The sequence below is a fragment of the Oryctolagus cuniculus genome, chromosome 6 (assembly GCF_051225735.1).
Source record: "Oryctolagus cuniculus isolate XC-2025 breed Fujian yellow rabbit chromosome 6, ASM5122573v1, whole genome shotgun sequence".
NCBI classification, from domain to species: Eukaryota; Metazoa; Chordata; class Mammalia; order Lagomorpha; family Leporidae; genus Oryctolagus; species Oryctolagus cuniculus.
This window is the reverse complement of record NC_142872.1, coordinates 145,723,562-145,845,457: the sequence shown is the minus strand read 5'-3', so window position 1 is coordinate 145,845,457 and position 121,896 is coordinate 145,723,562. Positions and strand designations below refer to the sequence as shown.

Sequence of the window (121,896 nt, the reverse complement as noted above, 5' to 3'; positions counted from 1 at the left end):
CTGAAAAGCGTGGGTATGATAGTGCCTTTCAGCCAGGGGAACCTGTGGTATATCTGCAGACTTGTGACCCGGCTCCTCATCGTGCCACAATTCTGGGTCGCTTGTCTGCCTCCTTTCCCAGCCCCATGGCCTCTTCCCCACTGGACTAGCTAGCACTGCACCACCTATAACGGTCCAGAAAAAGCAGAGAAAAAGGTGCTGATAGCCTTTGGTGCTGGACTCCGGGGGCAGCCTCAGGAGGCCCTGGCTGTACCTCTGCTTGGCCAGTCTGGTTCCCATGGTACCCTTTTAGTAGCTGCTAAAGAGAAAAATGTCAACAACTTCTAAAAAAGTATTTAATCAATTCAAGATGTCGGTGGCTGTCGTTGACCACAACATCTATTACAGTAAAACGATTTCTGAGGGTCAGTATTGTGGCACAGCGGTGTAAGTCATCCCTGGTGATGGCAGCACCCCACATCTGAGCGCCATTTCCAGGCCAGCTACTCTGCTTCCCAGCCAGCTCCCTGCTAGTGCTCCTGGGAAGGCAGCAGAAGATGGTCCAAGCTCCTGGGCCCCTGCCACTCCCGAAAAACCAGCATGGCGTTCCTGGTTCCTGGCTGCTGCCTGGTCCAAATCTGGCTACTGCAGGCATTTGGGAGAGCGAACCAGCAGATAGGAGTTCATCTTCTCTTTTTCTCTCTCTGCTCCCACCACTCCTCTTGTTGCTGTGCCTTTCAAATAACTAGATGAATAAATAAAGCTTAAAAAAGATTTCTAACACTTTTACAGTTAAATATAATAATTCTAGCTACTGCTGCTTTCTCTGAATTGTGTTATCATTAAGTGAAGTGCAGGTTACCTGGGAGGGAGGTGGACTGGATGTGGATTCTCACAGCACCTTCTGGTCGGGTGATCCAGCAAATCTCTTCCCCACCCCCACCGCCCACCCCCAGCTTTTATTTCTTTTCGTGAAAAAACGTTAAGTAGAGGGCGAGCCTCCCGCGACTTGTTTGGGAGGCCAAATGACAGCGCGATTGTGAAAAGCTGCAATTGTAAACTGTAGCATGTTCTAGAAAAACAAAACAAAACGGTGATGTTCCAAGGGCGTCAGAGGGACTTATACCATGTAGGCCTGCCCGGGTCTAACCCGGGACTGCGTTCAGGCAACGCAACCACAACGCGGCAGGAAACTTCCTCAGTAAAATCCTTTGGGAAACAGCGAAGGGCTCCTCCCAAAGGAAGGAGACGCGGCAAGCAGAACCGCGCGGAGCCTCTCCTTGCAAGATGAAAAATTAACTAGGCGCTGTTGGGGGTGGGAATGTGAGTGGCTGCGCTGGACGCCCCGTCTTCGGCCTCAGGACACTTTCCTTCCCCAAAGCCATTTTAGTCAAAGGTCATGTGTGTGTCTTGTCAAAGGCCAGCTTCCAATGGAATCACTGTCCCCCGGGACAGCGGCCCCCTGACTACATCTGCATTGGAGAAATCCCAAAAGCAAACGGCCCAGTGCAAACAAGAGCAGTCCGCAGCCGCCGTCCCGGGCACAGCTCCCAGGCCCCCGGGGCGCAGCGGAGGCCGCGTCCGCAGCGCCCTGACCCGAGCAGGCACCGAGACGCCCGCAGCATGACCCGCCACGCCGATCGGGTACGGTAGGCGCTTCTCTCCACCCGTCCTCCATTGCTGGGGCTCCCGGGCCAGACCCGCTGCTCTGTCAAACGGAGAAACCTTGCAAAGGGCCTCCAGATTTGCCGGAAAACGGTCCCTGTTGGGCTGCGTTCCCGTGCGCTCAGCGGGAGCAGTTTCCAGGCGCGCAACGGGGAGCTTAACTCATTGAGAGTTTTCGTTGCCAGAGAACATGCTGGCGTCTGTAAAGACGAATCTCAAACGAGCGGCAGCACTCGCAGAGAGGGGCTCGGACGGGTCTCGACTCCCCACGCCGAAGCCCGTGACTCGCGGGCGAACCTCCAGGGCGAGGCGCCGGCAGCTCTGCCTGTCCGGGCAGCGAGGCCGCCCGGCTACTTGTTGATGACCTGTTGGACACGGGCTGGGCAAAGATGGGGTTTTTCAAGCCATGTGTTTGAGTGCGTTCTCCGGGTTCTACACGTGGCTGCGGGAAACAGAATCACCCCTCCCTGTCCCCCGGGTTGGAGGCAGCCCCTTCCCCACGGCAGATCTCCAGGCAGGCTCCACGCAGGAGACGTTGATTGATTGACGTGGACAGATATCAGTCTCTGGGCCCTTTGTACTCTCCTATTTGAACAGGCCTTTCCAATGGATCAGGTTAATGTTGGATAAGAATAGAGAGAACCTGGGGTGCCAGCTGATTCTTGGTGCTTTTGATCTGGACTTGGGAATCTCCAAGGGCCAACAGCAGGTGGGGAGCGTCTGCAGGGGCAGCGGGCTCAGCCTCCTCAGGTGCGGTGGGTCAAAGGGTTTGGCGATGGCTGGGCTTCCACACTCTGGTTTCAGTTTAACAGGTTAAGCCCGGAGCCGCTTCACACTGATAAAGGGAATGAAAACAAAAGCCTTTCTAGCACTCAGCAGGACCCAGAGGGATAGTGGTTCTGGTATTCAAGTGTTTATCTGCAGCCAGTAGCACAGAGAACCAGTTTCCACGCTTAAACAGGTACTTAGTCCTCCTCCACTCTTCCCCTCCGGCTGCCATGCCGGCTTTCTCCTTCTCTTGCCGCCAAACGTCTTCAAAAAATGGGTGACACAACCAGTCTTGGAGCCCTCACCACCCATTTGTTGTCTCACACCCGGTCAGTTGGAACTGCACTCAGCCCTGGTGGCCAGACTTTGCCAGAGCTCTTGGTAGCTCAGTCACTGAGTGTTTGGAGCACTTTTGTCTCAGCTGTTGGCCACTCCCCATCTATTTCTGAGACTCTGTCCTGGATTCTCTGACACCATGATTCCCAGATCATTGGAGTTACTATTTCACACTGACAATTGTATTGCTCAAATCGGTAGCCTCTCCTGGTTTTTCTCCTAAAATGCCAGCTTTTTACATTGAACCTGGCCCACTTCAGTACCCTTTGGGTATCAAAATCCATGTGTTCAAAACTGAATTGGCTTCTCCCTCCTTCTCATAGACATGTGCTTCCTCTTTTTCCCCCTGCTGGAATGACTTTCAAGTTGTCCGTGTGGCACATAGCGAATCACCCTGGGTGACTCCCTCTCCCACCTTCATGACAATCAAATACTACTCCTTGTCCACTTCACCTGCTGAACATGGTTCATACACACACCCGTGTGTCCATCTCCCCTGCTGCTGTTTCAGTTCAGGACAATAATTCCTCAAAGTCCATTCTGGTCACAACTCCCCATGAGTCTCCTTTGGGGCCAGTCCTGCCCATCCCTTGCCTGCAGCATCTTGTTGGAAGCTGGTGTCAGATGGCCTTTTAATTTATATTTATTTATTTAAAAATTTATTGTATTTATTTGAAAGGCAAAGTGAGAGAGAGAGAGAGAAAGATCTTCCATCCACTGGTTCACTCCCCAAATGGCCACAACATTCAGGGCTGTACAAGGTTGAAGCCAGGAGCCAGGAGTTCCATCCGGATCTCCCATGTGGTCTTTTAAAAATGCAATATAAATAATCATGCAGATCTTTTTTGGTGAGTTTTACTTTTTTTCTTTTAAGACTAATGTTGGTGTATTCTGATTCTCAATGTTTTTCTTATACTTTCAATCTCTTAGCTTACCATTCACTTACTCTCCACATTTTATGCCCAATTGTCACACATTTTATGCCCAAATTGTATACAAAAGTAAGCACAACTATGCCTCGTTCTACTTCTCTAGCTTTTGTGTCTAACTTTTATTTTCCTTGGAAGACACAGGAGAAATTCACTTTCTCTTGGAAACTACTCAGGCCATCTGCTCTGCATCCTTCACATGGATTCCGGGGCCCTCCCATATTCTCTCAGAGCTTCCTTTATTTCCACTATCAAAGCCCTTAGTATTCTTCATTGCAACCGTCTGTTTACTTGCCTAGCCTCCACTGGCCTGTAAACTCCTCCAGGGCAGGAATCAACCCTTTTTTGCCTTTGCATCTTTCAGCCTGGTAAGTGCATGGACCCAACTAGTATGCTCCATGCATTCTTGTGGATTTTTGTGCATTTTCTGTGAATGACTATTACTATGTTAAGGCATTGAAACAGATGACAGAGATACAAAAGCATATCTGTAAATTATCTTCTATAATGAAAAATGGTAAAGAATAAAGTTCAACCATCAGAACAAGGCACAGTCTTCTACTTATTTAATAAAGGAGGGGCTCAGACTTTTTGGATATTTGTGATAATGTTCTGAAGTGTTTCATTCTATCAGCTTCTCTAATTCACATCTCAACTGGTGGGTTTCTCCTGTTGCCACCATCATCCATCTTTTTTTTTTTCTTTTTTTTTCTGCTGCCGCGGCCGGCGCGCCACAGCCGGCGCACCGCGCCGATCCAACGGCAGGAGCCAGGTACTTATCCTGGTCTCCCATGCGCACCTGGGCCATCCTCCACTGCACTCCCTGGCCACAGCAGAGAGCTGGCCTGGAAGAGGGGCAACCAGGACAAAATCCGGCGCCCCGACCGGGACTAGAACCCGGTGTGCCGGTGCCACAAGGCGGAGGATTAGCCTAGTGAGCCTCGGCGCCGGCCCCACCATCATCCATCTTAACCTTACCCCTGGCCAGTAAGAGCTAAGTGAAGGGCTTTTTGCAATTCTGCCTCTGTGGACTTTTTGAAAGCAAAGGAATCCTCTTGCTCCATTCCAGGGTGGAGCCTGGCAAGGCACAGAGGCACTAAGGACCCTTAGGTTGTCTTTTCATAGTCTGTTGACTGGCTGGCCCCAGATGAGTTGTCCAGGGCCTGAAAATGAACCATCAGGCAAAATCTCAAAAGGCTCTCTTGAAAGTGTTGGAGGCTTTGTGAAGCTGGAGATGAGAAAACAGTTTAGATGCTCTTAATAGAGAAATATGTGCTTTCTGAAACTCCAGAGAAATGATTGATGATTAAGCTTTATAGAGAATTCTTTAAACTTCAAGTTGTTCTAAAACTGTTGGCACTGTGATCCTTTTGAGATTCAGATGTATAATACTTTTAGAAAAAAAATGTGCAAAATACAACACATTTCACTTTGCATAAACTTCCAGGGTGTTCAAGCAAGTCTACCCTCAGACTCCCTTGAGTTGTTATGATTCTTTGGTTAAGAATTTCTAATCAAAGGATTAATTAATTCAATTGACATTTCAGAAAGAGGAGTAGGTGGTGATTAAGAGCCAGCATGAGTCAAATTATGCAGGCTTTCTTTTTTGAGAGGACCCCTGTGTAATGTGGGCTAATGACCATGAACTTGGACCTGGGTTCATGTCCCTGTTCTGGTAATTGCTACTTCTGTGATTTTCTTCCTGAGTGATGGTTTTACTATCTATGAAGAAAGGATAACACAGTGCAAGTTTTGAATAAAGTAAAGTATATGAAAGCACCTGGATAATGGTTATAGGGCAATAAACATTAATCATCTCAAAAGCTTGATTTCAGGAAGACCCAGGTCTTCTGATCTTCTAGATTAGAAGAGTACATATGGGCTGGATTAATGACTGGTTAAATGCTCGTATTAAAAGAGAGCTGATTAACAGATGGATTAACATATGGATGTCTTTAGTGGTATGCTACTGGGTTATGCCTTATTGCTGTTCATTCAACATCATTGACATCCACGAAGGCGTAACATAAGAATCACATTTGCCCAGAGAAAGGACGAGAGTAGTTGTCCAACAGTTAGGAATAAGTTGCTGTCTATTTTGACTTTTTAACTGTGTGTGTATGCAGGTGCAGAGACATGTATAAACTGCCTTATTCTTGAGTCCTAGAAGTCAGTTGCAAATTATTGAGTGTGTCTTATGTTTATGAGAGATGGGACAACAAGGGGAGGGAGGGGAGAAAGAGTGGGAGAGATGGAGAGAAGGAAAAGAAGATTGAGGAAGGGGAGATTAGGAGAGGAAAGAACAGAGAGAAAAGTAAAAGTGCTGGCTTCATATGGTTAACGTTTAGAAGTTTAAATTGACATTAAAGTCAGTAGGGAGAAGTTTATTGTAAAATAAAGTTAGAATTTATTTTTAAAAAGAGGTCTAGAGTTTTAGAAAATGAAAAATGATAGTCATTCTACTTTATGTTATGCGGACTACATTTTGAACAATTGTATCTATTAGCAATATTTTTTTAAGCAACTATTATATGCCAACCACTGTGCTAGATGTTGAAGACCACAGTGCTGAAAAAGGCAGACTTGCTGTCATGGAATTTACAGTGTAGCAGAAGTGCTAAACAAGAAACCAGGCAATTTTAATTTGTGCTTGCTTTGATGAAAAGGAGTGTAGGTTCCTGTGGCACCACCTAGTATTTAATCCAAATTTAATGGGACCATGATAAATTTTCTGTAGGAAGTGAAGTTTAAATTGAGACCAACGCTTAGGAGGGATAAGAAAGGTGACGGTGGTGGAGGGAACGGGGTTCCAGGCAGAGATGACAGTACCGTCAGTAAGCTGAGGGCAGGATTGAAAAGAAGGACTTCGGAGGATAAGGCAAAGAAGAGAGAGAGAAGCTGGGGTGGTAGCAGGGGCTAGAACTTCTTGCTATGGAGCTATAATTGATCCTTGGGAGAATGAAGTTTGTTAAGTAGGACAGTGTCACAGTCAGTTTTGTGTTTTAGAAGGATCATGCTGGCTGCAATACAGACAATGGGTTGGAGGATGGGCTATGAGATAAAGAGAGAGCTAGAGAGTGAGAGAGATTGCTCAGGAGATGTGGAAATATAAGCAAGAAAAGACAGTGATCATGACCAAGGTAGTAGCAGTGAAGATGACAAGAGTGTATCAACTTAAAAGCTAATTAGGAGACATACAGGGAACATTGACAATGCTTTAGGAAGGATGGGTCAAGACACTGAACCCCCAAAAGGGAAGATTTAGAGGGTCATAATAACTGTCTTTGTATGTATCACTATAAAGGAAGATTAGCATTGTGCTTGTCTCTGAGATGGCAGGACTGGGCCAGATAGATGGGAGATACAGGGAGATAATTTGCAGCTGAATACAATGAAGAATTTTCTAGCAGCTATTCCAAGATAATGAGTTCTTTGTCTTGGAGAAATTTAAACAAAGGCTTGATAACTATTTGTGGAAAAGTTGGAAAGGCAAGAATTGGATTGGCTAGGCAGGAGGGCACTGACATTTCCTTTCAACCCCCATATGCCAAAATTCTTTGTATGAAGTTCAAATATCTGAGGCTGGCATTTAAGGCCTACTAATGATCAACCCCTTTTTTGGGTGGCCGTGTGTCCTGGTCCTGCTTTAGTCCTAGTGTGTATCTGACGTTTGCTAGTAGCTACTCTGAGCATACCATCTCATGCTCAAGGGGATCTTGTCCAGGACAATGAACTTGATGCTTATCCAACCCCTGATTTGATGTTCCTGCCCTGTCACTCATGCAAACCTGTTTGTTGCTCTCAGAAGAGACTCCGCATCTTACTGAATGTGTGTTTACTTAGGCCATGTCCATCGTCCAGCATTCTATAGATATCACTGGAAATACATCTTTTTATCAACTCCTAGTCTTGGTCAACATTGAGTGCTTCATCAGATTGTCTTCGTTTTAAAAATTAGCCCTTTTATATCATGACAGGTTGCAGTACATGGTTGAGATCATAATTATTTTTATATTTTCTTGAATGGTTTTTGTAAGATATTATTCCCCAGAAGAATAGTTCTAAGGTCTGTGAAAAAGATAGTAAGTTTATGGCATTTTGTCTGAAACAACTTTTTAGAGGGAAATTTTCACTTATTAATTTTAATATATAAATGATACATGCATTTTATAGAAAAAGTAGGTACAGTACATAGAAGAAACAAAACATTATATGCAATCTCATTACTTAAGAAATAAGCTTATTGATATATTGGTGAATATCCCTTCTTCATTTTTTGAGGTAGGTACAGCCTTGAAATTGGCATCATCTCTATCTTTCTTTTAACTTAACATGTTACCAAGCAAGAGTATCACTTCTTGCCATTATATATTTTCCAAAAAACATAATCTTCAATGAGAGTACTGTAATCCATTCTGTGGCTGCCTCATGGTTTGTTCACAAACTCCTATGGCTAAATGTTGGGCTGTTCCCAGTTTTTTAGTGTTAGAAATAGTGTTATGATGACTTATCCCTGAGGAATCTATGCACCAATTCTGCATGGGATGTTGCCCCCCCCCCTTTTTTTTAAAGATTTATTTTATTTATTTGAAAGAGTTACAGAGAGAGACAGAGAGAGAGAGAGAGAGAGAGGTCTTCCATCCGCTGGTTCACTCCCCAGATGGCCACAATGGCCAGAGCTGCACTGATCAGGATCCAGGAGCTTCTTCTGGGTCTCCCACGTGGGTGCGGGGGCCCAACGATTTGGGCCATGTTCCACTGCTTTCCCAGGCCATACCAGAGAGCTGGATTGTAAGAGGAGCAGCCAGGACTAGAACCGGTGCCCATATGGGATGTCAGTGCTTCAGGCCAGGGCTTTAACCTGCTTCACCACAGCGCTGATCCCTGCCCTTTTCTAAAATGACAAGATAGTTCATGACTGAAGGAAGGACCCTGAGATTCTGAGAAAGCATGAGTTTAAAAAGGTGTAATTTTACTTTAAAAAGCCTTTATTTTATATGATAAATCTTTAATATATTCAAAGATACTTGAAAAAAACTCATGGAAAACTGGATTAAAAGATAAGTATATTTTGATGTAAAATTTTTGAAATCTATGCATACTTTTGTTTATAATATCTTTTTCCCATGAATTTTGGGAAGTACCCTCATATAGATTTTTTTTTTGATAGGCAGAGTTAGACAGTGAGAGAGAGAGACAGAGAGAAAGGTCTTTTCTTCTGTTGGTTTACCCCCCCCCCCCAAATGGCCTCTATGGCCAGCGTGCTGTGCCAATCTGAAGCCAGGAGCCAGGTGCCTCCTCCTGGTCTCCCACTGGGTGCAGGGCCCAAGCACTTGGGCCATGCTCTGCTGCCTTCCCAGGCCACAGCAGAGAGCTGGACTGGAAGAGGAGCAACCAGGACAGAACCGGCACCCCAACCGGGACTAGAACCTGGAGTACCAGAGCTGCAGTCGGAGGATTAGCCAAGTGAGCCACAGCGCCAGCCTCATATAGATTTTTGTGAGTATGTGTAATTATTATATTTTGAAAGCTTTATCTATTTGATTTGAAAGGCAGAGTTACAGAGAGAGAGAGAGAGAGAGAGAGAGATCTTTCTTCAGATAGGGCTGGGCCAGATAGAAGCCAGGAGCCTCAAGCCTCATCCAGGTCTCCGGCTTGAATGCTGGTGCCCAAGCACTTGGGCCATCCTCCACTGCTTTCCTAAGGCACATTAGCAAGGGAGCTGGATCGGATGTGCAGCAGCTAGGAATCAAATTGGAGCCCAAATGGGATGCCAGCATTGCAGGTGGCAGCTTAACCTGCTATACCACATGCTGGCCCCTTGTGTCATTATATTTATGTATGCACTCTGACCCAATAATTTAATGGAAGTGACTCATTTGGAAAATCTCAGCAATCTGTAGGCTTGGAACAAAAATGACTGATATCTGATAAATACATTTCTTGGACAAAGAATTAAGTTTGAAATCTAAAAACTTCAGTGTCTGCGTATATCAACGTGAGACAAATTGTTGTCTGTAAGCTGAAGACAAGGGCAAGTGGTGACAGATTTGTTGCAAAATTAAGGTAATTATCTGAAAGGAGGAACACCACCTAGTGTTCTGGTGTCTGGAGATGATAGGAGACCACAGACTTGGATGCTTATTCTGAAGTAAATAATCTGTCTTCTTAGAAAGCCAGCAAGCATTATAGAATAGAATGTTAACCTTAGGAGAATCAGGCTTTGATTGGGAAACACTATGAATCTGTCTGGTTGCTTTAAAAACATTTATGTATTTTTCTTAGAGAGAAAGAGAGAAATAGACACAGATATGCCATCCATCTGCTGGTTCATTCCACAGATGCCTGCAACTACCAGGGCTGGGTCAGGCTGGGTCAGAGACTCAGGTACTTGAGCCATTACCTGCTGACTCCCAGGGAGTGCATTAGCAGGAAGTTGGAATTGGAAGCAGAGCCAGGACATTAGCCCAGACATTTGGTATGGCATGCAGGTGCCCTAAGTTCATCCCAACTGCTGTGCCAAACTCTCATCCCCATATGGTCATTTTTCAACAGAAGAAATGAAATTTGTTATGAGTTGAATTATATTCCCTGTGCCCCTACACCCTACACATTCAAATTCGTATGTTGGAGTCATAGCCTCCAATACTTAAAATGTGACCTTATTTGGAGATAGAGTCTTCACAGAGGTAATTAAACTAAAGTAGGTCATTGGGATGAGTCTTAGGCTAATGTGACTGGTGTCCTTATAAAAAGAGGGAATTTGGACACAGACACACAGATGGAAGGAAGATGATGTGAGGAGACACAGGGAAGAGAGGGCCATCTACAAGTCAAGGAGAGAGCCTCAGAAGAAACCAATCCTGCTGACTGACACCTTAATCCTAGAGAGACTTCTGTCCTTCACAACGTGAGCTAATCCGTTTCTGTTGTTTAAACCACCCAATCCTCACTACTTTGCTATGGCAGCCCAAGATGAGTAAGACATGTTTTGGACTATAACACCCTTGGTCTGGTTTCGGCTGGTTACACTCAACACAACATTGTTTTACTCTCTCATCACCAGAGATTCTACTTTAGCTCATCAGAACGTTAGATGATAGTACTTCGAAGTTTTATAGTTTATAATGGGCTTTTAAACTCCTCTACTTTGACCTTGCTAAAGTGTGTGAGATGGGAATGACTATCATACTGTGTTTTACAGATAGGAAATAGAGGTGCAGAAAGACTTAAGTGATTGTTCAAGGTTGTACAGCTTAGGAGTGGTGGGGCTGAAACTCAAACATGGGTCTTCAAACACTAAATACTACATTCTTTTAGTTAAAACATAATGCCTTGCATCTTCCTGGACATGTCATCTTCCTTCTTTACTGTTTCAAAAGACATGATTTATGGCACGCTAAGCCACTTCCCCTTTTTAATAACTCCCTTGAGCGTGTTTTATAAGCACATTTGTTAGGATATATCTGAAGCATGAAGGCATCTACTCCACCCATGTCTTCATTATCAAATATTTATTAGGAACCCTTGATTTAGGTCCTTGTGTTTATGTGTACAGAATGCTTCTTCTCTACTCTGAAGGTTCGTTTACTGACAAAATAGCCTTTCTCGGTACACAGTTTGATTACTGACAAATCCAACTACAGAACTTTGCACATGTTGGATATAATTGAGTTTTTCCATCATTAATACTGTTCACATATTAATTCAACATAGTGACACAAGGGGCGCCTAACATTTTCCTGGAAGCTGCTTGACTTTAATCAGCAGGAACAAATGCAAGATTATTGTGCTTTTTCCTTGGGTGACCTAAGCTTGTTCTTGGCACTGGGAGTGCAGAGCACTGGGTTGTCTCACAGTGTTTCAGTGGCTTCTACCCAGGGGAGTTATTAGTTTTGAATCTTGGGGATAATTCCATAAGAATGCAATTCCTTTCCTCCCAGAAAGAACAAACTGCTGTTTGTGTTGGGCTATCCTTTTTGTGTGGTAAAACCAGCAGTTCCCCAAACTGTGGAACCATGGAGATCTATAGGTATGGTTCTTAGTTTTAGCAAAATAAACAAAGCTAAATTGAGAACAACAACAAAACCCCAAGATGCTCCAGTTAATCAATGAATACTTTTTAGTATAAATATTTCTATAGTATTGGAAATCCTAAAAATAAATATTATAGAATTACCCATGTATAAAAATATTTTTGGGAGTAGAGTGTAGGGAGTTTTTAATGTTTCATGTATTTGCCTAAGTAACACTTCAGAGGTCAATGACAATGTGAAACTTCTTTGATATTGATTTGGATTTTTTTTTTTTTTTTTTTTTACCTAACCTGAAAGTTTGGTCTTCTCTTGTGGGAACCAGAATAATTATATCATTTTGATGACTTATATTATGTGGATCATGCAAAACACATACACTATCTCACACATTCCTTAAAGCGAGGGTTGGCAAACCTTAGCCTCTGGCTCTATCTGTTTTATGGTTATTGTTTGTTCTTTTTCTCAAGCATGTATTCAATTTTTATTTTACACTCTCAGGACAAAAGACAGAAAAAGGAAAAATCTGGTTCCCAAAAAAATCTTAGGAAAGGACTGTTTAAGAAATTGGATGGAATGTCTAGATCAGTGGATCTCACAGTTCTTGCTGCCTTGACATCACTTGGATGCTTGACCTAACACCCAATGCTGCATCTCATTTCTGGAGTTTCTCTTTGAGTAGGTCTGCTTTGGGCTAATAATTTGCATTTTTAAGTAGTTCCCAGGTGATGCTGCTGCTTCTGGACTGGAGATCCCATTTTGAGCTCTACTGAAGATTACATCTGGAAAGCTACTGATCTAGACTCTAAATAAAGTCATTGATCTATATACTTATTTATATAATTTGTTGTACTATTTATTTGAGAAATTATGTCTTTGTTTGCCTGGTTTATTTCACTAAGTATAATGTTTTTCCTTAATTCATGTTACCACAAATGATAGGATTGTTTTTTAAAGGCTGGTAGTATTTCACTGTGTTTATATGCCATGTTTTCTTCATCACTGATCAGTTGACGGATACTTGTGTTGATTGTGTCTTGGCCATTGTGAATAATGGTGCAATGAACAGGGAAGTGCAGAAAAGTCTCTACATACTGATTTTATTTCCTTTACATGCCCAGTTCTGGGATTTTTGGATCATGTGGTAATTCTCTAATTTTTTGAGGAATCTCACACTGTTTTGTAGGTATACTGATTTACATTCCTATAGTGTGCAAGGGTTCCCTTTTCTTCACATCCTTGCCAATGGTTGTTGTCACTCATCTTTTTGATAACATCCATTTTAATAGGTATGGGATAATATCTCATTGTAGTTTTAATTTGCATCTCCCTAAACACATTTTCATATACCTGTTGGCCTTCTTAATCTTCTTTTGAGAAATATCTATTCAGGTCCTTTCCTAATTTTTAAAAAAAATTTTATTTAAGGAATACAAACTTCATGCATTTTGTATATACAAATTTAGGAAGATAGTGGTTCTTCCTACCCTAGTCTCCCTCTCCTTTGCTCATTTTAAAATCAGGTTATTTCTTTTCTTGCTATTAAGCTGAGTTGCTTGTATATTTTGGATATTAGCCCCTTATCAGACATATGGTTTGCAAATATTTTCTGTGAATATTTCCATAGGTTGTCCTTTTATGTTGGTTACTTTTTTCCTTTGTTCTGAAGATGCTACTTTCTTTTGTAAATAAACTTTTATTGGAACATAAACACCACCATTTATTTCTATACGATCTTTGACTACTTTCGCACTAAAACAGCAAGTTCAGATGTAACAGAGATTTGTTGTGCTGCCTGTGAGACCTAAAATACTTATTTTCTGACCCTTTACAGAAAATTTGCCTACAATGTCCAGAACCATTCTAGGAAGGAAATATGGGTATTCCTGTCTTTTTAGAATAAAGAAATGGAGAACTGAAGAAGTTAAGCAACTTAAGAGAGGTCTCACAGCTTTTAGAATTCAAACTAAGGTCTGTTGAATTCCAAACTTCTGTTCAGTCTAGAGTTGAGAGAAGCTGGCTGTTGATCTCACTTGTGCTGATGGAGTTCCCAGTGGGGAGACCGAAGAGACTGAGGGGAGCATGTTTGGCCTAGATGAGCGCTCAGGCTCTGGGGCCACACTGTTTTTAAGTACTACATCTATCAGGTAATTTCTGTGCCTCATAGATTACGGAGCACATTGGCACCTGTTTGCATGACTATTGCCATGCAAATAGACTATTTGCATTACTATTGCCATGCAAAGAGACTATTGCCGTGACTCCATAAGATCATTTCAAAAAAGAAAACACCTTATTTCAGATAGCTGTTATTTCCCAGTGGAGAGTCTATAGGAGGAAAAACTCAGTGTGGGAAGGCTGCATCGCAACACATGGCCCGTGGGTGACCGCCAGAGCTCCTCAACCAGGAAGCTCATGATGCACAGTGGTCCCCACTTGCCAGGTGATGGCAGGGAAAGTACATTTCCAGCTTCCTTATGAGATGACTTTGGCCTGCTCACATTTGCCTCAGAAAGGCCTGTTGGAAGATATCACAAGACATTCATCCAGGATGTGCCGGACCTTGAGCCTCTTATTGCTGTTACCTCTGGTGTTTATAGTCCCAATATGCACTCCCGGTAGCTCCACATTAACTACTAACACAGTCAGGGATGCCAGAGAATGACCATCTCAGAGACTACAAGATAAGCAGTTTTCCTCAAAAACACCTCAATCTATAATTTGACCTTGATGCTAAAACAAGAAAAACAATTCATTTTTTTAACCACTTCCTTACTCTCCAAAATATATTTTTGTACATGCTATCACTACACACAAGGTATATATTAGGTATTATAGAATGGCCTTGATCTTTTGGGGGAAATTTGGAGGTCAGATTGTCCCCTGAGAAAGAGGAGAATGAAAGACTTGGGAAAATTGAAAAAAATTTCAGTGTTGTCTACGAGCCACTCAGTGGATAGTCAGTGTGAGGTCCCTAGGGGGCCTGGAGGCATTGTGGAAGAAAGCCGCATAAATGTGCCCCAGAGTCATCAGCTGCAATCTTGCCAGCACAATTCCCCCGCCTGCTTTCGCCAGCTTATTCAGGTAATGTGTACTGAGTACCCCTGTGTGCCAGCAGTGCGTGAGGCTCTTGGAATATGAGGGATATGAGACAGGTTGGGTCTCTCAACTGTGGAGTTTACAATGCAGTGGGGAGGCACAAATGGCAGGAGCTGGTGAGTGCTTCAAGGTACTAGTGCGGGGAAGAAAGAGAAGAGCAATGAGAGGGAAGGCTCCAGTGTGGACAGGGAAGGTTTTTCTGAGCTGAGGAGGCTTCAGTGAGATGGAAGAGAAGTTCAAATATGTTACAGTTTTCAAATTCTATCAGTTAATAAGTGGCAACTTAATTTGAACCAAATAAGTTTGCACTTAGTTTGACTGACTTTAAGATCTACTTTTTACTAAATCTTTAAAAAATGCCTTCTCTTACATTTTACTATGTTGTATTCACATGAAACAAATTGAACAAGAAGAAAAATAATTCCTTCGTTCACCCATCCTGATCATTTACAAGGGGTTAGCCATGATGTGCATGTAAATGCAAAATGCAAAATCCTCTGGTGCAGCTGTGGAATGTTGAGAAAAGCATTGTTAGACTGGTGTTGGGCTAATGCAGGAATCAGCCCGCTCTTCAAATTCATCACAATGTGCCCTTTACTCCACAGGATGGCGGCTCATTAAAATGCAGGGCATGTACGTCCCACTTGTTGATTCCTTTCATTCCTAGACAAACACAAGTCTACGAAGGAGGCAAACTTGAGTGTCCAGGTCTCAAGTTTGGGTGAGAATGTGGGTATTTCAGGGATGCTTGGTTGATGCTAGCAAGTTGCTGTAGACTCTGAAAATCATGCAGCGGTGTGGCATTAAAGAGAAAAACTGACCACAGTGCTGACTGCACACTGTGACCCAGAAGCCACCTTCTTGTGTATTTAGATTTCTGTCTGTGTGGATAACAGGGCTGGTCTGAACCCAGAAAAATCACTGTCTATGCCAGATACTGGAGAACTTTCAGGAGAGGATGGAGACATAATATCTGCCCCTGATGGAGACATAATATCTACCTTATTAGTTTAATAAGACTAAACTTAGCATGTTTGTTCCAGTGTAGTCAACTGAGGAGGCATGTGTGGTAGAAAGATCATGGACTTCCAACCATTCAGGCTGGGTTTAAATCCTCACTCTACCGCTGACAAACTGTGTGGCCTTCATCAAATTATTTCATCTTTCTGAGTCTCGGCTTCTTCACTATGAAATGGAATCATGCAACTACTTTATGTGATTCTAATTACCTTAATAGATGGTAATTATTATAATAATTGTTGTATTGATTATTGTTATCATTAGAATACAGCAGATTCCTCTTCTGTTACTAAATGAGTGACTTTGGGCAAATTACTTAGATTTGTCCTTGGTAAAATAGGATAATTCCAAATGCCTATTGGCTTGATTCAAGAGCTGACTGCTTTATTTTATCACCCTTACCACTCTATTTTATTCCTTATTTGTAGCTTTTATCACCACATATTGACATATTTTAATGTCTTTTTTCACCCATAAAATATATATGCTCTGTGAGTCAGTATTTATTCTATTAGTTGCTGATGTCTTTTGTAGAACAGTGCCCAGAACATAGATCTTCAATAAATTACTTGCTGCATAAATATAAATTAGTGAATGAATGCTAGATCTTGTATGAAAGGCTTAGCAAATGGTAGTCTCTGGCACATGCTGGTTGCTACTGCACTGGTTGTCATTGTTATGATTAGAACATGATGAATGTCATGAGAGAAATCAACACCGAGAGATGGCCCCCAGCTGTGTCTGTCAATGAGGAATCCTTGTTCTTAACACTGGATTGTAGTTGAGTGAAACAATTAGGTCACTGTCAATAGTAAGGTCACCCAAGATTAATTGCAAGAATAAGGGTGCCAAATTTTTTTAATCAATCTTCAAGAAGAGAGACAGTTGCAGGAAGGGAGGAAAGACTGGGGGAAGGGGGAAAATACAATCTTTTCAGAATATTTTTGTCACATGAAACCATTAGTTACAGGTCTGTGACTGAGATTTACCCAGGTCCAAACTTAGAAAGTGTGCAAAAACAACTGCATCTGTCTAATGACACAAAAAGAGTATGTTGGCGTAATGGCTATCTCCCGCAGTTGGTGACAAAAGCAGAAACTGTGCTTTACGAATCTGTCTGTTTCTGAACTCTTGAAGGCACTAGATAAAAACCTCTCAACTTCCCTCCAAATGAGAGACTGGAAAATTTCTCTCCAAGGTAATGCAACTAAATGCATCACAGAATAGTGTATTAGAGAAAGAAATTCTTGGAAGCTAGACTCTGGTTAGACAGACTTGAATTTTTAGGGCAGTTCTGTCCCTTGGTAGTTCTGTAAACTTGGGCAGGTTACTTAAACTTCTGTGAGCCTCTGTAAAAAAGAGAAAACAATATACACTTTGCAAGATCATTGAGAATTCAGTACAATTTTTTTAAGCAATGTCTGCCACAGTCTAGGTGCTTGAGAGACGGTAGTTGTTGCTATTAACAATTAATTCTACATGGATTATTTTATTTAATCCCCATAACAACCCCATGAGGAAGGTACTGTGATTGTTCCCATTTTTCATGTGAAGAAATAGAGATCTGGAGAGGTTTCCTAACTTGGTCAAGACCACATAGCTAGCAAGCATCCAAGTCATGATTTTAACCAAGCGTGAGAGTCTAGGATTTTAGTAATTAACAAGTTGTATAACATCTCTCATAAGAGCAACAGAAGCTTAGCTAGACAAAGGAACATCCAGAACTTCTGCATTCTGTTGCATAATATTTTGGTGGCAATCTGAGGTTACTGAATTTCAAATATGCAGCCACTCTCTGTTTACAAAGGATTATGAGAGACCTATAAGGCTTGGAAAGGCAATGTAGGGTCAGCTTGCCTTGTACCTGTCTTCTAGACCAACACTGAGATACATTGCTTTACAATTCATCAAAGGATATATTCTTTTAAAGGTTGTTCATTTCTTTAAAACTAGTTTTTTCTTTTAAGTCTTATTTAATTGGTTAGTTTTTAAAAAAGTTTATTTACTGATTTTCATCTTCTTGAAAGGCAGAGAGAGAGAGAGGGCTGTCAGGTGGAAGCCAGGAGCTGAGAACTCAGTCCAAGTCTCGCAGGTGGGTGACAGGGACCCACGTCTTGAGTCGTCACCTGATACCTGTCAGTGTGCATTAACAGGAAGGTGGAATTGGGAGGGGAGCTGGCACTTGAACACATGCACTTCAGCATGGATGTGGATGTCCCAAATGGTGGTTTACACGCCCACCCCTCTGAGTTCACTTTTTCGAAAGAACTCATTTCATTGTGGAGCAGCACTGATGCAAACATTTCTTCTCATGAGATGACACATGCTCCTCTGTAATTCCTAGCTTTACCTGAGGAAGCACACAAAATAAAACCGGTTCCTTTTACGTCGCCCTTCAGATATTTGAGGAAAGTAGTCAGTCACGTGCACTGTCTCCCCTCATCTGTGCAAAATATCCAGGCTGCATAGCCAGAGGGGTGCTCCTTAAATACCCATTTTCTGGACAGTCATCAGCATGAGTCTTTTCAGCTATAAATTTGACCATATCATTGTTTGATTCAAAATCTTCCAGGGGTTTCTCATCAGATTCAAAATAAAATGTGAAGCCTTCACTGTGACTGTGAGGTCCTGTATGAACCAGCACACAACTGCTTCTGGGACTGTCCCTGCATCTCCCAACCCTCTCCATCTATCCTGGCTTCCATGAACACACTGTACTGCTCCTACCTCAGGGCCTTTGCATGTGCTGATCCCGCCTTACTCCAATCTAGGTGTCTGTTCAAAAGGCGTCTCTTTGAAGAGAATCTTATTAATTGAAAATAGGTTCTCTTTTTACTCCTCTGTCTCATATATACATATATATATATGCCTAAAATTGTTTTTTTCTTTCTTTAAATTTTATTTAAGTTATTCAAATTTCATGTATTTCATATATACAGATTTAGGAACATAGTGACACTTCCCCCACCCTCCTTCCCGCTCATGCTCCAACCCTTCCTCATCCTTCCTCTCACATTCTCACTCTTAATTTTTTACAAAGATCTATTTTCAGCTTACAATGATCATATAGTTAACCCTACACTAAGTAAAAGAGTTCATCAAATAGTATTTAAAAAAAAAACAAAACACTGTTCCTCAGCAGAAGAGATAAGGCTGTAAATAATCATTGAATCTCAAATGTCTATCTCACTCAAATACATTACATTTCATGTTCTCTATTAGTTACCTCGGATCAGGGAAAACATGATATCTGTCTTTAGGGACTGGCTGATTTCATTAAGTATAATGGTTTATACTTAATTTCTTTATCCAGTCAATAGTTGATGGGCATTTGGGTTGATTCCATGTTTTAGCTATTGTGATGTGTGCTGCAAAGAACATGGGAATGCAAGTAACTTTCATATGCTGATTTCTTTTGGTTTGGGTAAATTCCCAGGAGTGGGATGGCTGGATCATATGCTAGGACTATATTCAGATTTCTGAGCTATCTCCATACTGTCTTCCACAGTGGCTACACCAGTTTACATTCCCACCAACAGTGGGTTAGGGTACCCATTTCCCCACATCCTCGCCAACATTTGTCATTTATTGATTTCTTTTGAGAGCCCTTCTAACTGGAATGGTTTTGATTTGTATTTCCCTGATGGCTGGTGATCCTGAGTGGGTTGAATAAACAAATAGTTGAATGTATGAATTAAAGAATGAATTAGGTAATAATGATGTTTCATCACCCTGGCCATTGCTCTTTCAATGCTATCTAGTTTTGGAGTGGCCTCCTTAAATTAGTTGTCTTTTCTCTCCTGGATCTGGACAGAAATCTATTAATGGAACCTAATATGAAAATGAAGTCATTTAAAAATATTTATTTATTATTTGAAAGGTAGAGTTAGAGAAAAAGAAATCTATCTGCTGGTTCACTCTCCAAATGCTGCAACAATTGGGGCTGAGCCAGGCCAAAGCCAGGAGCCAGGTGCTTCTCATGAGTCTCTCATGTGTGTGCAAGGGCCCAATCACGTGGGCCATCCTCTGCTGCCTTCCTAGGCCCATTAGCAGGGAGCTGGATGAGAAGTGGAGCAGCCGGGACCCAGGAATGAGTACCTATGTAGGATGTGGCTTAACCTGCTGCACCACAGCAGCGGCCCCCAAAATAAGGTCATTTAAATCTGTAGTCAGCATGGTCACCTGTTAAGCTTCCAGTAACAAACACTAAACAGGTTTATTCTTACAGAATTGTTATTAATGTTAATCTTGCCTATTGTGAAGTTTTATAATTGAGTTTAATGATCTATTTTAAGAATTTTATCCTTGATAGGTTGTAGATTGATTTGACTCGCTCTGTCTCTCCTGATCTTTCTTTCTCTCTTTCTCTGATCTCTGTCTCTATTTTTTTAAAGTCTCGATTTCAATCTGTCAAGACATCTCTGCATTTTCACTTATTCCTTGGTACATAGTACATGGCAGCTTGCTGACATTAGAGTGTTGAGTTGAAGAACATCTCTCAGATGCATGATTCAGGAATCTGGAAGCTGCCATCTCTCTCACCTTCTCAGATGTCTCCTGATGCTTAGAAAGCTGGAGCATCGATCCTGACATCATGTGGCAAAAACCTACTATTTCCATAACTTTCTTTGCACAGAGAAACAGCTAAAAGAGGAAGGTGCACCTCAATTCTGTTTTTCCAGTCTTGTGTACTAATGAGAATTGTAGGAGCATAGTTGTTAGAATCTGTAAACTATCTATAATCCATTCTGCAAGAACTCTATAGGACCAGAGGGCATCCTGGCAGTGGGGTGAAATAGTTTCGGGGAGCCTACCTTTGGCGATTGCATATCTATTTGGTAGTGTATTTTAGTAAACTGTTGACTTCCTGCTGTGGTCTTAAAGTTTATGCCCTCCCCAAATTTATACCTTGACATCCTAACCTTCAATATGATGATATTAGGAGGTGGGACTTTTGGGATGTGATTAGGTCGCAAGGATGGAAACCCATGGATGGATTAGTGCCTTCCTAAAAGAGACCCGAGAGAGACTCTTGTCCTCTCCATAATGTGAGGTTATAGTGAGAAGACAGAATTCTAGGAGGAGGTGGGGCATTTACCAGATACTGCATCTGCTGTCTTCTTGGTTTTTGGATTTTGCAGCCTCCAGAGAGAGGAGAAATAAATTTCTGTTGTATAAAAGTCAGTGGGTTTATGATATTTTATTGTAACAGCTCAAATGATCTAGGATACTTGCTCACCTCCCAGTCAAAACCTACTTTTTATCTTTGTATCCCTGATAACAAGTAGCGCTTGGCACAGAGTAACCCTTCAACAAGTAACAGCTAATATTGTAATGGGTGTTTCCTGAATCTGTGTTGAATTACCTTTATATGGATTTGTAAAACTGTGATTACCTAAAGTCTAGGACAGTTGTATGACAATGACCAGCCTCCTCTCTGAGCTCTTGGGAACTTTGAAATGGTATGGTTAAGATGGCCAAGGTTCCTCTGGTCACTTTATCATTGCCAGCCTGCTCTTCTGAAAAACAGCAATATATCCCAGGATGGAGGTTAATCTGTGGTTAATCTTCTGAATTATGAAACATTTTCATGCATCAAGACTCATCAAACATTAATCAGATCCTTACCATTAATGGGCTCAGTTTTTTCCCAGCACATAGTTGAAATTACCATTCCTTTTAGATCTTGCCAGATTTATAAACCTCGTTGGGAAATCTTAATGGAGAAAAATGACTCTTCCACTTAATAGGTGTTTGAACTGGGAAACTTGACTGATATACCTGGGGTTTTCACATAGCAACAATAATACTATGGTAAAAGTTTTAATGAATATTAAAGAGGAAATATGTAGAAATAACCCTAGTTGCTTGGCAAAAAATATAAACCCTTACCAAATACTAAATATCACATAAGATAGGGCCAACTCAATGCTAGTTATGGGACTATGTATAAGTACATGCTTTTCTCTTGCCTTTTATGAAAGTTTTGAGTCTTCTCTCCTGGAGTTTTCCTCTGCCTGCAATGCCCTTCCTCTCTATATATACTTTAAACAAATCTATACATAACTCAACCACTGTCTCAAATGTATGTCTGCTGTATGAGTTATGCAGATCTCCTAACTTGAGGTATATTAACTCTGTGATTATGAATTGCAAAGTGGAAACAATGAATGACTCTTGATCCCTCTCATAAGATTTTTAAAAAAATATTTTTAAAGAAGTATTCTGCAACTGCAAGGCATTATTGTTCTTAAATTCCCACAACTACCCCAGAGTCCCATGAATAACTATTTGTTTTACACAGATCTTGTTTACAATGTGTTGCTATTAAGATTCAAGACTTTTGAGATTTGTAGCCAAGAACTGTGTTCTGTTCTATGCTGTTTTACCTGAAAGTAAAAAGAAATGTCAAACCTGATGAAAATGTATGACAGAGGGTCCAGTGGATTGGACAGCATTTGAAGAAGCCCTCATTTATAAAAGGAAGTAGAGGTTTTATCAATATAGGCTGTTAAAAGATGTCCACACATAACCAATATGTTCCAGTCTCCCTGTCAATTATCAGGTTTATATAACTGGATATAACAGGTTTTTATAACTGGATAATATCAGGTTTTTATAACTGGATAATATCAGGTTTTTATAACTGGAGTGACTCGAGACAATTTTGAGATCTGAGAACTGAAGATCATAGTCAAAATCCCTTCTTTTCTGGAGTCCAGATGCTTTGGAATTTGCTTTTCTGCAAAAATTTATTTTGTTTATTTATAAGAATTAGAGAGAGAGAGAAAGAGAGAGAGAGAGAGGCATCTTCCATCTATTGGTTCACTCCCCAAATGGCTGCAAAGGCTGGGGCTGGCCAGGCTGAAGCTAGGAGCTTCTTTCAGGTCTCCCACATGGGTGCAGGGGCCCAACCACTTGAACCATCTTCCACTGCTTTCCTAGACACATTGGCAGGAAGCTGGATCGAAAGTGGGGTAGCTGGGAGTTGAACCAGTGCCCATATGAGATGCTGGTGCTGGTGTTGTGGGCAGCAGCTTTTTTTTTAAGGTTTATTTGTTTATTTATTTGAAAGAGTTACACAGAGAGAAAGAGAGGGAGAGAGAGAGAGAGAGAGAGAGAGAGAGAGAGGTCTTCCATCTGCTGGTTTACTCCCCAATTGGCTGCAATGGCTGGAGCTATGCCGATCCGAAGCCAGGAGCCAGGAGCTTCTTCCAGGTCTCCCACATGGGTGCAGGGGCCCAAGAACTTGGGCCATCTTCTACCATTTTCTTAGGCCATAGCAGAGAGCTGGATTGGAAGAGGAGCAGCCAGGACTTGAACCGGTGCCCATATGGGATGCTGGCACTGCAGGTGGCAGCTTTACCCGTTATGCCACAGTGCCAGACCCATTGGCAGCAACTTTTACCTGCTATGCTACAGCACTGGTCTCACTAGCTCTTTTTTTAATATGATAATTTAAATATATAATTTATATATCCTAAAATTCACTTTTTAAATAAAACTGGACATTTCACATATTATTGGCATATTTGAAGAGATGTGCAAATGATAATTTTACAACATTTTGTCACACCAAAAAAAAAAAAGAAAGCCAGTCCACTTAATAACAGTCATTCCTCCTATCACCTGACAACTACTCTTCTCTTTCTGTTGTCTGTGCCTGTTCTAGATGTCTCATATAGAGGAAATCATACAAATATGGCTTGTATAACTGGCTTCTTCCACTTGCTATGACATTTTCAAGGTTCATCCATGTGGCAGCATGTATCAGAACACCATTCCTTCTTAATTGCTGAATAATATTTCATTATATGAATATTCCTCATTTTGTCTACCCATTCATCGGTTGACAATGCTGCTATGAACATTTGTGTTCAAGTTTTGTGGAAGTATGTTGAACTTCTCTTGTGAGTGGTTGCACCATTTTACAATACCACCAAAAATATGTGAGGGCTTTAATTTTTCCACATCTTTCTAACACATGTTATTGTCTGTCTTTGCATTTTAGCCCTCCCGGTGGGTGTGAAGTGGTATCTTGCAGATTTGAGTTGTGTGTCTGTAGCAAACTTTCATTTGCTTATTGCCCATTTGTATGTCTTCTTTGGAGCAATGTCTGTTCTAATTGTTTGGCAATTTAAAAAATGAGTTACATGTCTTTTTATTGCTGAATGGTTCTTTGTATAGTTTGAATATGGGATACTTATTAGAGGTATGATTTGTAAATATTTTCATCTATTCTGTAGGTCAACTTTTCAGTTTCTTGCCATCTTGACAATTATGTATTTCAATCCATAAACATGAATGTCTCCCCATTTATTTAAGTCTTTTGTAATATGTTTCAATGATTCTGTGTAGTTTTCAGTACAGAGCTCTCATTTCTTTTATTACATTGATTCCCAAGTATTTTAGGCTCTGGTATTCTTATGTAATTTTTAAAAAATTTCATTTTGTCTTATCCATTGTTAATGTATTGAAACATAACTGGCTTTTGTACATTTGTCTTCAATCAAGCAACCTTCATTAAGTCATTTGTTAGTTCCAGTAGTTTTTTTTCTCTTGCTGTGTGTCTATTCATGGAGATTTTCTCTATACATAATCATGTCTTCTGATTTTATTTCTTTTAAAAATAAAAATATTTATTTTGTCTGAGAGAGGAAGGAAGGAAGGAAAGGAAGGAAGGAAGGAAGGAAGGAAGGAAGGAAGGAAGGAAGGAAGGATATGAATATCTCTCATCTGCTGGTTCATTCTCCAAATGCCTGCAAGAGCCAAGGCTGGGCCAGGTTGAAGCCAGCAGCCAGGAATTCAATTTGCATCTCCCATATGAGTGACAGGGGCCCAACCACTTCACCTATTACTTGCTGCCTTCTAGGGTGCTCATTATCAGAGAGCTGGAACCTGTACTGGAGTCAGGACTTGAGTCCAAATATTCTCATTTGGAATATGGGCATCCCAAGCCGTATCTTACCAAAGATATCTTGCCAAAGACCCGCCCTGAGATCATTTTATTTCTTCCTTTGCAACTTGAATGTCATTTGATTGGTTATTTGTCTAACTGCTCTGATTAGAAATACATTGCTGAACTGAAATGGTGAGAGCAGATATTCTTGTCTTGCTCCTGATCTTAGGAGGAAAGCATCCAGTCTCTTGCCCTTAATTATGGTGCTGTTAGCTGTGAGTTTTTTGGAGTAGTTTTTTACTTGGTGGGGCAGTTCCCTTTCATTTCTTGTTGGTTGAGTATCACTAGCTGTTGTTTGGTTGCAGGGGGAATCACAGAAATGGAAGTTTTGTTTCCTCTCAAGAGAGTACCATTGTGCTGGTAAGCATGTGATAAAGCTGTTCCACTAGCAAGCATAAACTTCCTCTAGGTTAGAGTTCAAACACGGATCTGGATGTGAGGCTCAACTTCTTGGGGCTTTCCAAGTCCAATAGAGAGTCTTTATTATCTTAGTTGAAACCTGGGCCTTCAAACTCTTTCCAGGAACACTCCACCCTCTGTCAAAAAAGGACAGCTCATTTTCTCTTGAGGTTAAAGAGAATGTGAAAATGGTGGTTTATAGCATTATTAACTTTAATCTACATACAATTTGTCTGTAAGCAAGTGGATTTTTCTAGAACCAATGTCACTATGAAGTGCTTGTTATATGACCAGCTCTTTGTAAGATACTGAAAACATGATAGCAGATGATGCAGATCTTATTCTTCACTATATATTTCTGGCTAGTAATTGTGTGATTTTTGTTTGAAGCACTGAGCTACTTGCTTAACATGCGTTATTTCATTTATCTTTATATCAACACTCTGTGGTAAGAACTATTACTATTTTTCGAAAGAAATGTTTATGTCAGCATCATGCTTGAAAGCAGCAGACCCAGGTGTGTCGGCTCTGGAGTACAATCTCCTAGCCTCCTGGTCCTGTTGTTTCTTTCTCCTGTTCTCTGATAATCCACCCTTCCCTCACTGAGACAAGAAGTAACTTTCAGGCCTGGGAAACTGTGTGAGCAGAAGTGGGATGCAGAAATGGTCTTGGAACTCTTTGTAAGAAGGGCTTTCCTAGAGAAAGGGTTTCTGTCACGTACCAATGAAAGAGGGAATCAGATTTTGATGTATGTATGTTGGCAGCCGAGGGGGATCTAAATACTACAATGAAGGGATTGAATTTAGTACAACAATGGAATTAAATTGTTGATCTTTGTTTTCCCAAGTTTGCACTGCTTAAATGTCCAGGTTTCTGGGATAATGTCGTAGAGAGAAGGAGATAGCTGGTTAGCTGGGATCTGGCTCCCCACCCTAACTTTAAGTACAGCAGCTCCGAGTGGAGATGCTTGTATCTATTTTGTGATTTTATTTGAAAACAGAGTTTCCATGTTTTAAAAAAGAGCTAAACACCACTAACTTAGCTCAGTAATCCTGGTTTACATATGATGAAACATAGGCTGCAAGTGACACAGTTGGTTAGTGTCACAGCAAAGACTACAGCTCGTGTTCCTTGGCGCCACACAGTTCATTCAACACACGTTGGTTGTCTGCCCATCCTATCCCAGGCAGGAGGCAAAGCTCGGTGGAGTGCGAGGATGATTGGTCCCTGTATTAGAGGAGATCACAAGGGATAGAGCTGCCCAAACAAAGATTACGGATGATTTGGGAGCAGAGCAAAGGGAGCCAAACCATTGCTCTGCATGAGGAAGGCAAAAGCAGGAGATGAGTGTATCACAGCACAGTGACACTTGACTCAAGTTTTTGTAAATATTTTGGGATTTGCCGGAGAGAGTGGAAAGGGCATTCTAGGCCAAAGCAACAAGACATGTGAAGGAATGAAGATGTGAAAGAGCACAAATTAATCAAGAAGTAGCAAATATTTCTCTAATTAATAAGACAGCATTTGTTAAGCATTATTCTATGCCTGTCATTTTGTGGGGTGATTTACACAGATAATTTCATGTAATACTCTGAGGAATCCTAGGAGATGGATACTGATAAAAACTGGGTTTTAGGATGGAGAAGGAATTTGCCTAAGGGTCTTGTAAGGTCTCACAGTTGAACTGTGGTAGGGCTGAGATTTGATTTCTGTGAGCTCAGATTTGGATTTGGGGCCCTACGTGCCTTGCTAAGCAGTTTGGATTTTACCCCCTAGGTCACTGGTTCTCCAACTTGCAACGGAATCACCTGATGGGTGTGTGTTGCAGCACACATTCTGGCCTCCACCCCCAGAGTTTCTCATTCAATGGTCTGAGGTAGGCTCAAGGGTTTGTATTTCAAGTAGGCTTCCAGGTACAGTTCCAGGGATCACACTTTGAGAATGATTATGATAAGGAGCCACTGAAAACTTGTAAGTTTGGGAAGCCAGTCATCAGATTTGTATATTTACCTATTTGAAAGGCAGAGCGAGAGCAAGAGAGAGAGAGAGAAAGAGAGAGGGAGAGAGAAAGAAAGAGTCTTCCATTAGCTGGTTCACTCCCCAAATGCTCACAGCAGCTGGGGCTGGGCCAGGCTGCTGAAGCCAGAATTCTACCCAGGTCTTCCATGTGGGTGGCATCAAGCTCAGCCACTTGAGCCATTCCCTATTTCTTTCCAAGATCACATTAGCAGGAAGCTGGATCAGAAGCAGAATAGCTGGGACTCAAACCAGGCATTGCACCATGAGATGTAGGTGCCCCAGCTGCTGCTTCACCCCCTGTGCTACAACACCGGCCTCTGCGTTTTATTTAGTGCTCTCTGGGTAATGAATGGACATGAATTATAGGTTGATTAAAACAGGATTCAGTGAAATGGTGTTTGAAGGAGGCTGAGTACAAATAGGAAGAAGAATTATTAGAGGACCTTCTGAAGTAGATTCAGAAAAATAAAGATGAAGGGATGAGCATAAAAGCAGTCATATAGGAAGATATTTTAGGTGCCAGAGGCACTTAGTGAGCTCTGATAAATGATAGAAAGAGTTGTGGTTCATAACCTGAATCTATAGACATGCTGTCTGATGAGAGACCAAACAAGAAAGGGTTGTACTAGGACAAAACGTGTTTTTAAGGTTTTCATGAAAAGAAATGAAGTGAAGCGAGCAAACTGGTTGTTTAGGTAGCTGCATTTTGGACACTGAGTCGAGGCCTTCATGTGGTGTAATAGAGAGTCCTGCTCTCCTGCAACAGGGCTAAGCTGGTTTCGGATCCCTGGTGTTTGGACATGGTTCAGTGGCTTATTATACCAATTTGGAGATATCCTTTATTCTGAATCTTCCCTTTTAAAAAACATTTACTCATTTAATTTATTTGAGAGGCAGAGAGATAAAGAGAGAGAAAGGCAGATGGACAGACACAAGAGCTCGTAATTGCTGTTTCACTCCTCAGGTGTCTTCAGCATCTGGGGCTGGGCTTGGCCAAAGCCAGGGGCTGAGAGGGTGGTGGGGACTCAACCACTTCAGTTATCACTGCTACTTTCCAGGACATCAGTATCATGAACCTGACAGCAGGAGCAAAGGTGGACTTGAATCCACACACTCTGGTATGGGATGTGGACATCCTAACTGGCGTCTCATCTACGGGCCCAAATGCCTGTCCATAAACCTCCATTTTCTTGTCCTCATGTAGACTTCACCATCTTATCTCAGTGTGCCTGTGTGAGACTTGAGGGTAAAATGTGGAATCTTCAACCATTTGGCAAACTTCTAGTCCAGCAATTTTCTCAAGTTATCTACCAACCCATTTGTGTTCATCTGTTACATTAACTACAACTCAAAGCAGACTCAAAGTTGGAAACCTTCCTGAGGTCCACACACATGCTGGTGACCTATCTCTCCTGTTACAACCTCTATCTCTTTGCCTGAACTTTAGAATGCAGGTTTTTTGAGTAACTGAAAAGAAGCAAATTATAAGTTTTAAATAAATGCTTTATTTTGAGTGAGATTTAGAGACAAAGCTGAGTTATTTCCTGAAGTCAATTCTTTTGGAAACTCAGTTATGAATAAATGTATTTTTATTGTTTAAAGTCCAATATAAAATTGTTCTAAATCAACTGTCTTAGATGATTTTTAAACTATCAATAAAGAATTTACAGCTATTCGCCATGTCCCTGATTTTTACTGTTTAATTCTAAGATATTACTAAATGGATACAAATCTCTATATCTTTCTTATAACACAATTTTAACTAGGGATATGAATTCACTTACTATAGATTTGGTCACTGTAATTTTCAATATTGCCTAACTGGGAAGTCAACCTTAACACCTTCTTTCTCTTATCAGTCTTAGTGCCCATTGCCAGCTCTCTGGTTGTTTCCCTCTCTCCCACTCTTAGTCCTCTGCACAACCATAGCCTCCACAGTTCAAGCTGTTGTCACCTTTATTGCCACACTTTGCAAACTGATTTACTCTATCCATTCTTAACTTGCCCCAGTTCATATTCATACTGTATGGAAATTAATGCTTTTTTTAAAATTTTTTTTATTTTTATTTTTTTTTATTTTTGATAGGCAGAGTGGACAGTGAGAGAGAGAGACAGAGAGAGAAAGGTCTTCCTTTGCCGTTGGTTCACCCTCCAATGGCCGCCGCTGCAGCCAGCGCACCGCGCTGATCCGATGGCAGGAGCCAGGATCCAGGTGCTTTTCCTGGTCTCCCATGGGGTGCAGGGCCCAAGCACCTGGGCCATCCTCCACTGCACTCCCTGGCCATAGCAGAGAGCTGGCCTGGAAGAGGGGCAACCGGGACAGAATCCGGCGCCCCGACTGGGACTAGAACCCGGTGTGCTGGCGCCGCAAGGTGGAGGATTAGCCTATTGAGCCACGGCGCCGGCTAAAAATTAATGCTTTAAAATGTGATCCAGTGTCTACCTGCTCAAGACTTCATTCTGCATGAGGTGACCAAGAAGCCCTCCCTACCAAGAGACCTCTCCCTTCTCACTTCACTCTGATTCCCTTTTGCTCCCCTTACACTGGTCAAATGGACTTTCTTTTTGTCACTGGAAGGCTTGTACCTCTATTGTGCACTCTTCCTTCTGTCTGGAGTTCTTTCTTTCCCTCTTAATCTAGCTATTCCCACTTACCCTTCAAACCACAGCTCATTTGACACTTCACACTTAAGTCTTCTGTAATCTTCTTGACAAGGCCAAATCTGAATTATATATACTCCTAGGACCATTTACTTGTACACTTCTGCATTTACCATAGTTGCAACTTTCCATTTATGTTTGTGTCTGTTTGATCAACATGGAGGGTAAAAACAATGGGGCAGTCCCTTATGTAGCATGACTGGTGTCCAGAACAGTGCATGGTGTATCAGAGGAGCTACTGAATATGTGTGCAAAGCTTGACTTTGCAGAGAGCAAGATTGTGTTAGTATGGCAGTTCATGCCTAGCTTCCACTGGAAATAAAGGTAATGCATGAAAGTTTGTGATGTAACTTGAAGTCCTTGCAAGATGTAACAGTGTTGAGATCAGCTTGCAGTTGTGTAATAACTAATAGCACAACTCCTGTTTGCATTTGTTCAGGCATATCTTCACTGGAGAACCCTTTGGGACCATAGGCTACCCATGAAACTTTTTTTGTGTACTTAGAATCTTAAGTGATAGCTACTTTCCCTCCATCTGCAGTCTTGGAATGTGGGAGCAATCGAGGCAGCTTGTTTCTCTATTAGCTGTCAAAATTTTCTGTTTAATTTAGATTGGTAAATCCCTTTTTCAAAGATTCTTGTCCAGTCTTTATTTTGAATTTTCTATCCTTAATATAGCAGAGTCTGAAAATAAAGCTAATTTAAAGAGCTTTGAAATAGAAAAGGAAGAATATACATAGGTATATTTTCTGACTTTTGTAGTTCCTGTCCTGTGGATACTGTTCAATGATACTACTGAAAATCAAGTGGTCAGCAGTGGTCTAGCATCATACATTGTCCTAGAATGATTCTGGGAATCACGTTAACCAAGTGAAGTCATGTCAATTCTGCATGATGAGAAACTGAAAGTAGATAAAGTATAGAAGAGTTAATGATAATTTGCTATTCCTGCAGGAAGCAAGAATGAAAATTTTCCTTCATGTATGTTTCAAATCTCGCTACTAACCTCCAGCCCTCTTATCTTAATCAAGGTTTGGGAACAAGGATTCATAGAATGATTTCATGAAAAGATAGACTGTGCATTTGTATAAATACAACCACTGTATTGCAATTAAGCAACACACACACTGCAGCTTTGTACCAGCAGCAAAGTAAAGAAAAATACTGCCCTGCCACTTTCAGTTTGCAGATGATTCCCCTGGAGGAACAGCCATAGTTTGTCATAAAGAGATCTAAACGTTAATGTCCAATCAGTGGTGAATGCCATTAATAATACATTAAAATTACATTATGAACTAAGCCAGGCAATTCAACATGCAGGACATAAACAAATTAATTCAGAAGGATTTATTCTAATGCTGTTTTTCTTAATGTGGTCTTTATATGACTTGCATCAGAATAACCTATTGTGCTATTCTTTTCTGGTCCCTACACTTCCCTTTCTTCTCACCACCCCCTAGACATAATGAGTCAGGATCTTGGGCAGTAGGACATATACATCAAGTCTTAAACAAGCTCTCAGGGTGACACCTAGGACCAAGAAAGCTCCAGAATCATGCTGTGATTTCTAGGGGCTGATGCTGTTGAAAGATTTGTTTATAGTTCCAGGTTTTCCTTCTGCCAGGGGGCAGTGTTCTCTGAAATGTTAGTTTCTCAGTCTTGTTTAAACCCTTTCTTGTTTGCTGAGCTAGCCACTTTGACCTTACACCAAAATGTTCAACACTATGACAGGTGAACATTCTTCATTTGATTTTCTTATGGAAGATTTTGGACTACATTCTAATCATTCGCATTGGTTTTTCTCCAGCTACTTTATGCATTATGAGGCTCCTTTATATTCTCAGCTTTAGATAATGAAGGGTATTTATATTTTGCTGTCTATCTGATACCTGAGGGAAGGACTTTGGTCATCCTATGACAGTTAATTTAACCTAGCAGGAAACTTCTGCTTAATTATGCCGAGATGATGTGTGTATGCACGTGTGTGTGTGTGTACGTGTGTGTTAATAAGTTCCTTATGCATGTCGACCTGGTAGAAGATTAAGTTCTTTGGCAGAGCAGTTAACAGAAATAGTGGCTGAGCTCAATCCTTTTGAATAATGGGTAACAAGTGCTGTACAGAAGCCAATTATGGATGAACTTGGTGATTACACTTAGCAGCTTCCCCCCTCCCCGCCTCTGCACAAATAGTCTGCATGTCAAATATAATTAATAGATGATGTTTAGCTTCTGAACTCTCATTTTTCTTTTTCCAAGGCAGTTTCTGTTGTCCTCAAGCTGGGTTTCTACAACCAAAAGCCAGGCAAGGCCTAAAGTTGCTGGACTCTGGCAAAACCTGTAGAAGCTGGAGAGAGGAAGAGGCCGGGTTTCTGTGACATTTGGAGCCTGTGGCATACAGTGGAAGGACAGGACTTCCTTGAGATTTTCCTTTGTCTTGTTGTTTTCCTCCATCCTGGCATATCACATGTTGAAATTTAACATAAATTGTAGAAAAATCCTACATGTGGTTCACATCTTTTATAAATCTTCATAATACTCAGCTCCCAAATCAGTTCTGAATGGCATATACACTAAAGGATAGAGTCCTTCATATAAAGATTCATGGGCACTTAACTTGAGTTCGGGTGTGGTGAGGAAAGCCTCCACCTGCAACACTGGCTTCTCTTATCAGCACCGGTTCGAGACTTGGCTGCTCCACTTTTCATCTAGCTTCCTGCTAATGTGCCTGGGAAAGCAGCAGAAAGTGGCCCAAATGCTCGCCCCTGCACCCACGTGGGAGACCTGGAGGAAGCTCCAGGCTCCTAGCTTCAGCCTGGGTTAGGCAAGGCAGTTGCAGCCATTTGGGAAGTGAACTAGTGAATGCAAGATCTCTCTGACTCTCCTCCTTCTGTGTAACTCTGCCTTTCAAATAAAAAGTAAATCTTAAAAAAAAAAAAAAAGAAAAATTCATGAGCCTAATTCATAAGCCTACCGTTTCTGTAAGAATGCAAAACTCATCTTACCAAGGCAACTTAAAGTGTGGCAGTATAGTTTCTGTTTCAACTAGCTGTTACTAAATTCTAGAATTTATAATAAAACCCAGGCCTACTACACAATCCACTGTAAACAAGTCTTGCTCTGGTGCTATCATGTTTTATTTGAGCAGAGCCACTGCTCCTTTAGTTATTTGCTGCATGGTGAGTCCCGTATTTGTTTATGGATGCACACATGTGCTGTGCAAAGGGTGACAGCACTGGCCCTGGTAAGGGAAGAGCCAAAACAAAACGTCCCTCGTTTGAATCCTAAAGGCGTTCAACATTTAAACTCTCGAGTTGAGAGGCCTTGATTTCTTCTCTTAAACATGTCTTGCTTAGAAAAAAAAAAAATCAGTATCTTGGTTGCCAATTTTGCGTAGTAAAGAGACCTGAACACAATAGTCTCAAAGGGCAGTGTTTGCCAGCTAGATGATAATTCAACTGGGAAATAACTAGGAAAACAATTCTTTAAATCTAAATCCTTGCTGCCACCGAGATTTGCTTCCCAACTTCAATTGCTAATAAAACAGCCTCTTATTATCCTCTACCCCCACCTCCTGTCATCACCCCCACCCCCACCAAAAGAAAAACCCCCCAGACAAGCTGCCAGCTCTTTGCACGAAGAAGGAGCCGAAAGTGCAGTTATTTTGTGTTTCTGCATAGGGCAGAAGGGCTTTCTGCTGCTTAGCTGGCATTCCTAGTATTCTGATAAATGTTACTTCTCTAAACGTTAACAGCAACACGGAGACAATAATGCTATCTCTCGTGTTAGTTACAATTTGGGGAGATTTCACCGTGAGAAGCATTTGAGGAGTCAGAAGAAGCTGAGAATGTAGTCATAGGGACAGGGTCGTTCAAACTGCCAGAAAAATAAATAAATGAGAAAGACAGGGAAAGTTATTAGGTTTATAAATTATAAAACCTTCCTTGTTTTTTTTTTTTTTTTTTAAAGAAGTGGCGTTGAATAACTGCATTGTAAACCTTAAAAGCTTAAAGCTGGTGGAAACCCTCACAGTTCTGTTTCACTTTTATCGGATAAAACACATTTGGTTTCTTTTTGACAAGCCATGTTTTTGTGAGGGAAGGAAAATGAACATGCACTGTTATTGGCCACAGCAACATAAGAAACCCTCATGTTGCCAGAGGATACCACATGAAAGTGTCTGTGTGTTAGGGGAGGGGCCCACGCAGGGGTGGGGAGGAGGAGGAGGATGCCTTAAGCCTCTTAGGCTCGGAGCTGCGATTTGTGAACCAACTGTGATGAAATCAAGCTCCGGACAAATCAGATGAGCCTGTCAACCTCCCAGGTGGGATTGCTTGTAGTTAATAGACTGAGCTCGGAGCCCCAAGAGCAGTGCATGCAGTGTAGGCAGAGTGAACACGCTGCACGAGGCTTTCCAAGAATTCTCTGACATGGCAGGGAGAACGTTGCAATCCTATCAGGTAGGAGAATGATGGAATGACAGGGGGAAAACTCCTGGTTTTCACACTCTGGTACTTTTGAACTTGCATTTTTCTTCTCTCTTGCTAAAATTAAGACAGAACCTTAGGTTGCATTTTGCAAGCTGTAGGACTGGGGATGTTGAAGTCATCTGAATTGGCTTCCTGTAATTAGATTTAGCCCTGTCTAGCTGTGTTTGACAACTTGATCTCTTTATTCCTCTAGATATTGTCCCTGTTCACTTTTGCCCTTGGAATCAGTATCTGCTTAGGATTCACAGCAAGTCGAATTAAGAGGGCAGAAGGATTGGACGAAGGCCTCCCCACAGGTAAATGGATCAACTGTTTGCATTTGCAATCTTTTAGAAATATACACAGGAAATAATCTAACTGATTAAGAAATTCATCTTTAAGGTAATCTTGCAATATAATTTAGTCCTAGATTTCTCTGGGATGAAGCCACCTATTTGCACCATTCAGGCAAGAGAATGTAGTTTAATTAGAGGATTTATGATGGCTTCAGGATAACTGGCTATTTATATCTTTGTACTTTGAAAAGTATAAATGTTGAGATGCAATTAAAACTCTTGCACATAGATAAGGTGAAAGAAGAAGTGGCCAGCGCAGGTATTGGTTTAAAATTGGAGATATACAAGTCTGATTTTCTGTCATGATATAGGCTATAGGGTGTAGTATTGGCCACTAGAAAGTTCTGAGCTAGGAAAAAGGAGTGTAAATAAAAAAGACAGTGAACTACATTTCTGAAACTAGTGGAAGATTAAGGTTTACCTAAAAGAAGAAAAATGTAAAAGATAGGTAGGGCTTAAAAGAGCTTACAGGATTGATTTCCATTCATTGTGTTTTCTTTTGGCATAAGAAAAGGTAAGTCAAAGCACACTTTGACCTGACTAATAGAGCTGGAGTTAAAGACATTTCTTTTACAATATGCTGCACCACGGGCAGTGCGGGAAATCTTATAAAGGGGCTCCTTGTGCACATGCAGCAGGCTTAACTGACCAGGTCTTAAGCAATGAGTTGGTTAATTTCCTGGAAATTGGAGCCGCTGATGGTGTTAGACATAAAAATTACCTTTTAAGTAATGGGTACTCTAGGGAGCAATACATTCTTGACTTTCCCTGACATCCTAGCATGCTTGTCTGTCTTCCTGTACATTTTGTGTTTCTCTGTATTTTCTGATCAGATTATTATTTAAGACCCTATCACCTGTCACTGTATGTAGCACAGAGCTTTTTCTTATCAGCCAAGTGATGATACCTACAGGGATGGGATACTAACCATTTCTTACTTCGAGGAAGGTACTTTGCAGTCATGCCAGAAAGTTTAAGAATAAAATTAGAAGTGGGTTACTGAGTTGAAGTGGGGGTGCTGTTGGGGTAGACAGTGGGAAAGCAGATCATAAACACTGCATCCCCAGAGAGCCAAATGAACAAAAATTAAATTGTCTTCTGCTGGGGAGGAAGGGGTGGGGAAGAGGGGATCTCAGGGCTGCAAAATGCAGTTTTTATTGGTCGCAAACTTCTCTTCAAAGGCTTCTTTTCTACTCCCATTAATGCTGACTGTGCCTGAATAGAGAGGGTGCTGGATCCTCCTGTGGGAAGTTAGTAACTTGAGAGCCATCTGGTGGTTCTTCCTAATGTACTCTGAAAGCATCTATCTTCTGTTTTGTCTTAGTATCTGATTCAGGCTAAAACTGATACTAAAAGAAGTGCTGTTTCCTTACTGAATTGTAACATCAAGGCATTGGTCACTTTCAAAGTTGGCCTCTTTTTGGAAAACTGTCATGAAGGTCTCAGACTGGCACCCTGTATCCCTCCAATGTGCACGTGGTCCAGGCCCAGTCATTTGTAAAATCTGTTTCCTTAGCTGTACAGTGAAGAGCAGGCTGAGATCATTTCTAATTTTCCTCTTGATTGAAAAGTCCTTGATTCTATCCATTCTATTTCATTGTCTCTTAAATTTGTGCGCTGTCTACTAGAAAATGTACTAAGTGTAAATTAGATTTATTAATCCTTGTGTGTGATAAATTACATCCATATATCATAAGAAATAGTTACAAGACTAGTGAAGCAGTGCTACTTCTGGGAAAAAAATCTAGTAATCTATGAATCTAAGTGATCTTATATACACTATAAAATTTTTGTTTTCTGAATTATTTAAATCGTTGTTTGATATCTAAAATAATTTGCTAGTTAAACTTCTATTTAAATGAAGCTTGGTTTTAGGAAACAATGCAGTTGAAGTCCAAGTTTCAGAGTTTTGGTGTGCCTGCACACTTTTAATTTTTCTGTTGTTATAGCCTGCTTCTTATTCAGGAATGGTAGCTGATTTCCCCTGAATAAACACCACTTTGGAAACTATGTGGAAGTATAGTGCAGAGAGTTTTTTTAATGCTGTATTTGCCTGGGAAGGCCTTCTCCCAAATAACACACGTGATTGATTATTCTGTTATCAAGGATTTCACATCAGAAAACACTGGATCTTTGGATACATGTTAGAATAAGAAACCAACAGCGAAAGCAGCCATGCCTCTTTTCAGCAACACTTTCAGGATATAAAGAAATCCTGGAAAGTTGTGTTTCAAGATTGTTTAAGTAAAGAGAAGGAACCCACAATGAATATATGGACAGTTTCAGGCTGATCAGAGCAAGATCCACCATTCAAAAGCGAGAAGTTTCCTGTTCACTTACTTGCTCTTCAGGGTCTGCAACAGTGGCTGAGAAAGTTCTGCACACGTGCATGGCCTCTCTGCTGTACTATGGACTGCAGTGTTAGTTTCAAGGCTGTAGAAGTACAAACAAACTGTGATAACTAACCAGCACGTTTATTAACTGCATTTTTTGTGAGGACCTAATAATTGGGAGGAAGTGATGATGAGATAAGGTTTCTTCTACCAGATCATAAAAGTACTATAGATTTATTAGCAGATATGACATAAACAGATTGCTCCAATTCTGTTGGCAAATATAATGGGCATTCAGGTAAATGAGATGGCAGGATTATATTTTCAAAGAAAATATAAATGTCAAGTGCAATTCAACTTGATGTCTTTGTCCTAAGCATCTAATGTGGTCTGCTTGGGCCTGCAAGGGAATTTGTGTACATACAAGGAGGCATGCGCATAGGTACGTGTACATGGGTATATGTTTCTTGTGTTTTGGGGAAGTCTACCTTGGAGAAGCATATGATTTAATTATTCTTCAGTCTTAAGGTGGAAATGAAATACATCTTTGAAATATGAGTAATTGAATACTTAAAAGACAAGGGAAATTTGTGAGCTTGTAAATACCTAGTTAACAGAAACTAGAAACCTCAGTCTAATTCTTCATAATTTTTAGTGGCTTAAAAGGAAAGTTTATTAATGAAATTTATGTGTAAATATGAAATTGAATGTGTCTCTAACAATTATATAAGGAAAACTTTACATTGTGAATTATAGAGAAAAGAGAAATTGGTACCAGGGACAAAATTCATCATGTTCATTTGGATAATTTTGGGAAACTCATTCTACAATGAAAATCCATTTAAATGGTGGCTTACAGCTCTAAACTGTAGAGCTGAAATATACTAACCATCAGGCTTAGAAGGAATGAATTTTATGAGGAAAATAGTAGAATCTTACAGTATGTTAAATGTAATATAGAGAATGGGGATTTTACATCAATGGGAAGAAAAGATCTAAGTTAGACTCTAAGGAGGGTACATCTTTTTTCAGGTCTATGTTAAACGAGCTTTGGTGTGGTGATTTTTTAATGTAGCTTAAAATTGTATGGACTTTCCTATCTTGTTTGTATGCACAGGAATGGTAGTATTCAATAGAATCCGCAGATTTTTGAGTCAATAATGAGCAAGAAAACTTTCAAAATCGTGCTTTGGAAGAATTTCTAAAATTTGGAACTTATGCACAAAATTAAAAACCTTTGTTAATGAAAATACATTGTGGTTTTAGTGGGATATTCTGAAATTTTAGCCAAGCCTTCGATAGCTCAAATGAGATGTACACATCCTTTATTCCAACCAGGAAAATAGCAATAATCTTACTTCTACTTCTTTGAAAAAACTTTTGAGAACAAAATGCCATGCTAAGGCTGATGAGAGTAATAAAGTGTTAAGTATATGATGATACATTTATCTTCTACTACAAGGTCAGTGTCTATAGCTTATCAAGTTACCAATATCTGTGATTCAAGATGGTAATGTATCATTGTTTAGTAACAAATCATTCAGATTTATACTACTGACTATTTACCATTAAATGTTATTTGAGTGGTTAGCCATTGAATTTCAGTTTAGAACTTTCAATTTCATCACACAGCTGTTCCTTGTGGTTTATGAGGTCTTTCTACATGAGGAAATTATATTTATAAATATTTTGGAAGTACAGGTGTTTGACAATGTCCCGGGTGGATATATATATGTATGTATGTGTATATATATATATATATACATATATATATATATATATATATGAAATGAGCTCAGCAGCTGTGAGAAGGAAGAGAGAAGAGTGATGTTGCCATAATGGGTATTTATAAAAAGTGATGTGTTTAGGAAGCAGAGAAACTGACATGTAGATCTCTATGTAAGTACTGCTTACTAAGGAATGAGGTCAGAAACATCATGAAAAAAAAAATGGCAACTTCACTACAAGAAAGTATGCCAGAAAGGATGAGTCATACTCCAGAAGGGGCATAATACAGTATTAAATTCTAGAGTTGGATGGCATCTTCGATGTCACCCACACTGGCCTCCGGCTTTCTCTGTGGGTTGTACTTCAAACAGCGCAGCAGACACAGGGGAACCATCCTGTTTTGATGCTCTTGAGAAAAGGAGGTGGCATAACCACAGTCTTCAGTTCATTTCAAGGCTTTATTTTCAGTTTTAGGAAACACCTGGGCTGAGGACCAAGGAGGAGTGGGAGGGGCGGGTTGGGAGCACTATCCCAACTTCTGAAAACAGGACCGGACAAGATGTGGAAGAAAGAACCTTCCAGCTTTAGGTTGAGCTAAATGTTTTCAAATGTAAATATTGATTCCCTTATTGGCCAGCTTCCTGGTGTGAAAATTTCCACTTTTCCAGTGAGTTTAGAAGAACATATAATGGTGAACTGAGGATGAACTCATGTGTGGTCATAACTCTTCATCTATTAGGCTCTTTCCAATAGTTTAATCACATTATCAAAGTTTTCCCATGTGTCATGGAATAAATGCAACCCTACTTCTGTATATATAGGATAGGATGAAGTTAAATATTTTTATTTATTTTAAAATTTATTTGAGAGGCTCTGAGACAGAGTGAGAGAGAAGAGAGCTTCCATCTGCTATCTCACAGCCCAAATGCCTGCAACAGGTGAGGCGGGGCTGAGGCGAGAGACAAGAGTTCAATCTGGGTCTGCCACTTCGGTGGCGGGAGCCCAGTTACTTGGGCCATTATCACTGCTTTCTAGAGTTTTTATTAGCAAGAAGCTGGAGTCAGGGACCAGAGCCAGGTATTGAACTAAGGCATTCCATGTGGGGCACAGGCATCTTTACTGCTAAGCTAAATGACCACTCCCAGAAAAACTTTTGAAATACGGTTTAACTTAACTAAGGAAAGTAATTTCACCTGTTTCTATCAGAACTATGAATCTGAGTGAAAAAAAATCAAATTATGTCAGTTTTTCTGTAAGTTGTAAAACTATGATTCCATGAAAAACAAGGCGTGCATGGCAGTTGTTATATATATTATGCATATATATATTTTACATTTATAATATGCTTTACATGTATTTATATAGACCTGCAACATTTCTTTCAAGATTCTGGAAATTATTTATCTTTGACGTGAAAGAACATCATTTGAATATGTAATTAAAAAGACAGTAATGGAATTTAACTCTCATAACGGTACTAGTAGGAAATTCTAAGCCTTCATCAAACTTTTCATCCATTTCTAATATGAGAGTTCTGAGCACTTTTTGTTTGTTTCTTAGATTTTGTCTTTAGTAATCTAAGTTTAAGGTTGAGTAATGATGAAAATTATGGGATACCACATGTTCGTTGATTCTTCTGTTTTCTTTATACCTTGCAGTAGGTAATAGACGGAAGCGCTCGAATCTGTGTTCTCTTGATTTATGTCAAATAGGAGGACTTACAGATTTTAGATTCACACTTAAAATTAGACAAAGAATCTTTATTAAAAGAAAGAGAAGTTCTAAAGATCCGTCCTTTGGCTAAGTATAGGGAGAAGGACAAGGAACTTGAGTATGAGATAAGAAAGCAGGACGCGGAGATGAGCTGTAGCATTCCTAGGGGAAGCAGAGGGACTAGAGCTTTTCATGAGAGAAGATGGCCAGGATGGGCTAGGCCTGGAAAGGCAAAGCCAATATTTGTCTCTATCACTTGATTTTATTTAAAAGGGAATGGAAGGGGCCGGCTTTTGACCTAGGGCTTAAGATGCCAGTTAGGCATCTCTGTGTCCCACATGGGTGTGCCTGGGTTTAATTCTCCACTTTCCCATTCCAGCTTTCTACTAATGTGGACCCTGGGAGGCAGAGATGATGGCTCAAGTAGTTGGGTTCTTGCCACCCACGTGGAAGACCTGGATTGAGTTTTAGCTCCTGACTTCAGCTTTCCTGGCCATGGGAGGCATTTGGGGAGTGAACCAGAGAATGGAAATTTTCACACTCTGTGTCTGTCCCTCTCTCTCTCTCTCTGCCTTTCACATAAATGAATAAATAAATTAAGAAGGGATGGCAGATCAAATTTATTGGAGTTATTGGATTAGAAGAGTTCTTAAATGACTATATCTTCCCATTTTCTTCCTGTCACTCTTGACTAAATTAAAGCCAGCAAGAATGATTTTCAGCACAGGCATCCTCTAGTCTACGTAGGCCCAGAAATTAACTCTCATTTGAAGCTGTTGATAGCCCAACTGTGAGTGCAATACTTTTTATGAGCTATATCTTTGCATTATTCCTAACAAAGCTGTCTTCACTTTAAGGCTTGGCAAGACGGACTCTAACTGATAGGGGGAAACTATTGAGGGAGATTCAATTTCTTTCAAAAATGAAGCAAGGACCAAACTTAGAGAAAAATCAGTGTCATGAGAGAACAATAAATCACAGGGGTAGAAGGGATGAAAGAAGGTTTGAAAAAGGATTACAGATTCACACAGATAAGTAAAAAGAGGGTCAGGGAAGAGATTATAATGAGGGGAAAGCAAGGGACATGGGTGCAAGAATATATCCAATGCGTATTGGGAAACTACAAAGAAACAAGAACAGGGCAAGTAAATATCTGAGAACAGCATGCCGTTAGCCTCTTCTTTTCATTGCCATCAGCAGAGCTGAGTGTGTTTATGTGAGGAGAATTTATTAAATGGAGGTTGAAATGGATCTATCTTAGAGTCACTCTTAAAAGGGAACTACTCAATAAGTGTTCTCTTATTTTTTTTTAACTATAGAAATTTCTCTTTTTTCCCCTTTTCAGCTCCTCTTCCTCCTCCTTCTCATAGTTTCCTAGGGTTCAGTATGTACTGTTGCTATGTTGGCCAAAGTCCATAGAAAGATGTGGTTTATGGACTAGAGGTGAGGCACTGCATTGGAAACTGACAATATTTCCTAAACTGAACTGATGTGGTTTGCATGTATTTCAACATCCCAGAATCAGCCATGCAAAAGCATCTCACATCTCATGGTCTAGTGAATGTGTTTTCTTTAGTTGAACTGATCTGATGCTGTAAAGGGTAGGATGGGGTGACTCTGACTTTAATGAGGACAAAGACTAAGGAATGAACAGGATATTCAGACAAATGGCTTGGGTGGACCTCAAAATGTCCCTTAACATCTGTTCTCCTCCTGCTTCTTTTTTTCTTGATTTTAACAGTAATAAATGTGAATTATAAAAAATCAAAAATCTATAAACATGGAAATAAAATTACAAATAGCAGGTAATAAATGTTTTTAGGATAATGACTTGATCTATATAGTTTATTCACATATATGCATACATACACTTACACTCATATATATATATATATATGTCCATACACACAAATGACAGAAAGTAAGCAAGAAAATAAAAAATCAGATGACTACCTGTAGATTTGTAAAATATTAGAAATTTCAAACTACAGAAAGCTAAAAAGTTTCTTCCTTTCTCTGTCATTTTCACCAAAAGTAAGTCTTGTAAAAATCTTCATATGGGGGAAAAGTTTTATTCACATTTGCACTTATTTATTTATTTTTATTTGAGAGGCAGAATGACAGGAACAGCGAGAGAGAAGGGGGGGAGAGAGAGAGCGAGCAAGAGAGAGAGAGAGACGGAGAGAGAGAGATGCAGAATAAATCTCTTCTACTCACCCACAACAGCTGGAACTGGGTCAAGCCAGAGCTAAGCCACGCTGAAGCCAGAAGTCAGGAACTCCATTCAGGTCTCCAACATACGTGGCAGGAGCCCAAATCCTGGATCATCGTCTGCGGCCCCCCTTTCTGGTGCTAGTGACCCTCCTTCCTTGCTGGGGAAAGTCGCTTTGGGTGACTGCAGGCCACATACCCTCCCCTCCCTTTACAAAAAGACCATGATGAACATTTATTGTATATATATATTTATTATATTTATATATATTTATTGTATATATATCCTGGCGAATTTTTGCAAGTATATGAGGCAGATAATTCCTAGGGATGAATTTTCTGGGGAAAAGATTCATTGACATTTAAAAATGTTGTTATATTTTTCTAAATTGTATTCTCTCTTGCAGAAATTTGCATTGTTAAGAACAGCGTGACACTATTTGTAGTTTCCATTCAGCAGAAATTAATTATTCTGTAATCTCTGATGAGGATTCAGCTTACTTTTTCCTAGTTACTACTTACTAATTAATCCTTCATTCTTCTTAGTTGAAATATTACTTTTGTTTTAAAATAAATTCTTATATATTCTCCTATTTCTGGATCCCATCTATAACATCAGTCTAGTTATTTTCTAATACCAAACAAAATTAAGTATTTTCTTTAGAACATACTTTCCTATATAGTTTATATCAAATTAATTTTGCTTTTAAGTATTTTCCATTTTAATATTATTTATTTGGAAATAAACTTTGAATATCCTCTCACATTTCAGGAAGCCTAGATATTTTATTATAATTATATTGCATCTTTAGATTTATTTATAAAGAGTTAATTTTTAATTTTAAAATTTAAAATTATTTGTTATTGATTTGCTTGGTTTACTTATTTGAGAGACAGAGAGGGGCTGGTGTTGTGGCATAGTGGGTTAAGCTGCTGTCTGCAATGCTAGAATCCTATATGGGCACTGATTCGAGTTCTGGCTGCTTCGCTTCAGATCCAGCTCCCTGCTAATGTGCCTGGGAAAGCAGTGGAAGATGGCCCAAGTGCCTGGGCCCCTGCACCCATGTAGGAGATGTGGAAGAAGCTCCTTGCTCCTGTCTTTGGACTGGCCCGGCTGCAACTGCTTTTTGGGGAATGAGCCAGCAGATGGAAGGCTTCTTTCTGTCCGTTTCTCATTCTCTCTCTCTAACTCTTCCAAATAAATACATCTTTCTTTCCTTCCTTCCTTCCTTCCTTCCTTCCTTCCTTCCTTCCTTCCTTCCTTCCTTCCTTCCTTCCTTCCTTCCTTTCTTTTTCTTTCTTCTTTCTCTCTCTCTTTCCCTCCCTCCCTCCCTCTCTTCCTTCCTTCCTTTCTTTCTTTTTCTTTCTTCTTTCTCTCTCTCTTTCCCTCCCTCCCTCCCTCCCTTCCTTCCTTCCTTCCTTCCTTCCTTCCTTCCTTCCTTCCTTCCTTCCTTCTTTCAAATATTTATTTATTTCTTTGAAAGTCAGAGTCAGACTTACACAGAGAGAAAGAAGGAGAGGCAGAGAAAGGTCCTCCTTCTGCTGGTTCATTCTCTTCCGCTGGTTCATTCTTCAGTTGGCTGCAACGGCCAGAGCTGTGCTGATCTGGAGCCAGGAGCCAGGAGCTTCCTCCAGGTCTCCCACATGGGTGCAGAGGCCCAAGGACTCAGGCCATCTTCCACTGCTTTCCCAGGCCATAGCAGAGAGCTGGATCGGAAGTAGAGCAGCTGGAACTCAAACTGGCACCCAAATGGAATGCCGGCACTGCAGACAGCAGCTTCACCCACTATGCCACAGGGCCAGCCCCAATAAATCTTTAAATAAAAATGGAGCAGTAGAGAGATAGAGACAGACAGAGAGAAATCTCCCATCTGCTGGTTTACTACCAAATTCCAGCAACAGCCAAGGGTGGGCCAAGCTAAGCCGGAAACCAATAACTCAATCCAGGTCTCCCTGTAAGTGGCAGGGACCCAAGTACTTGACCCAGGGTGCACATCAATAGGAAGTTGGATTTGGAAATGGAGCCAGACTTGAACTCAGAAACTCCAATATAGAATGTAGCTTTCCTACATGGTATCTTTTTTTTTTTTTATACTTTTTTTTTTTTTTTGACAGGCAGAGTGGACAGTGAGAGAGAGAGACAGAGAGAAAGGTCTTCCTTTGCCGTTGGTTCACCCTCCAGTGGCCACCTCGGCCGGCCCGCTATGGCTGGCGCACCGTGCTGATCCGAAGGCAGGAGCCAGGTACTTATCCTGGTCTCCCATGGGGTGCAGGGCCCAAGCACTTGGGCCTCCTCCACTGCACTCCCTGGCCACAGCAGAGAGCTGGCCTGGAAGAGGGGTAACCGGGACAAAAATCCGGCGCCCCGACCGGGACTAGAACCCGGTGTGCCGGCGCCGCTAGGTGGAGGATTAGCCTAGTGAGCCGCGGCGCCGGCCTCCTACATGGTATCTTAACCATTGCTCCAAATGCCTACCCTAATATTTTTGTAATATTGATATTTATTCCTCTAAGATGGTATGTCTTTCCATTTAATTAGATCTTTCAAAATATATTTTTGTAGCATTTTAGTATATTCTTCAGTAGGGTTTATAGATGCATTATTAAAATGTCACCTAGGTATTTTATCTTTTATGTACTATTGTGAATGGACTTTCCATTTAATTTTTGAACTTATATATGTGCTTATTATAAATTTATAGAATTTTCATCTCACTGGATTGTTTTTCCAAAATTTTGGTTGTTTCTTGGGATTTACATGTATGCACGTAGGCCATATGAAATATGAAATTGGAGATTTGTTTCTAACAAACCACGACTGAGCTTGCGTTTTTATAACACTAGCTATCTGTGTCGATTTTATGGTTAGAAGAGATTGTAAGTCTTCTGTTCTAATCATTTACATTCAGACTGTTCTTAGGAACCTTTGGGCTCAACTTTCCTTTCCAGAAGCTACAGATTTGTAGATCGAGAATGGAACTCTTGTTTCTAAGTTTGTAGATCAAAGTATAGCTCTCCCTTGGTATCCTCAGCACCCACAGGGGCATTAGCCATCACAGATTTGAAAGAACGATAGGTAATAGTAATGAAATCAGTGGGCCATAGGTGTTACTCTGTATGTCTGACACCCTGCTAGGTGTTTTACATGGGTTGTTTCATTTAATTTTCATTCCAACCTAGAGTTCCTTTAATGAATCTGCCCTCATTACGGATGAGGAAATGCTGGCACCACGGAGGCCAGCAATGTGTAGCAAGTGGTGGAGCCAGGATTCTCCTCTGTAGCCACACCATGTGGCTTTCCAGTACCGCCCTTCCATAGTGGTGTGACCCATTTCCCAATGCAATTGCTTTTGCCTCTCGTTCCTTGCAGCGATGTCTGACTCCCCCTGGACCAACATCTCTGGATCCTGCAAGGGAAGATGCTTTGAACTTCAAGAGGCTGGGCCTCCTGATTGTCGGTGTGACAACCTGTGCAAGAGCTACAGCAGTTGCTGCCATGACTTTGACGAGCTCTGTCTGAAGACAGGTATGAAGTTTTCGAGTCTTCTCTAAGCCCCAGGAGACGCTTTGAAGACTCCCTGCTGTTGGACCCCCGGAGCATCCGTCCTGCTCTGGCCTATCCAGACTACCCTGAATGTGAATTTGGTTTCTTGAATGATTGGGAGTCCTCTCAGGAGCATACTCTGTGTGAGTGACTGTTGTTTTCCCACAAGGCCCACTGAAAGAAGTGCTTTGCAGATGTAGTCATTCTACGTTGTCTGTGGAAGCGTTTGTGGCCAGGCTTTCTTTCATTTTCTTCATTTCTGTCTCTCTGTCAGTTACAGCATGCATTGCTAGGATAAATGGACTGAAAGTATGCACCTTTTAAATTGCTTGCCTACCCATTTTCCAGCATTTGTCTTATTTCATCTTATGGTGTAGCAGCTGCTGATCTATGCTGTCCTTTATGTGAATTGGGAATTGCTATGAATTCTATCTTGGGTTTTATTTTCTGGATAGCTCTAAAATCTTCTCTAGGGTCTTCATGACTTCACATTTCTCCCATACTGGAACGGTCATTAGGACATACAGGCTTCTGAACAAACGCCCATAAATTGAGAAAAAGCTTGCTTTGGGACTTGTGCCATTCTGTTTGTTCTGTTTTCAAAGCTCAATGTATCAAATGGAACTTTTGAGGTAACTTGTATGTTATTGATTGCACTTCTGGCAAAACCACACTCAAACCATCTAAGAATCCAATAGTCAGTCCTGTTCTTGACGTCACTAGAAGCAGATTCCCTAGCTTCCTTGACAACTTCTTACTTGATTTTGGACTTTGATGTGTAGATGATTTTTTCAGAAGCTGTGGGAGTTCTGTGACTGTGTGAGAGGGCACAGGGTGTAGCTGGGTCTTTGGGCAGTCACTGTGTGGGGCTGCACATGCTCAGAGCTCCCTGACTGCCGGGGTCGGGGTGGGGGTTTGCAGCAGCATCCGTGCTCAGAGTGAGGACTGCACAGATACAGTTCATATGGCAGTGCAGGTGAGTATTACACCCACTGAAGGCTAACACCCGGGCATTGATCACCTTGGAAGAGAGGAGGTGAGGGTGTGACCACACCTACAGAGGGGACCATACTCCTCTGTTAACAAGAGGAGATCTACCATGCCCAACTTGGGTGTCACCTGAATACTTGTCCCACTGTGGAGCACTGGCCAGAGCTCCCTAGTCTGATCTTTCTAATGGTATCATTGGAAATGGAGACATTATTCTCTTTTGCTTCTTAAGCCATAGTGTTTGATTTTATATGAAAACTGACATCAACTTCATTACTAATTCTGATTTACTTATTCCCCCTACCCTTCCCCAAAATAATAAGAGCTTCCTTAGGCTATTTTTTTTTTTTTGCATAAAATATTTTCCAAACACTTAGCCACTTTTTTGTTGCTTTCCTTTGGAACTTCTCCCAGGTTCCTTAGTTGTGGGCCTGCAAACTTGGTGCTGAGGCCACTGTAAACTGAATATATAGACAGAACAGATGTTTTGGTGGAGTTCTTTGGCTCTGATTCACTATTTCAAACCAGCAATCTGTGTCTGCTTGGCACTGAGTAATTTACTAACGTTTTATGATTCCTCTCTGCCTTGAGTGTCTTTTTTTTTTTTTTTTTTTTTTTTTTTGATAGGCAGAGTTAAACAGTGAGAGAGAGACAGAGAGAAAGGTCTTCCTTTTCTATTGGTTCACCCCACAATGGCCTCTGCGGCTGGTGCGCTGTGGCTGGTGCATTGCGCCGATCTGAAGCCAGGAGCCAGGTGCCTCCTCCTGGTCTCCCATGTGGGTGCAGGGCCCAAGCACTTGGGCCATCCTCCACTGCCTTCCCAGGCCACAGCAGAGAACTGGACTGAAAGAGGAGCAACTGGAACAGAATCTGGTGCTCCAACCGGGACTAGAACCCAGGGTGCCAGCGCTGCAGGTGGAGGATTAGCCTAGGGAGCCGTGGCGGCGGCCTGCCTTGAGTGTCTTTTCCCTGACATGTCATCTCAACTTTCCGGATTCCTGGTCTCAGAGTTTTGTAGGAAGATTCGGAGATCCCATGACTCTAACATAGCTCTCTGCATGCAGCTCCTGCCTTTCTTCCCAGGTTTAATACAGATGGAATATAATAATGTTTTATAAAGTGCTTCTTTTTCTGTGTACAAAGACAAGAAAGGCTGAATGTAAAAGTCAAACATCAAATAATGAAATGTTGAAGGAAGAACCGAAAGTCTCTGAGGTCTCACAATATTTTCAAAAGCACTCTATAGATACAAGTACAGTGTTTCAGTATAAACTCTGATCTCTTTGTGAATGTATTTGTGTGTGTGTCTTTTGCAAGTGTGAATGTGTGTGTATGTGTGTGTACAAACATGTTAGAGAGTATCTGGGTCTATAAACCTTAACATCCCTTTGAATGTCTACCTAGGTTGCCTTTGAACAGCTGCAACCTAATTCATTTAGGAATTAACGAACGCTTGTATTTCCCCCAGATTTGCTATATGAATAATATGCTATATCAATGAATACTTCTCATGCATATTCATACTTTTATATACTTTCTTATGAAAAATTCCTTGGAATTGAATTTCAGGGTCAAAATATGTGTATTAAAAATTTAAATATATATTACAAAATTATACTTGCAAAAGCTTATATTTCTACCAAAAGCACAAGCGCCTTTCACTACTCTGCTTTCAGCATTGGATATTAAATAAACCAGTCCCCAAAAGACAAATGTCAGCTGTTTTCTCTAATCTGTGCTAACTGATATACAGAGAACAATAAATGTAATATATACCAGTGAAACTGACATGTTGAGATTTGATTATTGTTTATAGCTTTTGTCTATATCCCTGAAGGCAGAGGTCTTTCTATTTACTGCTTGTTGAGTTCTTTCTTTAGTGGAGGATTAAGCTTGTGATTATAAAGTAAATCCAAAAGTTTGTCATCACAAAATTAGAAGAAAAGTAAGAAAGGAAGGAGGAAAGAGATTGGGAGTATTATGGTCTTAAGACTTTGTATATGAAATACATGAAATGTGTTCCCTTTCTATAAAAAATAAAAAAAATCTCTTTTTCTAATATGGTCAGTTATGATATTTTCCAATAAGGTTAACATTTTTTTGTTTTTATTCAATTTGCTTTGAAAATTTCTCAACTGACTGACTCATAATTTGTTTGGAGTTTGCTTTGAATCTTGAATTTCTTTTTTATTCCATTCTTGCACAAAGTTAATAGTTCTTCAACTAATGTAAGTAGTCACTAATGATTCTCTTTTACAAGTAAAGGATGTTAATGTGTAATTAGGAGAGCCTATTGTTGGAGAGCATTATCCCTGCATTGGAGGGGAAAATAACGCAGAATCTCTATTAGAAACCTTAGAGAACTGCCAGCTGTTTTTGGGGAATACCAGGTCCTGAATAAAAGATTTGAGCACTTGCTCTTCTTGGGAAGAGGTGGAAATGGAAACAGAGAACATTGAAAATTCAGAGAATAGGATCAAGACGCAAAGATTTCTCCAAAAGAATGAGAGTTAAACAGTATTGTATGGTTTTCTAGCTAATGATCTGCCAAAATGGGTAACAACAGTACTTTTGCGTGAGAAGTAATATTTCTTTATCCATGTATGCACCTAACCATAGTCCCGCTTGGTAGAAGAATACTACGGAGCTACACTGCTTCCTAAAAGTGTGGCTTTCCACTTAGGCCATATCTTAAAAGATGCAGACCTGAAGCGTCCATGTGTTTTTTAGCTCAGAGCATTCTTTCTTGCTATTCTGCCTTCTATAGACTCCTCATCTCACCCTATTGCTCTCTGACATTGCCTTCTGCTGTTTTCTTCTCAACACTTGGCAGTAGCTGAATTATCTTGGTTACTTGCTTACAGTCAGTCTTTTCTAACTGGGTTGTAAGTTCCATGAAAGTAGGGAGCTTATCTCATTTGTTCCTCAGTTCATCCCCAGCATTTAACAACACGGACAACATAGGATAACGATTTAATGAATACATGAATTAACCATGAAAGTTAGCACTGAATGCCAAGAGTCACAGTTTATTTCCATGGTCATTTCCAGCTAGATTTAATAAATATTCATTTCACAGCCTTGTAGTCTGATATGGGGAACAGTGGTGAAATGGGAGATGTGTAATTTTTTCTGCCTTGGTGTTTTTAGTCTAGCGTATAAAAAGTAAAACAAAACAAAACAAAATACAGCACAATCTTTAAAATGAAAAGATTATTTTCCAGAATGTATCTTCTTGGAAGACTTGAGCCTTGAACTCACAATCAAGTGCAACTCAAGCACAATGAGACAGAAATCTATAAGCAATCCACCTGCCTCCTTGAAAGTAGGCACTAGGATCTGTCACTGTGGGGCCACATTTTGGCCAGTGATTGGAACCATGAATCTTTGAAGGCCCCTTTACACTCTTCATCTGTTTAGGACTGTCACCTCCAGGTGCGTCACAGCAGGTAGAGACCACTTAGTTGCATTATCACTTATACTTCAATGAAGCTAATTAAAGTTAAGTAAAGCAACTTCTGAAAATGAAAGGGTCGAGTTACTGATAGCTCTGTCGTAAACCTTGCTCACTGTACATTTTATGGAGTCTGTTAGAACAATCTGTGAAGAGTAGGGATACTTTGCAAGCCTTGTAGGACTCCATTTTCCTGAAGAATCCAATTACATTTTGACTTCATTCTTTAATTTGAAAAATTAGAAATCTATCCCGTCTGTAAATTTTCCGAATATCGTGTAGGCCTCCGGCCAGCTCGGATTTCATAAGCAGATTAAATCACGTGGGGTTTGAGCTCTTTTTGTTGGAAATCCCCGTAAGCAGTTGTGGCCTCTTTCATTTGGCTTGTGTGCAACAGTGAAAGTATTTTATTGTGGTGATTTCAGCTCGTGGCTGGGAGTGTACTAAGGACAGATGTGGAGAAGTAAGGAATGAAGAAAATGCCTGCCACTGCTCCGAGGACTGCCTGGCACGGGGAGACTGCTGTACCAATTACCAAGTGGTTTGCAAAGGTACACGCTTCTTTGGATTGACTTGAGATTTCAAAGAACAAGAATTGGACGTGCTCCAAGGGACCCTAGATGTTGTGATGCAGCTCCCTGGATATGGGTTTGGAAGGAAGAAGAGTTGACTTTGTTAATTTCTCATGCTGCTTTCCTAGTTTTGCTACTCTGCATTTCATTGATCTGAAATAACAAGGAAATAAAACTGTAATAATGAAGAGATTTCTAAACTTCCCGTTTTGGTTTTCAGTCAGGATTCCTAGAAGCAGAGCCCAAGACAGGAATTTGGTTTTTGGACTTCATTGAGAGAAAGCTTTGCAGCAAACGAAGCAGGTTAGGAAAGAGAGGGTGGGACAAGTAAGGCCACCAGAGCCGAATGCTCCCCTTGGCCCACTCCACTGCTGGCCCTAAAAGCTAAATCCAAATATTGCTCTCTCTCTCTTTTTTTTTTTATGCTTTGATGGCTTCCATCTGCCAGATTCTTCCCCAAATGCCTACCACAGCCAGGTCTAGGCCCAACTGAAGCCAAGAGCCAGGAAACCAATCTGAGTCTCTTAAGTGGGTAACAGGGACACAAGTACTTGAACTATCACCTGCTGCCTTCTAGGTGTGCATTAGCAGGAAACTGGACTCAAATTCAGGCACCCTCACATAGGATTTGGGTGTCCCAAGCAGAGACTTAACCACTGCAACAAATGCCTGCCCTGGGTGGCTACCCTTGAGCCACGAGGACACGACTTTTGTACCCAGTGGGTGTGGACTGTTTGCTTAGGCACTGGCAGGGACCTGGGGGTTGGAGTGGTTGCCAACCAGGGGGATCCAGGACAGCAGTCGCTCCTTTAGACCCCAAAGTCATATGAGGCTGCTTTAAAAAGTTTATGGAAGATATAATTCAAGGGCTGTACACAGATTCATTGGCAAATACTCTCTACTGCAACCTTCCAGCTATCATTGCTGTATATTCTAAGCTCTAAAGGGAGGTTGTGTCTTGCTTTCCATGGTTTGGAGATCTTCAGTGGCAGAGAAAAGAATTTTCCATCTAATAACCAAAGAGTTTATTTCTGGAGGGATACAAACATGAAAGTTTGTTCACTGACGCCACTGTTTTTTTTTTTTTTTTTTTTCAATCTACAAACCATTTAGACTTAGAAAGCTCAAATAAATACCACTTGAGGTTACTAGAGCTTAGCTTCCTCACCATGTATGGGTATACTTTACAAACCAAACCAGGCGCCAGACTTTATTCTAGAATTTCTTTTTAGATAATGTCCCATAAACAATCACTCATATCAGTAGGACACAAGTCCTGAAGTTGCATTGCTCTGAGGCTCTGGATACCATTGCTAATTAGACTCAACAATAAACTTACCCATTTTTCTTCAAAGGAGAATCTCACTGGGTAGATGATGACTGTGAGGAAATAAAGGTGCCAGAATGCCCTGCAGGGTAAGTGTATTTTATGAATCTTATGATATTGTACAGAATATGGATGGGTAAAAGACTAGAAGCAATGTAAAATTGCAATCCTCTTCTGTAGGCAAACTTCATGAGTCCTTAGAAGTAATTCCCTGTTAAAAGCTAGAAAGTACATTTTAGAGTAGTGATAGTCTTATTTTTCCAATTTCCTGCTATCACTTCTATATATGTTGGATTCTGAATATTACCTATGTTCCACAAGGGCTGGAAATGTTACAAAATGCATCTTAATGTCACTGAAGAAGGAAACATTTCTGGCGGTGACTTGTTTTTGGTGGTTTTCCCTGAAGTTCTGCTTTCGCCTTTCTTCTGTTTTGGTAGGGAGGGGTGGAAGTGGGGGACTAAAGAACTTCTAAAACATATCATCCAAGAGGGTAACTCCTACCAGATGCTGCAGAAACTTGAGGAGCCACTGAAGTACTGCCTTGCTGGAGGACAGTCAGCTTGGGTGACACCCCCAGTTCCACTGTGACCAGCGTCAAGGCACTTATCATGCCTTCCAGGAAACTGCTGAAAATTCATCAACCCTTAAAATGCTTAGCAGGAAACATGTTTTGAACAAAACTTAAATGTATTTTTGTTTTATGTACCACAGGTTAAAACACAAAATGTGCTTAGATATTATCTTTAGTTTTTGCTCCTTTTTAACCTTTGTGGGTCACTTGAACTTCTTTTGGTTTGCAGAATGGCATGGCAATAGGTTCTGGCTATTTAAAATGTGTTCAGTTATTTTTGCTGAAAAAGTAGTCTATATGAAAGAAACTCTGTTAAATGGTAACAGTAATTCAAACAGGAAGCCCTTATGTGGTATTATTCTGAGTGCTTTATATGTGACTCATTTAAAATATGTCTTATTTACAATGAGGCTTAAAAAAGCCTAATTATATACTTGCTCTATTAGCTTCAAATTATTAGGAATAATTTTATAATATCTTAATATTCTCAAGTCTGATTGGACATTTATATCTTTAGAATATAATAAAGGAGGGGCTGGTGCTGTGGCATAGTGGGTTAAGCTTCCACCTGTAGCACCAGCATCTCTTATGAGTCCCAGCTGCTCTATTTCCAATCCAGCTCCCTGCTAGTGCACCTGGAAAAGCAGCAGAAGACGGTCCAAGTCCTTGGGCCCCTGCACCCGTGAGGGAGACCCAGAGGCAGCTCCTGGCTCCTGGCTTCAGCCTGGCCCAGTGCTGGCTCTTGTGGCCATTTGGGGAGTGAACCAGCGGATAGAAGACCTCTCTCTGTGTGTCTATCCTTCTTTCTCTCTGTAACTCTGCCTTTCAAATAAATAAAATAAATCTTTTAACAAAAGACTATAATAAAGGACAATCTGATCAGATCTTTCCCTGGGTAAATGGGTAGTCTACTCCTTTACTGATATACTTTAAAAAATCTTCTATGATTTAAATTAACTTTGAAATTATTATATAATTAAAGGATTTTTAAAACATTTTATTTTAAAGACAGGAAAAGAGAGAGAGAGAGAGAGAGAGAGAGAGAGAGAGAGAGAATGAGAATCCTTCACCTGCTGACATTCCCCAAATGCCTGCTGCAGCCAGAACTGGGCCAGGTCTCCCACATAGAGAGGAGAAGCACAAGTGCTCGAGCCATCACCTGCTGGCTCCCAGTGTGTATTTTAGCAGGAAATTGGATAGGAAGAAGAGCAGCTAGGACTTGAAGATATGGGATGCGGGTATCCCAAGTGCGATTTAACCTCTCCAGCGAATGTCTACCCCAAAGGAATTTTCTAGAAGTGCTTAGGTCTTCTGGAGGAAGCACTAGTTCCATGAATTTTATGATTCTCTCGATATATTTGATCAGTATGCACTGAAGCTTTATATGGTTTACCAACGGTGTTTTGAAACGATGAGGAAGAGAAGTGCATGGAATGATCACTGTAAAGTGAAGTGACGGATGTATGAATGAGAAGGAGACATGCGTTTACGTCTGAAAGGCGTTCAGAAGCGTGAGCAGCTGACATTACAGAAGGGAAACTTGCAGCTGGAGTTTAAAGAAGGAATAGGTGTTTTCCAGGTAGCAAAGGCGAGAACACATATTCTAGGCAAACATAAGCTTCCCCCCTCCTTCCCCTCCAAACAGTGTATAGAACCTCGCCTCGCTTGCAGCAGAGGAGAGGGCACGCCAGGGCCAATCTGGAGTGAAGCTCCTTCTCTGGGCCATTTTGTGGCATTGGCCTTTTCACTCTGGCCTTCCCTCCTTTCAAGTGTTACATGACTGGAAGCCCGGACTTGTGTAGGCGTCCTCCCTTGGAATTTCTTCTCAGAAATGATTTGTCCCAATTATCGACAAGGACTAGATGTGATGGAAATTCCATGCAGTTCTTTCTAAGGCTTAATGTGTTCCTGTTTAAGGTTTGTTCGCCCTCCGCTAATCATCTTCTCTGTGGACGGTTTCCGTGCATCCTACATGAAGAAAGGCAGCAAGGTCATGCCAAACATTGAGAAACTAAGTAAGTAGTTTTCCTCCTCTGGAATCCAGGATCTCCACAGTAACTGCTCTGCTATGGGCACCAAGGTATATGGACACATTGTTTTATGTGTCGTTTATTATATGAAATAACAAAAGTGAAGGCCACATGTGCCTTTGGCCATTTATAAAACAGATTTTGTTGCATGAAAATTCCTGTTCCTTCTCTTGTTCTAATATTTGAAATTCTATTTCCAGGATCCTGTGGCACGCACTCTCCATACATGAGGCCTGTGTACCCGACAAAAACCTTCCCTAACTTGTACACTTTGGCCACTGTAAGTACTTTTGCAAATGATTCATATTCAAGCAGCTGATATCATCCTGGAATGACTTCAAGGAAAGCCTTTGAAAGCATGTTTCTTAGTTTTCAAAGCAAATCTTCTGCTTTCCATCCTACCTGCATTAGTTCACAGCAATTGCCTTTTGTAATTTGCGGGGTGATGGAACTTCAATGCAAATTTAAAATTGAAACCTTAAAAAAAGAAAATAAAGCTGAAACTGCTTTTCAGGTGCAGCTCTGTATGCTTGCTACATTAGACTTCTTTCAGATATTGAAAGGACTATTTCTTAATTTCTGAATTTACATGTAAAAACGTTGACTTCAGGGCTGCTATGTTTTAATTTTTGGGTAGTCCAAATTCTACCTCACTTTCTGCTTTTATTTATTATTCCATTATTGTTTTTATTATTTTTTTGGGGAGAAATAGAACTTACAAAGAAGGAAAAGTATTTGTGAGGATAGAAGTTTCTGTGGATGTACATGTGTACATTTCAAATTAAAGGTTAGTTTATTATAATACGATTATTGTCTTTTTAATAGATTACAATAGTCAGAAAATTCAAATATAAAGTTTCTTATAATAATGTTAAAATTATTATAAGGCTTATAATTAGTTCCATAGTTACTTTTCATGTTTGGCCAGAGAGATGCACAATAAAGTATCTATTTATCTATATATCTGTGTATATACACACATATGTAAATATATATGCATATACCCATATATACACATGCATATTATATATATATATACACCCATATACATACACACATTTTGGAAATTAAATATTGCTGTAACACTTCAAGTAATATAATTTATAATAGAACCAACATATTTAGACTATTGCATTATCATTTATTTTTTTTTTGACCTTTTTAATTTTTTTTTTAAACTTTTATTTAATGCATATAAATTTCCAAAGTACGACTTATGGATTACAATGGCTTCCCCCCCATACCGTCCCTCCCACCCACAACCCTCCCCTTTCCCACTCCCTCTCCCCTTCCATTCACATCAAGATTCATTTTCGATTATCTTAATATACAGAAGATCAGCTTGGTATACATTAAGTATGGATTTCAACAGTTTGCTCCCACACAGAAACATAAAGTGAAAAATAATAGATGATTTTTTTAAATGATGATGAAATCAGATCAGACCTATTGTCATGTTTAATCCCAGTGAGAGTCAAGTTGGGAATTGATAATTTCTTTTTTTTTTTTTTTTTTTTTTTACAGAGGATCAGTTTAGTATGCATTAAGTAAGGATTTCAACAGTTTGCACCCCCATAGAAACACAAAGTGAAATATATTGTTTGAGTACTCGTTATAGCATTAAATCTCAATGTACAGCACATTAAGGACAGAGATCCTACATGAGGAGTAAGTGCACAGTGACTCCTGTTGTTGACTTTACCAATTGACACTCCTGTCTATGGCATCAGTAATCTCCCTATGCTCCAGTCATGAGTTTCCAAGGCTATGGAAGCCCTCTGAGTTCTCCGATTCTTATCTTGTTTAGACAAGGTCATAGTCAAAGTGGAGGTTCTCTCCTCCCTTCAGAGAAAGGTACCTCCTTCTTTGATGACCTGTTCTTTCCACTGGGATCTCACTCGCAGAGATCTTTTGCCAGAGTGTCTTGGCTTTCCATGCCTGAAATACTCTCATGAGCTTTTCAGCCAGCTCCGAATGCCTTTAGGGCTGATTCTGAGGCCAGAGTGCTATTTAGGACATCTGCCATTCTATGAGTCTGCTGAGTATCTCACTTCCCATGTTGGATCACTCTCCCCTTTATTTACTCCATCAGTTAGCGTTAGCAGGTACTAGACTTGTCTATGTGCTCCCTTTGACTCCCAGTCCCTTCACCATGACCAACTGTGAACTGAAACTGATCACCTGGAACAGTGAGATGGCATTGGTACATATTGCATTATCATTTAAAATGTGACTTTGCATTTGCACGTAGGGACTGTATCCAGAATCACATGGAATTGTAGGCAATTCAATGTACGATCCTGTGTTTGATGCCACTTTCCATCTTCGAGGGCGAGAGAAATTTAACCATAGATGGTGGGGAGGTCAACCGGTAAGTTTTGCATTTTTGTGTGTATGTGCCTTAAAACAATTTATGCCAAAATGCACCACCTGAGAAAAAGAGACAGACAATTTCCTCCAATTTAGCAGTGTTTCATTCTTTTGATATTATTTACATGTGTGTATATATATATACACACACACATACATAAAATGTGTTTGTGCACAGCAAATATGTATACCAGGGAGTCTTCAAAAGTTTTGTGAAAAATGTAAAAACTATACATGGTTTTCAAAAAATCTTTTGCTCCAAAATAAACTTGTCCTTTAATTCCATTTTTTCCATGAACATTTTGAAGTATCCTCTGCAGTGTATATACATACCTGCTTATATGTGTATGCATCACATATTTGCATAAGTACATATGCGTGTAGACACACATGTGCATGTATAATATATGTGTATATGTGTTCTGGTGCATGTATATCTGTGTGTGTGAGGTTATGATTGTAAAAGTGTGAGTTGTTAAATGTCTTCACTAGAATGATTGTGGTGGAAATGGGGACAAGGGGTAAATTTCAGAACCATTTTGAAGAAGAAATAGACACTACTGATTTACTAGACTTGGGGTACAGTGAAAAAGAGAAATGAATGACTATGACTTCCCCAATATTTTTGCCCCAATGCTGTAAAGTACAGCAACAGGAAAACTTACTGAAAAAATTTTCAGTGAAACCCACAGTCAATTCATAAATTCAAAAAATTTTAAATTTATAAAGGGGGAACAAATTTCATATATTGGATATATACAGATTAATAGCATAATGATACTTCCTACCCCATTGTCCCTCCCACCCAATCCCCCACCCTCTCTTATCCTTCCTTTATTATTTTTTCTTTTAATTTTTACAATGACATACTTTCAGTTTATTTTATAATCACACACTTAACCCCCCACTAAATAAAGAATTCAACAAATAATAGGCAGAAAACCCACTGTTCCTCAATAGTATATACTAGGGCTATAAAAATAATCAAATCTCAAAATGTCAATTCATAAGTTCTTTAATGCATTTAAAAACTTACCCATTAAAAATTTTAAATTTAAATTATATATTTTAAACATAATGATAAGTAAAATCACACCTTGATACTGAGACAGCAAATTAATTCTGTCACCCTATTCATTTCAGATCAAAGGATGGACAGACAATAAAAAGGGATGGAGGTGGCTTTTTACTTATGTTTCCCTGTGACTGTGCATGTAGATAATTTGCTTTGGTCAGACAGGAGCAAGGCAGCAACATAAAGGCTTAGTTGTTGAATGTGCAGAGCTGGGCTGAAATGCACAAGCTCCTGGTCAGAAAGATCTGAATCACCATAGGAAACACCCAGTGCACACAGTCAAAAAGGATGGAAAATGGGTGCATTTCATGCCAACTCTGATTAGGACTGAAACTGATTATGAAGAGGACTGCAAGGTCTTTATGCCATGTGTGAGAGGTGGCCAGTATCGGCACAAATCCCATGTATCCACCATGCCTGTATAAACTTATACCTGGAAATGGTTACTGCAATCTACGGGCGAAATAGGGACTCTAAGTAGGAATTTTTTCTTAAGGTATTGCTCTTTAAGAAAATGTCATTTGTGATCAGAACATTTGTATCGTATAACAAGTGAATCAGTATGCAAGGATAAATATGGACTTTTCATTTTTTAAAAAAATAAACATTGGAAGACTTCTTGAATGTCTGCAGAAATGTCCTTGAATAATAGATGTTCTAATTCTGCTGTCTTTACTCAGGCTGCACTCCCAAAAGTCCATGATGACCTAGGGTGTGCTCGTAGTGCAATGTGTTGACGGGGTGGATTTCACAAACAAGGTTTATGACAGGGGAATATTTTATGAGTATATAAAATGGTTGAAATGAGAGCTCAGCCAGGCTGTTGCTAGTTGGTCTTTTCTATTAATTTTATCATGGAGGCAAACTTGCCTGCAGAATGACAGAGGATGTAGAGATAAATAGTAATTTTATCAAACCAGATCACCTTACACCAAGTGTTGACATTAGTTTTCCTCTGGGTTCGCATGACTCAGAAGACGAGCCCACATATTCATTAACTTCTGTGAAACCGAGCTGAGGGAATGCTGTGAACTTGCCCATGAAGGGAGGTCCCTGTGTTAACTGTTTGCGTTTCCTCCCTAACTCTCAAAGCTGACATCTCTGACCAAGTTTAGGACTCTTCTCAGGTGAACCAGGATTTGTGGTGAAATGGATTTGTGTTTCCTTCTGTCATCTTAAACAGGATGCCATCATAGGAATTCTAAGAAGCACCATAGCCATGAATACAAAAAATGGTTTATTGAAATTTGATAATTATGGACAGCAGCTATAAGCAATGGTGATCTAAGAGTATATGAAACCGTAAGTGCTGTAAGAAAAGGAATAACAAACATTCCTCAAGCATTTGTGCAATTCTCTTAGAGGCTTGTACATTTCCTAAAGTCATCACTGGAAAAACTGGAGTTGAAAAAATATTTATTAAAAAGTTAGGCTGGTAATTAAATAAAACACAATTTATTTTTATTGGATGATTAAATCATGCAATAGATTTTTACAAAATAATATAGGTGCCAGGTTAAATGGTGAATAAAAGCCACTTCTTGCCTAGCTTAAAATCTAGCAGCTGGGATGGAGGTGTTTTACAGTATCCATGTAAAAAGTTGAATCTCATTAGGATTCCAAGAGCAATTTCTGTAATTTAACTCCCCGCTTCCAAAATTCTGATAAAGCCACTTTAGTGGCTAGTCTATTCTGCATTCAGTTTGTTCATCTACAGAATGCACTATTAGAAGTTGTCATCTGCTGCCTGATCCTATATATCACACACTCATGTTAATAGATATCCTTCGGAGTGTTTGTGTCTTTGAAAATTCTCTCTGCTGCAGTCCTGTAATTTTTCATGCAAAGATACGTCAGCGAGGTAGTTCCTGGTGCTATGTAGAGTACATGGGTTATCTAAGGGACTAAGTGTGGAGGCTTGAGAAGTTAAGTCCAGCATCCAGCGCTCCACTGTGCCTCAAGTTTGCTGATATCAGGTTTCTGGGCTAAGGCATTTCAAAGAGGAGCAGGTGTTTTCTTATCACTTCTCCAGGTGCTTGACCCAGCACAGTTTTCTGTCAGTGCCATGTATTGTGGTACCACTCCTTACTGGTGGTGTACTGGGTTGGTACAGAGATCATCTCAGTGAATTACTTACAGTGTAAAAATGCAAGAAAGATGGCGTGCGCGAGGACGAGGAGAAAGAACGACATTAAATAGGGTGAATTTCCAAAGGGCTAGGTGTGGGGAGCAACTCGGACTAGACTAAGTTACTGGAATTAAGACTTATTCTATGCATCTGCTCTCCCACAATATGGCGCTGGGAGAGGAGGAAACAGCTTCTACACAGCTGCCTCCAGTTCAACCAATAAACTGTAGGACCTGCTCCTGATTGGAGGAGAGCAGCGTACTCGGTGTGTGGGTAGCCGAGTTGGGATTGGTGGAAGAGGACTATAAAGGAGGAGAGAGACAACATGCACCAGGAACACCTGAGGAACACCTGTGCAGCCCCCGAGAGAGCAGGCCGGCGGTGTGCCGCTCCCCCGCGGAAGTGGGGAAAGTGGCAGGGGGAACCGCCCTTCCACGGAGGTGGAAGGGTCGGTAGCCAACCCGGGAAGAACCAGCAGCAAACCCGGGAAGGGCCGAGCAGACAAAAGAACAACGCAGGGTCCTGTGTCGTTCCTCCATGAAGAGGGGGAGCGACACTAGGCTTGATGAAAAGTGAAAGTCATAGCTTAGCTATTGTTGTTATCCTGGTAGGGGAAGCCTTACCTTCTTTTCAGAAAGCTTTTACCTTTTCTCTTTTCTGTTTCTTTTCTACGTGGCCTTTCTCTTTGTACTGTATCTTCCTGTATTCAGGATGGGCTCTGCTTACCTGACACCTTACTTATTTTTCAATTTTCCTCTGCAGTCTGCCCCCAGGAGGCCTTCCCCAAACTCTTCCAGCCCTAGCTAAGCTAAGTGATCCCCCTACATTTTTTTCTTTTATAAATTGGACCACATTGTGTTTCTCTCTCTATTCTGAAACCCTAATCTAGAGCCAGGAACATTCAGGTGGCCCACTGCAGAGTTTTGGATTGAGCTGTTCACTCTGAGGTATGTTTTTGCCTGCACATCCTCTAGGTTAAGTAATCCCAAAGGACAGTGGCCGCTCTTCTAAGCTGGGGCAGCCCCATGGCCACATGGCAACAGCTTTATCACTCTCTTCCTTCTGGCCCTAAGTACCTGGACAGTAGCCGCACTGGTCCATAGTCTGTTTGCTGTGTCTGCAACTCTCATTTCCTTAGTTTGATCAGATCCTCAGCAGTGGATAGATTGCTGCTGAAGTCACCTGTCGCAGAATTCTGTTTATCCTACCTCTGCATTGTTTAACACATTTGAATGAATAACTTCCCTTCAAAGAAATGCTAGAAATATAGGTTGTTTATAATTAAAAAAATTTTTTTGCTTATTTTCTGATTTTATTTAAACTTGTTTTCCTGTTACTTGAAAGGCAGAGAGAAGAAGAAGGGGAGGGTGAAGGAGAGGGAGAGGAGAAGAGAGGAGAAGGGAGAGGGAGAAGAGAGGACAGAAAGGGAGGGGAAGGAGAGGGAGGGGGAGGGGGAGGGGGAGGGGGAGGGAGAGGGAGAGGGAGAGGGAGAGGGAGAGGGAGAGGGAGAGGGAGAGGGAGAGGGAGAGGGAGAGGGAGAGGGAGAGGGAGAGGGAGAGGGAGAGGGAGAGGGAGAGGGAGAGGGAGAGGGATTGATTTTCCTACTACTGATTCACTCCTTAAATGCCAGAACTCAATCCAGTTCTCCCACATGTGTGGCAGGGATCCATTACCTGCTCTCTTGCCATCTAGGGTACACATTAGTAGCAATCTGGAAGCTGGAGCAGAGCTGGGATTCAAACTCAGACACTTACATGGGTTGCACGTGCTGCAAGTGGCATTGAAACATCAGTGTCAAATGCCTGCCCCTGCTTATTTTCTTTTTCAAAACTTCTCTCATAGCTAGATCCTTTACTCAATTTGAGCGAGTGTTGAATTCACATCTAAATCTTTCTAGTTCTGATAACACATCAAGAAAACACCACATTATTCCCATTTGTTCCCTTTCTACATTGTAGCAGCTGGGACACAGATGCTGGAAGCCAGGCCTCTGAGAAAGTAGAGCAATAGAAGGAGGCCTGAGATTAAAGGCAGGAAGCCCAAACCCAGTCTCTTCTTGCTTAGCGTTTTTTAAACTGTGCCTTCCCCTCCCCCCTTTTTAAAAAAACTAATCTCTGAGGAAATTTTAAATTTGGTTGAATTTTTTTTTCCTGATTACAAATATCAATTGTTACTGTAAGCATTTTGGAAAGTACAGAAAAGTATCAAGCCCAACTATTCCTGATTTTTGCCATCCGATTTTAATAGTCGCTTTGTCATCCTGACTTTCTGTGCTCCTTCTAACCTGGCAAAGACTTCTGGTCCTGCTTCTTCCCTGAGACTACTGAGCTAACAGTCACTCATGGGACTTCTGTCGGCCAGTTGATGCCAATATCAGAATGCATTCTGCAATATGATTTTTGAAACAGTAGGGTCCTCATTTGACAGACTTGTGCTTAGAAGTGTTTTCCTCTAGAAAACCCTAGAATGGTGTTGCATTTCATATATGCTGAAATGTGTACCCCCCAGTACAGTTCCTTTGGAAATAACAAGGCCTTAGATTTTCTAGGAAGTTGTTTGGATCTGAAGATGCTAAGCTTGTGTCTGTGGAGTTAAAATTAGTGTGAAAATAGATCACTTAGTATGGGAAACTGGCCTCTCTGGAGATGGGCACGGTTTGTGGCACCCACAAGGGCTCCAGGACTTAGTTTGAGCTCATTTTCTTGCTGGTGGTGACACCAGAGTTAGAATGAATGAAAGCCCAGGATGCATTTTGAACACAGAGGTCTGCGAAGCCCTGGGCAAGCCAGAGTTTGTCTGTAGGATGTTCCGGCACAGAGTTCAGGGTGCTCAGAGCAATCTGAGAGCCAGCTCTCTCTGAACATCCCAGGGAACCAGCAGAGCCGGCCACCCAGGAGCCATGTGCTGGAATGAGGGCTCCCCTCTCCCAGGATAAGGAATAGCAGGACTCCATGGCTCTGGGAGGCACTCTGTGCTCTTGCACGTGCCAGCTGTGATTTCAGAGGCTGTGGGCCCTCGGAAGCTTCCTGGGGTCTAGAATCCTTCCAGAACTTTCCATGGCCTTGCATGCCAGGTCCTTCAGAAACCATAGCTAAGCTCCTGGATGCCCTACACGTCTCAAGTATGCATTTCTGCAAAAAATAGAGGTTTTACCTGGAGCCCTGGGATACTGTCGAAGGCTGAAGACCGTGAAACAACATAGTGCTGGCTACCAGTGCAAGGTCATTTTGCTTTGGCTTTAGGCAAACCACAGTTCTCCCTCCTATTTACCTCCATTCTTCCCCTAAAGTGAGGGGTCTCTGATCCCACAGTTCTGTTCAATGGGATCCTTGCCATCCTAAGCTGTTTTTAATGTTCCTAGAATAACTGGATTATATTTATTTCCATTGTTGCATAATAAGAAAGACTGAACTTGATCTAGTGTTTACCAAATGCTAAAACACTGGTTTAAGAACTTTAAATGTGTTAACTCATTAAAGCTTAGGGTAATCCTATGTGGTAGATAGTATTATCTACATTGTAAAGAAAGCTGAGCACAGAGAGGGTAAGTAACTTGCTGGAAGACCACATGGCTGGTAAGTGACAGAAGCAAGGTGTTAAAAAGTCCACCTTGTCTGGCTGCAGAGTCTGGGCTCTGAATTCTGGTATATACTTCAAAAATCCTTAGTAAAATGCTTGGATCTCCTAACTTATCCCAGATATTTTTCCCTGAAACTCCATTTACTAAAAGCCTAGGTTAACAGTATAGGGACAATCTGGATTAAAACTTAGTCTTTTCCCTCCCCTCCCTTCTCATTCATCTAGTTTAAAGTAAAACAAGGAAAGCTGGGTTCCAGGGTTCTGACATCTGGGTGCCAAATTGGGGCTCTCCTCTGTAAGACTTTCAATAGTCAAGGAAACATATGGTCCACCCCAGGGTCCTTTGATGAGCAGACTTCTGCCACATAAGTGAAATGTACAAACAATGATCAGATAAGACAGGCACTGGAGAGAGAAACTTTTGAGGTGAAATAAGAGTTTTTAAAGAATGTCACTAGAATCATAGTGGATCTTTTGAGAGCTTTTGCAGAGAATGTATTGAATAACATTTATGGAAATAATGATGCTGACTTCCAGATGTGAAAAAAGAAGTGGTTGCAAATAATGTGAAATTTATGGTGGGGTGTGAGCGGAGTGTAAGATATCGGATCTAATATATTGTAAAGCCTTTTTCTTCTTTGACAAAAACTCAGAATATGTTATAAGCCTCTTATATTTTCCTCATTAGCTATGGATTACAGCCATCAAGCAAGGGGTGAGAGCTGGAACATTCTTTTGGTCTGTGTAAGTTACCTTTATTTTGTCAAGATTTATAAAATTACAATTGTGATTCAGTTTATGAAACAGCAACTCAGTTTTGATTTTACTTCAGTTAAATGGAAAAGGATTAGCACTTTCGAATAGTTGTAGGTATTTTTTCCCAGAGGTCCTCTCCCGTCTCTCTTCCCACCTTGTACCCTCGCCCTCTCTTCCTCCCTCATCTCTCCTTCCTTCCATCTTTTCATAATAAAAGGTAAGTAAGGAAGATTTTCTCTTCTTTTTCTAGCCATACTGCTGATTTTCCTATCACCATTTTCAGATTTTGGGTAACTTGTTAGAAAATGTATATTTCTGCTAGACTACTTATTGCTGTGGTTTGCTTTATAATTTTCCATAAATATGTTACAACATGCTATGTTTATTTTGGCTCACAACTTTAAAAATCTAGTGTGGTGTCAGGCAGCTGGAGAACAGACAGAGTGGTCTAGAGGTTGGAAGTTCCCTACACGAGACTATGGGGAAGCGTCCGTTTTCATCCCATTTTCCCAGTGAACTCCACGATCTTCCCAATAAGAAATTGGGACTTCTTTGTGACCCTACAGAGGTGATAGGGGAATTAGTAGTTAATATTGTTAAGCTTTAATGGGAAACTTACCTAATAAAATTGTCAACATGTTGATTATTTGTAAACCTTCTTAGAAAGAAAAGGAATCTGTTTCAACTTTCATGGGGATTTTGTTCCCACTGAGATGATCTTTCCATTTTTTTTTTTTTAACCACCTAAAGCTGTTTCCATATTTGCCTCTTAGGCTTAACAAAAATCTGACTATTCCATAATAGTAGTGTGCTGAGAGCAATCACAGGTTCAGATTAATCCAGAATGGAACTATTTATATTCCCCAAATTCAGGAATAAAAGTAGCTTTCTCAGATTTGAAGGGCTTAATTGAAATTGGGTTTGGTGATTTGAGGTTGAAACAGAGCATCCCTTTAAAAGTCTTTTTTTCCTTTTTTTGAAAAAAAGAGGTTTCTGAGTTGAGAAATAAGTGTGAGTATGTTAAAAATGACACTGCTTAACATCAACTGCATGTTCTTTTACCAATCTAATTTTTTTTCTTATACATTACATTCTTTTAACCCTGAGTGTCATAGATGCTTATAGAAGTGATTTAATCTGTGCTACAACTTACTTGCCTGGCAGAATGGAAAGGATCCAACAACATAATTAATACTTACTCCCCACCCTTACCTCCCCCCCCAAACTGCTGCAAAACTTTGTTGAAAAGGCCTAGTGTTCTGGTTTTAAATGACAATTTTCTCTACCCATTCAAAACCACTTATAGGAAAGTAGATTTTATGTGCTTCAAAGATGTATGTGGCTTTGCTTCACTTTTTGGACAATTCTTTTGTCTCTGTGTCCTGGGAATGATTGGATTTATTTTTCCCTATTTTTTTTTTGAGCTTTAATTATAAAAAAAATCATACCTTCAGTTATGTGAAGGAATACAAGTCAAAGAGGTCTATAGTACATTCTGAAAAATTTAAAAAAAAATTTAAAATCTAAAATCAGATTCAAACTATAGACTTAGATTTTGAAGGCCATCTTTTAACATGGTTCTGTACTGTAACCTAAAATTATATTCTTGCTTTTTAAATGATAGTATTTCATTCCAAAATCATCCCCAGTTGATGTCCCATTGCATTCTTTTATGTCAATTCATGTTCAAAGGCAGTCATTCTCAGTATGTATGAGTGCTTAGGTTGAATCTAATCTCAGCTCTGCTGTTACAAGATTGCTGACCTTGGGCAAGTAATTTAATCTTTCAAAACATCAAAGTCCTCATCTTCAAATGGAAATTATAGTACCTTCATCATAAGGTAGTATAATGTGAAGATAGAATGAGTTAGCTTATTTGAAGTGCTTACTAAGGTTCAGTGTATGTAGAAAAGAATTAATATTGGTGTTCATTTTGTTATTCACATTATTTTTTTCAATATTAACTAGACATTGGCTATGTATATCCTAAGATTACTTACTCTCTCTTACTGCAAAATGCTTAATTGAGTTCCTCATTTTTCATTTTTTCTTCAAAAAATTTTTTTCTGACCATGTCTAACATGCTTGACAAATTCCATATCAAGCAATGATGGAGAAGACAGAGACATATCCTTTTCTATTTCCCTTTCTGCTTGGGCATAAACCCTTCCGTGCTCAAATTTCTTTATGTTGTCTCTGCATTGTGTTTGAAACATTAGTGGTGAAAGGCTTGTCCTTTTGGTCTCTGAGATTAGTTCATGATGATTGTGTAGAACTTCTAGGGAGTTCTTGCATGACTCTTCATTAAAGACCTAGAACACTAAGGTCTAGTGAGGCTAAATGTTGTGGCCAAAGTCACGCTTGGAATGGATACTCAGATCTCCAGAGTCCTCTTCCACCCACCCACAATCAGCCCTGCCCAGGAAAGTGATAATCACCTGCTTACATTCCCCAAGAGGAGTGTAGTGACTCCTCCATAATCATCTTTTTGTTAGGAGTAGCTTGCATCTTTATTTATGTTTGTACCCACACCTTGAAAATAATATGCCTTTATTAAATATCATCTCTGTGGACCTATAAATCTAGCACATAATGTTAAAAGCTAACATTTTCCTAAACCCTTAATATGTGTCAGGTACTACCCTAAGCACTTTATATGAATGAGTATTATCTCTTATAATCCTCATAATAACCTGATAAGTAGGTACTGTTATTATACTCATTTTACAGAGGCACCAAAAAGTTAGGTGACTTGCCAAAGTCTCCTCACCAGCACTTGATGGAGTCAGGATTCAGACCCAGGCATTCTGGCTTCAGAGCTGGTGTTTCTAATTCCCTATCCACTCTTGATCAAGGACCCCACCCAAAGAAGTCATTGAAGGGTGACTTCTCTGAGTTTGACATAACTTCTATTAGCTAGTATTTTTCCATTAGCACTGGAAATGGGTTCCTCAGAGTCCATTTCTGGGGCTTAACACCAATTATACATAAAATAAAGCAGCTTTTAGGTAGGTAGTAAAATAAGGCAAAAGGAAAGAGCTACGACATTTGCTTTTTTTTTTAAGTAAGGAAAGAATTCAGAATATGCAATTATAATTGTTTTGTTCAGATACAAAGGATTTCTGAGGTGAAGAATTAAATTCCTTAAGTGATTAACCTGGCTTTCCCATGCCTATTTCAAATTCAATTATAGGATATAATAAATAGGGTCACATTTTTTCCCCCAACAGCATTGGAATATGAGGACCTGTTTTATGGTAAACATGAATTTCTGGTCTCATCTGATAGTTGTAGTCAGAGAGGCTGTCAGAAGAAAATAAACCCCAAGGGATGGGTGGAGATAGTAGGGGTTGACCGTGATGGAGGGGAGGAGGAGGAGCTTGGTTACAGTCCTTGCCAATTCTAGCACCTACTGTGGTTTTGAGAATCTATTTTCCTAGTTCTCTCCTTGCTCATGTCCACCGAGAGCAAAGGTTTTAATGGCTCATAGACTGTCTCACAATATTTTTCCCTAACCACAGTTCAACTTGTGCTTTAGTTTCAATTCATCACAAACATGCTGTAATGCCTGGTCTTGCATGGGGATGGGGGTGGAAAAACATTCTGTGCTCCTTGGTTAGGAAAGAGCAAGGGAATCTCCCCACAAGGACGGACGCTCAGTTTGTGAGCATCTTATTGTAACTCAGGTCAGGATACAGTACTATTATGTTAGCTGAGAGTTCTTCAAGCTAGTGCCAGACTTAGGGTAATTATATTTCAACGAGGAATGAGACTTAAACACGAAAATCATTGTGGATGCAGATTATACCCTTTTTGTCAATCACATAATTATGTGTGCCTATTCTTGATAGTTTTTTTTTTTTTTTTTCTAGAGCTGGAAGAGTATTTCAAGGGTATCTTCCCTAACCCACTATTTTGTAGAGGAGAAATGTAAAGTTTTAAGTTAGATAATGTTTCTAAGATCATATAGGTGCTTAGAGGCAGGATGATGACTTATTATAATCATCAGTAAAGATAAGTTTTCTTAGCACTTACTACACTCTATCTACTATTACTTGCCTTGTTAAGTTTCCTCATGACAATCAACCTGTGCAGTGTGCTTTGCTGTTAACCTTTATTTTATTGGTGAGCAGAGACTGAAAGGTCCATAGGCCTAGTGGCCAAGATAGGTCCCACTGCCAGCAAGCAAGAGATTGGGAAATGAAGGTACTGGTCCCTTTGTGGCCACAGCTAATGGCTCGATCCCTCAGTAGCAATGATTCTGAAGCCAGGATCCTTTCCGCTTGGAGGAGGGTTTCTGATCAGCAAGACAGGTTCCTTGTTTTGACCATGAATCAGAATTTCCAGTCTAGTCTTATGTGGAAGGGGTTGAGCAATATAATATGTTGCAAATGGAAATGGGAGTTTCAATGCTAATTCCAAAGAGGGCCTTTTCCTACAATGAAGTGAAAACAGATGGTGGTAAATAGAGAGCATTTGGCCTGGGTGCAACAGCAAGCACTCATCAGGCTTGAGTTTGTGGAAATGCAACCTAACAATATGCTTTGCTTGCTATTACAGGGCCATTCCTCACGAGCGGAGAATATTAACCATACTGCAGTGGCTCACCCTGCCAGACAACGAGAGGTATTTGTTTCCCTCTAACTCCCTCTCTCTTCTTCCTTTGGATCATTTCCATCTTAGGTGAGAACTGGATGAAACACTAGATGGACTGTGAAAAGCAGCACAGCCAAGGTTTGGTATTATTATAAGTTTGTGGTCACTGGTCTTAAGCATTATTTCCTTGAGGAGTATTTGTTTATTGGGATTATACAGATTACTCTCGCTATTAATCCTGGCCGCAATAGTAGAGCCGAAGAGAGTTTTTAGCTTTAATAAATGAGCTAACAGCATCTTAAGGACCGGAGAAGCATTAGGGCCGACTTTCTACTATAATCGAGTTGTACTTGTAGGCTGCAGATCCCTTGGCTCGTGTGAATTATTCCTGGGCCCTGTTATTATAAGGAGAAAGACCTGAGTCTATATTCAAATCTTCCTTTGTGATTTTTGATTCCTGAAGGGGATACCAGGCAGTTACCACAGTTGGGATGTTGCGGGGGAAGTGTTGGGCATGGAAGTAGGAGAAAAGCTTCCATGTAACACTGATCATGGCTGGGAAATTTTCTCACTCTCTGGGGATATTTGATATTCTCTGCTATGTGTGCTTTAATGGAGAATCTGAACCTTCCAATTTTTCCGTAGGCCTTCAGTCTATGCCTTCTATTCTGAACAACCCGATTTCTCTGGACACAAATACGGCCCCTTTGGCCCTGAGGTTAGTAGTTTCTCATCTGCCTGAGGAGAACCTGTGTCCCTGGGCTGCCTGGGATCTGACCTTGCTGCAGGATTTGTACAAAATCTTTGGGAGCATTTGCATCTACAACATTTATAATAGTCAAATAATTACAAGACTAAAAGCATATGTAAAAATGTACACATGTCCCTTTTCCCCTTACAGGAACTTCTTTTCAGTTTGCTCTGATATTCAAGCATTCCTAAAGCTGATGTTTATGGGAAGTGAGTGTATTCCCTCCTTGCAAGTGAGAGTCATAAAATGAAGGTTTGGGAAGGGTTAGCGTTTGCCATCCTTGGTTAGGAGTGGAAAGGAATCTTCCGATGAAAACTACAATGTTGTAATTGAATAATTGAATTTCAGCATCCTTAGGGTAATTGTGCAGTTAAGGGGGTCCATCAGCTAAGCAGCCACAGTGACCTTAACAGGCATAATGAAACTGACAGATGTCATAGTACTGGACACTGTTTTACATACGTTCTGGTGTAGGTTTAGGCACATGAAACCATCGCACACTTGAGTGGAACATTTCCATCACACCCCACCCCCCACCCCCGGCAGAATGAAGTGAATTTTTGATTGAGGGAAACACACTGCTGAGTAAATTTGTTTAGCAGAGCATGGTGATACCCTTATATCACTCACTGAACCATGTTAGAAGGCACTCTGTTTCTTTTTTTTTAAACTTTTATTTAATGAATATAAATTTCCAAAGTACATCTTATGGATTACAATGGCTTCCCCCCCCCCCATAACTTCCCTCCCACCTGCAACCCTCCTCTTTCCCTCTCCCTCTCCCCTTCCATTCACATCAAGATTCATTTTCAATTCTCTTTATATAGAAGATCAGTTTAGCATATATTAAGTAAAGATTTCAACAGTTTGCACCCAGGCACTCTGTTTCTAAGGTGGGATCTGGCATAACTTCAAATCCAGGAGGTGGAAAAGGGATGGTGGTATTTGATTATGTTCCTTCCCTCTAGGATGGCAATTTTCCTAATGTTTCAGCATAGACAATCCAAAAATATGATAGCTTTGCAAATCTCAACTTTTAAATATTTTAATTATTTTCACCTGCATTTCTTAACAGGAAATGGTAAAATCTACATTAATATAATAAAACTTTATTTTGACTGATAGATTATATAAAAAAGTGTGTTGATGGAAACCATCTCTAATTCTGTAATAGCCCATGACTGTGCTATTGAGTGTAATTAAGTTCACTGTGTTCAGCATACAGATACAGATAATGTTTCTTGGTTTAAGTATTGCCATCCTCTTTTGAAAAAATTGCAGGCCATCCAAAGGCAGTAAATATGTATTTTTGAAAGTTTTACCATCAATTCAGTGGTGATTTTTTAAGCACTAGAAACCAAAGACTATGTGAAACTGTTCTTAGTTTGTCTTAAATCATTGAAGTCGTATAAGTTTGATACTCTTTTTCTACCCCTTTGATGTTTAACTAGTGTTGTATGATCATGAAGCTCAAATGATAAAATGAGATAAACATCTGTATACATGCCAGGAAAGAAAACCAAAGCAAGAATGGCTATTTTATCTTTAGAATGACTTTCTTTAAGATTAATTTAAAGGGAACAAAAGGAACCATATTTTATTAAAATGTTAAATACACCACACACACACACAAAACACCTAAGTAGTTCCATGTGCCCTAGTTAAAGGTTCAACTTTGCTTGACTAATATCCCCTAGAAGACCCCATGGGGCAGGCAAAGCAGGGGTTGGGATAACCATTCTTTTAAGAGTAGGAGGCTGGTACTTACAGAGATTTGGGGCTGCTCAAGTTGCCTGGCGGGTAAGTGCTGAACTTGGAGATAAAACCTCAGAGCCTCTGGCTCCCAGACCACAGTCCTTCCCATGGCATCATTTAACTTCCCTCCAATCCAGAGGAGAAGCAGAGTGGTCAGTTAATAGCTACGTTCAAATCATACAGAACTTTTTCTTTTTGACAAAAGTTGGCTTTTAATGATATGGATATGATATAACTTACATCTTATGCTTTAGCAATAAACATTCCTTATCCATGAGCATCTTTAGATTTATAAGATGTATAGTTAAGTTACAATTACCTATCTGAGTGTATGTATATGTGTTTAAATTAAGAAAAACCCATTTTTTTAAAGTACTGAGCAGTGAATAAATGAAGCATAATATAGGATGCTTTAATTTGCCACAATGATGGTTTCCTTCCCCAGGGTTGCTTGTAAATAGACAAACGTAGATTTAATTTCCTTTGAAATTAGGAACTGGAAGCATTCATGTTATGTTCTTTTTAGTATGACTACTTTTTGCAGTTGGGATATTCTCATATATGTACTGGATAAAGACACTCAATTGGATACTGTGGAGTATATCTTCAATAATAATAACTTGCTAACTTGCTTACTTTCTTCTTGTAAGGCAAGGGATATTTTCTGATTTCAATGATTTCTCATCTTGTTTTAGGAATGCAATTTTAACTGAAAGAACAACAAAAAAGTTTACAATTTTAAAACATAAAACCAAAGCAAATCAGAAAAACTCTCTTCCACAATAATTGGTTTATATACCTACATATTTTCTCTCTATATATACATATATATTATATAATTTATATATAGATCAGGAGAAGATTGAATATACAAGCTGAAAAGTTATTTATTAAATCAATAATTTGTTAGCCTTTACATGTACTTAGAAAATAACTTGCATTTGAAATTTAATCGAAAGATTCTATCTTCTAAAATTCTGCATGCTACAGTAAGATGAATGTAGTTCAAGTTTGTGCTTTATTTGCTTAATATTTGAGTATACTTTTTTTCCAGGATGATTCTCAAAATCTATTAAATGAGATGATCAAACATTGAGTTAATAGCTTCAAGAAATGGTGTATTGCTCCTGGTTTCATAGTGTAATGGTGAATGTTCAAAATACGCTTGCTTTTGATTATTGGCGCAGTCTTTTTCCCTTTGATCCTCTATGCTTTCTCTGTGATCTCTTGTTCGGCTGCTCTCCCAGGCCTAGAGGCAGAGCTTTGGCTGGCTAGTCCCTCCCTTCAGATGGCAAAGTATCCTTCTGAAAAGCAGGGAAATTCGCCCCTCCCCCCTCCCCCATCCTTTTAATAACCTCAGGCTAAAACTTCTAAATTCAGGCTAAAGTATGGCTGATCAGTGAAAACTTAGCTTTCAACTACCTCTAACATTTGAAGAAGGAAATACGTGCATTATAATCACTGGATGAAAACCCAGTTTGGCTAAACCCCATTTTTCCTTCTGCTCCTCTAACCTGCTGCAATGGGAAGGGCTCGCCTTTGGAGTCTCTGGAATGTTGAAGTCTCTTGCAATGGGCCTAGTGTTTGATGGGCAGACTTGAGCGCTAGCAGAATGTATTCGGTGACCATGAAATGGAAAACCCTCTTTCCTTTTGCTGCTCTTCTCATGGAGATTTGCCTGTAACTAGAAGCATTAAAGCAAACCAAACCAGAGTCTGGGTGGGGGGTGTCTTTCCATCACAGTGCCAGAGAAAGAGGATGAGGCAGAGACAGGAGAGGCTGTGCAATCGCTTGCCCTGGAAACAGTGAAATCGCATGGCAGATGTTCTTGGGTTCACTAACATTGTTCCGCCGCCTGCCCCTTCCTGCATCGGAATGGCTCTTGGGACAGACCAACTGAGAGAGGTTAGCTAGGTGGACAGTAGGGCTTGCTGCTTTAATTCACCTTTGCACCATCAATAAATCAGGGGCCTGTTTTCCTCCAGCATTTGGAAATCCCTAACCGTTACCTCCATGCTCAGTTTATGTGTCAGCCTTGACTGCTGTCTGGAGTTTTGAAGCAAAATGAGTAGCACTGCCACTCCCCACAGAGAGGGGTTCTGAAACCAAGAGTGTGAGGACATTCTCTCTAGATCTGTAGACTGAGATGGAAAGATCTTGGTGACTTTGTACATTTCACCTAACTTTCACAAACGCTGTTCTAAGTGTGCTTACGCCTGGGCTTACAGCGCCTTTGGACTGAAAACCTCAATAGTTGGTGAGATCTCACTCCTGCTGAAAATTTTCAATTTGTGAAAAGTCCATTGCCCACTAAGGAGGGCTGCTTGTGATTCGTGCTTCATCCCATCCTTGGTTTGAAAATGTTCTTTCTGATCCTTATCAACGAAGTCTGACAGTTGCTTTGATACATATGGTGATGTGGACAGAAAGTACCCATGACATTCTGCATTGGAACCACCTGAACCTCATGTCATGTGGAAGTAATGAAGTGACTAGGATTCTGTTTACTTTTCAGTCAATTCATTATAAATGGAGAGCTTTCCATAACCAAGGACCAGTCTCTCCCTAATGCAGGAGTTATGAAATGCAGAATTCATGTCACCTTCCCATGTGTCCACAAGTAGGCTCCTTGGGCCAAAATAGCCCACGTGACTTGATTCTCTTAATTACATGCTTGTTATCAATGACGAAGCTGTGACAGCAGCAGGAGGACTGATAGAGGAGCTTCTCTCGATAGAGCTCCCGGATTCATTCCCTCACACCAATTTGTTTTCAGACAAGGAGCCTCAGTGTATCTAACTAAGACTCTGCTGACCCTAGTTGGGAACGTGTGAGTTTTGTTGTCTGACCCAGAGGGACAGACGACTTCTGAGTCCAGACATCTCTGTCCGCCAGTACAGGAGAGTAGTTATGGCCCACCTCTTACTCCGGCTAAGAGACCTAAGAGGAAAGTTACCCCTAAGAGGAGACAGGAAAGACCAGTTGCTCCTCCAAAGAAAAGAAGAAGGAAAATACATAGGATGGATCAGTATGCTGCGGAATCACGCCAGGACAAAGTAAGTTCATCTATTGTTCCAAAGCTTGGTGGCGGGCAGGTCTCCTTCAGTGCCTTGGTTTGAACATTGGCTAAATAAGTTTTAGAAAAAACTCTGGTGTGATATCCTTGGCTTTGAGTCCAGTAGAATCTGGTACTTCAGAGGTTAACACTGATGCAAAGTCTTCCTGAACTTTCTGCAGAATGGAAAACAAGAGCTTTTTACTTTCTTTAGAGTCTCTTTCCCTGAAACTCATGTTGACATTTAGTCTGGAGTGACTATTAAGAGGTTGACAGGTTTTTGCTTGCAATTATTTGAAAAATTAGTCCCATTGGTTCCTGAGAACACCACTACCACAGGCAGTGAGGAAGTCCGCACAGACAATGTAGACTGGAACTGGATGGAAGACTGGCTTGCCTTAGTGGTCTGTACTTGCTGAGATCAGAGGAGCTCTTGGGTCTGGACAAGGGAGTAACTGAGATAGGAAGAGGAAACGATGGGAAGATAGAGTTGTGTGTAGGTTCCCATAATGACAGGAGTGATATTTACTCTTTCCAGTTCATTCACAAGGGCCTTGTCCTGAAACCTCGCCACCTTTCTGAGGCAGGGTTGTATTTATGATTGTCTGAACTGATCGCTGTGAAATAAGTTCTGGTTTTTACCTGAGTTATTCTGCTGAGTAAAGGGAACAGAGACACTGCCTAGGAAGGACATATGTTGTGCGTTTTATATTTTTCTGTCTAGACACAGATTTTAGAGGAGAGCATGGCTTTCTTGGAGGCAAATGCCACTTAGCCCTGCACCTGCTAGTCCCGTCCATTGCATTACAGATCTGATTCTGGAATTTTCAACTGTGACAGCATTTGGAATACTGATTCTTGTCACAAAGAGAAACAAGTTGATATCTGATTGGACGATTTAAATGATATGAGAAAAGGTCTTGAATCATCTGAGAATATGCTAATGGAAGACAATATTATGTGTCTGAGTAAAATGATTTTCAGACCCCTTCTCTTCTTATCTTAGTTGTCTTGGGTGTATGTATGAGGTTGGTAAAAGTCATCTAAAGTACTGTCAAATATTGTGCGATGTGAGGTTTCTCAAAAAACATATCCATTGCATAGTTAGAGGCAAGAGTGAGGGGGAAGCTTCTAGGAGCTGGGGCATTCATGATATCAGGAACTTCCACTTGAAGCAAAAATGCAGCTGGATTATGTTTTCTTAGGCTTTGGAAATGTTCTTCAGAAAAGAATTGAGTTTTCTTATTTCGTTGGACTAAATATGAAATGTTATAGAACCAATTTAGTAGTTCCCTTCTGTTTAAATTAGGGCTCTTGTAGATTCTTCTTTCACTCAGAATCAGCTTGAAAGAGTCAGAATTGACGAGTGGTAGCTTGTTTCTTAGAAGGCTCTTCCTTCAAAAATCTATGGCTCTCAGAAATTGGCAGTTAGGTTCTTGGGAACATGGATCCCATTAAATTAATGATGCTCTAATTTATTACCCAGTGGAAGGTCATGATTTTAAATTCAGGGCTGCTTTTGATTCACTTAGCCTCTATCTTCTTACCATGGTTCAAAGCCTAATGTGATTTCATTTAGGGAATAAGAGACTTAGCTATCCATCTGACTTTCTGTTCACTCTCAAAACTCTTGGATTTAAAGGATATTGTTATATTTGGAAAGGGCATTTTTATCTTTAAAGGAAAACAGTGTCCTTAGTAATATTTCTGATATTGTTATATCATAGAATTTTTAGGGGCATTGGGTGAGGAGAGGTTTTTATTCTCCTCAGAGAAGACAAATAGAACTGTTTCAGCCACATTTTCATCAAGAATGGCAGGCAAATTTTCCCCAAGACAAAACTCTGCCTCTGAGCCTGAAATTCTCTTTCCAGAATGTTCTAGGGGTAGAAGATCAATGAAAAACTGAAAGGGAAATAAAAATACTCGTGGGAACTAACTGACTCCTTTTTCCAGATGACAAATCCTCTGAGGGAAATCGATAAAACTGTGGGACAATTAATGGATGGACTGAAGCAGCTCAACCTGCATCGGTGTGTAAATGTCATCTTTGTTGGAGACCACGGTAAAGCTTTGTTTTTCCTTTGCTAATAGGAGAGATAAATAGATAATGTTTCTGATGGTGTTGAGGAGAGGGGCCCTTGCCCTCAGCACCCAAGGTGCTATTTTTGTTTCAATCTTTATTTATTATTTATTTATTTCAGAGGCAAAAGGAAGAGAGAGAGAGAGAGAGAGAGAGAGAGAGAGAGAGAGAAATAACAGAGGCTTCTCGTTCACTGATTCATTCTCCAAATGCCTGTAACAGCCAGGAGCTGGGCAAAACTAAAACTGGGAGCTGGGACCTCAATTGAAGTCTTCCACATGGGTGGCAGAAAACCAATTATTTGAAATATCACCTGCTGCCTCCCAGGGTGTGCATTAGCAGGAAGCTGGAATTGGTAGTAGATCCAGCACTCAAACCTAGATACTCTTATATGGGATAGGAGCCCCCTACATAGTCTTAACCACTGCATCAAGCACTGACCCTCTAAGCTTCTATTTTTAGCTGCCTTTCCCTTTTCTTCAGGATGAGGAAAGAAATCAGAGGTTGACTTGAAAGTTTAAGACAACATGAGATGATCCTGTGTTCATTTTGATCAAAAGCAGAGATACTTCCTGTCTTTCTCTTCTTTTATTGGAAAGGCCTTTCTACAAAAATCTGTCTCTTATTAAAGTACTGTGGACAATTTGCTTGTGGTATTAATGGCTTCCTTTGTGGATGTGTCCTATCAGGATCATCCTCCATCCCTGCTAGCCACATCTCCAAAAGATGTCCACTGAGGTCATGTGGTTAAAAATAAATGAAGGGGCAGGCAGTTGGTGTAGTGATTACTGCGTGGGGCACCTGCATTCCATATCCGAGTGCCTGGTTCAAGTCCTGGATTCTCTGTTTCCAGTCCAGCTTCCTGCTAAAGCACATCCTGTGAGGCAGCAGGTGAAAGCTCATGTGATTGGGTTCTCTCTGACCACGTGAGGGAGACTTGGGTTGAATTCTGGGCCCCTGGCTTCAGCCTGGCCTAACTCTGGTTGTGGTAGTCATAAGACAGTAAACCAGTGGAACGAAGGTCTCTCCATCTGTCTCTCTGGCTTTCAACTAAAATGAAAAGAAATAAGTAGAAATGAAAACAAATAAATGGAAGTGTGATGAGAAGGCAGAGATATAGGACTGTCAAGAAAGTGACTTAAAAATCCAATGGTTTGCCAGAATTCACTAAGGAAATTCAAGGCCAACACAGAGGTCCCCGCTGTGGAAGGGAAAAAGCAGTTGAGGAGGCAACTGTTCTAAATGTCTTCATAAAGTGTAAAAATTCATGGCCAACTTTTTGAGATGACCAAGAGCATGCTAAACATGATTGTAGAGCTGGGTGATAGTGGGTACGAGGGCTCACAGAAGTTCTTTTTTTTTTTTTTTAAGTAATTAATTAGGTAGGTAGGTAGAGAGAGACAAAAATATAATACTCCCATCCATTTGTCCAAACCCCCAAAAGCCTGCAAACAGCTGAGGTAGGACTGGGGCCAAAGCCAGGAAACAGAAACTCAATGCTGGTCTCCCACATGGGTATAAGGAACCCAACTGTTTGAGCTATCACTGCTGCCTCACAAGGTGCAGAGTAGAAAGAAACCAGAGCCAGGAACCAGAGCTGGGGAATGAACACAGGTACTTTGATCTGGAATACCAACATCTTAACTGCTAGGCCAAATGCTTGTCCATTAGAGAGCGTTCTTATGTCACAGATGTGACACTGAGATCTAGAGTCTTTCTGTGTTACAGATCTATTCATTTGAAATAGTGGCCTTGGAATTTGGAGCTCCTATCATCTAGCAAAGTTTGGGAGAGGAAAATCGGTTGACTCTTTGCCAGTTCTGTTAAAGAATGAAAGACAAGTCTCTGTTGTCAAAGTTTTGCTCTGAGCTGGAAAGTCTGTCCAGAGTATTCTGAAAGATCTATGAGAAACTAGGGTAAACAAAGCTGTGGGCACTAACTTGCTCCCCTGAGGGGACTAAATGTTTCCCTCCGCAAAATCATGCTTCATGTATTTGGCTTAGTGGAGAGTTACACACAGGATGGAGGATTTGAGACATGTGACCCAGCTGATTCAATTAAAATTGTCCAGAAGTGTTGAGAGCATTTGCTGGGGCCAGACGTCTCAGTAGATGGATCCCAACGAGTCACATGCTACAGTGCTGTGGAGGTCATGGAGAGAGCACAGTCTTACGTTGGCAGCATGCAGGCTTCCTAGATGAGTATATCCATTTGATTTGGGGGACTCAGAGCATTTGTTTCAGAAACGGTAATATAGTCTTGGAGTCAGAATGACTTTCAACAGAGTTCAAAATGCCCTGTGCCACTTAAAAGCCCTATGCTGCTGTTCTTAGTATGTGGCCTCCCTAAGTTTCAATGTCCTCGCCTATAGGGTGAGGGAGGACACTACCACCACCCATACAAAGTTGGCCTGGAGGGTGAAGAAGCACCAATCGCAGTGCCTGGTGATCTTTGAAAGCAAGGGAGACTGCTCACCTTTTAGGTGGAGTAAATCACCGCTTAGACATGTATCAGGTGGAAGAGCCTTCCAGTCTTCCACTAATAAGTACTTGGAGACTGTCCTTTCTGGGATAATATTGGATTAAAACACAGCAGCTTTATTCTTTTTATTTTTCTTCCTGAGGGCTTCAATGTTAAAAAGCAAGATGCATAGCCCTTGTGCTATGTTGGGATGTATTTAACTCTCTCTTCATTCCTGTTTTATTTAAAAAAGGGGGGAGGGGCAAGGATAGGGGGAGAGGGAGGTAGTGGGTTTCAATCTTGGATTCCAGGAGTTAGAATTCAAAGTTTGCCATATCTGGACTACTCTGGGTTATATCTCTTTTTTTCAAAGTCTTAGGACATTCTTTATAGACTCACTTATTTTCCCTCTTAGAGATATCCATGTACTGGATTGTGTAAAGCAGTACAGTAGCCTGTCCTTACCCCAGAGGGTTATGTTCCAAGACCCCCAGTGGATACCTGAAACCACAGAAAGTACCTAACCCTATTCTGTTTTTTTCTACATTTAAAGTTTAATTTATAAATTTGTCACAGTACAAGATAGGAAAACTGTAAGAATATAATGCAACAAATGTTACATGAGTGTGGACATGTGAACTTCCCTGGGGTGGGTAGCAGATACATCATGGGTACCCTGGGCCATAGGATCATTTATGTCTTGGGCAGGGTGGAGCGAAACAGTGCAAGATTTCATCACACTACTCAGAATAGCACTTTAAAACATACTAGTTTTTTTTTCTGGAACTTTCCATTAATATTTTCAGACAATGGTTGACTGTAGAGCCCAAACTGTGGAAAATGAAACTGTGAAGTAGGAGGGACTACTGTATTGTAAACCTTCTTCATTCCATCAAGTCTCATAATTTACAAAAACAACAATGAAAGTCTCTCCTAACCTCTGTAGTGTATGATTCTAAGAGTTGAGAATGTTTTTGTTTGTTTTTTTTTAAAAAACATTGATCATGAAACTTTCCTTGAAAAGGGCAGAAAACACATCTTGAAATGGGAGAGGGATATTTTGTTGGCTAAAACATATTCCCTACCTAGACTGTTTCTGTGCTTTAGTTGTTAGCTTTCAGTTCTGACTAATTACATTGTTTATGACTTGTTTGCTGCTCTATTTTGTTTTTCAGTTTGGGTGGTCATTGGAGCTGACATTTTTCTCTCTCTTCTCTTGTTGCCAGTATTGTTTTGTCAGTAACATCCAAGGCCACCAGTGGAGATGCAGAGAGGACTGGTGATTATGTACTCAAGACAGGAGGTGCACTAGAGAGACAGTTGGAAAATGCACGTTTTGTAAAAGAGACACAGAGCTATAGATTCCAGTTATTCACTCTACCCACAGCTGGGAAGAATTTAAAGCAATCTATGATTTTTTTTTTTTTAAAGAATAGATCTTTTTCATAATGACTTTCTAAATTGTTAAAAAATAATGGTTACTTCTTTAGTCCTGCTGTTCTTGCCAAATAACTTAAAATCATAATTGAGATAATGCATTTTCAGCCTTCTCCTGCTTTCAAGATGATAGGGCTAAACCAAAGTCTAGTGACAAGATTATATAAAAGCAGTTAAAAATGTAGTAAAGTCAAATTGAATCTCAAATCTGAGGGCTCCTCCCATTACGTTAATTAAGAAGATACCTGGATATATTTTTAGTGTCTCTATGAATGTTTAAGATGGTAATTTTAATGTTGCCTGAAAATACTTTTTTTCTGCTCCCTATAGGAATGGAAGATGTCACATGTGATAGAACCGAATTCTTGAGCAATTACCTGACTAATGTGGATGATATCACTTTAGTGCCTGGAACGCTAGGAAGAATTCGATCTAAATTTAGCAACAATCCTAAATGTAAGTTGATTCTTAAAAGACTAAGTGAAAGTGATAACACAGTGGACTCTGTAAGAGTTTGTTCTCTGAAGCTGGAATTCTCGGGTAAAAATTCTAGCTCCACTGACTGCTTAGCTGAGGGCCCTGGATTACTCATTTAACTTCCATGCCTCAGTTTTAATTTTTTAATCTGAAAAGTGAGGATGATAAATCACAGTAGTTATCTTATAAGGTTGCCATGGCAATTAATCTATATGTAAGTCTGAGTGTGGTTCCTGGCATGTAGCAGCATTATAGAAATATTTGCTCTTGGGTTATTTATTTATTTCTTTTTCGGTGTGAAAATTGTTACTTAATCCGAGGCGTGTGTATAATCATAAACTTCTGTTTACATGAAAAAAAATTTCCACGGGAGGGTGAGGCTGGCTTGTTAGCTGAAACTGGTGAGTCTGTGACATGGTTGGTAGGAATCTATTCAGTCCCTGAAGGTTCTTAGAAGCCTTGTTGCAGCATGGGGAAGGGAGGGGAGGGTCTTCCCACGTGTGCAAGCACCCAGAAGGACAAAGTGCTAGGTCTTTGGGAAGAGGCAGCTGTTACAAAAGATTAGAAATAAAACAAATGGGCATCATCTTGTCTCTTCGGTTATGCACATTCAGTTTATGACATTCCATAAATACAGTTGTGGACTAAGACTTTTAGCTGCCCACCTAGCTTTTGAGAAGTCCATAGACTTCCTGGAGACATGCTGCATTTTTGAAAAAATCGTAATGCCTTCACATTTTTAGCTTTGGGAATAAGAAACCATTGACACTAAGCTTAAGACTTTGGGAAATTAAGCTTTCCCCACATTATGTTCCTGAGTCAACACAAATGGGAAATGTCCCAAGGTCAGCTCCAGGCAACGCTGTGAAATAAACAAAGTATTGGTGTTCCTGCTTTCTCTTTTCTGTGGCTCATCCTGGCCTCTGTATCCTCTCTCCTCTGCTCATTTGAGATAGGCAGGCCCTCGGCACCGACTGGGTGAAAGTCATGACCGTACCTCTTGAGTTTAGTGTTTGCGTGTTTGGGCTTACGCAAGAAAGATGTTTTCCGTTTTGAAAAGCATTTCTGATATCAATAAATGTCATGGGGAGGTTATTTTCAGGGGAGGAAAAACTTTCCAGGAGCAGGGGAAATGAAAAAATAACTCCCAAGGAGGAGATGTTTTGTTCTTCACCAGCCTCCTATGTGGTTCCATAGTGTGGGAGACAGTAGCACAGAGTGCTGAAGAACACAGACAACAGTGGTAGGAAGTCTGGGTTCTAAACCCGGTAGTGTCAGGTACTCACAGGACTCACTGTAACACAGGAGAAGCTACGTCAGCACCCTGCGTGTCAGCTTCCTCATCTGCAAAAGAAGGATTCTTGGGACGATTCAGTAAGAGATTGTGTGCATGTAATAGGTTATGGTTAGCACATAGTCAGAACCATGTAAACGTTAGCTATGATGATGCTGCCTTGGCTGCTCACTCTTTCAGCTGTATATATCTAATATTGAATAATATAAATAATAATAATGTATACATTATTTAACCCTTCCAATGGCCCTGTAAGGTGTGTGTTATTATCTGCTTACACGCAGTAAAATCAAGATCAAAGAAGGATGAAAGAAGGTGACAGTTAGTGGCAGAGCTGGGATTTGAACCCAGATGTGCAGATTCTTAATGGCTGCCCTTTCCTCACACAATATGGAGACTGTTAGCATGACAGCAGTGAGCACTTCACAACCGAAGGATCTGGGGTCCCAAACATGGACTCAGGCATATGTGATTTCCTAGTAACTCTCTGGGATTTATCTATGTAGAGGACTGCCCTGTGTTATTTATTTCTTTTCGTTATCAAAGACCATGAACTTATTGTCTTTGGTTCCTTTGAGGAGTACTGTTTATGAGGCTAAAGAGTGTAAAGATTTAAAGCATGGCTTGTTCAGTCAGATTGCTTGGGATGGACGAGTAGTCCCATTGTGCAAGCTTCTCTATCTTCTGTAGGCCTAGTAGGGGAAGGGTTATTGCCTAGCAGTTAAGAAGCCCGCATCCTATATTCCCAAGGATCTGGGTTCAAAACCTAGTTCCAGCTCCTGACTCCAACTTCTCGTTCATGCAGCCCCTGGTAGACAGTGGTGATTGCTCAAGTAATTGGGTTCCTACTATCCATGTGGGAGACCTGGATTAAGGTCCTGGCTCCTGGTTTTAGATTGTATAGGGCATTTTCTGAGTCAATCAACAGATGGGGGCTCTCCTCTGGCCTCTCTGTCTGTCTCTCTGTCTTTCAAGGGGCAAAACTTTAAAGACTATTGGCATAATGAAGATTGACTAGCACATGATGGAGTTGCTGTGAATGACCAGAGAGTAAGTGCCTCCAAAGCTCTTATAAAGCGATAAGAGCATGGAGTAGACTCAATTCAGGTTAATCATTATTGTTACTACTATTGTTTACTTTGTAACGCAACTAAAATTTAACCCTAATCTAAGTAGAACGGAGTCCACATTTTAACTGGATTTCATGGCTTTAGGACCAAATTTTTTTTTTCAATTTAATAGTTTTCATTTTTTTGAAATAACATTTTTAATTTATATTATAATGAAAGGTTTAATGGGTCTACTAAATAAAGAGTTCAACAAATAAAAAGTAAAAAGACCATAGTCCAACAGCAAGGGCTATAAATAGTAATCAAATGAGAGATGAAGACCTGAGATTCTGAGAACGGTTTTTAGAGTATGTAAAAGTGTACAGCAAGGCACGATTATTCATGCATTTCCAACAAATATGAGCAGATATGTATTAATATGTATTAACAAACATTATTGAGTGTCTACTATGCACCAGGCACCAGGGATATGGCAACAAATGGTGGGGACCAAGCCTACTCCACTGGTGTTTATGTTCCAGGGAGGGCTGCATTCTGGCTGTTGATATATCCTCTGAACTCTGCTTTCCTTCTCTGCTGATTCTATAATGACATACTGTGGCAAACTTTTCGAAAACAAAACACAGTCTCCTCTTTCTCCCTACGACTCCCCCCACCCCTGAAAAGGAGGCTTTCAGATAACACAATCCTGTTTATGTAGAGCCATCATTTGCATTGTTTTGCTTTTAGCTAGTTCAGTGTATTGACTAAAATATCCTTTGTTTATTTGTAGTAAAAGTGAAGGAGTTATGTACATATGCGTGTCTATGGCTGGAAAGGAGCAGCTACCTATATAATTAGACACAGTGCTATTACCAAGGAAAGAATCTTTTAAAAAAAATCTCAGTGCATTAAGATTTATCTTACAGTGGATGATGACTTGTTTCAAAGATATGCAGATAAACAGGAAGTTATGCTCAAACCCCAAATGTCCAGTTTGATTTCTTTTTTAAAAATATTTACTTATGTATTTATTTGAAAGTAAGAGTTATAGAGAGACGAGGGAAGAGAGTGAGAGAATGAGAGAGGTAGAGAGGCAGAGAGCGACAGAGAGAGAGAGAGAGAGAGATCTTCCATTCACAGGCTCACTCACTCACCAAATGTCTGCAATAGCCAGGGCTGGGCCAGGCGGAAGCCAGGATCCAGAAACTCCCATCTGGGTCTCCCACATGGGTGCAGGAACTCAGGTACTTAAGCTATTTTCTGCCGCTTTTCCCAGGATCCTTAGCAGGGATCTGGATTGGAAGTGGAGCAACCAGAACATGAACCAGCACTCATATGGGATGCCAGCACTGCAGACAGTGGCTTTACCCTTTGTGCCACAGTGCCTGCCCCTGTCCGGTTTAACTTCTCATGTTAAATTGCAAATAACCTAGGCCTAGATGCTATACAGGAACCGTTTGAGGGAACTTGAAGAAGCAAACTACCTAGCAGTGTCCTGGTGCTGTGGAAGGAGTGTTTCCCTTGGAGAAGTGGAACTCTGGATCTGGTTGGGAAATTTATCACAGGACTTGTTTAGCTGCATTCTACTTAACTGAAATTTTAAATACCCACACACAGTTATAAGAGGGGACTTCAAGAATGTCACATAAAATAGAATTAAACAATAAGCTTATTTTGCCTCCAAAAATTTTTAACTCCCCTCCGCTGTTTCACTCCATGAGTGCCGGCAACAGCCAGTGATGGACCAGGCTGAAGCTGGGAGCCCGGAACTCAGTCCAGGTCTCCATGTGAGTGACAGGGATGCAGCGAGTTGGTCAATGCCTGCTGCCTCCCAGGGTGCACATAAGCAGGAAGCTGGAATCAGGAGCAGAGATTTCAACCCAGGCACTCTGGATATGGGACATGGGGATTGCAAATGGCATCTTAATAGCTGGGCCAAATGCCTGCCCCTGTGTTTTCTTTTCTTTTTTTAATTTATTTACGTTATATGAGTCTCATGTATTTCATATGTACAGATTTAGGAACACAGTGATACTTCCCACCCTCCCCTCCCTCCCCCCACACATTTGAATGCCCCTATCTTTTTTAAAACAAAACACTAAGGTGATAGTTCCTCTGGAAGGTGGGGTGGGGAGAGGTAGGGGAAAAATTGAATCTTTTTCTGCAAAAAATATTTCTCTGTGTCTATTGTCATTTCTTTGGTAATCAATTTCCTTTTCTCTTTGAACAGATGACCCTAAAGCGATCATTGCTAATCTCACGGTAAGTGTTGGAAATTACAGGAAGCAGCTTCTATGCATCACCTTCTGTGGTTGCTTCCCCTGGGGGATGGAGGAACATTCTCCCTATTGCTCTGCCACCCTGTGTATCTGTTTCCTTCAGATCTTTCAAAACTTCTGCTTTGTGGACTGCTGCAGGCTCCCTAATGGTCTTGGCAATGATATAACCCGAGAATATTTGATCTTTCCTTGAGAACTGAAAAGGATTCATTCATGGTTAAACAAATGTTTGCTTTCTCTGTTTCATTGTTCCCCCATTCAGGGTAGAGACCTTAAAGCACTTGAGCATGCAATCAGATAGGCCTGTACATGCTCATCTCTTCCTGCTCCACCTCCCAGCCCTCGACTTGAAGCAGTTGGGGAAGGGCCTGGGAGTTTGACTTTGCCCTCAGTTGTGGTCTCATGAGTCAGGAATGTGTCTTAGAATTCCTCACTCCTCTCTTCTAGCCTGGCGTATCTTCTCCAAAGCTATCTAATCCCTTTTGAACCCTTTTGTTTTCAGCATGTATGATCTGATAGAGGTGAATCAAAGTCCACTTATTCAGGAATCAGCCTTTTGTTTGGCCTAAAGCCTCCTTCAACTTCCTAGAGAGGAAAACAGGACTTTTTCTAGATGACACCCCATCTCAAGGCCCAGTTCCATGTTCTTTTTTTTTTTTTTCCAGTGTAAAAAGCCAGATCAGCACTTTAAACCTTACTTGAAGCAGCACCTTCCCAAACGTTTGCACTATGCCAACAACAGAAGAATTGAGGATATCCATTTACTGGTGGAACGCAGATGGCATGTTGCAAGGTAACTTGGAGATTGGCTGTCTCTGTTTCTCATCTTCACAATTACCTCTTTGGCAACTGAAAATGCCTTAAGGTCTTCAGCTGACATTAAAAGAAATCTCAGAAACCTCACTCTTTCCAAAGATTGTGCATGCTAGATAAGCCACTGGGACTGTGACGGGACATCTCTGTGTTGAGTCTCATCACCCTGAAGTGTCTCTGTAGTCCCAGGGCAACTCTGTGTGTGTGTGTGTACGTGTGTCTTTCAGTTTTTGAATTTACGTTGTAGCCTCTATTTTTGTTACTTGAAGAAATCAAAAGTCTAATTGGGATCTTGCCACATTGCCATAGCACACTGGACTGATTGGGTCTTAGTTGACAAGAAATTGCCTGTAACAACATTTATAGAGGACTTTAGAAAAGTTGTTAATCTTAAAACCTCTGTTACCATGGACATATTTTATATTGATTTAAATAATTCCTATGTTTACCTTCTTTTGATCTATGGAAGATTCCCCCATTTGAAAGAGACGTTTCCTTGCTTTAGAATCTGATGTAGGATATGTCTGGAGACTGTACTCACTAATTGTTTATCGTTTTTCACACAGACCTGGAAGCAGCCCTTTAGCACTCACCTTGCTCTAACTTTGTGTTTAAGAAAAGTGCTGGGAATCAGTATGAAGCAAAAATTGAATAGCTATGCTACTACATATTTTCTAGCTAGATACTCCGATGGGTTTACAAGGGAGAGAAGATAATGAGACAAATGTAGATCCTGTAGGAACTTTAATCAATACTGAACACTTAGGCACATGTGACCAATAGATAAATATCCTACTATAACTGTACATGGAGTAGATATAATTTAATTATAGGAGATGCTGAAGGAAATGATTGGAATCATTTAGAATACACTTGAACAATCCTCATGGATATGTGACAGAGAAGTGACCAAAATGACTTGGCTGACTATGTCCTCTGCAGGGTCTTATATGAATGGGGCAACTTGGAAGAAAAAGTAAATTTGGCACAGTTGATGATTTTATATGAAGAAAACACAGAAACTGAATAGAAGTGAAAGATGATGACAGTTGAGCAAATTAGTGTAGACCAAAGCCAGATATTTTAATTAGCAGTAAATATTTTTAACTTAATGCTTGCATTGTTGAATTATTATAAATACATAGCTTATTACCCTAAACCCAAGGTACTTTTTTTAAGAGTAGAAAACCACTTGTTATATTTCTTTGTCTTTCATAAGTGCTTTACTTCGGTGTCATGGACCTTGTAGGCATACAAGCAATATTTGTATTAATAACCATCAAAAGTTTTTTTTTCCAAGCCACATGACAGTTATGCAAAAGATGTCGTCCTGGTCGAAAAGGGAAGATCAAATTGTTTTCATGCCTAAAGAGCCATGTTTCCATTTTCTATTTCTAAACAGGGATATTGCTCAATGAGACTAGGCTCTTGAAAGGTCACTATTACCGTTAATTAACCCCGCAGTAGTACTTTAATTGTATTATAGGTAAATTTGTACAAACGTTTTCATATAATACAGATCTGCATTCATTGATTAAACATAATACATTAAAAAGTATCTATGATGTCTTGATTTGGAGTCTAGTGAGGGGTCTGTAAAAGTGAACCAGCCCAACAGGATCGTATGGTGGAACATTACCTGTGACAAGTGTTCTGCCCGGCATCAGCATGAGGCATGAGGAGGGCACCATGGCTTCTCCTCATGGGTCCTCATTTAACCTGGGTGCTAGTCAGCACCAAGGCACTTGGAGAAATGAACAGAAGCATCTTTTCATCATGACCCGAATGATGATGCAATTGAAAGAGAGACAAACAGGCTTTCAAAACTTTTTTTTAAGAGAGTCTTTGTCTCCTGAAATTGGCTTTTTATCTGAATGATTTTCTGAGGAATCCTGACTGATCCAACAATCTTTTCAATGTAGGAAACCTTTGGATGTTTATAAGAAGCCATCAGGAAAATGTTTTTTCCAGGGAGACCATGGATTTGATAACAAGGTCAACAGCATGCAGGTATGACTACAGACTGTGAACGGAACCTGTGTTTTGGTTATTCTTAAATGGGCTGGGAAATGGGGTGTGAGTGAAGTTATGTAGAATTTATAAAGGAGGAAGGGTTGCTACCAGATATCCGGAGTTTTTAATTGTTTTTTGCTTGTTTTCTTTTCTTGTGGAAGACTGTTTTTGTAGGTTATGGCCCAACATTTAAGTACAAGACTAAAGTGCCTCCATTTGAAAACATTGAACTTTACAATGTTATGTGTGGTAAGTCCCTTATTGAATCAAAACCAATGAAACAATCCTTAGTTAATTTGTGAAGTTCCTCAATGTCAGAGAAAAAAATGAGGTGCCTATTTTCCGGGACCACCTCCTCTCCCTGCAGAAGAATGTGGTAACTTGCCCAATGGTTCAAAGGGCAGAATATCATCCCCTTCTAAGGCTTCTTTGTCTTCCTTGAACAGTTGACTAATGGGGAGTTTTCATAGTGTTGCTGTTGGCAGCCTCTGGCTGATCCAACATAGCATTACAGTTTGACACCACTGGTCAGAGACCTGATGAAGCAAGAGTTCCGCACAGAGCTTTCTCCCACCTCTAGCTCTCGCGTTGCAGCCCAGTTACAATTTTGCCAACTTGCATCCTGGCCAGCTATTTATGTGCTCCTAATTATTTTTCTTCCTTGAGCTTTCAGTTGCTGAATGAGGACAACTTTTCCTATTTAGTAAGGGAGTGCCAGTCTGGTGGTTAGAGGGGGAGCCTGCAAGTCGGGTCTCCTGGGTTCTTTTCCCATCTTGGCTGCTAGCTCTCCCCTGTCCTGCCTCTCAGCTTAGACAAGTCACTGTATGCCCACTTGGCAACCATTCACTTGCTATGAAATCAGCCTGTTCATCTCACAGCGGTGATTCAAGGCACACAGCCAAAGTTTCCTCTTGTCCCCACACTTCTGTAGAGTGCATTAGAGGGCAGACTTGTGGTCATTTATTGATTATAAGTCCCATTTCAAGATTTGGGATGAAAAAAACCTGGAGAAGTGCAGAAAAGCAGTGATACTGACAACGATAGTTCTTGAGTTATAACTACCACAGACACAGGCAGTAACTATTATTAGGGTACTGTGCCTTCACTCATTTTGGGACTTATTCATTGTCAAACAATGGACCTGGCTATTTCAAGAAGCTATCAGAAGACATGGTCAAGCCAGAATGGTTCTGTAGGTACAGAGGTGTTTCTTGCCATCCAAATCTCTTTTTAGTCAACTCTGATTTGTATTTAGCCTTCAGACCATTTGACAGTGAAAGTCTCACCATCTGTAATCAGAGAACATTTAACACCTGGCCTCTTTTCTTTCTTTTCATCAGATCTTCTGGGATTGAAGCCAGCTCCTAATAATGGAACTCATGGAAGTTTGAATCATCTCCTGCGTGTCAATACTTTCAGGCCAACCATGCCAGAGGAGGTCACTAGGCCCAGTTATCCAGGGATTATGTACCTTCAGTCTGATTTTGACCTAGGCTGCACCTGTGATGATAAGGTAGAGCCCAAGGTAGAAATAATCTTTGTATTCATCATATGAAATAGTTGCTGGGGCCGACGCCGTGGCTCACTAGGCTAATCCTCCGCTTTGCGGTGCCGGCACACCGGGTTCTAGTCCCGGTCGGGGCGCCGGATTCTGTCCCGGTTGCTCCTCTTCCAGGCCAGCTCCCTGCTGTGGCCAGGGAGTGCAGTGGAGGATGGCCCAAGTACTTGGGCCCTGCACCCCATGGGAGACCAGGAGAAGCACCGGCCGCGGCGGCCATTGGAGGGTGAACCAACGGCAAAGGAAGACCTTCCTCTCTGTCTCTCTCTCTCACTGTCCACTCTGCCTGTCAAAAAAAGAAACAAAAAAAAAAAAAGAAAAAGAAAAAGAAACAGTTGCTGGGTATATAATAACATTGCCCAATAAAGCTTTCTAGGCTAGCATTGGAAATGGTCTATATCTCTGCTGTCCAAATTGGTAGCTGGCTAGTGTGACTGAGGAACTAAAATTTTAATTTAATTACTTTAAATCAAAGAGTTGTCTGTGCTTCCTAACTTCCGTATAGAATAGCACAGGTGTAAAGAATGAAGGGCAAAATGTAGAATTCATGATGCTGTTCTGTGGAGTGAATTCTCAACCACACTCTTTATTTTTATTTATTCATTTCCCTATGGATCACATGTCTATTAATCATGGTTTTGGCCAGGAAACAGGTGGCCCATGGAGTGAAGGAGAGTTTAAAGAGATTGCTTCAATTATGTTTCATGAGAACTATTTACAAAAGCTCAACAGGGAGGAATGAAGCCAGTGAGTAATGGAGAAGTGCCTTGGAGTTAGCAGAGAACCCTCCAAGGACTGGAGGTGGAAGGAAAGGAGCAAGATGCGAGGACTTGGAGAAGGGCTTGGATTGGTGAGAACCTCTGTATTTAGTAGATGAGTGCAACTAATGCATCAAAACTGGGTATGGAGGGTGCAAGGGAAGCAACATGCTTCTCTTACCTCTAGTCCCCTGCAGGTGGATCCTATTGTTGGAGCCCAGACAGCAAGTGGCAAAAACACTTTTTTTTTTTTTAAGAGAGAGAGTCTGTTAGTCCATCCACATGTTCACTCCCCAGATGCCTGCCACAAAGCTGAGAACTCAATGCAAGGAACCCAATTATTGGAGCCATCACCACTGCCTCTCAGGGTCTGCATTAGCAGGAACCTACAGGAGCCAGAGTCAAGTATCAAACCCAGGTGCTCTAATGTGGGACATAGAATCCTTGACAACTAGGCTAAATGCCTGACCTGCAGGTGTATCTTCGAAACATCTCTAGAAGTCAGTTCCCAGAACACAGAGCAGAGTGGGGAAGGATGCAGCGTGGATGAATTGCTGGTGATATGAACAGAGACAACCCATCAGGCCATGTATGGACAGTTTCTGAATACCAAATAAGCTACAAGGATTAGCAATAACTTTTCTATTGAATTTTATATTGATGAAAGACCTCTAAAGTCATCAGTGCTTCTAATAGCAGGAATTAGCCAATGTTACTACAATGAATTGATGTAATACCAGCCCAAAGCAAAGAAATCTGATATTTTTACATGTTTGCTTTTATTAGGTATAGAAGTATGATTTTTCTTTTAGGCCTCAGAAAAATGCAAAGTAATTTTCCTATTGCCCTATCCTCTTCTCCATCATTTGCTACCTTTCAGGATTTCTTGTGACCTAGGAGCCACAGTCTGGGACACTCACCATTTGAAAGATTCAGTTTGTTCTTCCCTCTCCCCTGTTTCTTTTTTCTTCTCCTTCCTTCTCGTGTGCCTACCAAGAACTAAGGAAACTCATTATTATAAGTAGGTAGTGCTCAGCCTGTAGTGGGAACGAGTTGAGCTGCCAAAGTCAACTTAAAGTGGCCTTGTGACAAGGATCCCACATATAATTTTAGAGGAATCTATTGTTTGTATCATATTTTCTGAATCATCTTTCTTCTAGAGAACAGAAATATTTTGAATCTCTTGTCTTAAACTATGTTAGAGAATTTCTGAATTGTCTTTATTTGTCTATGAGTTTCTCTAAAAGGCTACTTTCATTTTCTTTTCAAATTTGTTTAAAAGATTTGTTTATTTCTTTTAAAGTCAGAGTTATAGAAAAAGAGGGAGAAACAGAGAGAGATCGTCTGTCTGCTGGTTCACTCCCCAGATGGCTGCAATGGCTGGGGCTATGTCAGGCTGAAGCCAGGAGCCCAGAGCTTCATGTGGGTCTCCCTTGTGGGTGGCAGGGTCCCAGACACATGGGCCATTTTCCATTTCTGTTCATTAGCAGGGAGCTGGATTGGAAGTGGAGCAGCCAGAACACAAACAGGTGCCCACATGGGATGCTGCTGTTGCAAGTGGCAGCTTCTCCCACTATGCCACAGAGTACCCCATTTTTCTTTAAAAAATATAATTTATCCATACTGAAAAAAAATGTAGAGATGAATAAAATCAACACTTCCACACTTCATAATAAAGAAAGCATTATAGATTCAGGGAAGGCTCCATATGTTCCCTGACCCTTTCTTCCTACCCAGATGTTATCAGTGTGAATATATCCTGAATATAGTGTGTATAATTTTCATGCATATTTCTGTACTTCTACTCCATATTCCTGTATCTCTTAAATAACATATAAGTAAGGATTAGTACATGTGTGGCTTCCTAAAGAACCTATAGTATAGTTTTGCATATTATAAACTTTATATAAATGCTATTATGCTATATATATATATTATATGTACCTGCAAGTAGATTATTCATCATTATATATTTTTGAGACACATTTATGTATATTAATATATGAAGCTTTAGCTCACTGATTTTTACGATAATAGTTAATATTTGATTCTCTAAATATACCATAATGATGTTATTCATTTACTTATTTGAGAACATTTGACTATTTCCAACATTAATTATTATGAATAGTGCTACGCAGGCATACTGCAAATGTCTTCTTATCCACTTATGATAGAGTATACTCTCAGATGTATAGTGAAGGGTAGAGTTGCCGATTCACTACTTTTCAAAATTGCTGAGTCATTTCTTTCTAGCTTTAGAAAAATTTTATAAATCAATTTGGTGCTTTTGTGAACCTGGAGTTAATCTGATTATTTTATAGATGTGTGGCCAAATCATTATCATCACCAACATGATTATTCATAGTCTTAAGAAAAAAAATAGAGTCACAGATTAAAGAAGATGTTCACAGTCACAAAATTTATAGGAAGGGGAGCTCTTTCAGATTGTGTATTTGAGAGAAAATAGTAATTTCACAAAAGATTATGATAGTGACAAAGTTTATGACACTTTTTGGGATTTAGCAGGTTGCTAAGTAGAGCGGATTCAGATGAGAGGAGTATTTCTGATTTGCTTTCCTTTTGTCTTTTCTGGTTTTCCCATATGAAGAACAAATTGGATGAGCTCAACAAACGCCTTCATACAAAAGGGTCTACAGAAGGTAAGAAGTTGCTAGAAAAAAAAATCAGATAAATTTTGTTTTCTAGATTTCAAATATTGAAGAGAATTCTCATTTACTTCATAGTATAAGAACAGTATTTTAATATTCAAATTTGGATTGCCAACTGATTTTTGGATCTATCTGGCTAAGGGTATTCATTTATTCTACATACCTAAAATTCTAGTTGAATTATAGAAAAATTCCAGTAGCTTTTTTGTTTTCCTCAATAGTGTTTAAACCCTCTGAAAAACAGGCAATCCATTGTGTTTTCAATGGGCCATAAATTTATCATGAGAATGCCTGTGAAGGGAATGGTAATCACAATTATAAATAATGGCAGCTGGTACCTACATGGAGGCTCAGCTGCCTGGAGAGTGAGTGTGCATGTCATGGTGGGAGAAATAAGAATGGATAAAATCAGATCTTTCTCTTCACAGGAAAGATCATCTTGAGCCCTAACTCATTCTCTTCTTATTTTCCATCCAATGATAACAAGCATGTATTAATGAATTTTTGCAAGCTTGTGATATAGTAACAACAACAAAGGATCTTAGTGATTTGTATGCAAAAAAATGTGTTTGTTGCTCATATTTCAGTTTGCTGACTATAGACCAAGTGCTGCTTTGTCCCTGTGTACACTTTATTTTGGAATCCAGGCTGAAGGAGGAGCTCCTATTTGGAACTGAACTTCCTTGCTCATGGCAGAGGGAGAAGGGACACGGTGGGACTGTGTACTGATTCTTAGTGCTCCTGCTTTTATGAGGCATATGGTACTTCCATTCATAGTTTACTGGCCAAAACTGAGCACATGACAGTCTTTCTGCAGGGATTTTTATCCTGCAAGTCACATGCCAGTGGGTGGACATGGTAAATAATTAGGAATTGTAACACAATCTATCACACAAGCTCTTTCTTCTGATTTTGAAGTTCCATAGAATTAGGAGAAAATAGAAAGAGGGGGAACCTATACAGGTTATTACAGTAGATGGATATGTTGTTGTAACAGCCAGGGATGCTTAAAAGTGTCTTAAAAAAACAGATGGAACTCAATTACAGCAGTTCCAACCATGCAGTAAAGATGCACATGGTCTGGTTCCCCTGAGAACATCTCTTGAGTCCTTAGCTTACATATGGTTCTGTTTATCACATGCGCTGTTTCCAATCTGATTAAATAGAGGTAGAGGAAACCAGTAGATTTTATTTACTTGACTTATTTTTCCTCTTTATAAAGATCTTCATCTGCCTCCTTCTTCCTTTTCTGCATCACCACCCTCCCCCTTTTCCCTTTGAACACAGAACACAGACTGTGCAGCACATAATGGGATGAAACACATAATGGGATGAAGCCAGCTTTGAAGATAGGACTTCGCTTTAAAGATAGGACACAAATCCTTCACCAACTCTACAAGGGATTTGAAATGTGTGTTACCTAACATCTAGAGGACTGGATTGTCATAATTTTAAAAACTGGGATTTTCCAGAGGCAAGGGGTGAAGAGGTTCGTGATTTGAGCATCTCATTTAGTCAATTAACGAGGCAGAGAGCTAGTACTGAGATGTTCTCTTCCAAAAGTCACTAAAGAGATTGTTCATGATAACTTTTAATGAACTCCCTGTTTTTGCTGATTCAAACTCTGGCTTTTCCTGAAACTAAAACATTTCCATCTGAGAAAAAAATTTAGTTTGTTGGTAACAGTGTAGCGCTTGTGACAAAACCAGCTCCACAATTCAGCATAAACACTAGCCTCAAACTTCTCTGAGCGTGAAAGCAACAGGCATTTTCTTTGTGAATCAGATTCTCAGGGCTAGGAGGAGCAGTGTGACATCACCTCTGCAATGCTGTGCCCAGATATGAGCAGAAAGGTTCTTGTTTATACCACTGAAATGTCTTTTTGTACCACTGACACTTAAAGTTAAGCTTTAATACACAAACTTACGTATTTACGTGGAAATGGACCCTCATGGGATCCTTCAGCAAGCATTTATTATATGCACACCCTGGAAGAGAAACTCTGGTTTCTCTGAGACAATTGTGAAACTGAGAATTTCCAACCAACTCAGGGCTTCAAAAGGATGATGTCAAATAATAGGGGAGAACCATGGTAACACAGGACCTTGGTCCGCTTACAGCCTAGTGGGAACAGACTTTGATGTTGAGAGAGGGACTTTGGAAGCACTGTATGAAATAAAAATAATTATAGTCATATATCTTTGTCTTACTATGTGTAGGACATTCATTTTCTTGTTTTAATTCTGTAATACGTATAAACTCAATGTTCTCACTTCTGTTTCTTTCTCTTAGTCTTTGTCTCTGTAAGGGTTTGATCTCAGTCATTTCTTCAGCTGCAGTGTTTCTTTCTTGAAGTCACTTGTATAACAAATCCAGTCTCTTACTTAAATATTAAGTGTCTGCTCCACAACAGTAGAACCTTGTGAGTGAGACTCCCCATGTGTGTGAGTCCATGTGCATCTTGCATTCAGAGTAATTACTTCCCCTTTGTGGATACCTTCAAATACCTTTTGAGGTTTTTAAAGGGTTTATATATGTAAAATTCTATACAAATATAAAGTTGTACTATTTTTATCATTAGTTTTTTTTTAAAAGATTTATTTTATTTATTTGAAAGAGTTAAAGAGAGAGAGAGGTCTTCCATCCACTGGTTCTCTCCCCAGATGGCCGCAACAGCCAGAGCTGCGCCAATCCGAAGCCAGGAGCCAGGTGCTTCCTCCTGGTCTCCCACATGGGTACAGGAGCCCAAGAACTTGGGCCATCCTCCACTGCCCTCTCAGGCCACAGCAGAGAGCTGGATTGAAAGAGGAGCAGCCGGGTCTAGAACTGGCGCCCATATGGGATGCCAGTGCCTCAAACCAGGGCATTAACCCACTGTAGCACAGCGCTGGCCCCTGTCATTAGCTTTTAAGAACACATACATAGATAGTTCATATTTTTCAGAACAAGCCATGTCCCATAAACTCCCTACTTGCAACATTCATAGGTGGCTCTTTCGATGCCATATACTAAATAGTCACCTATATATTTCTACTAGGGTGTTTCAAAATGTTTATGGAAAATGGATTGAAAAGATGAGTTTATTTTTTTTAATTGGATCAAATGAAGAATCCTCAAAAACTTCCTGGAAAGTATTTATTATGAAAAAAACTATGAATGGATTTCAAGCTCCTTTTGCATCCAAATTAACTTATCTTTGAATTCCATTTCCCATGAACTTTTTGATGTACCCTCTTACAAAACACATTTAAAAGCCCCACATACCAGTAGTGAAGAAACCCATGAGGTCTGTGAGGGTAAAAAGGAGAGATGTGTCCTCGATTAAGCACAGGCAATATTTTGCTATAAATATTGAAACTGGTATAGAATGAAATCCTTTACTAACATGAAGATTAAGAAAAATATAATCTTCAAAAAACAGTGATTGAAACTGTTTGTTAAAGTCTTAATATTCTTAGATATGTGGTAAATTCTGGATCTTAATTGCATTATGTTTGCTGTTCCTAATGTCTTGGCCAAACTTTCTGTGCAATGAAATCTCATTTCCTTGTGACATTGAATCAACAGATGAATAAATGGCTGAAGCAGAAAATTTTAAATCTCTCCCAGCAAGCAGTTTTGACACTATAGTTAGTATAATTTTCACTATAAGAATAATTATACTATTTCTTTTCACTTTTCTCTACTTACATTGCTGTGAAAATGTTTTATATGTTCTTAGATTAGTGGTAAGAAAAGGAATCATAAAGCATTTTGACACTTCTGAGGTGTTTGGTTTCTTTTCACACATTTTGGGTAGAAAGGCAACTTAAGCAATAGTAATTCTTTTATTTTCAAAGGCCTGAATATGGTCAGAGAGGGGAACTCTTCTGTAGCTCTTTTCAGGTCTGAATTATTTCTCATTTTTGCTACTTCTTTGGAGATTCTGGTTGTACTAAAGACAGAGAAATATACTCATGTTTCTGTGTGTGTTTGCATGTTTGTGAAGACTTGAAAGAAATCATTGCATAGCCTAACTCTTCATGATTTATAGTGGTTTCAAGATGAATTTGATGACAGTTATTGAATTTTAATAAGCTTTACCTACCAATATCCTTTGCTGACGTTGAAGCAAAGCTCACACCAACAGCAGTTACTACAGCTGCATCTTCTTTGGGTCACGACTGAGCTAGGTGCTTTCCAAGTTTGGCCTCTGAGCAGTGCAGCATTCCAGTGAGATATGAGGCTTTGGGAGATTAAGGTACAGAGCTACAGGGCTATAATGGCTGAGCTGATTTTACTCCAGGCCTGTATGACACTGAAGCCCACATGCTTTCCTCTGAAAATGCTTCTTATTCCAAGAGTCAGAAAGAGCGAGCACGTCAGGAGAGAATTTCAGGGCCTATCCAAGTTTAGAAGCTGTTTCTGATACAGACTGCTGTCCTCATTTGCTTCCTGGCAGGTATAACCCAAGCAGAGCTCGTGCTCAGGAGCGGTTGAATCCTCTTGCAATATATCGCTCACTGGAATAGCTCAGCAGTCAGTATCCGGCTGGAGGTGGCTTCACAGGCTAGGAGAGTGGGGCAGGAGGATGGAGGCCCAGATCCTGGGTGCTGCTGTGTAGCTGAATAATCTTCTATAAGTCCTGAACCCCAATTCCTTCATCGGTGAAATGGAGAGATACTGATCCGCCCAGTCTAGCCATGAGGGTGATGAGACAGGTCATTTATGCAAAGCCAGTGCTTTTAAAAGAAAACAAAAACATCCATTCATTTACCTATGTTTAATTTATTTTTTAAGGAATACATGTTTCATAAGTAATAAGAATATTCTTCCTTCCATACCCACCCTCCCACCCCTCCTCTTCCCTCTCCCCTTGCCTGTCCCATTCTCCATTAAGATTCGTTTTCAATTAACTTTGTACATAGAAGACCAACTCTATACTAAGTAAAGATTTCAACAATTTGCACACACACACACACACACACACAAAACTGTTTGAGAACTGGTTTTACAGTTAACTCTCAATACAACTCATTGAGGACAGAGGTCCTGCATGGGGAGTTAGTGCACAATGACTCCTGTTGTTAATTTAACAATTAACACTCTTATCTATGACATCAGTGACTGCCCGAGGCTCTTGACATGAGCTGCCTAGGCCATGGAAGCCTTTTGAGTCCACAAACCCCATCAGTATTGGACATGGCCACAGCAAAGTGGAAGTTCTCTTCTCCCTTTAGAGAAAAGTACGTCCTTCTTTGATGGCTGCTTCTTTTCACTGGGGTCTCACTCACAGAGATCCTTCATACAGAACATTTTTTGCCTCAGGGTCTTGGCTTTCTATGCCTGAAATGCTGTCACGGGCTTTTCAGCCAGACCAGGAAGCCTTAAGGGCTGACAGTCATTCATTTATCAAACAGTATTTACCAAATAGATATTACATGATTGGCAGTATTGGAGATTCAGTGATCGGTGAGATATAAACTCCTATCCTCATAAAGTTATTGTCCTATTACAGAATTTAGCCAGCTGATGAATTTTAGCATAATGTTTTAGATGTTGAGTTACAAAAGAATAGGAGGGTGGCATTGTGGCATAGCAGGTAAAGCCACCATCTGCAAAGCCCGCACCCATATTGAGTCAGTTCATTGCTTCAGCGGCTCCATTTATGATCCAACTCCCTGTTAATGGCCTGAGAAAGCAGCAGATGATGGCCCAAGTAGTTGGGTTCTTGCACCCATGTGGAAGACCCAGATGAAGCTCTTGGCTCCTGGCTTTGGCCTGGCCCAGCCAGAGCCTTTGCAGCCATTGCAGCCATCTGGGGAATGAGCTCGTGGATGAAGATACCTCTCTCTCTGTGTCTCTCTCTCTGTCTCTCTCTCTCTTTCTGTGACTAGGACTTTCAAACAAATAAATCTTTTTTTTTTTTTTTAAAGAAGAACAGAGCAGGAATGGAGATATTAAATAGAATCCCATGGGAAGGTTGAAATGGCAGTGAATCATAGTAGTCACTTGTAAAGCAAAGGAGAAAAGCAGACAGGAACAGGAAAGACCTTGGGTAGAGATTTTGTGGTCACATTGAAAAGCATATTATTGTGGTAGTGAACATTTAGCAAAACAAAAAACGTGGAGAGATTTTCATGTGGCTCCCAAGTTAGCCAGCTAATCTGTGGGAATATGAATCAGGAAACTGAGGAGGGAAAAGAAACACAAATGCAAGTTTGCAAGACCAAGTTCTGGAAAACAAAAAGAATGAGTGCTAGGGAAGTCCACACCACTTAAAAAGATTTGTCTCACAGGATTTGGCCAAATGTGGTATCTGGAGGAGGGCCTTGGCATGTACTGAAAATGCCAGAGACACTATTGTAAACAGGGAACTGGGGTGTGGAATGAAGGCTTGTCTGGAATTCTGTGAAGACGACGACTACCCTAGATTCACTTCAAGAAATCCCAGGAACATGTGGCAGAGGAGGAGGTCTGCACATGATCTCCAGGATTGCTGGTCTCTAGACAAAGATCTTAACATATGCAGACTGACATCCAAGTGCATTCTGTGGCCTGAGGGGGGATTTTCAGTTAAACAGAAATGCTATGAGTGTCAAGCCCCAAATGTCTTAAAAACTAGTGGAGCCAGGCTCTGGCCAAGAACCTGTGATCTCTGATGCTTGGGTAAAATGACAAGGCAAAATCATAGATTTTGATTCTGGATGTAAAAATTCATATTTCTTACTGCACAAGACTATTGTACCTCTTAGATAAATCTAAGCTTCAGGAAGATCTAGATAGATTCATTGGGTCAGTTTGAGTCTTGGGTGAATTTTAACAGGCTATTGAAGCTGCTGTATTTTTTTTTCTTTACACCATTCATGCTCAGTCACAGCTGAGAAAAGTCAGTCAGGTAAGGACACATTTGTGCCCTAAATGTGTGCCATAAACTGCAGTTATAACAATAGCTTGGAAGCTTGGAAGCCCAAATGTCTGAAGCAAATTGATTCTCTCTGTGCAGAGTGGAAGAGTGAGCAGAAATATAGATGCTTCATCAGGGAGGATTTTCAGGAGAAAGTGATTCTTCAGGTGTCCCCTTCATTCTTGTGCCCCCTTCCCTTTCTTTCTCATGGCTCTTCTACAAATAAAGGCCAGATTATGTGTCCATATTATTGGTCATGCACTTTGGGTGGGAGGGCAACTGATGTAAACTGAGGCACAGGTTATCCTGGGTTAGCGTCGTATGCTCTGGAAAGACCGTGACGGGTGCCATGTCACCCTGTTTGTGACATTCGTCATCCTCTGTGTTCCTGCCGTACTCTGTAGATGCCTTTGATTCACTGCATTGCATCTCAGGTCTTTGTGTCATTCTCGTCTCCTGTTGAACTGTAAGTTCTTTGAGAGTTAGAGCTTTATCTTCATCATCTTTGCCCAGTGTCTCCGTCCTGCATCCTGAAGCTGGCACCAAGTGGGTACTCAGAAAATATTTGATGAGAGGGAATACATCCATGTATAAGTCCGGAAGGAGCTAGGTGATGAAGGCTGCAGAAGTTAATGCCGCATAGAGAGAAAAGAAATAATATGGGAAATCACATGGAGTTGCTATTTATGTTGTTAATTCTTAGAAATAACGTGTAATCACTGTAAGGAGTTGCTATTAATGTTCATGGGCAGGGTTTTGCAAATAAATCAGACCTCATGCAATGGAGTGTTGTGTTGAAGAATGCCAAGAACTGAGGGGATCTGGCGGAAGGAAAAGCCAAATTTGGTGGAGACTGGATGTTGTCCAAAGCTTTTGTTTAGTAACTGCTCTAAGCAGAGGAGTCCCATGCAGAAACATTACTGCTACTCTGTTGTCTTCTTACTGAAAATTGATTATATGCCAGGCTTGAGTTTGAGTTTGGAGGAGTGTATTTGGTAAGCATCAAAATTTTAAAAGATGGAAAGAGAATAGCTTCTCAAAGAATTTTGATACTTCTGCTTCCAGCTGAAACCAGGAAATTCAGAGGCAGCAAAAATGAAAACAAGGAAAACATTAATGGAAATTTTGAACCTAGAAAAGGTTTGGTTTAAGCTTTGAAGGAAAGTCTGGGTTAATCAACTGCCCCAAGTACTACTGTTATGATTTGCTGGCTTTTTATTTGTTTATTATATTTAATTTGCTTAATATTGTCATATTATGTTCTAATGCTTATGGGTGGGTCCCCAAATTTGGCAGCTTAACCTAGACTTCTATATTTACTGTAATGGTCGTTTGTAAAGCCAAACTACCAAGAACAGACTTGTGTTGTAATAGTGTAGGCTGCTTTGCCTCAAATCAGCAGTTCTACTTGGGAGGGTTCTTGCGAAGTATTCTACTAAGGGTTTTCTCCGTTACTTGCGTATTTTGATAATACTTTAATTAAAGCAACATGTATACATAATTTAATAAGTGATTGCCAGAACTGATTTTCTCTAATAGAATAATAATACATTTTTTAAAATTATCAGTTAGGGAATCATGGAATTGCCTAAACTTCAATCTCTAAATACTTTGGTCAGTAGGGATCCCAATTTCCAAGAATCTTTGGAAGTTTTAACTTTGGCTTATCCAAAGTGGGCAGATCAAGCCCCAGGCATCTATTTTGGATGTAGGGTGAGGATCTGCACGTTAAACTGCTATCTTTTCTTCCTCAAAGAGTAATGTTTTAGACTTTTGTCTCTGAGAGCAGAGTTTTCCTTTGGGCATCTGAATTTGCAGACCTCCAAATTTTACTTAGTTCTTTGGTAACATCCATATCCTTCTTCTGTATTTAAAGGACCCTCTTAAATGTCCACTTATTTTATTTATACATGTTTCTTTAAGTTCTTACCTAAAGACTTTTACCCCATGTGACAAAGCTGCTTATGTTAAATGCTCATTACTACTCACTTTTTATGCTGAAATAATGCACATTTCAGTTGTAGTTTGCAAATAATGATAAAGTGAGCCTTCCTCTTAATTAAATCATTGGTCAACGTGATAAACTTCTTCAGGGATCAATTTAATTCTACAAAAGATTTTCGATCATTGGCTTCACTCAGCTGAATCATTTCCAAATTGACCACCTAGTGGTTCTTTTCTGTGACAGTTTTACATTTTACAAGAAAAGAAAGCATTAACAGAAATATGATATTTACATTATTGTTTTGAGAACTGTAAACCTTGACCCATGCTTAGGTCATCAGATAAACTACAAAAGTACTAGGAAAACAACTTGATTAAATTAAGGAGAAGGTGCTATGTTATTAATAAGTGAGCTAGCAAATTCTAGACAACTTGACTCTTTTCCAATATTTCTTTTAACATTTGCATTTATATATATTTAAAATGCTTTATTTGTTTCTTTCCTAGAGAGACACCTCCTCTATGGACGGCCAGCAGTGCTTTATCGGACTAGATACGACATCTTATATCATACTGACTTTGAAAGCGGTTACAGTGAAATATTCTTAATGCCACTTTGGACATCATATACTGTTTCCAAACAGGTCATTGAGAAAATTGCTATATGTTCTTCATTCCATTACCTTCCTTGCATTTCTCCCATCATCGCTTACTAAATAGAATTTTGTCTCAGAAAATAGTTGAAGTTTTCCTGATGAAAGCAATTCTGCTTTGGATCTATTGCAAGATATTTTGAACTGATCTTTCCTCAGTGTTTTAATAATTTCATGGTAATATGTTCAATTCTGAAGGAAACATACTAACTCTTTTAGTTCCTTTTACTCTGCTTAAGTCACTGCCCAATAGTTACAGAAGTCACCAAGGTTTGTTTGCTTATTTGTTTTAATAGACTTTATTTTTTAGAGCCGTTTTTGGCTTACAGCAAGATTGAGTGGAAAGTACAGAGAGTTCCCATATACTCCCTGCTAATCCTTCCCCTCGCCACCAGCCTCTTCTACTATCAGCATCTTTTTGTTTTGGTTTTAGTGAGGATGAGATAGGTAGGTATATATCATAACTTAGTTGGCAGTTGAGGTATGTTTGCAATTTTGGAATACAAATAAAAAATGCTTTTATGCCCAAACACAGTTTCTTGTTAATTTTTACCATGTGCACTTATGAATGTTTTAGTGTATACCAAATATACATAAAATAAATCTTTATACAGACCTATATATAGCAAATATATATATACATATATATATATATATATTTATGCTGGTATATGTCTATTGTCTTTGTTTTCAGAGAGAATATGTCTATATTATTTCTTAGAGTGTTATTTTTAAGTCACTTCCTATGGACTCCTATTCATTATTTCAACAGTGGGATTTCTGCTTTGTATTCTGTTCTATATGTTGTTTTATGTAAGACTGATACGAGAGTCATGCTGAGCTTGAGAATCATGATTGGTTTGGGGTTGTCCCTGTGATGGCTTTACTAAACCTCTGACTTCCCACGCAGGCCGAGGTCTCTGGCATTCCTGAGCATCTGACCAACTGTGTGCGGCCTGATGTCCGTGTTTCTCCGAGTTTCAGTCAGAACTGTTTGGCCTACAAAAATGATAAGCAGATGTCCTATGGATTCCTCTTTCCTCCTTGTAAGTTGTAGGGTACCAAGATCCGATTGCTGCAAAGGGATGTCATTTTGTGCATTTTGGACCACAGAACTTGAAATGTAGGCTTTCAGTGGCTAATGTTTTCTTAAGAAGGGGGCACTCAAGAGATGGTAGAGATTAACTTCTGTGGGATCTTAAAAAAAAAAAAAAATTGGCTGAAAAGTAATCAGCTTTAAAGCACCCGTTTCTCCAAAGAAATTCTAAAGTGCAAGAGAATCTTCTATGTCCTTCCTCTCACTTCACTAAATGAGATCTGAAATTGAAATAGGAAATCAGTAAGTGTTCTCTAATTAATACTGTACAGATGATCTCTTAAGAACATGTGAAATCCTTTCATTATCTCTTATTATCTTGATGATATTTCTTTAAACTGCAGTAATGAAATCAAGGAATTCTTTCACATAAGGATTAGTGGACTTAAGAGCTAGGGAAGAAGAAAAAGCATTGTAAACAATTTTTCAAAGAAACCGCTGAGTGAAGATAAGAGATTGAGTGGGAGGGTAATTTGGAAATGTCTTAAGGAGGTAATGAGCAGAAATAAAAGAATAGATCTGTTTCCTTCTTGCAGTTTGCATTACTGTAGAAGATTGGTTTTTTTGTTGAAGTAGATTTTGGTGAGCAACATACACTATTTGTTTTCCCAATGTTTAGATCTGAGCTCTTCACCAGAATCTAAATATGATGCATTCCTTGTAACCAATATGGTTCCAATGTATCCTGCTTTCAAACGTAAGTCCAATATTTACCTAATAAAGTGTAATTTATGAAAATAAATATTTCCAAGTTTACCACTTACCTTTTCTACTTCTATATTGATTTTAATAATAATAATGCCTTTCATGTGTTTAACCTTTATAATTTTTGAAGACCTTTCGTGTAAATTCTCTACTGTTGATCTAAAATTTGAATCTGTGAGGGAAGTTGGCAAGCCGTTTATCCCTTGTCTATAATTAAGAAGTTGACATCACAAGAACTGACCAAGTCATAAATGGTAGAAGCTGAACTAAACCAAGTTCATGTTTTCCTTCCAATCTATTTCAGTGCTCGTTATTCTGTTACTTATTAAAGGTCTTGGGTATATTTTGGTGTTCATTTGACATCCAATAGCCCCTATATCTATTTATTGATCATTACATTAAAAACCAAGAACACTTCTTTCCTTCAAGGTGATGATATATTCAGAATGTTGACCCTGAAACCCAGCAAAAACTTAAGTGGCCTTCAGATTGTTTTACAGCAATGTAAATTATTGTTTTAGATTCTTTAAACACTTGCAGTTTTTTTTAATACATGACACAAATATTTGTAGATGATGGTGATGCTATGAATTGGCATGATTCTCCCAGGCCCCAAAAAACAAGTTCTTTTTTTTTTTTTTAAGATTTATTTATTTTACTTGAAAGTCAGAGTTACACACAGAGAGAAAGAGAGACAGAGAGAGAGAGAGAATTCTTCCAGCCGCTGGTTCACTCCCCAATTGGCCACAATGGCCAGAGCTGTGCCAATCTGAAGCCAGGAGCCAGGAGCTTCTTCCAGGTCTCTCACGTGGGTACAGGGGCCTAAGGGCTTGGGCCATATTCTGCTGCTTTCCCAGGCCATAGCAGAGGGCTGGATTGGAAGTCGAGCAGCTGGATCTTGAACCAGCACCCATATGGGATGCCAGCACTGCAGGCGGCAGCTTTACCCGCTACGCCACAGTGCCGGCCCCGAAAAACAAGTTCTAGTCCCTGGAGTATGACTACTGGCTGTGTGATTACAGAAAAGCCATTTTTTTCTACTATTGGTAAAATTAAGAGGTTTGATGCGTGACCGCTTAGACCTATGTCATAGATTTATGACTTAATTATCCGGTGGCCAAAATGATCCATTTATAAATTTCTGATAACAAGTAAATCATTCATCTATCCATCCATCCATCCATCCATCCATCCTTTCCGCCATCCTTTCATCTACCCATGCATTTGGAGAGAGAGAACCCATTATAGGGCAGTTTTTACTTGTTTAGTTCATTTCTAGTTAAAGGGTCATTATGCTTATGGAGAAGGCTGGAAAAAGAAGCATCACTACCTTAGTTGAGTTAACAGAAGAGGAATGGGCTTTGTTACAGGACTCTCAGGTCTGAAATAGAACCTCAAAACTGGAAAGAGTGATTGTTAAGTGCCACCTTCTGCGGCAAGTTTCGCCTGCTTAATAATGAAATGGCATAAATAGCTTAAAGAAAAAAAATGTTTATTTGATGTGCAAGCTAGTAAATGAAGCTTTGTTCAAAGATATAACCTATTGCTTGTGAGTGAAAAATTAAAGTTCTTTAAAACAAGTTTCCTGGTTTCTTCTAAAACTCACTCGAGAAACATTTAGAAACTCACATAGGTACATTTATCACCATGTTACATGAAATGCAACTTCATTTAGTTTCCACAAATGAGGGTTTCCTGGACTTCTCTATTGGTGCGTTCTTTTGACCAAAGAGTAATAAAGGAAACACACGGTGCCACCCTGAGGCTGGTGTGGAAAGGGCCTTTCACAGAGAGCTTGCTGTTTTTCTGTGCTAGGGGAATGGTTTTTCACATGCCACATTTCTGCGGGCTTGGCCTTTTGACTGTTCTCCTTGTTGTTTCTCTCTCTCTCTCTCTCTCTCTCTCTCTCTCTCTCTCTCTTAATGCTTGTATTAACATTTGAACTTCTCTCCCACTGTCCTCTTTGTCTCTTTACTGCAAATAACGATCCAGGGTGTTTTGGATGTGGTGGGCTACTCTGACTTCTTATAGGGTACAGTTTCAGAAGATTTAAAAGGCAGTTGAAGCTCTAGAAGGAAAATGGCCAAGTGCTTTTTGATAAGAGGAGGGAAGAAGTGATAACAGCCTGAACGTCACAACCCAAATGTGGAATACAATATGCTGAGCTGGGTGTGATATTTGAGAACCAACTCATTGTCTGCTTTGCTATCCTGTATTCTCTTCTTCTGCCTTTCTTTTCTCCCACTGCATTCCTCTCATGCTCTTCTCATTGGTCATAATATTAAATGAAGCTAGTGTGGGCAAGAAAGTCTTCTGAAGGGGGTGGTATTGAACGTGAGAAATGAGTAGTAGAGGAAAAGCCAGACATGCAGAGCAGGGGATGAGTGTTCCAGCAAAGGGATGAGCAAATGTAAAGGTTTAGGCTCAAACAAGTTTGGCAATGTTGGGGGAAAGGAAGAAAGAGAGAGATCATAGGGGTAGGCAGGATGAGAGTTGGGATTTTATTTTAATTTCAGTGAGGAATCATCTAAAGTGTTAGAAATGGGTGGGGTGTGTCTATTACAATTCGGCTTAAGGTATAACAGGTTGCATGTGGCTACTGTCTGGAGAATGGGCCTCAGGAAAGTAAGAGTTTTTCACAGGGAACCCAGGAAGCACTCTTTCATTGTTGCTCATTGCAGAGAGGATGGTAACTTGGACCAGGATGGAAGCAGTGAAAATGGTGAGAGCTGGCCAGATTTGGGGTGATCAGGATGCATTTTGAGACAGCACTGATGGCATTTGTTCAAATGGGTATAGAGAGAAGTCAGAGATGGCTCTGAGGATTTTGACCAGACATCAGGGTGAATGTAAGTGCCATTATCAATGAGAGAGGAGGCAAGAGGTAGGGAAGGATTGGCAAGGGGAATGAAGAATTGTGTTTAGATAATGTTTTGTTTAATATGACTATTAGAAATTCAAGTGGATTATGAAATTGATTCCTGAATAACTTACCTGGATCTCTTTGGAAAGATCAGGGCTAAAGACAAACTTGGGAACCAGCATATTAATAAGACCATGAAGAGATAGAATAGTGAGGCCTTAATTTCAATTATTCAGAAACATAGTAATTGCTCTTTTGTGCATATAATTCCCTCTACTTGGCATGTGCTACCATCATTTCTTCGTCTAGGAAACATCTATCCATTCTTTACATCTCAGCTCAATAACTTCATCTGGAAATCATACCTTGATTTATTAGACTTGATTAAACTCCCCACCACTGTCTCATTGGTTTGTATGTTTCCCTTTGTTGGTCTGTAAGTCAATCTCTCTGTCTCTCTTTCTCTCCCTCTCTCACAGACATAAGCTTTGGAATAGGTTGATTCTTGTTATGGGTCACAACAGCTTTGCTGTCTTATCCCCTGTGTTATTTACCTTTTATAATGTATCCTAGAGAGAATTTGGCCAAAGCAAGGAGTTTTGTTCATGAAAACTTGATTTCTGTCTTTGCACAGGGGTGTGGAATTACTTCCAAAGGGTATTGGTGAAGAAATATGCTACAGAAAGAAATGGAGTTAATGTGATAAGTGGACCAATTTTTGATTATGACTATGATGGCTTACATGACACAGAGGACAAAATTAAACAGTAAGCTTTTCATTTCCACTCAGTAAGATTCTTAAATTCCAAGATCTCACTCAGGCTATTTTTCAAATATTCACATACTAGAGAGCAGACAATATCTTTTAAGTCTTTTTTTTCTTTGAATCTCCTTCTGAATTTATAGGTCTCTTGAACCTCTAATTAACTGTGGTGTTGGTGCTTGGAACATATATTTGGGTTTTGTGGTAAATACACTTTTCCATTATGTGAAAGAAAATATGTCAAAGATTTTTAACGTTTATTTATTTATTTGAAAGGTAGAGTGACATAGAGAGAGGGAGAGTGGGGAGAGACAGAGAAGGGGAGGGAGAGAGACAGAGAGGAACACCATCTAGGTCTCCCACAAGGGTGGTAGGAACTGAAGTATTTGGACTTCCATTTGCTGCCTTCTTATTACATTAGCATTAAGTTGGGTGGGAAGCAGAGGCAGGACTCCATCTCAAGCCCTCCAACATAGGATGTGGGCATCCCAAGTGGTGGCTTAATCCATTGTGCCATGGTACCCACCCCTCAAAAATTAAAAAATTTTGGTCATTTATTCTTCAGCATCTCTTTAGTGAGAAGATGATAATTTACATTTATATCCATTATTTGGGAAGACTTATGGAATCACTTAGATTTTTGCAGTCAGTGCATTTCATTAGGAAACTATACTTAGGCTTTGGTTGAGTCTGGTTGTCTCTGTCTCCTTAGTGCTTTTGGGGATATAGAAGGAGAAGGCATACAGGACACTTATCAGGCATTCATAGGCTAGCTAAGAAATAAGAAGATAACATACACAAAAAATTCAGAATAAGTTTTCCTTTAAATTTATTTCTTAATTGGCACATAAAAATTATACATATTTATGGCATACCACATGAAGTTTTGATGTATGTATACATTATGTAAAGATCAAATCAAGCTAACCATGTCTATCTCCTCAGATACTAATTATTTCTTTGTGGTGAAAACTTTCAAAATCTTTAATTCTGTGTTTTTTGACATATACAGTACATTATCATTATCTCTAGTTACTCAGCTGTGCAATAGAATGCCAGAACTAGGGGTGGACATTTGGTGCAGCAGTTGATACTGCTTGGGATGCCTGCATACTACCTGGGAGTGCCTGGGTTTGAATTCTGGCTCCATTCCCAATTCCAGTTTCCTGCTAGTGCATATTCTTGGAGGCAACAGCTGATGGCTCGAGTGCTTGGGTCCCTGCAAACCACATAGGAGACCTGGACTGAGTTCCTGGCCCTTGGCTTTGGCCTGGCCCAGTAGTGAGTATTGCAGATATTTATAGAGTGAACTAGAGGATGGACAAGCTCTCTGTATCTTTCTCTCTTCCTCTCTTTCTCTCTCTGCCTTTCAAATAAAATAAATACAAATGTAAAAGAAAACCCCATCAGAACTCATTTGCTCTATTAACTATAATACTGATTGATCAAACTTTTCTAATCTCCTACTTAATTTTTTACTTGTATGAAGCAACCAGTGCAGCACAGAATATAAATAGGATTTAATTGTAATATATAGACAATTAGAAAATAAAATACTATTTAAAAAATACAGAAAACTATAACATAGAAAATATCTTAATCCTTTTCCAGTCATCCATATGAGAAATCTCATCTTAATTATACATTTTCCTTTTTGTTGATCATTGTTATAGTTTTTAGCCAAAATTATTAATTCCGTAATAATTTTAGTATTTAGAAAAATGATTAAAATTAAGATAACAGAAAACCTGTCAAGGGATCACAAATTTCTGTACTCCACTCTACTGGAAAAGTTTTTTTATACCTGTAGGCTGATATCTAATACTCAGTCCCTGGTACTTCCTCTGGCAAATGAGTTCTTTGTATCAAGCTCAAGACCTCATTGTGGCTTGAGAGAGATGTTGGTCCCCTAACTCCAACGTCTCTTGCCTCTAGTCCAGATCTAATAATAATACTCTCTAGTACAAAAAAACCTTTGTCAGAACATTACTGCCTAAATAGCAAACCCAAACTTCCCACCTTGGTACGCAGAACCCACTGCAATTTGTCTTTTATTGGCTCTTCTGGGCTTTCATTTCTGTTGCATTGATGTATTCCCCATTTCCTGCCTCCAAGTCTTAGATCAAGTTGTTTTCTTGGTCTAGCATCTCTTACTCTGTGAGACTGAGGGAGAGAGGTTTCCAGGCAAAGAAAATGTTATGTTCAGTAATATAGAAGTGGGCTAGTGCTTTGAAGTGAAAAATGACTCAACCCAGTGTGAACTATTTTTAGTGACTTAGGCAATACTCACTGACCACTATTTAAAAAAGAAAGTGTTGCCAATTATAATTTTTTATTTTCCCTCCCTGTTTCAGGTACGTGGAAGGCAGTTCCATTCCGGTTCCAACTCATTATTACAGTATTGTCACCAGCTGCTTGGATTTCACTCAGCCCGCTGACAAGTGTGATGGCCCCCTTTCTGTGTCATCTTTCATCCTTCCTCACCGAGCTGACAACGATGAGAGCTGCAATGTGAGTTCAAAGAGGATTTGCTTTCACAATTAATTTTTTTAAAAAAAGATTTTATGTATTTGAGAGGTAGAGTAACAGAGAAAGGGGAAGGGAGAGAGAGAAAGAGAGGGGGAGGAAGAGAGAGAGAGAGAGAGAGAGAGAGAGAGAGAATCTTCCATCTACTGGTTTGCTTTCCAAGTGACCACAAAGTCAGGGCTGGGCCTGACTGAAGCCAGGACCTGGCTCGCTCTCCTGGTGTCCCACATGAGTGGCAGGGGTCCAAGTATGTGGACAATGTTCCACTGCCTTCCCAGGCTGATTAGCAGAAAGCTGGATCAGAAGTGGAGGAGCCAGGACTCAAACCAGCCTCTAATATGGGATACTGGCATTATAAGCGGCTGCTTGACCTGTAGATCTACACACGAACCCCGGTCTTTGTTTCTTTATTTATATTCACATTATTCAATGAGAACACAGTTATTGCAAAGCATTTGGATTATATAACAATGTAAGAAGAAGAAAGAACTCAACCAGAGCTTTGGGTAACAATTAGGAACTTTGAATTATATTTTATTTTTCAATGTGTGTATGTGTGTGTGTTGGGGAGGGTTGTGCATTTAGCATAGTACAATTTGTGTGTTCAATTTTGATAAATGATACATGTCCAAATGTGTCCAGTTTTATAAAAGATAGTAACTATATTTTACTATCTTTACTATATTTTATGAAAAGAAAGTGATATGTAGCAAAATGTTGATTGTTGTTGAAACTAGGTAAAAGTTCAAGGAGGTTCATTATATTATTATCTACTTTTGTGGATGTTTAAAGATTCCCATAGTGAAAGTTTTTAAACACACACACACACACACACACACAGGGACGGAGAGAGAGGGAATATACAAGGGTATTTCAAAAAGATCATGGAAATATAATGAAAACATATGTATTTTGGTACAAAAATATTGAAATGCAGACATAATTTTTCATAATACTCATTTTCCATGAACTTTTGGAGACTCCTCATGCACCTTTTGAATAAATGATCTCTTGCTATTTATTATGAGAGATGTAATAATCACCTCATCCTCAAAGAGCACAGAAGAATTATGAGTCACTTATTCTTTCTTTTTTTAAGATTTACTTATTTATTTGAAAGTCAAAGTTACACAGAGAGATAGAAGGAAAAGCAGAGAGAGAGAGAGAGGTCTTCCATCTCCTGCTTCACTCTCCAATTGGCCGAAACAGGCGGAGCTCTGCCGATCTGAAACTAGGAGCCAGGAGCTTCTTCCAGGTCTCCCACGTGGGTGCAGGGCCCAAGGACTTGGGCCATCTTCTACTGCTTTCCCAGGCCATAGCAGAGAGCTGGATCGGAAGTGGAGCAGCCGGGACTTGAACCGGCGCCCATATGGGATGCCAGCACTTCAGGCAGCAGCTTTACCTGCTACACCACAGCACCGGCCCCCAGAGTCACTTATTCTTGGAGACAACTGGGGACAGAATGGCCTGATGAAAAACTCCTAGGAAGGAAGACAGGAGCTATGCTGTTTGCTGTACTCACCTAGCACTCCGGGACAAATCATACAGCTTCTTCAGACCTCTTTAGTGTGATAGAAAGTCCTTATTCTAAGATTGATTTTAGAAGTAATAGTTTTCAGGGCTGGCGCTGTGGCGCAGTAGATTAATCTTCTGACTGCAGCGCTGGCATCCCATCCTGTTTTAGTCCAGGCTGCTCCTCTTCTGATCCAGCTCTCTGTTATGGTCTGGGAGAGCAGTAGAAGATGGCCCAAGTCCTTGGGCCCCTACACCCATGTGGGAGACTGGAGGAAGCTCCTGACTCCTGGCTTTGGATTGGCACAGCTCCAGCCGTTGTGGAGTGAACCAGTGGATGGAAGACCTTTCTCTCTGTCTCTTCTTCTCACTGTCTGTAACTCTACCTCTCAAATAAATAAATAAAATCTTTAAAAAAATTAAGAAAGAAGTAATAGTTTTCATGATTTTGTTTTACTTTATAGAAGGAGCACGCATATAATCTACAGAAGGGTTTCAGTCAACAGTGTGTACTCAGATTCCTAAATTATAAAATGAATTTTGGCAGCCTGCTTCACAGGGCACAGAAGGTACCACACCACACTGAGAGGCAGAGAGCCAGAGGAATAGTTTCAACAGAGATTGTTAGCTTCATGGACAAGGTAGCATTTGGTCTATGGCTTCAGTTATGAGTAAAGTTTGGTACTATGAATATTCAAAGCAAAATTAAAGGTGCAGGAAAAATAGAAATTTGAAGTATGGTCTAAAAAGCTGCTGGAGTTTGTCTAGAATATTGGAAATGAAGGCAGAAGTGGTGACAGAATTTTAAAGGTTGCTTAGACACAGATGTTTTAGAAGTAGTAGTAGTAGTATACAGTGGTAATAATAGTTATCATTATGATTGTACCAGCAGCAGTAGTGGTTGTCACCATTTACCAAGTGCATGTTATGACCTATAAGTCCTGCACAGGGCCTACACATACATTCTTACCAATAACCTAAACATCCTATGAGGCGGGAATAGAGATCTGATGTCTTCCCTGCCCCTTTATTAACTATTGAGAAACCCATACCCAGTAAAGGGAACATGTGCTGCTGGGTTTCTTGTTTGGTTAGTAGTACAGCAAAGCTGTAAGTTCACGATCTTTGACTCCAAAACCCCATACTCTTTCCATTTTACCTAATTTCTTTTAAAATTTTTTCTGGTAAACTTTGGGACATTAGGGATTCTTCTTCTTGCCCAGGCACTTGATAGCCATGGAAAATGATCATAAGAACAACATTCCAGAGGTATTCAACATCATATACTTTCTCTAAGCTTCAGTTTTAGTAAAAGTGTGTAGAGATGAACAATTCTTGCCAAAAATCAAATGGGAATTATGGTATGAAATTCAAAATTACCATGCATTTTTAAAGATAAAGCCAAGACAACAGAGAGATTTCCTATGGATAGTAGACTATTTAAGGTACTTTTAGGACCCTGGAGAAACATGTTCAGGTTCACCTTTCATTAGGGGAATTTGGTGATGGGAAAGTTTGAAACTTACTATTTCAAACAATACAAAATGAAATCCATTGATGTCCTCACAGGTCTTCCTGTCCTCTCTAGTAATTCTTAATAGAGTTAATTGCCAGATTGTTTCTTATCAAAGAACCCCCTGTCCATATGGAAAAATTCCCTTGGTTTGAAGTTTACTTTTAAATGGCTGTGGCTTAGGCTGGCTCCGCAGCTCAACAGGCTAATTTTCTGCCTGCGGCACCAGCACACCAGGTTCTAGTCCCGGTCGGGGCACTGGATTCTGTCCTGGTTGCCCCTTTTCCAGGCCAGCTCTCTGCTGTGGCCAGGGAGTGCAGTGGGGGATGGCCCCCGTCCTTGGGTCCTGGTTGGGGCGCCGGATTCTGTCCCGGTTGCTCCTCTTCCAGTCCAGTTTTTGGGCGGAGACCAAGGGGAAGCATCTGGCTCCTGGCTTTGGATCAGTGCAGTGCGCTGGCCGTAGCGGCCAATGGGGGGTGAATCAACGGAAGGAAGACCTTTCAAGATCTTTCTCTCTGTCTCTCTCTCTCTCTCTCACTAACTCTGCCTGTCCAAAAAAAAAAAAAAAAAAAAAAAGGAAAGAAAGAAAGAAAAAAGAAAAGAAACAGCAAAAGACAGATTTGGTTTCTGAAGTCTTAAAATCCCAGCTTTCTATTATTTAAGTTGGGAAAAACCTTTTCACCTCTGTTCATATGCTCAAATGACTACATTTACAAAGGAAAAACTGAACTATTGAAAAAATCAAATAATGAGCTGAATATGAAAATTCTCCCAAAATACATTCCCATGCATTCTCTGCCTGCTCTGAGGGGGTCTTGACCCATCTGGAGACCTCCTACTTTGTTAATTATATGGTCACACTGAGGACTGGTCAGCATCCTTGTGGATAATGTTATATTTAGGTATTTCCCTTCCTGTGAATTGCAGAGACCTTGGTTAGGTTGGGTAGGAGGAGGGTAGGGCATGGAAGGTTAAAATCCTTACTTCCTCAGCCTGCAAAGCTTTTTCTTCCCATTCCTTCATTTTGTCTGGGATGGCCAGTCATCAAGTTCCTGAGCCAACACCCTCATGGTACACATTTAGCTCTGGCACAAGCGCTGTAGCTCTCTGTCCAGGTCTGTGTGGGTTGGAGCTTTCCGAGAAAACCTCTGCAGGTCCTTGGGCTTTGATGGGTAGCTCCTTGAGACCATTAGTGTCAAGAGTTGGGTGAGGGCGTGTCTGATCATTCCTAGCCCTGGGACTTGCAGTGAGCCTCCCACCTGTAGAAAGAATCTTGGAGGCCATTGCACTGGCAGGGACATTTGGGAAGGCAATTACTCGAAAAGGCCCACCTGCCCCATGTCTGCTAATGAAGGTAGGCATTTTTCCACTATTCACGAGGCTCTTGGATCTTACTCTTTCACTCAGAAATGAAAGAATATACTTTGTTTAATGTGATTCATTTGAATGTCTTTCACCTATTATTTATGGTGAGAGGTGGTTGTTCTGGCAAGCAGTTCAAACGAAAGGTGATTTTCTCTACTCCATGATGTTTCCTAACTTTACCTCCACCCCACCCCCCTACCCCCCTTCTGCTTTTAGTTCCTCTCTCTTCTACCTCCAAGGGAGCTGCAGAAGTAAGCAAAAACTAGCCTTGTGAATGGAAGAAGCAGCTAAGGACTTGAAAGGTCAAATAGTTTGACCAAGGACTCCTAGACAGGAAGTGGTAGACCCACATTTCCAGCTCAGGCATTTCCGACCCCAAAGTCCCAGGTGCCTAAACTCACATGCTTCACCTTGAATCCCTTATTTGAGTGTCAGTTCGTGCAGCCTAACATAGCTGATGTAGTAGGCTTTAAATAAGAAACTAGGAATGCACACATACACACACACACTTTTGTTCATCAGGCACAAGCTCTTTACTTTTCTTAGGAGGTAGAAGAACATTCCAAATTACTTGTGCTCTGTGTTCAATATTGCAATTTGACAGCTGGGAAAAGAAACACATTATTGAATTCTCCAGGGTCTTTGGTTTTCCTAATTTTGATTTATGTTGTGAGAGCCTATTGAGCAAAATGACCTCTCGTACCGCATGTCTTATTTATTTGGTGCAGCTAATTGCTGTTGAAAATGTTTACAGCCAAGGGCAGGTATTTGTGGCACATTCCGGACAGGACTGCAATAGAGGGGCAGGGAGGTCAGGAAGGAACAACATGCATTGGCTCTGTGTGCAGGAGTGTGCAGAGGTCATTTGTGGACTTGGAGGAAACTGACCATTTGGAGAATCTCCTCTGGAAAATTCTGACTCTGATTGTGTTTTATTTCCATTGCAGAGCTCAGAGGATGAGTCGAAATGGGTAGAAGACCTCATAAAGATGCACACAGCTCGGGTACGGGACATTGAACATCTCACCAGTTTGGATTTCTTCCGAAAGACCAGCCGCAGCTATCCAGAAATCCTGACACTCAAGACATACCTGCATACGTATGAGAGCGAGATTTAACTTCCTAATCATCTGCAGAGCAGCCTTATCAACTGGTGTATATTTTTATATTGTGTTTGTATTTATTAATTTGAAACCAGGACATTAAAAAAAAGTTAGTATTTTAATCCTGTACCAAATCTGACATATTATTCCTGAATGACTCCACTGTTTTTCTCTAATGCTTGATTTAGGTAGTCTTGTGTTCAGAGTAGAGCTTGTAATAAATTCTGCAGCTTGAGTTTTTAGTGGAAGCTTCGTAACAGGGCTGCAGATTTGATATTTGCATTGAGGAAATATTACTTTTCCAATGCACAGTTACCACATTTAGTCCTGTACTATATCAAAATACTGATTTTGTAAAGTTGCATTCATTTGCTGTTAACTATGACAGACATATTTAAGCCTTATAGACCAATTCTTAAATATAATAAATCACACATCCAGTTTTTCCTGGCTTTCTGTGACCTTTATTTCATTTGTAAATTAGAAGCTTTGCTTCAGGTCTACTCTTGCACGTGAAAAACACTTTGCTTCTTTTGGGCCCTCTTCCTGGTTGTTTCTGTGATAGTTGAGTTAGAGGGGCACAAAGAGTTGACTTGGAAAGGTTGAGGTACATATTGCTGGGAAGTCAGAGCCGTAGAGGGAAAGAGGGACCAGAGAACTCCTGAATACCTCACACACCCCATCTCTGAAAAGTACTTTGAAGTTTGGAAGAACAGCTTCTTTTTAAACTATAATAAGCTCATATTCTGTACCAGGTATTAACCTAAGAATCATGAAGGATATGAGGAGAAAAAAGACAGTGGAATGAGACGTTGACATAAACATGTAATTAACCAATCAAGGTAGAGAACAAAAAATGCCAAGTACAACTGTTAGTGACAATCCACTAAGACAAAAGGGTCTGAATGGAATGCAGGCTGGCTTTAGAGGGACACAGCTATGCTTTAATTTATATTGATGCATGGAGTGAGGACGTCATTGCAGTGTTTCAGTCTTTATGATTGTATTATGGAAAAAGACTTATGTTAGGGTTGTCATATTTTTAAGTTACTAATTTCCCCTCTTAGAAAAAGAAAACAGAACAGAACAGCAAGTTGCTTTATTTCCATTATGTTAATGTTTTAGTTGCTCCTTTTTATAATCAGTGACACATTTTTTCTTTTCTAAATGATATTTTATTTATTTTTTATCTCATAACACTTTTTATATAAAGAAAACAGATTTCATGTATTTCATATTTACAATTTTAAGCACATACTTCTTTATTTCTTTAATTTCTTTTAATTTTTGAAGTAACACATTTTCAATTGACTTTACATAACAGGCTTAAGGAAAATTTTAATTTCTATACATTTACCTTTAAAATGTATTTGTTTATAAAAGGAAGACATTGTGTCAAATAAAAATGTATTACATGAAAAGTCAGAAAAAGGTACTGGAATGTGTGAAACATTGTGAAGGTGGTAAGAGAGTAACATTTGAGAGACATAGCTATAGGAATACATTGGAAGAGGATGACCATAGCAGTACTAATGATAGCTACATTTATCAAGTACTCACCATGTCCCAGGTATGTCCCTGGCACTTCATCTAACTTTGCACTAGACATTGAAAAAAATGGGACTCTCAGGGAAGATTCCCTGGAGCAGGGAGGATGAAGACATGAATGGAAAGGGATGCTTGTATTAGGCTTTGCAGTTTGGGATAGAATGCAAGCATGGTAAAAATGAGTTGGAATATGCTTCATTCTTCATTCCATATTCAGCAGTGAGTGAGCATCTACTGTATGTCAGCACCTATACTTTCCACTGGGTTAAAACAGTAAGTAAACGTGATTCCTGACTATAGAGCTGTAATTTGAAAGTATGTCATTGCGAAAATTAAAAGAAAAATGAAAAAAGAAGGCGGAAGGTGGGAACAATGGAGGGAGGAAGGGTATTATGTTCTTAAAACTGTATTATGAAATACATGAAATCTGTTTCCTTTATATAAACAAACAAAACAAGAACTTACACTTTAAAGAGAGAAAGGTCTTATTAAATAGCTCTAAAGGTTAGTTATGGTATGTGCTATGAAAGAATTAAAAATGTGGACAGTGCCAAGGAGAAGGAAAGGAAAGGGCCTTGTAAATGACATTGCAGTCAAGAGCTGGGAGATGAGAAGACTGGTTTCTAGAAGAACAGGGACAAGGAAGAAGAATGTGGCCAGGAACCAGTGGAGGGAGAGATGCTGGGAGTGTGAGGTTCTGAAAGAAAATGGGTGGGCCTGAACACAATGGTAAGGTTGATAGGGACCAAGTGAGGTCCCACTGAAGCCTAATAGGCCCGCTTGAGGCATTTTGACTCCATTCATAGTGAAATAGGAGATAATGAAAAGTGTTGAGCCAGGATAGGACAGGATCTGACTTAAAACTTCAGTACATTGAGCTGGACATGCCATAATACATGCTATGATCTAGACACAGTGCAGCGTAAAAAGACATGTGACTAAGAAGAGCCACTTAGTAAGTGCTATCATTGCCTCCCAATTGTAGCATTACAAGGTGGAAGGTTTAATTCTATTTTTGAAAAATAGGCATGAGCTCCTTGCTAAGCTATATTTCTATATCGCCTCAGATTGAACTCTTCTCAAAATAGGCTCCTGGGGAGAACATTTGCAAATTTGGTTGAGTACTGCTGCTCTATTTTTATCCTTCGGTCAAGTCTTTCTTTTTCATAAATAAACCCTATACCCAGAGAGAACATCAACCACTGTGTATTTCAGGTGAGTGGCTTTGCCGATAAACACATGTCATTAATTGTGGGGTTATTTATGAAGTCCCTGAATGGACAAGGTCTATATTAAAATAAGGTCTAGAAGACTATTTTAGGTTGGGGTAGTTCTTTTTATATTAAGACCTTGGTCCATTCATACTTTCATTGATTGAGAAAATTGAGAACTGCTCTCTAGCACGGTGGTCCTGTTCTAGTGCATAGATTCAGAAAATGTCTCTCCAAAATGAGTTCATTATGATGGGGTAAGCCAGGAAAGAAGCCACATAGTTTCTCAAGGTTAAAAACCTTCCAAATTGTTTATAAGAGGGTTGATTTTTTAAAAAATTCCCTGAACAAAAGCAGGATCTGGTGCCAACTCGGATTGCTTAACTCTACCAAGAGCCACAGCCCCCAACTTCCTCTGTTCCATGTAGTGGTTGGGAGAGGGCGGCCGCATCCAAGTCCAGATGATTCCTCCTGTTTGTATTACTCTTACTTCAGTTCTTCTTCAATATCTCTTTGCTGAGTCAGGATCAGGCTGCCTTGTGGTGGGAAGTGGTAAAAGGCGTTGGGAATTTTCCCATGGCTTTGAAGAAAGGGATTGTATGAGACAGTGATGAACAAGATTCAGATGTGCAAGTTTGTCAGCTGGAATAAAGAGGGCACTGCTGGTGGCCCATCCTTGAGCAAGAGAGGTTCCTGTTTGGGCTACATTTCTAGGAAGTACATGTCCTTGGCCCCTCTTAGCAGGGATGTCCAATTTTGGATAAAATGTAGAAATGAAAAGGATGAGCTCAATTTTTTTTATCTTTTCTTTTTTTTTAAAGATTTTTTCTTTATTTATTTTGAAAGGGAGAGTCACAGAGAGGCAGAGGGAGGGATGGAGAGGGTGAGAGAAGAGAGAGAGAGGTCTTCCATCTGTTGGTTCACTTCCCAAATGGCTGCAGCAGCCGGAGTTGGGCTGATCCAAAGCCAGGAGCCAGGAGTTTCTTCTAGGTCTCCCACGTGGGTGCAAGGGTCCAAGGACTTGGACTATCCTCCACTGCTCTCCTAGGCCTCAACAGAGAGCTGGATCAGAAGTGGAGTAGCCAGGAGTTGAACTGGCACCCATATGGGATGTTGGCACTGCAGGTGGTGGTCTTACCCTCTACACCATAGCACCAGCTCCCTTCTTTTTTTTTTTTTTTTTTTTTGACATAAAACTGACATAAATAAACTGCACATATTTAAACAACATAATTTGATGATTTTTGCCTTATATACAGCCATGAAGTAATCACTACAATCATGGTAGTGTACACATCCATTACACTTCAACATTTCCTTAGATCCCTTAGCAACCTATTTCATACCCACCCCATAGTTTCCCCCCTTCCATTAATCACCAAGCCCTGATCTGCTTTCTGTCACTCAAGACTGTTGCAGCATGTCCTTCTTGTCTGAATTCTTTCATTCAGCATGATTTTGAGACTCATTCAAATTATTGGATGTATCTATAGTTCATCCTCTTCAATTGCTAAGCAGTACTCCATTGTATAGAATACTACAGTACTCCACTGCTATAGATACACCAATGTTTGTTTATTTATCTGCTGATGGTACTTGGGGTTATTTCCAGTTTTTAACTATGAAAACCAAAAAGCTCCTGGGAGTATGTGTGTATAAGTCTTCTTATGTACACAAGTGTTTATTTCTCTTTGGTGAATACCTTGGCATGGCATGGCTTGATCAAGTGGTAGAGAGCTATGCATTTAGCTTAAGTAACTGCCAAACTGATTTCCAAAGTGGTGGTTGTTTTTTACCTCCCCACCAGCACTGGTTGAGAGTTCTACTTCCTTCACATCCTTGCCTGGTGTGATAGCCTTAATTTTATCTGTTCTGATAAGTGAGTGGTGGTTCCTTACTGCTGTTCATACGGGCATTTCCCTAATGACCACCACTGTTGAGCATCTTTTCCTGTGATTACTCATCACCTATACATTTTATTTAGAAAGTTTCTGTTAAAATATTTTTTTCATTTTTATAATTGAGTTTTAACAGGCTTTGACATATTCCAGATTCAAGTGTCTCATGTATATTTTACAAAAA

At 40.2% G+C, this 121,896-nt stretch overlaps 1 protein-coding gene across 16 annotated transcripts; it reads left to right on the top strand.

Annotated features, from left to right (window-relative positions):
- The first annotated feature begins 1,152 nt into the window (after positions 1-1,152).
- ENPP2 (ectonucleotide pyrophosphatase/phosphodiesterase 2) lies at positions 1,153-117,507 on the top strand. 16 transcript variants are annotated; one of them, XM_051844005.3, is made up of 27 exons: positions 1,153-1,623; positions 34,548-34,650; positions 46,045-46,200; positions 51,088-51,213; positions 52,590-52,650; positions 55,053-55,150; positions 55,366-55,445; positions 57,417-57,536; positions 65,006-65,061; positions 69,634-69,699; positions 70,315-70,387; positions 75,076-75,231; positions 77,187-77,295; positions 81,541-81,666; positions 86,264-86,295; positions 86,978-87,105; positions 89,048-89,135; positions 89,300-89,387; positions 90,479-90,663; positions 94,066-94,117; positions 102,078-102,152; positions 103,464-103,600; positions 104,520-104,655; positions 105,325-105,402; positions 108,908-109,040; positions 111,391-111,547; positions 116,900-117,507. In XM_051844005.3, exons 1-27 carry the CDS (start codon positions 1,603-1,605, stop codon positions 117,068-117,070), a joined length of 2,811 nt encoding a protein of 936 aa, XP_051699965.1. In that variant the 5' UTR covers positions 1,153-1,602; the 3' UTR covers positions 117,071-117,507. The 16 variants fall into 16 exon arrangements, with proteins under 16 accessions (XP_051699965.1, XP_069931531.1, XP_069931530.1 ...); XM_089335632.1 differs by lacking the exon at positions 1,153-1,623 and adding an exon at positions 2,487-2,605; XM_017341495.4 differs by lacking the exon at positions 1,153-1,623 and adding an exon at positions 34,235-34,324 and having other exon boundaries at positions 90,479-90,651.
- The last annotated feature ends 4,389 nt before the right edge of the window (positions 117,508-121,896 follow it).

Excerpts from the sequence above, each read along its gene's own strand:
- ENPP2 (XM_017341494.4), top strand. The coding sequence starts at position 34,295 with ATGGCAGGGAGAACGTTGCAATCCTATCAG. Across the intron at positions 34,651-46,044 it reads GGACGAAGGCCTCCCCACAG|CGATGTCTGACTCCCCCTGG; the intron begins GTAAATGGATCA and ends CGTTCCTTGCAG. Across the intron at positions 69,700-70,314 it reads ACCCTGCCAGACAACGAGAG|GCCTTCAGTCTATGCCTTCT; the intron begins GTATTTGTTTCC and ends ATTTTTCCGTAG.